The following is a 120,801-nucleotide window of genomic DNA, read 5'->3' on the forward strand; positions in this document are numbered from 1 at the left end:
CCTTATATGATCTATAGGTTTAATGTAATTCCCATCAATAGCCCCACAATTTGTGATAGATTTAAACAAGATTATTTTAAAATGCATATGGGAAGGCAAAGGAAGTAGAATAGCTAAAATCTCAAAAAAGTGAAGTAAAGTAGGAGGGATTACTTTTCCAGATTTCGAAGTTTGTTATATGGCTCCAGTAATCAAGACACTGGTGTTGGCAGAGGTATAGATACACACATCAGTGGGACAGAATAAAGAACCCAGAAAGAGACTCTCACATGTGTCAAAAACAGGTTTTTGACAAAGGTGCAAAAGCAGTTCTATGGAGAAAACACAGCCTTTTAGACAAATGATGCTGGAGCAATTGGACATCCACAGGTAAAATTAACCTGCACCTTAAAAACTCAAATCATATCTATAAATTATAAATCGTATCTAGAATATATAAAGAATTCCCAAAGAAAATTTTTAAGTCATTTTTAAACTTTAATTTTATTATTGACACTATTATAGACATCCCATTTTACTCCCCTCTGCCTATCTTCACCCACCCCATCCCCTCCTTCCCTCTGGCCATGGCCACACTGTGGTCTGTGTCTGTGAATTACGCATATATGTTCTGCTGCTAATCTGTTCACCTTCTTTCATCCAGACTCTCTTCCCCTCTCCCCTCTGACAGATGTCAGTCTCTTCCATGTATCTGTGCCTCTGGTTCTATTCGGTTCATCAGTTTACTTTGTTTATTAGATTCCAGATATAAGTGAGATCATAAGGTATTTGTCTTTTTCTGACTGGCTTCACTTAGTGTAATCATATCCAGGTTTGTCCATGCTATTGCCAAAGGTAAGACTTCATCTTTTTAATGGCTGTGTAGTATTCTATTGTGTAAAGGAATTCTCAAAATTTAATAGTTAAAAAAAACAATGAGAAAATGAGCAAAAGATATAAATATTTCACAAAAAATATATATACCGATGAGAAGCACATGAAAAGATGTTCGACATTAGTGACTGGAAAGGCAAATTAAAACCACAGATATCCTTACACACCTGAGTGGCTAATAAAAAAGTGAAGACAAATGTAGGCAAAGATATGGAGAAAACAGCTGCCTGATGTGTTGCTAGTAGGAGTGTTAAACAGTAGAGCCAATCCAGAATACTTGGTAGTTGCTTCAAAAAAACTCAACATCCAGCTGACATATGACCCAGCAGTTGCATTCCAGGGTGTTTATCCCAGAAAAATAAAGACTGTTCACATAAAGACCTGTATATAAATGTTAATAACAGCTTGATTCATGATAACCTCAAACTGGAAGTGATCCAGATATTCCTCAATGGGTAAACTGCTAAAACTCATACATCCATACCGTGGAATACTCAGCAATTAAAAAGGAATGAACTGTTGATTTATACAGCGTAATACTGAGTGAGAAAAGATAATCGCAATATGTTATATACTGTATGATTCATTTCTATAACATTTTAGAAATTGTAGACATGGAGTAGAGATCAGGAATTAAGTGGTGGGTGTAGGACAGAAATGTGTGGCTGTGAAAGGGCCACATAAGGGACCCTCATGATGGAACTGTTTTGTATAGTGACTAAGTGTCAATAGCCTGGTTGTGATACTGTCTTTTCCAAGATACTGCCTTTGGAGGAAACTGGGTAACAGGTATATAATCTCTCTCTATATTTCCCACAAATACATATAAATCTATACTTACATTAGAATAGTTTAATTGAAAAACTAAATTAACATTACATTAAGTATGTTGGAAGTAAAGCCCCAAAGTAAAAAACAAGGAAGAATAAAATAACAGCAGAAATTGCCTGCGAACCAGAGGACCGCGGTTCGATTCCCAGTCAGGGCACATGCCTGGGTTGTAGTCCAGTTCCCTGCAGGCCAACTCCCAGCAGGGGACTCACAAAAGGCAACCATACATTGATGTTTCCCTCCCTCTCTCCTTCCCCTCTAAAGATAAATAAATAAATAAAATTAAAAAAAGTGGGGAGGCAAAGAAAAACCCCTGAAAAACAAAAAACGCCCCCTCCCAAAAAATAACAGCAGAAATTAATGAAATAACAAAAAAGCAATAGAAAAGATTTAAAAGTGTTGATCCTTTGAAAAGATTAGGTCATACACATTTGGCAAGATCAAAGCAAAACAAAATACAAATAAAATGGACTAAAGGAAAAATGGCTATATGCAGAAAAACAATTTTTATATTACTGAGTTATAGTAAATGTATACTGGAAAAACTAGAAATGGATAAATAACTAAAACAAAAATATACAGTGCCATAACTGGCACAAGAAAAAACAAAACATATATAGTAAAACAAAATACATGAAAGGAATTGCAAAGATAATCACTCACTTCTCAAAGCCCAGGTGTTTTTCAGATAAGTTCTAACAAACTTGGAAGAAACAGTTTACTCATATAGAAACTTTTCCAGAGAGTAGAAAAAGAAATCTCTCCAGCCCATTGTACAAGTAAAATGTAATTTTGATCCCAAAACATGAAGAGAATGATGCAGTTAAAAACAACTCCTCATTTTATTAATGAACACTATACAAAAATCCTAAAGTATATATCTAAAGCCAGCTCCTATATTTAGAAAATGCATCAAGAATAAACAGAATTTGCGCTGGCTGGTGTGGCTCAATGGATGGAGTGCTGGCCTGCAAACCAAAGGTTCACAAGTTTGATTGCCAGTTAGGGTACATGCCTGGGTTGCAGGCCAGGTCCCCAGTAGGGGGCGCATGAGAGGCAACCACACGTTGGTATTTCCCTTCCCCTCTGTCTAAAAATAAATAAATAAAATATTTTTAAAAAAAGGACAAATAGAATTTATTCTCAGAATATAGGGATAGTTAGACGCCAGAAAAATTTATCAGTGTAACCTACCACATTAAGAGGAGAAAATCATATCTTGATATAAGAAAATATTTGATAAAGGTCAATACCTATATTCAATAAAAATTGCAACGAGACAGTAATGAGTGATTTATTTTGATACATTGTTTACTAAAGCATTACAGCAAATGTTATTTTTAGTGGAAAACTTTAGATGCATTCTCTTTAAGATTGGGAGCTAAATAAAGAATCCCACTATCATTGCTATAATTTGACATAGTTCTGAAGGCTTTGGCCAAATGCTTCAAGGAAAGAAAGAAATACTAGATGTAATGATTAAAACGGAAAAAGATAAAACTGCCTTATTGAGTTGATATAATAAATTTCATTAAATTTAATTTTTTACAAAACTAGAGGCATAAACAAAACTAAAATGAGCTGTGAGCAGGGTTGCTGGACCCAAACTGGTGTGACACCAGTTAATAGGATCTCCTGTACCGTCAAAAGATAATGCTTGAAATTTCAGGCTTAAACCACAAGGTGGCCTCCTCCGCAGGGAGTTTTTGTACAGCTGCAGAAGGAATGAAAAGTTCTCAATATTGTTACATTTATTTACTTTTCTACTTCTCCTAACTAACCATTAGCTCTTGGAGGACAGGACCTATGCTGATGTGAGGGAAGGTTGATGAGGGATAAAGAAACAAACAAGAAGTCCCCAGGAAGCAGGGGGCTGGTGGTGAGAGCTGACTGGAGATGCAGTCAGAGGGATGGGAGGGGTGCTCAGAGATAAGCAACTTCAGAGAAAGTGTGCCTGGACCTTCTACATTTAGTGGTGAAAACCTGGATCTAAGCAGGTCCAACCTTTTTGACTTCCCACTTCGTAAAAAGGACGGTGCTGTTGAAAATGCTCTGAACCTGGAATCAGTTGGGACAGTAATGATGTGGAGCAGTGTAGACAAAGAAACTACTCCAAGTTTGTTTTAAGTTAAAAAGGAGTTTAGCATGCTCTCCCCTCAGAGGGCACACCTGCACCTTTCTCCTCCCCATCTCCTTCCTTCTAAGCATCTTATCTAGACCTTTCTCTCTCCTAAACTCCATGGGCCCTTCTTTTGCCTCTGTAACTTTCTAAATAAACGTTGTCTTATTTTTTTAAAAAAGGTTTAATGAATAAACATATACTTACAAATTATGCATTATATTTTTTAATTTTTAATTTTTATTTTATTTTTCTTTTTTAAATATATTTTATTGATTATGCCATTACAGTTGCCCCATTCCCCCCTTTCATTCCCCTACACCCTGCACACCCCTCCCCCACCAATCCCCCCCTTTTGTTCATGTCCACGTGTCACAAGTTCTTTAGATTCTGTATTTCCCATAGTACTCCTGCCCTCCCCCTGTCTATTTTCTACCTACCGTCTATGCTACTTATTCTCTGTACCTTCTCCCCCCTTCTCCTCCCACTCCCCTGTTGCTAACCCTCCATGTGATCTCCATTTCTGTGGCTCTGCTCCTGATCTAGTTGTCCTCTTAGTTTGCTTTTGTTTTAGGTGTGGTTGTTAATAACTGTGAGTTTGCTGTCCTTTCACTGTTCATATTTTTATCTTCTTTTTCTTAGATAAGTCCCTTTAACATTTCATATAAGGGCTTGGTGATGATGAACGCCTTGAATTTGACCTTATCTAAGAAGCACTTTATCTGCCCATCCATTCTAAATGAAAGCTTTGAAGGAGAGAATTCTAGAAGCAGCAAGAGATAAGGGGACAGTCACCTACAAAGGAGTTCCCATCAGACTTAGCGGGTTTCTCAAAAGAGACCTTACAGTCAAGAAGGGGCTGGAAAGAAGTATTCCAAATCATGAAATCCAAAGACCTACAACCAAGATTGCTGTATATTTTTTAAAATTGACCAGATGTTTCAGCTTAGTATCATCATGATTGAGGATATTATGTTATGGTAGAGGTGCATTCCAATAGAATGTGTCACATTTTGGATTTGGTTTCAAGCGACATATTCTAGATATTTTAAGCAGAAAAAAGGACTTCACATACAGAATTTTAGATTTTACAAAATCACTGGAAAGTTTGGAGGAGCAGGCTTTAGACCAAAGATCCAAAAATGACTCCTAGAAAAGCCCAGAACAGGCAGTAATTGTGTTCAAGAACTTACCGTTAGAACTGTGATTCAAAGCTCAGGACAGGGTCTAGTTTTCCACAGAAGTGCTTGGTGCTTCTAAGGTCCTGGAAGATGGAACCGCTTTGACCACTGCAATTCCATCACATCATCCACGGGGCTGGAGATGGACCATTGGCATCTCTGCAACCCTACCTGCGGGTGGAGCACTGCCAAAAGATTCGGGAAAATGGGTCTCTGTTTCTCCTTCCTGTTCAAATTTGTTGTAAGTGCATCTAATTGTGGGGCCTACTTTGCATGCAGAGCTCTAGTATTTAGAGTTCATAGCTTTCCAGCCTCTGCAATAAACAAAGGAATGATCAGGGCCAGTTGTATAATTTGCAAAATGAAAATGCAGCGAGTCCTTTGTTCAAAAAGCAAGAAAAAAAGTGCCATTAAAAGAACTAAAATGTAGATATTTTTCCTTTCTTCCAGGGTCATCTTGACTTGTCATGGTGTTTTTATTTTCCATTTAATATTGTTCTAAGAAAAAAGAATTTAAAATGTAAATTATTAGCTTGAATTTTACATTTATCTTTATACCATGCAGTGCCAATTGTAAATGCAAATATAAGAGCACTTAATTGCCTGTGGGATCACTGAAATCATACATTTCTACTTTGAACCTCAAACATGAATATGGATTTCATTCTTACATGAATAGTGGAAATGCTGCGAAAAGTGACTCAGCTCTTAGGATTTCACTTCTTTTTTTTAAAATTTCACTTCTTGACATGCACACATTCTACCAACATTCTGTACCTTGGACTTATAGATGAGTGAGAAAGGACTGAAAGGAAAAGGAACTATGCATTGCCTTTCCCTCTATGTCATCATTTTTAGCAAGTGGTTAGTTACTATAAGGAAGTCACATCAGTAAAAATGAGGTGGGATTCCTTGGTCATTTGCATTTCTTAGAATGCCATTGCTTCCTTTCTGCGTGGGAAGCAAGTTCTGGTTCGAATGGAAAGCATACCCAGCCAGGATAGTCAGCACCCCCGATTATGCAGTTGTGGACATAACATGCTTGCCTTGTTCTGGCTCTGAGGCTCGCTAAACTCCCAGGTATCACAGATTCACTGGGATTTTCTTGCTCATGGACTATTGCAAATGCTGTGTGGGAATGAAGCCACAAGGAACAGTGGATGTGCGGATTGCTCATGACAGCATCTGCTCATTTGAATGCTCCTTTGCTCCATCAGATTTCACTTACAAAACACAAGTTCAAAGATAACATTATTAAGAATTTTAAGACGGTAACAGCAGAGCACTAAACCAAGTGTGTGGGCCTTCGAATACAGAGCCCTGTACCTAGATGGAATACCCGTAAAACTGGCCCTGAGCATAATAGAAGGAGGTAGAAATGGGGTTGACTGCCAACTACTTTATCCAGTAGAGAATACTTGTAAACAGATGAGGGAGAAGAAGGAAGAAGAGGGGCAGGAAGAAGCCGTGTGTGTGTGTGTGTGTGTGTGTGTGTGTGAGAGAGAGAGAGAGAGAGAGAGAGAGAGAGAACAGCTGGTGTTAACTTCCGAGTTCTGCGAGACCCAGTTATACTTCCTGTGTCCTGGTGTTTACCAGCACGCTGTTGGGCAATGCAGAGAAAGCACAGCTCCACGGTTAGCTCATATTGCGATTTTGGGTGACCTAGGACAAGGTGGCCTTTCTTAAAATACTTTACTGCCATCTATTGGAAAACTGTCATACTAACTATGTAAATTAACAGTGATCACAATAAATGATGTGTCTTGGACAACGCTCAATCTGTATAAATCTGAGTGGCAGCCCTGGCTGTTACCCTCAAGGCCCTGGGGGCCAGAGGCACAAACGTTAAATCATAACCTGAGCTTAGCAAACTTACTGAGCAGCAAGCAGGAGCTGAGGTGGCAGGCCAGGGGGTGACCCAGCCACACTTCTGAATCCCAGCCTCAGAGGCCCTCAGTTGAGCAGTTCCTGGCTTTATGCTGTCTTGCCCCTGGCGGCCCAGGAAGGTGACTGCGGTGGGACCAGTTCTAAATCATGACAAAGCCTAGGGGGTGGGCTTGGTATTTTTATCCACAAGAAGCCTATACAGGCTATAAAAAAAATTTTGTTTTTTTCTTTTAGCTGGAGTTACATTAGTTCTTTGCAGTCCACATATCTTGTGCTAATTAAAAGGTCTGAATATTCACCCTGGCTGGTGTGGCTCAGTGGATTGAGTGCTGGCCTCTGAACCAAAAGTTTGTCAGTTTGATTCCCAGTTGGGGCATATGCCTGGGTTGTGGGCCAGGTCCCTAGTTAGGGGTGTGTGAGATGCAACTGAGTGATAGCTCTTTCCTTCTGTTTCTCCCTCCTTTCCTCTCTCTCTAAAAAATAAGTAAAACTCTTAAAAAAAATCTAACCTGCAGGTTACTAATAATTAAATGATAGAGAAGCTGACTATAAATGCAGTTTGTTTCAAAGGTTTCTTTCTAATGATAGCGTCCCTGGGGATTGATTTGAGAGAGAGAGAGAGAGAGAGATCAGTTTGTTGTTCCAGTTGTTTATGCACTCATTGGTGTATTCTTGTATGTGCCCTGCAGGGATGGGAGCTGCAGCCTTGGTGTGTCAGGATAACGCTCTAACCAGCTCAGCTGCAGAGCACGTTCTTATGTGTGAGTAAAGACAAAGTGTTCTCCAGATGCATTGTACGACATGATGCTCTGACCTTTAGAAATTCAGTTTATTTTGATTACAGTTGATTCATAACATGTTAAAAGCCCTGCTCTTTAACTATTTTAACTCTTTCAAGTTCATTATTGATTTATTCACTCCAATAATTAAATACTAATTTTTCTCCATGTAATATTACTTGTATGTTTTTTCTGTCATACTAAACATATACATGATCCCCCATCACAAATGCTCACTCACTTATAAAGAGTCTCCGACACATATGTAGATATGCATATGCCTGTGCTCATGCACTGTTTTGGGGAAAGTTGCACCACTTCTGCACATTATCTGCAGGTTGTTCCTCCTGTTGCTCAACTTCATACTTCCCCATGCCACAGAATGCTGCTGCTTGGTGCTGACTCTTCTTTGGGGCTTCCTTGTTGCTATGGGTAATGGTGGCTGAAGGGTACTGTCTGATTTTTAACTGATTTAGGGAGCTTGTGACATTGAAGAGACATGAAGAGCCCAGTGCTGGTTATGACTAAAGTGTTGGCTACCAGTGGGACAGGAGGACAAGGGAAAGCAAAGCATGTGTGGCTCCTTTTGTGGAGACGGACTGCCGTGCAGAGAGAGCTGGCTGTTAGAAATGGCTGTGGGTGTGTCACTGTATCTAGCTGTATTGTGTTTCTAGTTTTTTATTTGTTTGTTTTATTTTTAGAGAGAGGGAAGAGAGGGAGAAAGTGAGTGATATACACTCTGATGTCACACTGATATGAGGAACATTGATCAGTTGCCTCTCACACGCCCCCAACTGTAGACCTGGCCCACAATCCAGGCCTATGCCCTGACCAGAATTGAACTGGCCTTGTGGACAATGCCTAACCAATTGAGCCACATTGGCCAGGTCTGTGTTTCTCTTTTTAAGAAAGCCTGTATTATGAACCTTATGTTTTTCTGTGTGATCAGTGGGATTCATTTCAGTGTACACATGGTGAACTCTTCATTGAGCATCGGAGAGGAAGGGTTTTGAGTTCCTGTGGGTTCGTCCCATGATCTTTCTTGAATGCTGTCCTGTGAGCTGGGGAGTGGGCAGGTTCTGCCTGGGTAGAGTCAGGTGGATCCCAATGTCACTGGCAGAAGCACCTCTACTGGTGTAAGTATAGACTCTCTCTAGCAGGATAAACAAGGCATTACTAACATAAATTGCTTTGAGGGAAGGACAACAGCTGGTAAGAAAGCCCTGTGTGATGAGATGGAGAGGGCTCTAGAAGTCTCCAGCGGAGGACCCTTAGGAAGGAGAGATAGGACTTGAGCTTGGCCTTGAGAGAGATAAACAGGTGAAGGAGAACAATAAATCTGGTATTATCCTGGAATCCAGCTTTGGACCTATCCTCTCTTCAGAGGCTCTACCTGGGGCCAAGGTAAGAATGTACAGGTGGGAAGGTTAGGGGTCTGTCCCAGCCTCGTTGCCTAGATGGTGTATGAGGCCAGGTGAGAGTTCCTAACACAGTGCCCCACCACTGCTTTTCCCTTTGGGCCCAAGGCAGGCCTGGTTTGGAAGGAGCAGATGGGGAAGCTCTTGCTTCCTGAGATTTTTTTTTAGCGGGAGAAGGATGGGCTCAGGGATTTTTGGACCCATGTCGTTCTTCCTTTCGAGGTATAGGTCTCAGTTGGGGCAGCAGGGCCCCGATCTAAGGCCTGAACTGCTGGGGCTGTTTATCAGGCTGGGATATGGTCAGGGAGGGTGTTTTGTATGTTAGGTCACAGAAATTAGAGAAAATGGGGTGAGAAGGGCGGTGCAGGGGAAGAGTCATAAATAAGTGATTCATGTTGGGCTTTCCAAATTCTGAGGTGGGGATGGGTTATGGACACTTTTTAAAAATATCTGTCGACTGTATATTAAGCAAATAAACAGATTTATTAATAAAAATTATACTTTTCTCTTTATATTAATATAAGAGATTTATTATATGCATTGTATATATCATTGCATTTTATACAATACTAACTTATTTTTATTTCCCAGTTTTTCCATTATTGATATCATTATACAGCAACACTCAATAAAGGTAGAGATAACTTATAAAATGAAGTTGCAAGAATTTTTCCAAACATGATTAGTGATTTTCTGGATTTCATGTTACCACAATGCTTCACACTTTCAGTAGCTTGTTTTTTGTGTGTTTGTTTGTTTTTAAATTGTGGTTAAGGTGTGAGTTGAGGGTGAGAGTTCCTGCTTATACACATGGGCTTGTGAGGTTTGAATCTCTCCTTGTTGCCAAGGTAGGGAGGACTCAGACTTCCTCCCTCCCTCCCTCCCTCTCTCCCTCCCTCCCTCCTTCTCTGCCTCTGTTTCTCTCTCTTCCTTTCTTCCCAGGTACAATTGCCCCTGGATGGTGTGGCTGGGTGGTGTGGGTTGAGCATTGGCCTGCAGACTGAAAGGTTATTGATTTCATTCCCAGTCAGGATCCGGACACAGACCTGGATTGCAAGCCAGGTCCCCATTTGGGGGCCTGTGATGTTTCTTTCCCCCTCTCTCCCTCCCTTCCCTCCTCTCAAAAACCATAAATCAAATCTTTTAAAAAAGATGTAATTGACATATTATATTAGTTGCAAGTGTACATCACAATTATTTGATATTTATATACATTACAAAATGATCGCCATAATAAATCCAGTAACACCCATCATTACAAATTACATAATTACAAATGTTTTTCTTGTGATGAGTACTTTTCTTTAAAATTTATTTATTTTTATTTTATTTTTTAAAAAGATTTTATTTATTCATTTCTAGAGAGAGGTGGAGAGAAGGAGAATGAGAGGGAGAGGATCATCAATGTGTGGTTGCCTCTCACGCGCCCCGTACCAGGGACCTGTACCAGGGACCTGGCCTGCAACCTAGGCATGTGCCCTGACTGGGAATCAAACCGGTGACCCCTTGGTTTGCAGTCCACGCTCAATGCACTGAGCTACACCAGCCAGGGTAAAATTTATTTTTTATTAAAATACAGTTAATATACAGTATTATATTAGTTTCAGGTGTGTGACATAGTTATTCAACATTTATATACCTAATGAAGTGACCACGCTGATAGATCTAGTAACCATCTGACACAGTACAAGCTTACTGTGATATTATTGACTGTATTCCCTACGCTGTACATGACACCCACCCCAGCTTTCTTATTGCTCCTTGAACACTCCAAGCACATTTTCTGCCTCACACACTTTCCTGGAATTGTCTTCCCTCAGATGCCCACTTGCTCTCTTTCCTGTCCTTCATGTTGGAATGGGTGCTCCAAGATGACACTTATTAAGAGTATATTATGTTCCAGATATTTTGAATTCTTTTCTAAATTAAGTTTTAAACCTTTAAAGCAATCTCATGAAGGGTAAGAATGATTAGCGTTCCAGAGAGGTTAACTGATGTGCCTCAGCTCACACAGCTGGTGAGAGAGGGAGTGGGAATTTAAACACTAAATCTTAAAAGCATCCAGCTCTGTTTTTTGGTTTTTTGGTTTTTTTCCTGACTCTCGAAGAAACAATCACTCTGCCAAACATATTTCCTACTGGGAAGGAGATCACTTTACAGCTGGGTATTCTGGGCCTCTGAGCAGTTCTATGTCCCAGGGCAAATTAATACAGTCAGACTTTAGTTTGTAATTTGTATTTTATGAGTTAAGTTAGCATGAGAGGTCTCCCAGCCCCTCATCTCCCTAGACACATTGAATAAAAAGTCTCTGGACTTTCTTTTTCTTTTTTTAAATATATTTTTATTGATTATGCTATTACAGTTGTCCCATTTCCCCCCCTTATTCCCCTCCACCCTGCACATCTCTGACCTACATTCCCCCGCTTTAGTTCATGTCCATGGGTTGTACATGTAAGTTCTTTGGCTTCTACGTTTCCCATACTATTCTTAACCTCCCCCTGCCTATTTTCTACCTACCATTTATGCTACTTATTCTCTGTACCTTTTCCCCCTCTCCCCCCCTTCCAGTTCCCTGCTGGTAACTCTCCATGTGATCTCCATTTCTGTGATTCTGTTCCTGTTCTAGTTATTTGCTTAGTTTGTTTTTGTTTTTGTTTTTTAGGTTCAGTTGTTGATAATTGTGATTTTCTTGTCATTTTACTGTTCATAGTTTTGATCTTCTTCTTTTTCTTAGATAAGTCCCTTTAACATTCAGGTTTGGGGATGATGAACTCCTTTAATTTTACCCTATCTGGGAAGCACTTAAGCTATCCTTCTATTCTAAATTATAGCTTTGCTGGATAAAGCAATGTTGGATGTAGGTCCTTGCCTTTCATGACTTGGAATACTTCTTTCCAGCCCCTTCTTGCCTGCAAGGTTTCTTTTGAGAAATCAGCTGATAATCTTATGGGCACTCCTTTGTAAGTGACTGTCTCCTTTTCTCTTGCTGCTTCTAAGATTCTCTCCTTATCTTTAATCTTGTCTAATGTAATTATGATGTGCCTCAGTGTGTGCTTCCTTGGGTCCAACTTCTTTGGGACTCTCTGAGCTTCCTGGACTTCCTGGAAGTCTATTTCCTTTGCCAGATTGGGGAAGTTCTCCTTCATTATGTTTTCAAACAAGTTTTCAGTTTTTTGCTCTTCTTATTCTCCTTCTGGCACCCTTATGATTCGGATGTTGGAATATTTAAAGATGTCCTGGAGGTTCCTAAGCCTCTCCTCATTTTTTTGATTTCTTGTTTCTTTATTCTGTTCTGGTTGACTGTTTATTTCTTCCTTCTGGCCCAAACCATTGATCTGAGTCCTGGTTTCCTTCCCATCACTGTTGGGTCCTTGCATATTTTCCTTTATTTCACTTAACATAGCCTTCACTTTTTCCTCTAATTTGCGACCATGTTCAACCAATTCTGTGAGCATCCTGATTATCAGTGTTTTGAACTGTGTGTCTGATAGGCTAGCTATCTCTTTGTTGCTTAGTTGTATTTTTCCTTGAGCTTTGATCTGTTCTTTCATTTGGGCCATTTTTTTTGCTCTGGACATGCCTGTCACGTAGTAAGGGACAGAGCCTTAGGTGTTCACCAGAGCAGTGTAACCCAGGTCTCTGTATTATGGTACCGTATGTGGGGGAGGGGTCAGAGAGGGAACAGTGATGCTTGTTCAGCTCTCTGCCAGATTTCAGTCACATCCCCTGCTACCCACAAGCAAATTGGGCCCTTCTGGTGCTGATTACCCATGGGTGGGTTTGTGTGCATTCTAGGACCCTGTGGGTCTCTCCAACAAACTCTCCTGTGAGGCTGGGAGTTTCTCCTGCTGCCTTAACCCCCCCAGATGTTTTCAGTCAGAGGTCTTGAGGCTTTATTCCCTGCACTGAAACCCTGGGTTGCATGGTCCGTCTCACTCCCCAGTTGTAACTCTTGGTTTATCTGCATGAAAATGTGGGACCAGCTGCTCCACCAGCCACCACCTTGCCGAGAGTCCTCTCTGCCAGCTGCCCAGATCCACCCCTCTTACCGGTCTGAATGAATGTTTCTTCTTTAACTCCTTGGTTGTCGGACTTCCATACAGTTCAATTTTCTGGCAGTTCTGGTTGTTTTTTGTTTTTAAATTTGTTTTTGTCCTTCTTTTGGTTGTGCAAGGAGGCACAGCGTGTCTACCTACACCTCCATCTTGGCCAGAAGCCTGGACTTTTAAACTAAAGACATTTAAGTCTTTTCTAAGTTTCTTCTGAGATCATTTGAAGATATGGGTCAGATTTTGTCACTCCTTGGCTTAAATTCTTTTAATTTATCACCCCTTGGCCTGCACACTTTACAGGACAAATTCTTTAGCTTCTCACTTGAAGCCTTTCCTGTCTGTCCCTCTCCTCTTTCACTGCTTCCATCCCCTTTTAATTCTCCATCTCCCATTGAAACAAATTACTTGCTGTTGCATGAATGAATCACTTGCCATAATATCTCAATCTGTCATTCCCTGTTGTATATGCTTACTGAAACATCTTATTTTTCTCCCCCTTTTACCTGAAAAATTCCTTTTGATTCTTTGGAACTCAAGTCCCATTATACCTCCTCTGTAAGCCTTCCACGACCATTTCCCAATCTGGAGAGATGCCCCTCTTTTGTGCTTTGTAACTATTTAGCTCTCTGAGCTCCCTCTACTGTCTCAGTATCCTGGAGATACAGGCTAGGGCGGGGCATCACCCTGTATGGGTGTACAGAGCAGGAGCAGAGCAACTTTTTTATTTTTGATTTTAGAGGGAAGGGAAGGGAAGGAGAAAGAGGAAACATCAATGTGAAAGAGAAACACTGATTGTTTGTCTTCCACAAGTCCACTGACTGGGGGACCAAACCTGCAACCCTGTCAGAGAATTGAACTGGCAACCTAACTGAGCCACGCTGGCTGGGGCAGAGCCAACCTTTTGGACACCTTTGACAATCCAAGATGGAGTTACTGTCAGCCATGACAGTTATGCTAAGTGCTATATCAAGATTGGGCAATGGGACACCCTTAGGAGAGACCCAGAACACCCCAAACCACAAGTCTGGACACTTGGACAATGACTCCATCTGAACATTGATATAAGTGGGAACCCCCCACCTCTGTGCCAGTAGACTTTTAAGGATTCAGAGCTTCGACCACCTAGTGATTGAGCTTGACTGTACCACAGACTTGGAGCCCTGCTGGACTTCCATTCCACTGGACACATGCCACCACTCTAGCTGCCTAGCTTGAGACTCAGGCCTGCCTCTCCAACTGCAGACACCTCCAGTGATGGGGACTTTGCATTGGACGCTGGTTCTGCTTGCTTATATCCCACAAGGTCCCCCTCTCTGTGTGCATGTGACACTACTGGCTTATCGCAGAGGTCTCCCTTAATGAAACTGGCATGGTGGAAAGACAAAAAAAGGAGTGTGACTCCTTTTGATGCTCCCTTGCTCATAACAATGGGCTTTGTGAAGCTACCTTCTCTCCATTTTTCTTCCACAAGTTCAGGCAGGTTACCTACAGGGAGGGGTAGGTGCTATGGTTCCAAGTGATGTAAGCTGTGACCTCCAGGCCATCCTCCCTAAGGGAGCAAAAGCTTGAGATAAGTACCCAGAAGAGAAGCCCGGAGGGAGCCCAGGGTCAGCTCTTGGGGAATCTAGCTGCCTCATAGGGCCCTTAGCAGCAGCCTGCCCTAGCAATTCTTGAGCATACACATTGGTGGAATAACAATTTATAATACACATGGAGTGCCTTCTGTGTTCCAGGCACTATTTTGGCCACTTTACCTTATCTTATGTTACCTTCACAAAAATCATGACTGCTGAAATTTAGAGATTGCCCAAGGTTGTACGTTAAATGACAAAGTCATGATTCAAATCTGAGCGTTCTGTTTCTAGAGCCCATGCTAGCCACTACTCTACTTTATAACCTTCCTGGCTTCTGATCTCCAGTTTCCTGCCTACCTTCTGTGGGTAACCAAATCAGAGGGTCCCAAGGCAAGGACTAGGACTTCTCTCCTCCTCACCTACCCCCACTCCCACTCCTCTCTGGAGGACCAGTTCAGGCCTGGGTCTGAGAATTCTCAGCAGCAGAAGGGCAGCGCCCAAGTGCAGGGGCCTCTGGAGGCTCAAGGAGAGAAAAAGCATGGTACATGGGGAAAGGCCTGGCTGGGGTGGGAGTGGGGGGCTGGAAGCTGACCAGGATACAGGGATTCTAGTCCAGGCTGTCTCTTAGACTCTTGCTTGGAGGAAGTTCTTGCTTTCTTTTTGGGCCTCAGTTTCCCCATTTGTAAAACAAGGTTAAATATGGGACGAGTTGATCCACCTCCGCCAAAAGAGAGGGTATCTTCAGTTGTACTGGGGAAAGGGCCGGACATGGACGCCAGGGACAAGGCGCAGGGAGAAGGCTCTATCTAGGTTCTCGGCCGACAGCCTGGAGATGGGATGAGGTGGGCTTTCGAGCTCAGTACTTCTGCCCTATCTCTGTGACAGGGCCAGGGTTAAGCAGATCTCCAAACTATAGTAAGAGGAGGAGGTGGGAGTGGAGCATGGGTCTGGGTCCCACGCTCACTCAACCCGCACCTTTTCAATCCTTTCAAAGGAGTTACAGCCCCAACGGAGTGCAGGTTGCGGGCGACAAGTTAGCGGCCAGCTGCGCTGCGGCGGCCACAGTGGACGCTGCGGCCCGCGGGGTTCGAGGAGCATCACGTCATCTTTTCGCCAGGCGCCCGCCCCCTACCAGACAGGGCCTGCGCAGGCGCGGCGGGAGGGGTCCGCGGTGAGGGCTCCCAGAGCTCTCCACCGAGCTCTCTCCGCTCTGCTCCTGGCTTGCTCGGGCCGCGGCGCTCTCAGTTGGCGGTAGCGGCGGAAGCGCGGAGGGGAAGGCGTTCAGGATGCGGTGCGGGGCGGCCCGGTGCCCCCCTGCCCTGTCAAGGCAGCCGCAGCGGCCTCGGGGACCGGGCCAGTGCCGGGGGCGGCGGCCCGAGCCACGGTAGCGGCGGCGGCGGCAGGAGGGGCGGTTTGAGGCCGGGCGGGCGCCTGGGTGCGGGGGCTCCGTGCTCCGCACGGCCCTGCTCGGCCCCGGCGCCATGAGCGGCGGCGGCGGCGGCGGCGGCGGTGGTGGTGGAGGGGGCTCTGCGCCCAGTCGCTTCGCTGACTACTTTGTCATCTGCGGGCTGGACACAGAGACCGGGTTGGAGCCGGACGAGCTGTCGGGTAAGTGCGCGCGGAGCGGATGGCCGCTTCCCCGCGCCCGCTTGGGCCGGGGCCCTCTCCCCCCACTCCGCCCCCTCCTCTCCCCCAGGAAACCTCCCTTCACCCTGCTTTGTCCCAGGAGCCGGGCAAGGGTAGCTTAGAAGGACCCAGGGCGGGCGCCCGGGAAAGGAGCGTGGTGCTGGAAGAGGGGAGATTAGGATGAGGGGCTCTGAACCTTTAGGGGTCCAAACGATCTCTACGCCCCGCTGCTCTGGACACGTCGGCGCTGACCAGGAAGAGGGCAGGGTGTGTGTTCTCAGTCTGGTGAAGGGAGAGTGACCTAGTATAAATTAAAGGGAAGCCTGTTGTCGAACACCCGTTAGGGAGGCAGCTCACGTCCTAGAGAGAAAGTTCCACCCAGACTTAAAAAAAAAAGGCAAAACAAAACTTGGTGAGTTTATCTGGCTTCTTTCCAAGAAGCCTGTGATAACAGTTCCTCAGAATCATTCTAACTCGCCTTGGGCCGGGTCCTCTGGGTTAATAGGATGTGATAAAGTATTCTTGGGTCACACCAAGAACAGTGAGAACTCCCTTAGTTCTAGAAAGGGCTTGTACCCCCGGGGCCCTTTTTATGAAAAGTAATTTATATCCTTTATGAGGCCAGCGTCATTTGTGAATAAAAGGGCAGCAACTTAGTGGGAGAGCCTGGGTTGCATAGTGATGCTTCTGAAGTCATTTTTCAAAGGGGAAGTGGTGGGGAAGAAAAGATGGGGCTCTTATCAGATTTGACATTAATTGAGGAAGGGTGTCAGAATTGTATTGTAAAATCCCCATGAATTCCACCGCACCCGTCACTGGAGCCTTTGAATTACAACAGTCTTGAAAAAGTTTTGGCTGGAGTTTCCAGTTTGCAGGTTTCATGTGGATGGAAGTTTGTTGTGTCATCTTGAATTGATGGGAGATACTCTTTCAGTCTTGTGTCATGATGTATTCACTGTAAAGTTTCCCGAAAGTGATTCTTTTGTTGACTAATTTTATTTTGCTTCAGAGAAGATACACAGGTCTGTTTTTGTCACCAGAAAAATTCCAGTGGTACGAAAAAAGAATTAGGTGCACACTTCAAATGACAGAAATGGATTGGCTTTTAAAAAACATGGTAAATTGATGACCTTTGAAAGGTCAGAATAAACTGCTTTCTGAAATTAATACAGGTGAAAAAAATCATGAAGCAATAATGCAGTTACTACTAGGCCATTTGTTGGGGTAGCTTTATCATTTCAAGTTCACATTTTGACTTCAAATCCTTAGAATACAGAAGTTAATTTGTCATCTGTTTCATATTTATTAAGTGTGTGACTCTGGTGTAATTGTTGGAATTCAGTTCGCAGTATGGGAGCTGGAAGGGACTTCAAAGAGGAAAACGAAGCTTAGGAAGGTCAGTAGGGACATTGTCCTGTTAGTTAATTACCTACTTTTGGTCCAGTGCTCCTCTCCTAATGCTAAAATGCATCTCATTGCCTGGCTGGGTCTTTAGAAAACACTAACATGTTGAGAAAGACTAAAAATAACAGTTCTTCCCAGTGAAAGAAGCTTGAAGGTTGTGGAATAAACCAGTGTTATTTTTATTGTTTAATTTTTGGAGTGTCTATTATATAGACATTTGAAAAAAGAGAAAGAAAAAACCTTATATAGACATTTGATTTTAGAAAATAATCAAACAGCTTGCAAATAATAAATATTCCCCTCTGTTATTGACTATTTCTGTGACTGGAAGCAACTTAGGTAAATCATCAATAAAAAAGAAAATGTAAAAAGCATCCCATCAAGTACATCCTCATCAATGTTAATTCTCTGTAAGTAAATATCTGTTAATTATCTGGCTTTTCCGCGAGCTAACATTATATTCCTGTGAAAGCTTCCTGGGAGGATAAAGAAAGGGGGATGAGTTGTATAAAATATGTAAAGGGTACTTTTCCTGTCTTTTAAAATGTGGTTGTAATAGTGGAATGCCAGCACCAGTTATTCGATATGTAGCCTTTGTTAGAATAGGCACTGATTAAAGGATTTCTTTTTTAATTCATTTCATTTCTGGTGGATTAGTAGGGAAATCTGGACTACCCAGAAGAAATCTTTGAATAAAACAAAACAGAATACAAGTAGCTCTATTCGGGTCAGTTTTGAGATGCTAAATGGTACATTTTTTCTGCTCAGCCTGCCTTATAGCTTCCAAATCGATGATGTCATAGTGAAATGACAGGAAATTGTGAATTGCACCCAGGTGCTTTAGGGAAGTACTGAGAAGTGAGTCTATTCTCTCGAAGCAGATTAAGTTATATGTATCATGTAGCTTCTATGTTCTTAAAAAGTGAATCCAGAATAAATAAATCAAAGATGCTCAGTATTCCTCCTGGTTTTGTGGAGAAGGATTAAGATTCATTGTCTGGTAGTACCCTGGCTGCTGTGGTTCAGTTGGGTGGGTGTCATACTGCACACCGGAAGATCGCAGATCTGATTGGGCCCAGATCATGGCACATTCTTGGGTTGCAGGCTTGGTCCTCAGTCAGGACCAAGAATTTATGTGCAGAATTTATGTTTCTCTCTCACATGGGTGTTTCTCTCCCTCTCTTTCTCTCTTCCTTCCTTTCTCTCTAGAATCAATAAAAGAAAAAGAATTAAATAAAAGATTAATTGTCTGGTTGCAAGCATATAATTTGCTGTGTTAAATATAGACTAAGATCATTGGGTTTTATAGGAATCTCTCCGTGTCACCGCTTCCCTTTTCTCGAAGACTTAAGCATTTATCAAGCTATGTAGTTATTTGTTGTGCAAGGAACTGAGAGAGGTGTGAAAATTACTTTGTTTTCAGGTTGGTTGAAGAAGTACTTTGGGTTGGAAGGAGAGGAAGGTAATCTGGGAGTGAAGCACAAGTCTAGCCAACTTTAGGAAATTGTATTTGCTTGTTAGCTTTTTGAGCTTGTCAGGTAGGTAAGCAAATCTGGAAGAAATGCTTTTGGTTTACCTTTCTATTATTGTCGGCCAACCCTTCGTTGTGGGGGGAGGCAGATTGTAGTAGAGTTCAGTCCCTTTTTCTACCCCTTTGATGGGTGGGTTTCCTGGACATCTCTATTTTCCTTTTTTCTTCTTATGGTCATCACCGGTGACTGCAAGAGAAGGCTTACCATGAGGTGGGATTCCTGTTTACTTTCTCTGTCTGTGCCTGAACCTTAAGATTCCAGAATGCATGTGACCTATTTTTTACTTGGAATCTTTAAGTTCCTCTGAACTGATGTACCCCCAGCATTGAGATGTTAATATCTTAGGTTCGTGCATCCACAAGATACTCCAGTTTTCCAGGCTCTGTTACAGGAATTGAAGAGAAGGCGTTGGAGACATAGATAAGTGGGAGACTAGCTAGCTCTTTGTGTAGTCTACTTAGAACACTGAGAATACATTGAAATCATCTCTTAATGCCACATTTAGAAGAGAGAAAAAGTGCCCACTGTCCAGAAAAGCCAGAGGACCCTTCGAATCATACTTCCTCTCGACCATATTGCTCACTGGAGTTAGAATGTCAGATCTGTGGAATATCAAATGCCCAGCACTCTTAGAGATTATGTAGCCTTCTGCTTTTATAGATGAGGAAACTGAGGCCCCGAGAAAGTTAAAAATATTTGTCTCCCTTGCTATTCTTGCTTTCTTTGCATGCTTTGCAGTGATCTGAAGAGTAAGAGAGGCAAGGAAAATATTTGGCAGGGGCAGGAGCAGACATGATGGCAGTTTTTTCTAATGCAAGTTTCTGTTTCATGTTAAAGAATACTGTGTGTGATTGTCATGAACTATATCTTTTTTTTTTTAGCTTTTTGTAATGTAATTTCACACCGCGCATTGACTTGAATAATACAAAGAACTTCACTACGTCCTTTTCCCAGATTCACTGATTGTTAACATTTTGCACCATTTTCTTCATCACTTGTATGTCCTCTTTCTCTGTATATACAAACAACCTTATTGAGTTATAATCCACACACCAAGTACCATATTTTGCCGTGTATAACGTGCTCCCATGTATAATGAGCCCCCATGTTTTTGGCTCAAACTTTCAGGAAAACAATCTTTCATTTAAATTTTTTAATTCCTTTTTTGTTTATATTTATATATTTGTTTTTGTATTATAAAGGAATTTTAGCATTTATTTTTTTAACATATTATGGTACAAGAAATTTTATGTAGTGGATAATTACAAAACACAAACATATACATGGTATTTCAGGCACTGCTCGTGTATAATGTGCATCCCTATTTCCCCTCAAAAATTGGGGCAAAAAGTGCACATTATACATGGAAAAACATGGCAGTTCACTTATTTGAAGTATACAACTCTGTGGTTTTTAGTATATTTACAGAGCTGTGCAATCATTACAATCGTTTTTAAAATATACCACATTCATCACTGTCTCCAAAACCCATGCTCATTATCAGTCACTTCCCATTTCCTTCTAATTCCCTGTTCTCCACTCCTAGGCTACCATGAATCTCTTTTTGATCTTTATAGATTTGCCTATTTTGGTTATTTCATGTAAATAGAAGCGTATAATACATGGTCTTTTGTAATTGGCTTCTTTTCATTTAGCATGTTTTCAGGGTTTCTCCATGTTGTAGCATGTATCAGTATGTTCTTTTTTTTCCTTTTTTTAAAGATTTTAAAAAAAAATTTTGTTGAGAGAGCAAGGGAGGGAGAGAGAGAGGGAAAGACACATCAGTGTGTGCTTCTCGGGTGCCCCCTACTGGGCACGTGCCCTGCAACCCAGGCATGTGCCCTGACTGGGAATGGAACTAGTGACCCTTTGGTTCGCAGGCCTGCTGTGAGTCCACTGAGCTACATAGGCCAGGGCTGTTACTTCATTTAATAGCATGAATAACGCTGCTGTAAATATTTGTGTATGTTTTTTATGTGGACATATATTTCTATTTCTCCTGGAGTGGTATTGCTAGGTCATAAGGCAACTCCATGCTTGACCTTTTGAGAAATTGCCAGACTGTTTTTCAAAACAGCTGCATCAGTTTATATTCCCAATAACAGCATATAAAGGTTACACTTTTTACATATTCTCACCAACACTTTTGAATATAGGCATCCTGGCAAGTATGAAGTGGTGTCCCACTGTGTGTGTGTGTTTTTTCAAATTATAAGAGGAAGTTTAATTTAGAAAGTTACAGAGGTAGTAGAATCGAGCAGGCTGGGCTGTGTGGGCACAGGAAACAAGTTACAGGGGCAGAAGAAAGGGCCCTTGGAGTTTAGGAGAGAGAAATGCAAAGGTAAAGTACCTAGGGGGAAGGGGAAGAGCAAGGGGAGAGCATGCTGCTGAGAGGGAGAACACCTCATTGTGGTTTTGATTTGCATAATCTTGATGGCTAAGGATTACTTATTTAAAAGAAAAAAAAAGGCTGTTTCTTCCCAGAGATGAGTGATGATAAAGTTTGATGAGCCCTGGCGGGTGTGGCTCAGTTGGTTCTGCAAACCAAAGGTTGCTGGTTGGATTCCTGGTCTGGGTTGTGGGTTTTGTTCCCAGTCACAAGTGCAAGAGGCAACTGATTCTTGTTTCTCTCTCACATCCTTTCTCTCCCTCTCTCTCTCTTTCCCTTCCCCGCTTTCTGGAATCATTGAAGAAAAGAAAAGAAAAGAAATTATGAGCATGTTTCAAATAGGGAGTCATCATGAGCTAAACTTTTAAAGAGATTTTAAATACTTAAAATTAAAAAAAGTAAATGTATTGATTTAGAGAGAATGGAAGGGGGTGCGGGGTCAGAGAGAATGAGAGAGAGAGAGAGAAAGAGAGAAAGAGAAACATTGATGTGAGAGAGAAACACTAATTGGCTGCCTCTCATAGGTGCCCCAACTTGGGGTTGAACCAGCAACCTAAGCATGTGCCCTGATCAGGAATCCTACTCTTGGTGCACCGGCTTATGCTACAATGAACTGAGCCATACCTGCAAGGGCTGAGCTAAACTTAATTTGTACTTTCCTCTACCACTCTGATCAGTGACGTACAAATTCTCTCATGGTCATTTTGTGAAGGTATCTCGTCTCTGATGCCCAGACTTTTTCCTAAGTGAAGTAAAAGTCAGAGTCATTCTATTTACATGAAATATCCAGAATAGGGACTAGTAGCTTACCTCAGCCTTGTGTGGTGTTTTTAGAGACGAAGGTTGCTTGGTGGGGGGAGGGAGAATTCCTAAGTTAGGTGGTGTGCTTCCCTTTTATAAGGTAGTAAGGAAGAAGTCAAGAGACCAACCAACAGAAGCAATGACAGAGCAGCCCAAGGCAGTTTAAAATTGCATTGCTAAATTTAGTTGCAGAGACTCTGTATTCTTAAACATAAAGGAACCCCACTTCACACTCCCTCAGGTAGGCAGCATCACATTATACTTTGACCCTGAGGCTCTGCTCCTCTCTTAGGAGGAAATCCTGAGTCAGTGTTTTGGTGGTTAAACCAAATTCTTTTAAACTCTGCTCAGCCCTTCCTTCCTTCCTAGATTAAAAATAAAGTTTTATTTGCCCAAGGCCTCCTTTGGCAACAGCTATTATAAACTTGTTTTTGGCTAATTCCGGTGGAAGGCATACTTGAACTTGGCTCAGCTCCTCAATTCCTGTTGCCACGTCTGGGTTTGAATTACTATCAGGTGGTTTTAGAGGTCTCTCAGGAACCTAGATGCACATGAAGGTACCTATACTTGATCTGTTTTAGGTTGGATATAGCATAGGATCCAGTGAAAGAGAAGGCCTTGCCTTTTAAAGATTTTATTTATTTATTTTTTGAGAGAGGGGAACAGATGAGAAAGAGGGGGAGAAACATCTATCAGATTGGTCGGCTCTTACAAACCCCTAACCAGGGACCCGGCCCGCTTCCTGGGCATGTGCCCTGACCAGGAACTGAACTGGTGACCTTTTGCTTTGTGGGATGACGCCCAGCCTACTGAGCCACACTAGTCAGGACGAAAGCCTTGCCTTTTAGAAGCTGATCACTTCTTATGGAATTCAGCGATTACACATATCTTATCACTGCCAGATTTTTAGATGTATTTCTTAAAAGTTATTAAGTGAAGCAGATCTTGGCCAAATGTCTGTGTTCCAGATGTTCTGTGATGGCTAATTTTGGTTCACAGTGTATAGAACCTTTGACTGGTTTGAGTGGCTGAGTCCTGTCACGGTGGAAAATGAGATTAGGTACCTGCTCTCAAGCTGTTCAGAGTATGCTTCCAAGGGACCAGGTATAATTCCAGGAAGTAAGATGGGATGAGGTATGGTTCCAGGAGTGTCCAACTTTTTGTCGTCTCTGGGCCACACTGGAAGAGGAAGAGTTGTCTTGGGCCATACCTTTAATACACAAACACGGCCTGTGAACCAAGTGGTCACCAGTTTGATTCCCAGTCAGGGCACGTGCCTGGGTTTCAGGCCAGGTCCCCAGGTAGGGGGCGTGTGAGAGGCAACCACACATAGATGGTTCTCTCCCTCCCCCTCTGTCTAAAAATAAATAAATAAATAAAAGGTTTTGAGTAAACTTACGATTTTGTGTTGGGTATTCATAGCCATTCTGGGCTGGATGCGGGCCGTGGGCAGTGAGTTGGACATCTCCAGTAGACCTTTGAGTTTCTCAGATATTACACTTAGGATATTTGCTTGTTATCCATGGGATCTGTCATAGTGAGAGCCAGGTTAGTTAGTAACTTTTGTTTGTTCATTAGTGTGATGGGTAAGTTAGGTCAAAATTTTGCCAGGCCATCTGTGGTTTATTGTATGGGCTGAACTAGCTGGGTTAGTCTAAAATGTTTTCATGGAGTGCTGAGACTCCTAAGCAGGGAGAAGGTATGTGGAAGTTCCTCTTATTAAGCTTCATTCCTCTGTGAGTGTGGGGATTGCCTGATTTCTAAACCGTTCCCGGTCGGCAAAACATAAGAGTGTGTACTTATTTATATTGGTCACAGAACCAAAAAAGTCAAAACTAGTAATCACAGATAGTCCAGCCACCACTTTTGACAGATGGTAATGATTAATATTTATAAATGACTTTATAACTTTATAATGTGTTTTTAAAGTTAAAATATTTTCAGCCCTACTTGAAATATTCATACAATTCTTTGTCTAGTATCACCCAGCAAGTTAGAAAGAACTGTTAGAATCCAGGCCTTCTATCTGCCATCTCATCTTTGATGAGATTATTTTTAAATTATAGATTTGGGAAAACTAAAGCCATGGCTTAATCATTGAATAGCAGAGCGGTGGCTTCTCTGATTATCTCCAATCCAGTTGCAGTAGAGAAGCTTTTGCAGGAGAGGAGTCAGGTTGCTTGTTTTCTGAACTGTAGTTGGGCCTGGTTGTTATTTTGTATATATTTTTTCCTGTCTCCCCACCCTTATCAGGTATGGAAATATTTTTCTAGGAACAGATAGATACTAAGGCTTTGTTTCTGTGAAACTCCCTTGTTTGTGCGACTGTTTCAGGATATTTTATGCTTTCTGTCTGAGGTCTGTTTTCTTTGAAAAAAACCCCAAAGTTTTGCATCTGCTAGCCTCAGAAATCCCCGCAGTTTGTATCTTTATAATGAAAGAATATGGGAGGCAGCAGAGAAACTTCCAGCATTTTTAAAGGCAGGAAGAGAGAGGAGGAAATGATTTAGAAATAATAATCATAAACCACGATTTACAGGCCTACTTCAGAGGTACGTGGGTTCCATTCCAGTCTACCTACCACAAGTAAAGTCAGTCATTTTCTGCTGGTGGAGGGTCTTGCCCTCAATTTATAGAAAATGCAGTATCTAAAATAGCGCAATATAGTAAAGTGCTGTAAAATGAGGTATGCTTGTATAAGTGAATAAACCCACTTTATAACAAACACACCTTTTTTTTTCTAAACTTCTTTCTTTCTTTTTTTTAAGATTTTATTTATCTTTAGAGGGGAGGGGAAGGAAAGAGGGAGAGAAACATTAATGTATGGTTGCCTCTCATGCGTCCCCCGCTGGGAACTGGCCTGCAACCCAGGCATGTGCCCTCACTGGGAATCGAGCCATGATCGTGTGGTTTGTAGGCCTGTGCTCAGTCCACTGAGCTATACCAACTAGGGCTTGGAGATGGTGTAGCTGAAAGGTTCTATGTGTCCCCTGGATTTGAAACCCTACCCTCCATTTACAATTTGTGTGACTTGTGCAGTTTACTTCTGTGTTTTAGTTTCTTCATCTCTGAAGTGGAAATAGAATGAATGTTAAATAAGTTAATACATTAAGTGGCTTGGAACAGTGCCTGGTATATGGTAAGTATCCATAATTGTTTGCTGAATCTAGCATTTTTATTGTTTGCCTCACTCAATTTTCTATAATTTTGACAGTGATGAGAAATAGAGATAAGATAATGGTACTTCATACATGATCACATTTAGGTCTCTTAGCAACACATGAGAGAAGTTCTCTTATTCCCATTTTATAGATGAAGAAACTGAGGCACAACACAGTTAAATGACTTGTCTGAAATTTTACAGCAAGTATTTAGAAGATTGGGATTCAAATTCAGATCTGTCAGAATCTAGACTTTTTTAAAAAATTAAACTTTATTAACCAAATATATATACTGTAAAGATGCGTATCAAACTGGTATGCTGTGATATATTTTCATGAACTGAACACACCCATGTTGCCAGCACCCCAAAGTCCTTCCTCAACTCCCTTCCAGCTACCGTGTGCCCCCTCACCCACCAAAAGTAACCACTGTTCTGCCTTCCAACAGCATAGTTTGCCTGTCTTTGTACTTTATATAAATGTAATGATAGGCTGTGTGCTCTTTTATTTCTGGATTCTTTCACACAACATAGGTTCATTCACATTGTTATATGTGGTTTTAGATTATTTGTTCTCATTGCTGTATAGTTTTCCATACCACAATTTATCTTCCAATTCTGTTGATGATGTGAGTAGTTCCTAGATTTTTAGTATTGTAATTGTTGTATATTGTAGATGTTCCTGTATGTGCCCTTTTTGTGTGTGTGAACATGCCCTTTGGTGTGTTGAGTATGGTCTGTTGAGTGGAACTGGTGGGTCAGCGGTACACGAGTGCCATGCTGTTTTCCCCAGCGGTGTTAATTACGGTCTCATGTGCAGTGCCCGAGGGTAGAGGTTGCTGTGTGTCCTCAGCAATGCTCAACATATTCCTTCCTTTCTTTTGACCATTCTGGTTGTTAAGGAGTGGTATTGAATTACTTAAATTTGTATTTTTTGGATGACTAATGAAATTGAGTACCACAAAAGTTTATCAGACACTTGCATATCCTCTTTTTAGAACTATCAAAGTCTTTTGCTATTTTTCTTTCAGGTGGCCTTTTTTGTTGTTGTTTATTGATTTAATGGCCTTCTTTATGATTTCCAGATGTGAGTGTTGTCAGTTATGTGTATTGAAAATATCTTCTCATAATCTCTGTGCTTCCTTTTCATTCTCAATGGTGATTTACTCTTCAGAAACCCATGTTCTTAGATATAGTCCAATTTTTCAGTTTTCTCTCTTTATGTGTAGTACATTTTGTGTTCTGTTTAAAACATCTTTGTTATTGCAGGGTCACAGAGATATTCTGTGTTTCCTCCTAAAGGCTTTATTGTGTTACCTTTCTCATTTGGATCTGCAATCCCAGAGCTAACTCTTAAACACTGTGCTGTTGACACTACTTTGTGCTGCCTGAAAGAAGCCCACCCCCCACTTTTGTGTGTGTGAGCCATTTTTCAGCATTCTGCAAAGTGAAAGAGAAACGTTTTCATTGCTCTCACAGCTGGGCCTGAAGTACAACAAAGCTTTTGATATGACCAGCGCAGTGCTTTTAATGCACATTTAGTAAAACAAATGATAGTCTTTGTGCTTTGATTTAGTACCAATTGGTAAAATTTTAGTGCTTAAGAATTCTGTAAAAAGGGGGGGGAGTTTATTACTATAAAAAATCTTAAGGGTAAAGAAAACTTTTGTTATTGATGATAACCCGACAGGAGGCTTCCAGATTCTTAAAACTCCTGTGTTCTCTGGGGAGGAAGAGGCTGTTGGGCAGTCCCGTTAGAAGCTGTAGTTTGGAATTTGGGTTTAGGGACATGTCAGTGTTCTTGGTACAGCCAGCCGTGGTTGCTGCTCTGGCTCGACTTCGGTATGCATTGTGTGAAGCACGTAGACATCGTTGCGTTCATGCGGTAGAGGCTTCCTTCTTGGGAAGCATTTGGGAATTTTCAGAACATTTCTTTCTTTTTAAATTGATTTTAGAGAGAGAGGAAGGGAGAGAGAGAAACATCAGTTCGTTGTTCTACTAATTGGTGCATTCATTGGTTGATTCTTGCATGGGGCCTGACCAGGGATCAAACCTACAACTTTGGCATATTGGGACGACACTCCAACCGACTGACTTACCTGGCTAGGCCTCCAGGGCATTTCTGTGTCTTATTTTCATAGATCTGGAGGTGACTCTTGCATCTATGGCCGTTCTTTTGGGAGGAAAAGATACACTATTTCAGTGCCTTTTTTGTTCCATACAGGTATGTCGCAAGTGCTTTACTTAGGTTAAGTTGCTCAGTTCCTCTCTGTAGGCCTATGAATTAGGTGTTACTATCCCCTTGTTACAGCTATGGAACTGAGATTTATAGAAGAGAGACCTTGAGCAGGTTACTTAAAATTCAGCAAGACATGGAACTAGTGTTTAAATCTAGACCTGCTGGTGTTTAAAGATTCTTTCTTCCATTAGAGTGTGTATACCACAGGATAGACTGTAGTGCCTTCCTAGCTTGATTAAGTAACTTGCACATTTAATGAATATTTGTGGGTTGATATGGTACGAATTGTGGGCATATTTTCACCTTTATGGAGAATTAAAAGTTTTGGCCTGGCACATTTTCTCCTATTTCTCTGCGGTGGCAAGATGTGTTCATTTTCAGAATTCTTCTTTAACCTTGTTTTGTAATCTGTTGGTTAGTTTGGTTTTTGCTGCTGTGGTAAGAACTGTTGTAATCGTTGCCTTCTCTGACAGTTTTATGGGTTTGTTTTGAAGAACCTTAAAAAAAAGACCCACAAAACAGAAGAAACTTTTATTTATTTATTTATTTATTTTTGCTAAATATTTCTTTAAGAAGGGTATTTTATGCTGGGTGATACTCTAAATGTGGAATCCTAAATAACCACATTTTTCAACTATCTCAGAGACTGAACTGGCCCCATAACCTTTCTGCCCAAATTGTCATGAAAATTGTCTATGAATTGGAAAGGATAGAACTTAGTTGGTTAAGAGGAGACTCAAATCTGAGATCGTTGAACATTTATTACAGGAACATTTAACTCCTCTGAATGAATTCATGTCTCATGACCCAGACAAATTACAGCCTAGAGTTCTGAAAGAATTTTGGGATGAGATCATTTATTCACTCATTGTCAGTAACCTTTAGGGACTCAAGGAATTACCACAAAATGGCATTTTCAAAACTGAGAAAACAGTAGGAGTTTTACATATGCCTAGTCAAAATCTAGAATGGTTTAAGGACATGGTATTAGGATTTAGAACAGGAAGCTGTAATTATTTAGGGCCCACATGGGCCCACTAAGAATAGGTCGTATTAACCACACTTTCTTTATTAAGGAAGTTGACTAATAGAAGAGGGGAATACTGTCAGCTACCATTTTGGGGTTCAGGAATGTTTTGATGGGCGTGATTAGGATATACTTGGGAATAAGAGAGAAATTTGAGTTCTTCCATGAAGTAGGTGCTACAAAAGTAGAAGTATAGAAAGGAGATACGACTTAATAGCAACACTAAAATGTAAGGCTTTTATAAGTTGGACCTATGGCAGAAGTGTAATTTAGCTGACAAAAAGTTGTGATTTTAGCTTGCATTAATAGATATTGTGAAAAAAGAGCGGGTAGTCCTGTTCCAAACGATGCTGGTTAGACCGCACCTAGGCGCAGCACTGATTTCAGTTCTGGGAGCTAGGGTGGTGAGGGAACTGAAAACCATGTCGTGTGAACTACATTCAAAGGAGCAGATTTGTTTTATGACTAGTAAATGGCTTTGACAATAGGTCCCACAGAAGAATCTCAGAATAACTTGGAGGAAGGAGAAACGACAACATTGTTGGAATACCATAGATTTTGATAGCACTCACTTGAATAATTGTAGATTGGCCAACAGGCACAGAAGTGTATGAATTTCATTCTAGGCAGAGAATAGCATCTGGAAAAGAATGAAGGCATGAAAAGCGTGCCATATTTGAGGAAATACAAGAGAATTAGTACAGATGATGTGTAAAGAGGCGGAGAGGGGTAGTGGGGGTGAGGCTGGGGAAGCTGTCGGGTGCGTTATATGAAGAAAGAGAAACGGGCCTGTGAAGATAAAAGTGATTTGTATAAGTCTTTTTTTTTTAAAGATTTTATTTATTTATTTATCTTTAGAGGGGAAGGAGAGAGGAAGAGAAACATCAATGTATGGTTGTTTTTCGTGCGTCCCCTGCTGGGAGTTGGCCTGCAACTCAGGCATGTGCCCTGACTGGGAATCGAACTGAGATCCTCTGGCTCGCAGGCCCATGCTCAATCCACTGAGCTACACCAGCCAGGGCTGATTTGTATAAGTCTTATTTGTAGTAGGCCTAGAATTCCAGGCTTTCTAACTTATGTTCAAGAGTTCTTTCTCTTTTCCTTCCTTCAGGTATGTTTTTTTTTTAATCTGCATTTAAAAAATTAAAAAATATGTTTATTGATTTGAGAGAGAGAGAAGAGAGAGAGGGAGGGAGGAACATTGATGTGAGAGAGAAACATCAATTGGTTGCCTCTCATACACACCCTGACCGGGGATCAAATTCACAATCTAGGTATGTGCCCTGACTGGGGAAGACGTCCCTCAGCCTTTCAGTGCACGGGACGAAGCTCCAGCCAACCAAGCCACAGCAGCAAGCGTTCATCTGCATATTTTTATTGATAAATTCGACATGTTAAATTTTGTAAATTTAAGGTATATGGCACGTTAACTTAGATACATTTATGTATTATAATGTTATTGCCATTGAAACAGTATTTATCACATTACATCTTTATAGTACAGTGTTATTATCTATGTTCATTATGCTAAGCATTAAATGTCTGTGACATTTACTACTTGGTAGAAGTTTGTACCCTTAAAGACCATTAATCTTATCTCCTCACCACCCCCATCCCCTGGTAACCACCTCTTTTTTTTAAACATGTTTGACTTTGTTAGGTTCCATATATAAGTGATAGCTTATAGCACTTGTCTTTCTGTGTCTGGCTTTTCTCGATTAGCATAATATGCTCCACTTATATTGTTCCAAATGGCAGGATATCATCCTTCCTCATGGCTAAATAATATTCCATCGTGTGTATATACTACATCTTTTTTATCCATTTATCTGTTGATGGCCATTTGGGCTGTTTCCATATCTTGGCTATTGTGAGTAATGCTGTGATAAACATGGGTGTGCGTAAATCTCCTTGAAATCCTGATTTCCTTTCCTTTATGTATGTATATCCAGAAGTGGAATTGCTGGATCTTATGGTAGATGTATTTTTAATTTTTTGAGGAACCCCCGTGTTGTTTTCCATGGTGGTTAGACTGATTTATATTCCTACCAACAGTGTACGGGGGTCCCCTTTTCACCACATCCTCTCTAGCACTTAGACATTAGCTTGACAGATGTGTGCCCTTTAGGGGATTCAGATGGGCTGAAAGATATCTACACTTGATCTCTTGCTACCAAAGTTCTATCCTAGCTGTGGTTTGGAGCAGTCCTATCTGGATAGGTTCTCAGACCCTCCCTTGTTAAAACAGTACATTTTAGAATAAGTAGGTTCATGAGTTGGACTAAGTTGGTGCCTGAAAAATGTCAAGCAGGAGGCAAATGATCAGTAAAAGTAATGTTCGTATATACAAATCTAAAGTAATCTCACGAAGAAAATAGGTTGAGAAAGAACAAATCTGCCTCAAGGGGAAAATAGCAGTAACAGATGGTTTTTATTGCTCTTCCATTGAAAAGCCTGGTGAGCAGCTGTCCTGGGTTAGTTAGTGCCTTAAAGAGGCCCAGTGGCCTGTCCAAGGGCCTTATCGCCTGTACTCTGGGTATTTGTCTCTGAATGTCTGACTCCTGAGCAGCACTGTCAGCTGGTGATGTGGGGCCAGGGTATAGGTTGTTTCTCCAAAGAGCACTGTCTTTCTTCAGTTGATGCTGCAGGAGCTGCAAGTTCACCTCCACTTCGTATACAGAAGAAGTGAGGGAGAGTGATGAGTAGAATGTAGTGTTTGACGGTTTTTGTGCCTACCAAAACACTGCTAGCCTTACTGTGTTTTGAAAAGATGTCTCTATTTTAAAAGTGCTGATTATAATGAAGTGCTCATCCAAAAATAATAGCAAGACTAATGCTCATTTAGTTAGAAATTGGCATTCCCTCCTCTTAATACATTGTGCCCCATCAGTCAGATGACAGGAGGTAACCTCTGATTTGTACAGGGCTCGGAAATCATTGGGAGGAGGGAGAATTGAGATCCTGGGACAGTGCATGAATTGAAAACACGAGTTGGTTCTTCAACATGCACCAGAAATAGAAGTGTGAGTTGGTGGTAATACTGTACTGGTGGGCAGTCTGTTTCAGGAGTGTTTGTAACAGGGAAGATACAGTGACATCTTTTAGTGCTAGAAGTAAACTGATCATAGCATGAGTGGCACGGAATTGGTGACTGGTCACCAATCCAGTGACTAATCAACAGGATCAATTCTAGGATATCCCAGAATGCCAGTATGCAAAGGATAGCATAATAACCTGGCTGTATCAGTTCCCAGAGGACGAGAATTTCATCACTCTTGCTATAGGTAACGTGATTTAAACTGTAGGATTGGTGTTGATGTGGTGAGGTGAGGAAGTTCCTGTGACACTTTGTTTTGGGCTTGTGGTTTCTAACCTTTTTGGGTCAGGGGACCCTTTGAGACTGGCAAAAATTTTGTTCTCTCCCCAGAAAAATACACACATCTTTATACAAAATTTAATGAATCATTTCAGGACTTTAGTGGTTCCTTTGAAGCTTCCCAGCATAAGCATCCCTTGTGTAGCATTATTCAAATGAAACCATTACCAACAGGCAAATAGCAGTACAAATATCAGTTTGTTTCTGGCTTGGTCAAAGTAGAATAAGTAAACAAAGAACCTACTAGAAGTCTTTTTAAGGCATGCAGACTTTAAGGCCCTGGCTGGTTGGTGTAGCTCAGTGGATTGAGCGCGGGCCTGCGAACCAGAGGATCGCAGTTCGATTCCCAGTCAGGGCACATGCCTGGGTTGCAGTCCAGTTCCCTGCAGGCCAACTCCCAGCAGGGGATGCACAAAAGGCAACCATGCATTGATGTTTCTCTCCCTCTCTCCTTCCTCTCTAAAGATAAATAAATAAATAAAATCTTTAAAAAAAAAGGCATGCAGACTTTAAAAAAAGGTCTGCTATGATTTATCTGAACTGTACTCTCCTTATGGCAGACTCACAAAGATAAACTGATACCTAGTTGACTAATTTTTAAGTGTCTGTTAGAAATGGGCCTTAGTTGTGCTATCCAGACCTGCCAGTATTTGTATACCCTGTATGTGTTGGGCAAATAATTAGTTGATGTTTGTAGGAAAATAGGACAATTGTGCTCATGATGTGATAGTCCTAATATTGTTTAACTTTTCAAAGTTCTAAATGTTTATTATTTAGCTTGTGACATGCATACAGGTTTCAGGAGGTAGGGCTAATGTGTGTGTTCCTGAGGCATTAAATTTCTACTGCTTATTCTCAAAACTCAGCCCTTAGTAAAGTGGTGAAAAATTCAATTGATTTTTAATAAAAAATATCTTGGGTTTGTGCATCTCTTTCCTCTGTTGCCTTTCTGACACTATTTATAAGGTAGCTGTAATAAGTGTGATCTGTTCTCAGGTCCCTCATAACACTTCTTTGTACACCTTCTTTCCCGTTGCAGTGAAAACACTATGCTCCCGCTACACTTGCCCAGACTAATACGTAAAAGGACTTCTGCCTGAGATTGGATCTCTGTGGTTCCTTTACTTACAACCTGCCTCTTTATCTTTAACAAGACTTCTTTTTTAGCTTTATTTTTTATTTTATTTTTTTAACAAGACTTCTTTACTCCGCCTGTTGGAAGAAGGGGCGGGCGGTGGAGAGGTGGTGATGGTGAGGACAGAGGACCACTTGTCCCTGTGACTCATAGCCTCCCTTCCTCTGTCTGCGCTACAGGTCAGCTCATCACGTTCGCCTCGGGCTTCATCTCACTGGTCGTTTAAAAGTCTCCTCTTAAATAATCCTCTGTTCTATCCTTTCAGTGCTTATCGTGTCTTAGGGGGCACCTCATAGCCATCTTAGGAAAGTATTTTTTAATTTTATTTTTATTTTAATAGTTTATTTTTATTGTATTTTTCCTTACCATTTATCCCCCTTATACCTTCTTCTACCTTCACCCGCCCCTTCCCCCCCAGAAGATATTTTATTCTAAATGCTTTCATACAGGACATTGGTAACTGCCCTAATTCCTATATATACCATGTCCTCAAATGACATCATTTCATTCAGTGTCATTTTGTTATAATATTGATAAGGGGGGAAAATTGATTTCATGCCAGGGCTTCTGTCTCTCTGGAGTTGGCACATTCTCCCCATTCTGGGTCCTCTCTGAGTACTCTGGCTTCTCCCCATGGTGTGAAGATGTTCGTGTCAGGTGAGTCGGAGCGTCTATGTTATCTGAGTCTGGGGGAGCGTGGGGGGGTGTGTGTGCTCCCTGCGGTGGAATGGCTTCCCGTGCATGGTCAGGTCTTGCCTTGGGCTGTCCGATGGCCACCTGTAATTCTGAACTGGAATAAGTTGGGTGGAATATAATGATCTTACTTGTTTTTATTTTATCTTTCTTTTTTTCTGCCATGTAAGTTTTTTAAATTTTGTTATTGTGAAAACACACACATATATTTCTTCTGGATTATCTTCTAAGAATAGCTGCTCCAGAGAAGGATTACTGGACCAAAATTTAACTGCAAGTTCTGGTTCTAAGTAATGTAAAGAAAGCACACTCTGCCCTCTCTCCCAGTGAACATAGCTGCAAAACCTGGACACATTGCATGGAGCAGCTGTTTGAGGGCTCTCAAAAGTCAGCAGCAACAGTGCATTGAAGAAGACTAGATTTCAAAGTTTCATAGAATTGTGAGTTTGCCATTTTTTTCTGCTCCAGGTGTCTGGACATCACGTGACTTGAATCTGTTTAACTGATATTTATAGGATTCCCAACAACGGTAGAATACACTTTCTTGGCAAGCACCCATGGAACTTTGTGTGAGATAGACCATATCCTATGTCATAAAACACATCTTAACAGATTTAAAAGGTTGAAATCATATGTTGTCTGACGATAATGAAATTAACCAAAAATCAGTAACAAGAAAAATTACAAATATGTGGAAATTAAACAACACATTTATAAATAATATGTGGGTCAAAGAGAAAGTCTGAAAGGAAATTAGAAAATGTTTTCAGCTGAAGAAAAGTGAATATACAACATATAGAAGCTGTGGGACTGAGCTAACATAGCTTATAGGGGAATTTGTAGTATTGTTTTTATTGGAAAAGAAGAAAGGTCTCAAGTTGGTACCTGAAACTTCCACCTTAAAACACTAAAAAAAAAAGCAAAATAAAACCACAAATTGGGTGCTTTAATACAGTTTGTTCTCTCGTTTCTGGAGACTATAGCTTGACATGAAGGTATCACCAGGGGTTGTTTCTTCTGGAAGGTCTGGGGGAGAATCTGTTCCAGGCCCCTCTTCTCACTTCTGGTGGCCGCCCGCGATCCTTCCCACTCCTTGGTTTGTGGTTGCCTCCCCTTCCTCTGCTTCCATCTGACATGGCCTTCTCTCCGAGCGCCTCTGGGTGTCCTTTGCTGTCTCTGTACAAGGACACTCGTATTGATTTAGGGTCCACCGTAATCCAGTATGATCTCATCTCAATTGATTAATTATACCTTATTTCCAATTAAGATCATATGTGACGTCATACCTAAATTTGGGGGTTGGGGAGATGCTACTATTTTATCTTTCTTAAGTGTATATATAACACATTTATTTCAGTTAAATTAGAGTATCATTATTCAGTTATGTTAGAATAATACTATAATATTCAATAATATTAGAAGTGTTTGAGGTCTTTATTTAGAAGTTTGGTGATGTTTTTGTGAACAGAAATATGTAATAGGAGCTTAATTCTAGTTTATATCAATTTGCCCATTGTAATATTGGCTCATTATACATCTTTTTGCTTCAAGTTGCAGTTTCCAAGAACCTATTGATGATGTTGATTGAGGACTTACTGTATGTTCATATATTTTGTAGTTTTTACCGAGGGGATTTTCTAGCCTAGTTAAGGAAGAAATGAGCACACTGACAAAGCTTAGCAGGAAGAAATCCTTATCTTCTCTCAGAACTGAATACAGTTTAAAAATACATTCTGAGAACTTCAGACTATAGACAAGATCATTATGTCATCTGCTTGCTGTTTAATTACTTTGTACTGTAAATTCAGACTTGCCATGAGTGAGTGGGCTCTTTTTAGGTGTCACCAAAATCTCTGAGACAAGCTCTGGAGAGCTGTAGGGCTTTGTTACTACCACTGGTACCAGCGGCCTGCTGATTTTGCCAGTCTTCTTTAGTGAAGATTACCAAATGGTCCTGGCTGGTGTGGTTCAGTGGATTGAGCACTGCCCTGCGAACCAAAAGGTTGCCAGTTCGATTCCCCATCAGCACATGCCTGGGTTGCCAGCCATGTCCTATGTCCTGGATTGGGGGTGTTGGGAGCCTCTGAGAGGCAACTGATCGATGTATCTCTCGATCATTGCTGTTTCTCTCCCTCTCTCTTTTCCTCCCTTCCTATCTCTCTAAAAATAAATAAATAAAATCATTTAAAAAAAGACAACCAAATGTATTTTGAGAGATGAAATTTATTGGAAAGAGTTCCAGAAAAATCAATTTGGAAGAAGGAATCAGGAAATGAGAGGGATTGAAATTGTGGTACTTGTTTTACTAACAAAAAGTTGATCCTTCTCAGGGGTTGAATAAGTGGGCTTCTAACGATGATGGACAGTACCTGAGAGTGGAAGCAAAGGTTTTAGTTTTAAAAGCAATAACTTCCTGACTCTCATCATTGTTAGTTTCTGGACAGGAATTATTACAAATTCTTCTTTTTTTAGAAATTTTTGCATTGCCTCTGGGATGATTTAAGTGAAGGACTGTCTGACTTTAGGTCACCCCAGTTCTGTGTTGATGAAGAATGCATCTTTCTTAGTAATCACCTTTGTGTTTCAAACCAACTTTTTTAAAACTATCGTTGGAACAGAACTTATTATATCAACTAGAGCACGTGAACGGGATCCTGTATGAGTGTGTCTGGGTAGATCAAATAGACTGAAGATCTGGAGCCCCTATGGAATGGTTATTTGTGTGTGTTCTTTTCCTCGTACATTCGATAGTAAGGTCCTTGAGGATAGGCACTTCATCTGGTTCATCTTTGTCCCCATGGTACTTAAGGTCCTTGTATAGCATAATTCCTCAGTAAATAGATGTAGAATTCAATTGAATTGTTCTTGATTATGTTTCCTATGTATTTTTCTGTGGCTCCTACTAAATTTATTTGTTTGAAATGTTTAGGCACATTTGGTTTGTCCCTCACTCCATCATCCCTTAAGAAAAGCAATATTTGGGGCAGCACTAGTGACTTTTGGGTGTAGCACTGGTGATATTATAGTAATTTGGTATTGGTAAGCTCCTCATCCCATTATGCTGTATTGTAATGTTTTTTAAACTGAATTGTAACTGATGGTAGGTCTGCAGTTAGCATATTTAATTTTAATGATATAGAATAGAAATTACGAGAGGGTGTGACACATAGTAAGGGTAAGTATTTTGTGAAATTTTTGTTTTAGATAAATTTAAGTATACATTGTGTCTGTGTATTACTTGATGCTGAAAAATTTATTTCATACTGGAGTCATGGTCAAAATGTTTGAATCACACTATTGTAATACTGTGTTATTTCATTTGTCATATAGCATTATGCCAGTACATACAGGCTTCTAAAGCCAGGGACCGTACCAGCCCTTTCATTTCCAGTACAACTGAAGGTAAAAACAAAAGAAAATTGAGAATACACAAAGCTTTCTGGTTCCTCTTACATGTCTCTTTCGTTGCATTTCGTACCCTTTGACCTTCTAACTTTCTTGCGCCTTGACTAGTAGACTTTCCACATTTGTATCCCTCTAGGTGGTGGGTTCTTTGGTTCTTCCTCTTTTCACTGTAATGTTCTTATTTCAATATGCTCTAATGTTTTTAGGGGGAAGAAGGGGGAAACAAAGGAGTATTTCAGAAATTTCAAATGATTTTGAATTGACAGAATTGCTTGTTAGATTTACCTTGAAATCTGTGTTCTTACTGTTCTTGAGTCTTTTAGTCCCTTTGTATTTTTTTAGAGAACATAGAAATGCATATTTCATTCTGAATTTAAAATCATTTATGCTTCAATGCTGTTATTAGTTGACTTTACGCAAACTAAAGATGACGTACAAAAAAGGATATAATCCTTTATCATTCTTTGTGCTTTCTCCCTTCTCTCCCAAGAAAATTAACCATTGGGTTTGTAGTAATTGTTTTCATTTTAATAGAAAGAAATGATAGCTTTCGGTGTCCAGTATTAACCATGCTAAACTTTTCAGCTTCTTTACTTACCTAAAAACTTCAGTACCTTTCCTCTTCTTAGATGGTTGGCATTTCTCTGTCTTGCTTTGCCTTCATTTCTGTGCATTGCTGGACTACCAAGCTCAGATGTTCGTAATCTGGTGATTTCAAGGGACTTTGTGGAAATGATTTACTTCTTTTTTTTTCTTGTAGGGGAAAATTTTGAGCAGACACCATTGAGACGAACATTCAAGTCTAAGGTCCTTGCACGATATCCTGAGAACGTAGAATGGAATCCCTTTGACCAAGATGCTGTGGGAATGGTTAGTATTTGTTAGCCACAGATATGAGAATTTACAGAGTAAATTTTGAAAAAGGGATTATATGCATATTGTTCATGATTCTGCATTTTGACGAATATATCAAATATTCAGAATACATGTATCAGAATACTGAAAGTTGTAATGTGTTTCTGTTGTGTGAGACAAATACATAGTAATGGATCAGCAAATGTTTTTTGTGGTACTGAGCTATTGGTTGCTTATAGCATTGAGATTATGTGAAGAGTGAAGTTTAAAGTAATTTTCTATCTGTGTTGTATATGTCTGAGTGATGTGGCTGAAATGACCATTTTTGTTTCCTCATAATTTTAGGTAGGACATGTAGAAAAGTACTACTTTCAACAAGCTAACCTTTATTGAGTCACCTGTGCTAGGCACTGTGATACGCATTTTACATGAATTAACTCATTTAATTTCATTAATATCCCTTATGTAGATAATATTAAGTAAACATACAGACATATACAATATTTTATAAGTGAGGAAAGTAATATCCAAAGAGGTTAAGTCATGTGTCCAAGGTCACATGGTAGAAGCAATTGAGCTGGAATTTGAACACCATAGTCTGGTTCTAGAGCTCTGTTCTTAACTGCATATTTGTATCAGTACTACTTCTGTTAATTTTTAATAGCTTTTTATAGTTTTTAGAGGATGATCTTGCTCAATACACACAGTAACCCTGTGAAATAAGCAGAGTATACTGTATTACCTTTATTTCACAGATGAGGTAACTGAGTTTTAGAAAGCCTCAAGGATTTGATGCCTAAACGAGTGCTTATTTAATTTTAACATGTTATGTTCTTTTTGAAATTATACTTTATTGATTATGCTATTGCAGTTGTCTTGATTTTTTTCCCCCTTCGACCCTCTTACCATTACAGCACGCCCCACTCTCTCAGGCAATCCCTCCATCATTGTTCACATCCATGGGTCACGTGTATGAGGTCTTTGGCTACTCCATCTCCTGTCCTGGACTTTACATCCCCATGGCTATTCTGTAACTACCTATTTGTACTTCTTAATCCCCTCACCTCTTCACCCATTCTCCCCCTCCCCCCTCAAATCTGGCAACCTTCTGGTACCTAACTTCTTTTCCTTTGCTTTTAAGATTTACCAGGCCAGTCAGCTGCAAAGAGTGGCTGTGGCCACTGACCACCAACCTCTGCCCTCTGTGTAGGATCAGCTGTGCAGGGGCAGGGTGCTGGTCTGTGGCTATCCACCGGGTGCATTGGACCTGGGGTTTCCTGGGTGGTGCAGGCCAAGGTCAGCCCTCACTGGTGTTTCTCCCTGGGGCACCTGAGCTATAAAGCAATCTGAGATGGCTGCTATACTTGTGCTGTGCTTGGAGATTCCCAGGTGAAGCCAAGCTGTGAATCTAAGCTGGCTGCTGCTAGTGTCGTACCTGGGGCTCACTGAAGCCCGCTTTTGATTGATTGATAGGATTTAGGAGTCAAGATGAGCCATTCTTAGGGAGAAGCAGCTCGGGTGGGTCCGTAAGTTGGGTGGGGTAGAGCCTCTGTGAATCTCCAAGGTGGATCACACAGTGTTAGCCAGGTCAATGGAGTCTCAGACATGGCACTAGCCTACCAGCTCTGTTGGGGGAGGGCTCGCAAAGGGACGGTGGCCTCTGCTCACCTCGATGCCAGACTTTAGTTTTTCCTGGTATACCACTGGTGCCTTTCAAGCTGCCACCCCAGTGCTGGAGCCCAGAGGGAGTGAGTCAGAGTAGGTGAGTCCATGTGTGGGTTCCCCAAGAGAAACTGCTTAGGGCTCCATCAGCCTCCTCCACTGACTCAACCCCCATTGGTTAAATTGTGGGAACTTATCTTCTTGCACTGGAACCCTGGGCTGGGGGTTCTGGTGTGTGTCTGGGACTCCTCGCTCCTGGGATATCCCTCCTGAATTTTTTTATGTGTGGGTGTGGGGCCAGCCCATTTTGCATCTGTGCCCCTCCTATCAGTCTGGATGGATGTGGTTGCTTCGATTCCATTGTTATCAGACTTCCATTCAACTTTATTTCTGACCTTCCTTAGTAATAGTTGTTCTATATTTTAGGTGCAATTTTGATGTGGTTGTGTGAAAAGGCAAGGCATGCCTGCCTACTTTGCTATCTTGACCGTAAGCCAACATGTTACAGTCTAAAAACACATAGGCTTTGGGAAGTCAAGTTCAAGAATAATGGATATAACATAATGTAGGTCATAGTATTTGTTAAATTAAGTTGCTGGTAGTTTGTATAGCTAGGTTTATATAAAATGAAAATAAGGACTTATGATTCAGGTCGATCTGATTAGTTACCCAAGTTTCTTTACTCTGTACAAATACATAGTATTAGATCAGCAAACTTTTTTTTGTGGGATTGAGCTACTGGTTGCTTATACTATTGAGATGCTTATAGCACCTGAGTTAAAGTGAAAAAAGAACATTTTTTAAAGATTTTATTTATTTATCTTTAGAGGGGGAAGGGAAGGAGAGAAATATCAATGCATGGTTGCCCTCCGTGCATCCCCTGCTGGAAACCGGCCTGCAACCCAGGCATGTGCCCTGACCCGGAATTGAACCGCGATCCTCTGGTTCACAAGCCCGAGCTCAATCCACTGAGCTACACCAGCCAGGGCAAAAAAAAAAAAAGAACATCTTTATCCTGATTGTTGTCTCCTTGTTTTGTGTGAAATGAGCACCCTTTTTTCTATGAACAGAGAAGGTGTTACTGATGATAAAGTTCTGTGAGCTGATAGTCTTAAACCTGATTTAATTTATTTTTAGGTACAAAGCTGCACCTGCCTGGTTTTTAGATATATTTCTAGCATCATCTCTCAATACATGCTGTCGTGCCGCTTTCTTTTACCTCATCTTGTGCATTTCCTTCCTGCCCCTCAAAACCCTTCTTTTCCTTGTCCACCTGATGAATTCTAACGTAACCTTGTCTGTGAAGCCTTTTCTGATGTTCCTAGGCTGAGTTGTCTGTGCTTTGTTTCCTGACACTTTATATATATTTCCGTATAGTCCTGATAACTCCATTATCACTGTATTTTCTTGTGTTTCTTGTTTATTTTTTAAAAGATTTTATTTATTTATTTTTAGAGAGAGGGGGGAGGAGAAAGAGGGGGAGAGAAACATCACTGTGTGGTTGCCTCTCATACGCCTCCTAACTGGGACCTGGCCCATAACCCAGGCATGTCCCCTACTCTGGGAATCCAGTCGGCAACCCTTGGGCTCGCAGGCTGGTGCTCAGTCCACTGAGCCACACCAGCCAGGGCAGTGTTTCTTATTTAGAATGAGAGATCTTTAGAGCAGATATTCTGCTGTGTTGATCTTGCTATCCCAAACATCCAGGACAGTGGCTGCTCTATAAGTAAATAAATAGTGATGGGTTTCTGCAAAGAGGGTCAGTAGTGATAATTCTCACCACCTGTTTTCTTGTTATCTTTTGCAGCTGTGTATGCCCAAAGGGCTGGCATTCAAGACGCAGGCTGATCCCAGGGAGCCCCAGTTCCATGCCTTTATTATCACAAGGGAGGATGGCTCTCGGACATTTGGGTTTGCCCTCACGTTTTATGAGGAGGTGACTAGCAAGCAGATCTGCAGTGCAATGCAGACGCTCTACCACATGCATAATGCTGAGTATGATGTCATATATGCTCACTCTGCTGATGGCCGAGACCACAGTGACATGGAGGATGGTGAAGGCACTCCTGGGACCAAGCTGCAGCGATTCAACTCCTATGACATTAGCCGAGACACGCTGTATGTCTCTAAATGCATCTGCCTCATCACACCCATGTCCTTCATGAAAGCATGTCGGAGTGTTCTGGAACAACTTCACCAGGCAGTCACTTCACCTCAGCCCCCTCCACTGCCCCTCGAGAGCTACATATACAATGTACTCTACGAGGTGCCACTCCCACCTCCTGGCCGGTCCTTGAAGTTTTCTGGGGTCTATGGGCCAATAATCTGCCAGAGACCAAGTACCAATGAGCTTCCCCTATTCGACTTTCCTGTCAGAGAGGTCTTTGAACTGCTTGGGGTGGAGAACGTGTTTCAGCTTTTTACTTGTGCTCTTCTGGAGTTTCAAATCCTGCTCTACTCACAGCGTAAGTCAGTGCTTACTAGAGCTCTTTTCCTGTGTAGGTCCTCCCTTCTCATGTCAGAAACAGTGGGGCTGACTATAAAGATCAAGGGCTGTTATAATTTAAGCAAAACTCAGATCTTTTTCAGGTCTGTGGTAGATGGGAAACCAGTGGACCATGAGAGGGAAAAGGAGGGAGAAAGAGAGGGAGAGAAACATCGGTGTGTGAGATATACGTTGATTGGTTGCTTCTTGCACATCCCCAACTGGGGACCCGGCCAGCAACTCAGGCGTGTACCCTGACTGGGACTCGAATCAGCGCCAGTGCTCAATCCACTGAACCACACTAGCCAGGGCAGGGTTCCATTTCTGGTTGGCTGTTATCCTGGCCTTCTGTCGGGCACTCCAGTCTGTGAGGGGAACTGTGCGTCCTGATAATAATCTCTTCTGGCTGATGTTAAATAGGGGCGGAAGGCGATGTTCATGGGATGCTGACTTTTTCTCAGTTCTGTTCTATCATTCCGAAGGGTTATTTCTGCCCTTCCTTGACTCGACAGTAAAATTAAAGATTTACAATGATCATTCATATACAGGGTTGAGCAAAAGTAGGTTTACACTAATAATGCAAATAAATAACATAATAAATAAGTGATAGTACAAGAATAAACTGTGTTTCACATACTCACGACTGTAAACCTACTTCTGCCCACCCCTGTATTTGAAAAAGAAAATGAGGATGTGTTGCTTCTTTCTGTTGTTTGTTATAGCTGTTTTTGTAAGTGAGAGGTTACATGAGTGTGAGCAGCAGATTTGTACTTAATAATGGAGGTCAGAAGAAAACAGATGTTGATTGAATGACCCAGACAAGTAACATAAAATTCATTTGCTCAGTATGTATTTATGGAGAGCCTGCTGTGTGCCAGGTATTGACCCAGGGTCTAGAGATGCAGTGGTGGACAAAACAGGTCAAAATTCTTCCTACAATGGAACTTATATTTTAGTGGGGAGAGAGAGGTAAATAAATAAATAAATAAATAAAATGTATAGTCTGTAAGCTGATATTGTGGTCCACGGAGAAAAATAAAATAGGAAGAGGACAGTGTTTGTGGAAGGGAACTGTCCATTTTTAATAGAGTGATCAGTTCAGGCCTCTCCAAGTGATCCATCTTAATAACTGTAGGGGAAGTAATTAAGCAAAGGGCGCAGGAAGTGTAAAGGTTCGGAGACAAACGTGTTTGCTTTGTCCAGGAACAGTGGGGAAGCTGGTGGGTGAAATGGAGTGAGAGGGGAGTGTAGTAGCAGATGGTGTTAGAGACCTAAAAGGACGCCAGATTGTACAGAGTCTTGCAGGCCATTGTAAAGCCTTTGTTATTCTGAGATGCATAGTCATGGGAAGTTTTAAGGTTTTGACTTTTTATTTTAAAATAAAGTCCAGCTTATGAAAGTTTCAAGAAGTATTCAAAGAACTGTTTGAAGAACAATTCACCAGTTGTTAACATTTGGCCACATTTGTTTTATCATTCCTCTCTTTTCCTCTCTCTGGTATAATTTTTATTTACTTTTTAAAAATTATTTTTATTGTATTTTGTCCATTACCATTTATCTGCCTCCTCCTCACTGCAGTTACTGCTGTTGTTGGTGTCCATGAGTTGTTTCTCTCTTTTTTCTCAATCCCTGCATACCCTCTCAGCTTCTCCCAGAACTACACCCTGCTTTCTGTCTATGAGTTGTCTTCTATTTTGCTTGATAGTTCAATTTGTGTTCATTAGATTCCAAATACGAGTGAAATAATTGCTATTTGTCTTTCTCTGACTGGCTTATTTCACTTAGCATAGTGTTCTCCAGGTCCATCCATGCATCCTTCTCTCTCTGACGTGTGTGAACTTAGCCAAACCATTGAGAGTCATTGTAGGCACCATGTCCATTGATTCCTAAGTGCTTCAGCTCTTATTTCATAAGAACAAGGACATTTTCTTATGTAACCATAGTATGATCACCAAATCTAGGAAATTTAATATAGATACCATCTATATTCAAGTTTTACCATTGTCCAAAAATGTCTGTTACAATGATTTTTATTCCTGAGCTATGAGCTAGTCTATAACATGCATTGCTTTTGTCAGTTCTTTATGTCTTTTGTGATATTGATCTTTTTGAAGAGTACAGGCAAGGTATTTTGTGAAATATCCTTCAGTTTGGGTTTGTCTGATGTTTTCTCATTAGATTCAAGTCATAAGTTTCTGGCTGGAATGTCTCAGAAGTGATCTTGTGATTCTCTCAGTGCATTCTATGAGGAGGCACGAACTGTCTATTTTATCATTATAGAAGGCACATGATGTCATTTTGTCCTATTTTTGGTAATGTTAATTTGATCACTTGGTTAAGATTAAGATGATGTCTGCCGAATTTCTGAACTGAAAAGTTATCTTTTTCCCCCTTTGTAATTAATAAGTAATTTGTGGGAGGTACTTTGAAACTCGATGCTGTTCCTCTTCAGAGTTTTGCCAAATGGCTTTAACATCCATTGACAATTCTAATTGGAATTAGTTACTACTTTCATGGTTACAAAATGGTTGTTTTCTTTCCTAACTCTATCTATACTGTATTTCTTAATTGGCATTTTACTATAAGGAAGAACATTTCATCTCTTTTGTTTCTTTATTATTGTATAGACTCATAGATTTTAATTTTACTCAGTAGGTTATACATTACTGTAAGTATTTATTTTGGTGCTCAAATTGTCCCAGATTTCATCCGTGGGCAAAGGAATGATGTTTAACCTAGAACAGTGGCTGGTATATAATGGGTACTCAATAAATGTTTGTTGAATGAATGAATAACTTAGGCTTATTAATAGGAACACTGTTGCTACTGTATTAAGAGTCTACTCCCAAAGTGGCTACGGAGGAAAGCAAAGGGTCCAGTTAGGAGGTCATTGCAGTAATCCAGGTAAGAGATGATGTTGGCTGTGCTGGTGAAAGTAGCAGAAGTAACAATGAAGTCATATGAAATGGTTGGATTCTGGATGTAATTTGAAGGTGAAGTAATAGAGACTACATTGAATTGAAGGGCACATACCCCATCTAAACTGGATAGCCAGTAATTACCTCCAGTTGATTTTTTGTGGGAATGCTGGCCTAATGTTGTTAATCTTCCAATATTTCATGAGGGCCCAGATTAAAAAAAATTATTTATTTATCTCTAGAGGGGAGGGGAAGGAGAGAGGGAGAAAAATATCAATGTATGGTTGCCTCTCATGCGTTCCCTGCAGGGAACTGGCCTGCAGCCCAGGCATGTGCCCTGACTGGGAATTGAACCGAGATCCCTTGGCTCAATCCACTGAGCTACACCAGCCAGGGCAGGGCCCAGATTTTTAATGTTAAATCTCTGATTTTTAAACATTGGCAACAACATTCTTGTTAGACGCTGCAGGCCAAACGAAAATCACCTGTTGGCTGAATAGGGTTCCTGAGGCTTCATCTTGCAACTTCTGATTTAGAATATGAAGGTTCAGGCTCCTTTCTCTGGGTGAAGTATAGATTTGCACAAGTCATGTTGCTTTCTTAGTTATGGTTTCTTGACTAGAGCTTGGCGAAAATACTTTGAAACAGTGACTTAGCTGAATAGTGAAGACTGGTTTTAAACAGAGCAGAGAGGAGGAAACCAAACTGGATAGGATGTTAGAAAGTGCAGTAGCATTTAAGTAACTGTAATACAGAGAGGATGTTTAGAGGCAGCAAAAGGAAGATTAAAACTGGAAATGTGACAGGTAACACTTTCCCATCAGAGCTTCTAGTATTTCCCAGAGTATGGGTTATTGTATCCATAATACAAAGACAGCGGAGGTTTGCGTGTAGAATCAAAGTGAACTCAGGATGCAAAGTGATGCTTATCACTGTCAACAAAAGGTTATTCCAAAAACTTCCTGGGCATTGTCGAGCGTGGCTGCAGCTAAAATGAAGTGGCCTTTTTTGGATTTTGGTTATACTCTTTATTATTAATAGAGTATTATAGACAATTCACATTGCTTTTCCTGAAGTAGTTTTATTTATGATTCAAAGGCCTTATGTGGATGGAAATTTATCTGGTCCTCCAAAAACATGCCATGACCACTTACAGTTGGTGTTGCCCACTGCATGTCTTGACTTCTGAATAGAAAAGAGGTGTTAGGGGAAAGGGAGCAGGTGAAATTGTAAGACTCTGAAAGTCTAACCCTTTGGATGACTTATGTGGCAGTTAGGAATGATTTTTTTTTAAATTTGCGTAGCTCGGTTTCTTTACTACTGGATAATATTTGTTCTTTAGGTTATATAGAGTTAGTTTTTTTAAAAATAGCTTATTTTTTAGTGGATGTTTCAAAATTACCTATAGAGCAGATATGTAATTTTCTGTGACTTGGTAATGAATTGAATAATTGAAAAAGTCATTGAAGTCTGGGAATCTTAAAAATGATACATACATCTATTAAAACATGAGTATATAGTCACCAATCTCACTATAGTCACTTTGTCCCTATATGCCACTGGTGCCTTTCAAGCTGCTACCCGGTGCTGGAGCTCAGAGGGCATGAGTCAGAGTAGGTAAGTCTGTGTGTGGTTTCTTTAAGAGGAACTTCTTAGGGCTCCAGAATTTTCTTCCACTGACTATCCCTGCTGGTTTTTGCAGCCAGAAATTGTGGGACTTATCTTCCTTGCACTGAAATCCTAGGCTGGGGGTTCTGGTGTGTCTCTGGGACTCCTTGCTCCTGAGATATCCCTCCCAAATTTTTATTTATTTTTACTTTTTATTTTTAACTTTTTTGCATTTTTAAAAAAATATATATTTTATTGATTATACCATTAAAGTTGTTGTTCTATTCCCCCCTTTCATTTTTCTCCACGCTGCACACCCCCTCCCCCACCATTCCCCCCTTTTAGTTTATGACCACGTGTCTCAAGTTCATTAGATTCTATATTTCCCCTACTATTCTTGCCCTCCCCCCTATCTATTTTCTACCTACTGTCTATGCTATTTTCTGTACCTTCTCCCCCCATCTCCTCCTCCCACTCCCCTCTTGCTGACCCTCCACGTGTTCTCCATTTTTACGGTTCCGCTCCTGTTCTAGCTGTCCTCTTGGTTTGCTTTTGTTTTAGGTGTGGTTGTTAATAAGTGTGAGTTTGCTGTCCTTTCACTGTTTGTATTTTTCATCTTCTTTTTCTTAGATAAGTCCCTTAAGCATTTCATATAATAAGGGCTTGGTGATGATGAACTCCTTGAACTTGACCTTATCTGAGAAGCACTTTATCTGTCCTTCCATTCTAAATGAAAGCTTTGCTGGATAAAGCAATCTTGGCTGTAGGTCTTTGGATTTCATGACTTGGAATACTTCTTTCCAGCCCCTTCTTGCCTGTAAGGTCTCTTTTGAGAAATCTGCTGACAGTCTGGTGGGCACTACTTTGTAGGTGACTGTCCCCCTATCTCTTGCTGCTTCTAGGATTCTCTCCTTCATTTTAATCTTGGGCAATGTAATTATGATGTGCCTTGGTGTGTTCCTTCTTGGGTCCAACTTCTTTGGCACTCTCTGAGCTTCCTGGATTTCCTGGAAGTCTATTACCTTTGCCAGATTGGGGAAGTCTCCTTTATTATTTGTTCAAATATGTTTTCCACTCGTGGCTGTTTCTTTTCCCCGTCTGGTACCCCTATAATTCGGATGTTGGAATCTTTAAAGATGTCCTGGAGGTTCCTAAGCCTCTCCTCATTTTTTTGAATTCTCGTTTCTTCATTCTTTTCTGGTTGGATGTTTCGTTCTTCCTTCTGGTCCACTCCATTGATTTGAGTCCCAATTTCCTTTCCATCACTGTTGGTTTCCTGTGCATTTCCCTTCATTTCAATTAGTTTAGCCTTCATATGTTCCTCTAATTTGTGACTATAATCAACCAGTTCTGTGAGCATCCTGATCACCAGTGTTTTGAACTGTGCATCTCAGAGGTTCGCTATTTCTTGGTTGCTTAGAGTTATCGGCTCTGGGGCTTTGAGTTCTTCTTGAGCCATATTTTGGACTGTTTGTGCCTGTTACGTATGAGGAGCGGAGCCCTAGGTGTTCACCGGGGCAGGGCAACTCAGTCGCTGGGTTGTGACGCAGTATGTGGGGGTGGGGTCAAAGGAAATCAATGGCGGTCCCCTCTGCCTCCTCACGCTGCTGGGACCGCGAGGTCCGTCTCACTGCTCACTCCTTTGCTTGGTTAATCTGCGCGCTTGCGAATGTGCAACCGCACTCAGCCTGCCCCGCACCCTCACTGGGTCCGCGATTCTACCCCAGCTGCCTGCGCGCCTGGGTCACCTGGGTTGCCTAGGTCAGGGGATCCTTCCTGCCCGACCCTTTTCTGCTGCTGGTTCCGCCCCTCCTACTGGTCCGGTTGAACGGTTCGTTGTTGTCGGATTTCCGTATAGTTCAGCTTTCTGTTCTTTGGCTGCGTCTTTGTTTACTAAACCTTTGTTGTATTCATACTTGGTTGTGGGAGAAGGCACAGTGTTTCCACCTACGCCTCCATCTTGGCGGAATCCCCAAATTTTTATCCACTGCAGGTGGGTGAGAGAGCAGCTTATTCTATATCTGTGCCTCTCCTACTAGTCTGGATGGATGTGGTTTCTTTAATTCCATAGATGTCAGACTTCATTCAACTCGATTTCTGATGGTTCTGAGTGATGTTTTAGTTGCAATTTTGATGTGGTTGTGGGAGGAGGTGAGCCATGTCTGCTTATGCCTCCATCTTGCCCGGAAGTGGGTTGTAATATTTAAATTTATATACACACATATACATATATATATACACATTATGATATCTTAAGATTACTTTAATATACCTATTCATATGTGGTTTAAATATGTATGTTAAAACTTGGAAAAAAGCATTTCGATCATATGGTAGAAACCTAAAACATTATAAAAGGGTGTGTAGTGAAGTATAAGACTTGCACCTCTGGCCCCTGGTTCTCCTTCAGGGAGATTGGCACTATTTTCCTGTTTCCTTGCATTGTTATGCATATACAACATGTGTATATATGGGAGCATATGAATCATTGTTTTGCACTTCTTGAATTTAGTAATGTATCTTGGAGATATGAGGACATAGAGATTAGGTTGTTTGCTAAGAACAAAGAGTACATGAGAAACATCCTTATTCATGTAGTTTTCATAGAAGTACAAATATTCAAGGGCAGTTTATAGTTAAGTTTCTAATGTGTAAGAACTGCCCAACAGTTTGAGTGGCTTAACTGTAGAGCGATCCCAAGTCTGTATTCTTTGCCCAGAGACATGCCATAAAATGTGCTAATTCTGTCTTCCTCACTGCTTAGTGGTGGTTGTAATCCCAGAATGTTTTGCATTATCTGTTTTTGTTAAAAGTTATTACACATTAAACATTATGGGAGCTGTGAGAGAACCTTGGCAGTTGTGTGAAACTGAAGTGTCTCCAGTTGATTTTGATTGGCTGAAATGCTTTGGGACAAATGACCTTCAGCTGTTTCCTATTTATTGGTTTCACCTTCTGGGAACCATGTGCACACAGGCAGGCAGTGGCAAAGGAGGTACTGATTCTATCATGTGTATTGGTGTGTAGAGATGGATTTTGTGCTGTTACTTACACACATCCTAGTGTGGGTACCACAGATTGCTGTATCCCTGAGGCATTGTTTATTAGGTCATTCTTCAAGATGGGTTGTAAATATAAAAAAGTAGAGAAAAAAGAAACCCACAACTCACACAAATCAAAAAGGCTATAAAATTCCAAATTTTTATTATCTATAAAGCCAAAGCACATAAATGGAAAGCAGTTTAGTGTTGAAAGAGGTTGTCTCTCACCTCCAGAGTGTTTTGTTTCTAACAATACCATAGTGTCAAGGGCATCACAAGGAATTCTTCAGAGATTTCAGTCTGATGCGAATAAAGTTATCCACTGTAGCAGAAATAAGTGGGCTGAAAATTTCAGATACTAGATGAGATTCATCCAGAAGAGTAAGGGAAAACCAGAACTGGACTTCTGTGCTATTGAAAAACCGGCTTTTGTGCAGCAGAGAAAGCCCCTTTCAGACTCTAGCATGCCCTGCTTTGTGATTGCAGAGTAGACCTTCACAGACACTGTAGCTAGAGCCCAGGAAGACTCATGACACAGGCATTTCAGGGACTCCTTCACTCAGAGTGTGTCTGTCCTCTGTTAGATGTTACTGTCCTGGAGCAGACGTGCCAGGAATTCCAGCCACATAAAGCACCTGCTTTATTGACTCTGGGTGAGAGAAAGAGGAAGTTTTAAAATTTTTTTCGTGATTGAAAAGGCCTGTGGTACGTCCTGCCTCTCTAATTTTTAAAAATCCAGAAATGGTATATGTGTGTGTGAGTGTGTGTGTGTACATGGAAAAGAAGGTGGGGTTATTCAGTGTGATACTTACTCAAAGTATGTGTTTAAGAGCCAGTGTTTGAACACAGTAGACTAGACCATCAGCTTTAAATATCACTTGAAAGTTTTCTAAGCTTTTATATTCTTTTGGTTCATCTTAATTTGAATTTTAAAATAAATTCTTATAATGTCTTAGATTTTCAAGATTATTGCTCTTGAATAGATTATTTACAGATATTCACATCTGTAAAAAAGAGCTGGTGTGGCTCAATGGATTGAGTGGCCTCCTGTGAACTGACAGGTCACTGGTTTGATTCCCAGTCAGGGTGCATGTCCTGGTTGTGGGCCAGGTCCCCAGTAGGTGGCGTGAGTGAGAGGCAACCACACACTGATGTTTCTTTCCCTCTCTTTCTCCCTCCCTTCCCCTCTGTCTAAAAATAAATGAATAAAATCTTAAAAAAAAAGAACTGGAAAATATAAGAATTGAGGTCTCATATACAGAATCATTAGAATTCTAAATAATTGTTAGAGTAATATAGAGCAGGAGAATTTCAGGAAAAAGCAGATAAGCAGAGTTATACGGTACTCTATAGAATTGAGGTAGCGCAGAAAGGTTGAAGGTAGAGCTTGCCAAAATTTGTAAGAGCTTGTCTAAATTTTATTATTCAATTGATGTATGACTAACTACTATTTCTAAAATTATATATATATATAATCTAATTCTTTGAAGAGGATTTTTTTTGTAATTTTGGAATTGTCTTTATTGTTATCTCCATTGTTGGGGGGCGTTCTCACTAAATAGTATCAGTCTAGCCCTGACCTTTAGTGACTATGTAATGTTTGTGCTCTTTTGTCCTTCTGCTAAGTCAGTTGTATTTTGTTTTTGTTTTTCACTGTTGGTGATCAAATCTCTGAGCTTGGTTTTGCCCACTGATTGGTTACATCATTTATCTGTCAAGTGTCTTAGTTTTCCCAAAACAGCATTGATGCCCTTTCCTGTAGTGTACTCAAAATGATAGAGACTGTGAAGTTTTAGTCAACGATTTGTATTTATTTGCATTACTAGTTAAGAGAAAACACAGTGGTTTCCAAGTTATGTTTTTCTTTGCTTAGCCAGGATCAGGGCGATGACTCTCAGAGCACCATTGGTGAGCAGATGTAAGATGCTCCCTAGTTGATACATCCCAGCTTCTGTTCACTTCCTACTCAGTCTTTCTGATTTTCTGGAAAGCTTTTTGTTACTTATGCTGTAACTCCTTTATGAATCAAACTGTGATTTAAGTGGTGGCATGGGTTTTTAGTACATGAACCCATTTTAACTCTTGTGAAAGCTCATTCGAAGCCAGCCATTCCAGAAGGATATTACTCAAATATTTTAAACTGTGTGTTCCTGCTTTGTCACTTTTGGCCTGAAAGGGGGATATACTGCTTGTGAACAGTAATTTATTTTAGTTTTGATTTTAACTGGTCCATTTTATTGGCTTTGCCCCAATGTGTTTATTATTCATTAAAAAAAAAAACAGCTCTAGAAATTTCATTCTGAAGAGCTAAACTGTGAGGCCTTCCCTTCCACACTGTTTCTGACCTAAAAGAAGAGTTGTGAGTCGTGAGAGTCAGTCTCCTGGGTTTTTCAAGTTCTAGGGAAGATGGGTTAAAGTGGCNGTGAACAGTAATTTATTTTAGTTTTGATTTTAACTGGTCCATTTTATTGGCTTTGCCCCAATGTGTTTATTATTCATTAAAAAAAAAAAAACAGCTCTAGAAATTTCATTCCGAAGAGCTAAACTGTGAGCACAGGCCTTCCCTTCCACACTGTTTCTGACCTAAAAGAAGAGTTGTGAGTCGTGAGAGTCAGTCTCCTGGGTTTTTCAAGTTCTAGGGATGGGTTAAAGTGGCCCATCTGTGCTGTTCTCAGTAAGGACCAGTTGCAGCTCCTTGTGGAATGCAGACATAGTCTGAGTGTTGAAGGAGCCTGTTTGTCTTCTGTGCTTAGCAGAGACCCAGACTGCTGTTCCTTTTTTTTGATTTCAGTTCTACCTGAGAGAACATTGTGGTTTAGTGTTTGGAGCAAAGTGCTATTTATTAAATTTTATTATAATTAGGGACCTGTGTGGGAGGGTATATTTCAACTTATGATCTGTCGAGGTCTCTGGTACCCACTGGGGAATCATACTCTGCACATACCCTTGCTGAAGTTTATTCTGATCCTTTCTAAATGTGAAATTGTTTTGAAGAGTTTAACTTGCTATTTGGGAAGCAAGTGCCTTGTTTTTGACTGTTTGGTTTTTGTGTGTTTCTTTTGACCTAGATTACCAGAGGCTGATGACTGTGGCGGAGACAATTACAGCTCTCATGTTTCCTTTCCAGTGGCAGCATGTCTATGTCCCTATTCTCCCGGCTTCTCTCCTACATTTCTTAGACGCTCCTGTGCCATACCTGATGGGCTTGCATTCCAATGGCCTGGATGACCGGTCAAAGCTGGAGCTGCCTCAAGAGGTGAGAGAAGTGTGGCGCTTGAGTGCTGATGCTCCTGGCCTCAATCTGGAAGTGGGGAGAGAAGGGCTTTGGGATATGCCCACTGTGGTGTCACCATGTTTGTTTTCTTTCATTTTGGGGAGCATTAATAACTTTCCAGGAGAAAAATAAAAACAGCGAACATTTATCACAGTTTACATCATTTCAGAAACACATGTCATCTTTATCATCTGGCATATGAGAGGGGCCCCGACAAAAAAAATTAACAAAATTATCTTCTGGAGGGCAGGCCCCTTGTAGTACAGGCTTCCCCCCAGGGTGAGTGTTCTAGGAACCCATCTGTATCAGTGTACCAGCTGGTGTTGTTGTGAGAGGCTGTGTTTGGTTTCAATGAACTTTTTTGGAAGACTCTTTCAGCACATTTGCCCATTGCATGATGGGTGATCTACGAGTGCGTCTGCCCACACCATGCTGGGTGTTCAGCAGTTTTTGACCAAAAACATCACTATCCCTGTGCCCTACCCTCTCTTCACCCGATCTCACCTCGAGCAACATTTTGTTTTCCTGATGAAAAAATTGCAATGTGGAAGAGGTGAAACAAAAAATAGCAAAAGTACTAAAAGGCATCTGAATCAATGAGTTCAAAAACTGTTTCAAGCCGTGGGAAACAGTGTTGATAGGTGTATTGCATCACCTGGAGAGTACTTGGAAGGTGACTGAAGTTTAAACATGTAAGAATAAATATACAACTTTTTGTAAGTAAATTCTGGTTTTTTGAGCCCGTCCTTGTATAAAGTCCCTATTGTGATATCTGTAGTTATATAATTATCAATTGCCTTTCTCAACCACAGTATTTTACATACTTAAAAAAAAATTTTATTTATTTGTTTTTAGAGACGGGTAAGAGAGTGAGAGAAACATCGGTGTGTAATCAGTTGCCTCTGGCATGCCCTCAACTGGGGACCTGGCCTGCAACCCAGACAGAATAAATACCCTGACCAGGAATTGAACTGGCGACCTTTTGGTTTGCAGGACACCGTCCATCTCACTGAGCCACACTAATCAGGGCTATCATAAACATTTTAAACATACACAGAAGAGTAGCAGAAGGAATCCATATGTTTTCAGTGCCCATCTGTAACAGTTATATGTGTTAAGTTATATATTTCTATACCTGCTCTCCCCCCTTTATTTTAAGGAAAGCCACAAAGTATAATTTTATAATAACTCTGATGGTTAGATGTATATTAATAAATCAGTGGTTTACTTTGACAGCCCACAGTTGATCTGTGAAACTTGATTCGGTCATTGTGATTCATGTGTCACTGAGTCAGCTTTGAAAATGTTTTTTGTTCAATATAAGAAGGCCTTGAGAGAATGCGCTTCTTTTCTTGCTGTGAGGGTTGCCTGCTCCTCTTTCCTATTGTTTTAAATACCAAAATATAAAAGTATATATTTATATGTTTACTTCCTGCTTTATTCTAAATAGATTTAAAGCATTATTAGAAATAAGATTGTTTTGTTTTTTTATTTTCCTAGAATTACCAGTAGAACTGGTCTGCCTTTTTAGGTCATTTTGTAGCTGGTATGAAACCAGCTGGGAAGGGCTTTCCTGTTCTGACTTCCTTAGTCATTAGTAAGGCCTGGGAAGAAGACTTTGGAATGTACGGATACTGGTGTCAGCACGATTCTCTTTTCACCCTTCATCAGAATTTTTTTGGTGGGGGAAGATTTTTTGTGTGTAACTGAAGAATATGAGTAAGGGGACCTCCAAAAAAGGGAGCATTCTCATGGAATTGGATCTGAGCAGCATTCATATCATTAGGCATGTCTGGGTAGCATGCTCAGAGAAACTGCTGATATGTCACTTTTGTGATATTATAGTCAAATGCATGATTTAATTCTATGCATTAAAATGCATAATTATAATTCATAAATTATAGTCAAGTGCATCTCTTTACCATGTTTTTCTTTCCTTTGGTTTTATTTATTTATTTTTAAGATTTTATTAATTTTTAGTCCCTGTGGGAAACTTTAGACTGGGGAGAAAAGAACTGACTTTCTCAAGGAGTGAAGCACCATGAACGACACACATGAGTGGAGAGTGATAGTATCTTTGAAAGACAGCTTTGGGATATCTCATAAATGATACATTTATAGTAAAAAAAATCTAAACATAAAGAATAAAGTAAAAATTACTTCAAATGTCACCACCTAGAGATAACTACTTTCGACGTTTTGGTGGACGTCCTGTGTGTGTCTTTATGCTGCTAGAAGGAAGTTTTGAGGCCGTACTGGGGAAATTCACCTGGGCCTGTGCAGGAGGGCATTAGCATAGTCCTGGGGTGGGGCCAGCTCGATTTGTAAAAGGGGCTTTATCTAGAAGGGTGGAGAGTGTACATTCACTGACCCTCCGCTATATCAGAATTCATCGGTTGCTACTCCATCTTGGGCATCAGAAGTCTGAAAAGCCCTTTGTTTCTTTCTACAATAACACATGAGCTCAGCTGACCCTGAGCAAGTGAAAGTGCTGCTCTGCTTTTGTGAGGTGTCCTTTGTCCTGTGCTGCTCTTTCTGGTTTTTCGTTGTCTGAGTTCAGGAAGGAGTCCGTTGTCCACAGCTATGTCAGGGGAAGTAAGCAGAGGATATAAAAGTAAAGAAAAAGGTGTTTCTTCTTTCTGTCTTGGGTCCTTCTTTCTTACTTTTTTTCCTCCTTTCTCAGGACACTCCTTCATTATCTTTTTCCCTGTAAGCTGTGTGTTGGGCTCCCCTTCAGTGAATCACATGAGGTAGACTATGGGGTGAGGGTGGCTGTGATTTGGTGTTAGGGACCTAGCACTAGGAAATGGCATTGAGGTCTCCAGCAGGAAGAGATTTGAGAGACTTTTTGGGATTTTGGGGGATCCATGTGGTCCTTGCCTCAGAGCAGTTAAGTCTTCCCATGGCCTTTCCTAACAAGGCAGGAGGGTAACTGAGGGAAAGCCGATCATTTCCTCTTCCAGGCGACTTCTCGTCCACTAAGCTGTTTTGCAGGAGTTAGCCTCATCTCAGCTGTGGAATGGGGTACACGAGGAGTTTGAGGTGGGCTTCTGTTTGGCAGAGCCCTCTGTGTGCTGGCAGGAAAGAGCGTCAGGCTCTTCTGTGACCTAATAATTAAATGGTCTCATTTTTTACTTTGCCTTATCCTTAACTTATTTAGCCCAACTGCAGAGAATGGCTAGTGGTGTCTACTCAGAGGCTCCTGTGTGACTCTAGGCCGTCTCTGAAGTGTCCCTGGGCTGTTTTCTCTCTCTAGTCACCTCTGATCAGGAATATATCTTCAATATGTGGATATAGCATTTGGAGTTCATAAAAATTTTTTACAGACATTCTATATTTGGTTCACAGTATTGGGAGAAAAGCCAACCAAGCACTGTTGGGCGGATGCAGTTATTTTTAGCTACCTTAGTGTTTCCTATTGCACAAACTGCTTTTTTCCTCTGAATCAATGGCACAAATTCATTGTGTGCTTCTGGTGGGCCACAGAGCCTTGTTCTGTTTGCTGAATGGACAGGGCCTAGGAGGCAGGCAGGTGATCTTCATGACTAGGTGATTTAGTTCTGTCTTTACTGTCTTTTTAGGTGACTTGGTCTGAAAGCATTTATAATTTTTTTAAAATTTATCTTTAGAGGGGAAGGGAAGGAGAGACGGAGAGAAATATCAATGTATGGTTGCCTCTCATGTGTCCCCTGCTGGAAACTGGCCTGCAACCCAGTCATGTGCCCTGACTGGAAATCGAGCTGAAATCGTGTGGTTTGCAGGCCTGCACTCCATCCACTGAGCTACACCAGCCAGGGCTGAAAGCATTTATAATTTTAAAATCTTAAAGGAATAAACAAAAATAGCCTTTTAAACATTTATTGGCCCTTTAAGTTAGGCAGGGCTCAAAGTTGTTATCTTGTGAGGAACTCTAGAAAGATAAATTTTAAGTGATTCATTTTCTAATCTTTAAATCAAGAATATAGGAAAGTTCTCTTTTGTAGTTATAGATTGGTAGAGTAATTTATACACTGAGCAAAAGTTTATTGAATGAATGCATTCATGAAGATGTTATGACATGCAGTTTTAATAAATTGGGAATTCGTGGAATAGTTCTGTTAAGCCAGACTTACGTTACCATCCTACCTTTTCTTTTAGAATGAAAGACTTAATTGGTACAAGGGTAAACAAAAGGGTCAGTAGACCAAAATTTTGTTACACAATAGAGACATCTAGCCAAAAGAGGGACTGCTTAGTAATGGAGCTGGAAAAATTGCTTGTTCATAGGGGAAAAGAGCTATAAAAGGATTTCTACACCATAACAAAATAAACAAGATGGATTTAGAAGTTAAATGTCAAAAGCAAAAATCTAATTTTTCTGGAAGAAAATATTAATAAATGCATTTCTGACTTCTGGTTAGGGACTTTGTAAACAAGATGCAGATTAATAAATTTGATTTTTTAAATTAAGGAAAGGACATCTTTAAATAAAATGAAGATACAAACTATGAGAAGATATGTGTAACACATGTAACATACAAAGAGTTAGGAAAATGATAAGTGACCCAATAGAAAAATGGGTTAAAAAACATGAAAGGTATTGTGTAAAATATAAGCATTAAAATTTTTACTAGCAGTCACAGAGGTGTAAATTAAATGTACCTATTTCAGTGGCAGAATTAAGAATCTGATGATACATTAGCATTTTTATTTATTATGGAATTTTCCTATGTAGTAATTATACACACACACACATACATATCTCCATTTATTGAAGTTTTTTATTCCACAGTGATAATAACTGTTTGATTAACATTTGTTATGTACTGTGGGCCTAGCACTGTTCTAAGTCTTCAATATTTATTGTTTCATAAACCTCAAAACAAACCTGTGACATAGGTAATATTAGTCTTGTTTTATGAATGAAACAAATTCTTAAACACTTAACAATGCACTGTAATGAAGGAAATGACAGATATTTTGGTCAGAACAGGTTCATGGTCATAAGATAAATTAAAAAATAAAAGGCATTTCTAATTTATAGCTGCAAGAAAATTCCAACAGGGACAGAAGCTATAAAATATTTAGATTAAATTGAACAAGACATGTGTAAGACCACTAAGGGGAGGAGTGGATGGTTAAGAGCTTGAGGGTATGACTGAAGTCATGTAAACTGAGTTCGAATCCCAGTTTTAGTGCTTACTAGCTGTGTGGCCTTGGACAGGTTACTTAACCTCTCTGTCAGTTTTGTCTTTAAGTATAGATTTTACCAAATTGTTCTTTATTAATTCAGGTTACCCACCTCATCCGTAGTGTAGTGTATGAGTGTTGTCTCTCTATCCAGAACAATCTTAAAGTCAGAAGGAAGCACAGAAATGATCAAGACCAGCAATCAAATCTTACAAATCAAGACTGAGGCTCAGAAAGGGATGATAATGTGCTCAGAGTCATATAGGAAAATAGTGACAGAGTCAAATCTGGGGCCTAGACTTCCTGACGTACTCCTTGTGTTCTTTTGACTACTGTAAGAATTCATGAATTTGATAAACATTTTATGAGCGTTTATAATATATGAGACTTTTTTGCTAGATGCTAAACATAATAATTCTTACCACTCTGATTTTATCTCTTTATTACCATTTTATAGCTGAAGAAACAGAATCAGATAGTGAAGTAACTTTCTCAAGCTCATACAAGAAAGTGGTAGGCGAGGATTGGAACTCCTGTTTTCTTCCTGAGTTCCATCTTCTTTATACCATACTTGATACTTGTCCATTTCAGATGTTTTCTCCTTCCTCTCCTGTTCATTATCCTTTCTGAAACTTACTCCTTAATGTTCTGTTCACATTCCTCATCCTGTTTTGACTGCCAGGCCAACCTCTGCTTTGTGGACATTGACAACCATTTCATTGAGCTGCCAGAGGACCTGCCTCAGTTTCCCAACAAATTGGAGTTTGTCCAGGAAGTCTCTGAGATTCTCATGGCATTTGGCATTCCTCCTGAAGGAAACCTTCATTGCAGTGAGAGTGCTTCCAAGCTGAAGAGGCTCCGGGCATCTGAGCTTGTCTCTGACAAGAGGAATGGGAACATCGCTGGCTCCCCTTTGCATTCCTATGAGCTCCTCAAGGAGAATGAAACGATCGCTCGGCTGCAAGCCTTGGTCAAGAGGACTGGGGTGAGCCTAGAAAAGGTAAGATGCTGTGTATAAATCTGTGGCAGGTTTGTCTGTGCTGGGGTCCTGTCCTGGTGAAAATTGCAGGATGAGAAAGCACTCAGTTCAGGAAAAGGCACATTTGTTTGCAGTGAAAGAATGCTTTTGTGCGGGAGACAGTGGATTCAGCTCTGGCAAACATTATCCTAGTAACTGCTACTTGAATCTAAATCTGGGATTAAATCTGGGTAGCATTTCACTTGGGCATCAAGGAGAACCTGCTTTTGTTCTATGTGAACACTACCATAGAGTGATTTGGTTGGGTAATCTTTGTGTTCAGACCTTTCAGATCCATTGGCCTGTGAGTTTCACAGCAACCTAAAGCATACAGAAGAGGTGTAGTTAAGTCTCTCTCTCTCTCTTTTTTTTTTTTTTTGGAAAGCAAAGCAAGCTGGAAATTTATTTAGGAACGTATACTTCCCAAGAAATGGGTGTGTGTCATCTCTGGCCAAGGAATGGCTCTATTCTATTGAAGGGTTATAGGAAAAAATTTTAAAGGTTTTATTTATTTATTTTTAGAGAGAGAGAGGGAGGGAGAAAGAGAGGGAGAGAAACATCGATGTGCGAGAGATACATTGATTGGTTGCCTCTTGCATGCCCCCAAATGGGGACCTGGCCTACAACTCAGGCATGTACCCTGACTGGGAATTGAACCAGTGACCTTTGGTTCATAGGCTGGCACTCAATCCACTGAGCCACACCAATCAGGGCTTTTAATATACATACATATATATATATATATATATATTGTTGATTATGCTATTACAGTTGTCCCATTTTTTCTCCGCTTTATTCCCTTCACCTGTACCCCTACTCCAACCAGCATTCCCCCCACGTTAGTTCATGTCCATGGGTCGTACATAAAAGTTCTTTGGCTTTTCCATTTCCCATACTGTTCTTAACCTCCCCTGTCTATTTTGTACCTACCATTTATGCTTCTTATTCCCTGAACCTTTTCTCCCAATTCTCCCCCCACTCCTTCCCCACTCATAGCCCTCCCTCCATGTGATTTCCATTTCTGTGATTCTATTGCTATTCTACTTGTTTGCTTAGTTTGTTTTTTTTTTTAGATTCAGTTGTTGATACTTATGAGTTTGTTGTCATTTTACTGTTCATATTTTTGATCTTCTTTTTCTTGGATAAGTCCCTTTAGCATTTCATATACTAAATGCTTGGTGATGATGAACTCCTTGAATGTGACCTTGTCTGGGAAGCACTTGAGCTGCCCTTCCATTCTAAATGATGGCTTTGCTGGATACAGTAATCTTGGATGTAGGGCCTTCCCTTTCATGACTCTGACTATTTCTTTCCAGCCCCTTCTTGCCTGCAAGGTTTCTCTTGGGAAATCAGCTGATAGTCTTATGGGAACTCCTTTGTAGGTAACTGTCTACTTTACTCTTGCTGCTTTTAAGATTCTCTTCTTACCTTTAATCTTGGGTAATGTAATTATGATGTGCCTTGGTTTGTTCCTCCTTGCGTCCAACTTCTTTGGGACTCTCTGAGCTTCCTGGACTTCCTAGAAGTCTGTTTCCTTTGCCAGCTTGGGGAAGTTCTCCTTTATTATTTGTTCATAAGTTTTCCATGTCTTGCTCCTCCTCTTCTCCTTCTAGCACCCATGTGATTCAGGTGTTGCAATGTTTAAAGCTGTCCCAGAGGTTCCTAAGCCTCTCCTCATTTATTTCAATTCTTGTTTCTTTATTCTGTTCTGGTTGAATTTTTATTTCTTCCCTCTGTTCCAAATCATTGATTTGAGTCCCGGTTTCCTTCCTGTCACTGTTGGTTCCCTGTACATTTTCCTTTATTTCACTTTGCATAGCCTTCACTTCTTCTATTTGACAACCATACTCAACCATTTCTGTGAGCATCCTGATTACCAGTATTTTGAACTTAACATCTGACAGGTTGGCTATCTCTTTGTCACTTAGTTTTGATTTTGGATCTTTGATCTGTTCTTTCATTTGGACATATTTTTTTGAGCCTTAGGTATTTGCGAGGGCGGGGCAACCCGCTTCGCTGTGTTGTGGCACTGTATGTGGGCAAAGTGTCTTAGATGGAACAATGCTGGTTGCTTAGTTCTTGGCTGGTTTTCAGTCACTTCCCCTGCTACCCACAAGCAAATTGGGCCCTTCTGGTGTTGATTCCCAGATGGGTTGGTTTGTGTACATTCTAGGACCCTGTGGGTCTCTCCAGTGAACACTCCTATGAGACTGGGAGTTTCTCCTGCTGCCAAAACCCCCATAGATTTTTATAGCCAGAGATTTTTGAGGCTTAATTTCCCTGTGCTGGTACCCTGGGCTGCATGGTCTGTCTTGCTCCCTAGCTGTTCCTCCCAGTTTATCCGAATGCAAATGTGGGACTACCAGGTCGCACAGCCGCTGCATTACCCTACATCCTCTCCTCCCTGGATGCCTATCTCCGCCCCTCCTACTGGTCTGGGTGAATGTGTCTTCTTTAACTTCTTGGTTGTTGGACTTCCATACAGTTCAGTTTTCTGGCAGTTCTGGTTGTTTTTTGTTTTTAAATTTGTTGTTTTCCTTCTTTTGGTGCAAGGAGCAAAATGTATCTGTATTCAATCTCTTTATTAGCTCTAGGAACCAAGGCTTAGAGAGCCTGCATGTTTTACCTAACATCCAATGATCTAATAAGTGGCTGAGCTGAGGCCAGAACCTGGTCCTTTAAATTCTAGTCCTATGTTCTTTCCAGGGATGTATTTAGCTTTTAATTTTTTGACTTTAATGAGACTGTCATGTTTCTGCAGTTTTTCATGCTCCCCAATTTCACTGTTAAATTACTTTTGTTAATTACATATGCGCTAATGTAAATTACAAAATGGGCTGATGTAATCATTTTGTTGTGCTATTTTTTTCTAGTGAATTGTGAAACATTTCATTTTCCTGCTTTATTTAGATAGTAGGGCAGATATTTTAAAAAATTATCACAGGGACGTTTGGTCAAGATAGAGGCATAGGTAGACATACTTTACCTCCTTGCATAATCACAGAGAGAATTACAACTAAACCTCAAAACAAGTAACACCCAGAGCTGTTAGAAAATTGAACTGCTTAGAAATCCAGTAACCGAGGATTTAAATAAACTACACTCATCCAGGTAGGTAGGAGGGGTGGAGATGAGTGGAGAGGCAAGGAGATGTGGTGTGGTGTAGAGGGGCAGCATTGATGAAACAGGAGGTCCCACTTTCACTAGTGGTGGATAAAAATCGGGAGGGACACCTGCGGGGCTAGTAATCCCAGCCCCAGGCCAGATTGCACAACCCCAGGGTTCCAGCTCTGGGAAGATAAATCCCTTTAACTTCCTGGCTGTAAAAATAAGTCGGTGTTGGGGCAGCGGAAGACACTGCCAGGTTTTCAGGAGACTCCACTTAAAGCGCCCATGTGGTCTTAGAACATGTGTAAACCTACCCACTCTGGGATTCCCCACCAGGGCAACACCTGGAAGGGCACCAATAGCATATGGGAAGTGGGTGAAGTGACTGGAAACAGTGTGAGTGCCAGGCAAACATCTAGAAGCCAGGCAGTGGCAGTGTTCCCTCTCTGAGCCCATCCCCCCCACCCCCAGCCACAAAGTGGTGAAGTGGGTTGCCCCACCCTGGTGATTACTAAAGCTTCGCCCCACACAATTTACAGATGCCTTTTCTACAATAGGCCATACTACTAAGACAGGAAGTCAAAGCAGCTCTACTTAATACACAGAAACAAACACAGGGAAGCTGCCAAATTGAGGAGACAAAGGAACATGGCCCAGATGAGGGAACAGAACAAAACTCCAGAAAAAAAAATAAACGAAATAGAGATAACTAACCTATTAGATGCAGAGTTCAAAATGATCGTGATCAGGATGTACAAAGAACTCACTGAGTATGGCAAAAACATCAGGGAAGAAATGAAAGTTACACTAAGCGAAATAAAGAAAAATCTACTTGGAACCAACAGTGGAAAGGATGAAGCTGAGATAATGATTTGGAGCACAAGGAATAAAAAAGCATTCAATCAGAGCAGCAGGAAGAAAAAAGAACTGAAAAAAAAAATGAGGATAGCCTTAGGAACCTCTTGGGATAACTTTAAACATACCAGCCTTAGAATCATAGGGGTGCCAGAAGGGGAAGAGGAAGACCAAGAGATTGAAAACTTATTTGAAAAAATAATGAAAGAAAACTTTCCTAATTTGGCAAAGGAAATAGATATACAAGTCTGGGAAGTACAGAGAGTCCCAAACAAGTTGGACCAAAACAGGACCACACCAAGACACATCATAGTTAAAATGCCAAAAGTTAAAGAGAGAATCTTAAAAGCAGCAAGAGAAAAGCCAAAAAGTTACCTACAAAGGAATTCCCATAAAACTATCAGCTGATTTTTCAAAACAAACCTTACTGACAAGAAGGGGCTGGAAAGAAGTATTTGAAGTCATGAAAGGCGAGGACCTACAACCTAGATAGATTACTCTGTCCAGCAAAGCTATCATTTCGAATTGGAGGGCAGATCAAGTGCTTCCCGGACAAGGTAAAGAAAGGCTAAAGGAGTTCATCATCACCAAGCCATGAAATGTTAAATAATTAAGAACAAGAGCAAAACTATGGACATTAAAATGGCAAAAAATTCACAACTGTCAACAACTGAATCTGAAAAAAACTAAGCAAACAACCAGAACAGGAACAGAATCATAGATATGGAGATTATTTGGAGGATTATCAGTGGGCAGGGGAGGGGAGAGAATGGGGGAAAGGTACAGGGAATAAAAAGCATAAGTGGTTAGGTACAAAATAGACAAGGGGGATATTAAGAATAGTATAGGACATGGAGAAGCCAAAGAACTTATATGTGAGACCCATGGACTTGAACTAAGTGGAGGTGATTGCTGGAGGGAATGGGGGTCCTGGGTAGAGGGGGGCAAAGAGGGAAAAACTGGGACAACTGTAATAGCATGATCAGTAAAATATATTTAGAAAACATCATGGCCAGTTAGTAATAACTATGTGTGGTACCAGTTGAATACTAGAAATAGCATGGTAGCACTTTATAAAGTACATGATTGTCTAACTACTGTGCTATACACCTGAAACTAATATAAAAAATATGAATGTAAACTGTAATTAAAATATTGCAAACATAAAAAATGCAAAAAAAATATCATGGCCAGTTATAGAGGAGCAGAAAAATAGATTTTAAAAAGGTTTAAAAAGACACAGTAAGCAAAAATTCTTAGGGAGACATAAGGAAAGTGATATGGGGGAGAAAATCAAAAAGATGTAGGTCAAGCTAGAGTGTAGCCATGCTGCTTTGCATTATCATTTTTTAAAAAATAGCCCTGGCTGGTATAGCTCAGTGGATTGAGTGCAGGCTATGAACCAAAGGGTTGCTGGTTCAATTCCCAGTTGGGGCACATGCCTGGGTTGCGGGCCAGGTCCCTGGTGGGGGCCACATGAGAGGCAACCACACATTTATGTTTCTTTCCCTCTCTCCTTCCCTTCCCCTCTCTCTAAAAATAAATAAAATATTTAAAAAAATAAAAAATATTTTATTGACTATGCCATTACAGTTGTCCCATTCTCCCCTTCATTCCCCTTCACCCTGCACACCCTCTCCCACCCACATTCTCCCCCTTTAGTTCATGTCCATGTGTCTTAAGTTCTTTAGCTTTTACATTTCCCGTACTATTCTTCCCCTCCTCCTGTCTATTTTCTACCTACCATCTATGCTACTTATTCTCTGTACCTTCCCCCCTTTTCTCTTCCTCCTGCTACCCTGTTGCTAACCCTCCATGTGATCTCCATTTCTGTGTTTCTGTTCCTGTTGTAGTTGTTTCCTTAGTTTGTTTTTGTTTTAGGTGTGGTTAATAATTGTGAATTGGCTGTCATTTTACTATACATGTTTTTTCTCTTCTTTTTTTTAGATAAGTCCCTTTAACATTGCATAAAATAAGGGCTTGGTGATGATGAATTCCTTGAACTTGACCTTATCTGAGAAGTACTTTATCTGTCCTTCCATTCTAAATGAAAGCTTTGCTGGATAGAGCAATCTTGGGTGTAGGTCCTTGTCTTTCATGACTTGGAATACTTCTTTCCAGCCCTTCTTGCCTGTAAAGTCTCTTTTGAGAAATCAGCTGACAGTCTGATGAGAAGTCCTTTGTAGGTGATTGTCTCCTTATCTCTTGCTACTTCTAGGATTCTCTCCTTCATTTTAATCTTGAGTAATGTAATTATGATGTGCCTTGGTGTGTTCCTCCTTGGGTCCAACTTCTTTGGGACTCTCTGAGCTTCCTAGACTTCCTGGAAGTCTATTTCCTTTGCCAGATTGGGGAAGTTGTCCTTTATTATTGGTTCAAATAAGTTTTCCACTTGTTGCTGTTCCTCTTTCCCTTCTGGTACCCCTATAATTCAGATATTGGAATATTTAAAGATGTCCTGGAGTTTCCTAAGCCTCTCCTCATTTTTTAAAATTCTTGTTTCTTCATTCTGTTCTGCTTGAATGTTTCTTTCTTCCTTCTGGTCCACTTTCACAGTTTCCTTCCCATCACTATTGGTTTCCTGTGCATTTCCCTTCATTTGACTTAGCGTAGCCTTCATTTTTTCATCTAATTTGCGACCAAATTCAACCAGTTCTGTGAGCATTCTGATCACCAGTGTTTTGAACTGTGCATCTGATAGGTTGGCTATCTCTTGGTCACTTACTTGTATTATTTCTGGAGCTTTGATCTGTTCTTCCTTTTCAGCCATTTTTTTGTATTGTCGTGCTTGTTACATATGAGGGGCGGAGACTTAGGTGTTCACCAGGGCAAGGCAACCCAGTTGCTGGGTTGTGATGCTGTATGTGGGGGCGGAGTCTAAGAGGGAACAGTGGCGCTTGCTCTGCTCTCTGTTGGACCTCAGTCCCTTCCTCCACTTCCCCCAAGCAAACTGGGCCTTTCCACTGCTGATTCCCATGTGGGTGGGCTTATGTGTATTCTAGGACCCTGTGGGTCTCTCTAGCGAACTCTCCTGTGAGGCTGGGAGTTTCTCTCTGCGCCTCAACCCCCACAGGTATTTTCAGTCAGTGTTTTGAGACTTTATTTCCCAGCGCTAGGATCCTGGGTTGTGCTATCTGTCTCACTCCCCAGTTATCTGCACACCAGTGTGGGACCGCTGCCCTGTCAGCCAGCCGCCTTGCACATGGTGCCCCGCTTCTCAATCGCCGCCTTGCTGGGTCTGCCTGTTGCCACCCTACACCCAGGGTCTGCCAGCTGCCACCTGGGTGCTCGGGGTCTTCCCAGTCCTGTCTTGAGCACTTGGGGTGCCTTGAACGCCCAGTGTCACTGCTTCCTGTGCCAAGACCCCTTTCTGCTCTGTGGCCAACTCTGCCCTGCCTATGGGTCTGGATGAATGTGTCTATTTCAGTTCCTTGGCTGTCCAACTTCCATATAGTTCAGTTCTCTGTCAGTTCTGGTTGCTATTTTGTTTCTAAAATTTTGTTATCCTTATTTTGGTTGTGCAAGGAGGCACAGTGTGTCTATTTACGTCTCCATCATGGCCAGGAGTCCGCGTTACCATATTTTTACTGACTTCCANCTAAGTGGAGGTGATTGCTGGAGGGAATGGGGGTCCTGGGTAGAGGGGGGCAAAGAGGGAAAAACTGGGACAACTGTAATAGCATGATCAGTAAAATATATTTAGAAAACATCATGGCCAGTTAGTAATAACTATGTGTGGTACCAGTTGAATACTAGAAATAGCATGGTAGCACTTTATAAAGTACATGATTGTCTATCATTTTTTTACTGACTTCCAGATTCCCTCCTTCCCCAGACCCTTGAGATAAGTTGCACCTTTTTCTCTGCTGCTGAATCTTTCTCTGCCCATGATGATCACTTTCATTGAGTTACTGAGGACCTGCAAGTGGGACATTTCATTTATCTCTTCTCCATGTCAGAATCCCTGTCTTTTTCTCTTTCTTTCTTTTTCTCCCTCCCTCCCTCCCTCTCCCTCCCTCCCTCCCTCTCTCTCTCTCTTTGCTGCAAAATAAATGGTCAGGGAGAAAAAAACCAAATGAGTTGCATTTCTTTGAGGTAAAAGGAAAAACTTGTGTGTTCTCAACTGTCATTTCTTTTTTACAGCTGGAAGTGCATGAAGACCCCAGCAGCAATAAAGATCTGAAAGTTCAGTGTGATGAAGAAGAACTCAGGATTTACCAGCTAAACATTCAGATCCGGGAAGTTTTTGCAAATCGTTTTACTCAGATGTTTGCGGATTATGAGGTGTTCGTCATTCAGCCCAGCCAGGATAAGGAGTCCTGGTTTACCAATAGGGAGCAGATGCAAAACTTTGATAAAGTGAGTTTAATCTGCTAGGGCAATGGTAATTAATGTATAAAGATTTAGCTGATGATAAGTTTTTCTTTCTTTCTTTTTTAAGATTTTATTTATTTATCTTTAGAGGGGAAGGGAAGGATAGAAGGAGAGAAACATCAATGTATGGTTGCCTCTTGTGAGTCCCCTGCTGGGAACTGGCCTGCAACCCAGGCATGTGCCCTGACTAGGAATCGAATCGAGGTCGTGTGGTTCGCAGGCTTGAGCTCAATCCACTGAGCTACACCAGCCAGGGCAAGTTTTTCTTTCCTAATACAGAGGAACTTTGAACAATGTGGGGGTTAGGGGTGCCAAACCCCTGCACAATCAAAACTTTGTGTATAACTTTGACTCCCCCCAAACTTCAGCTGTCCCTTGGTATCTGTGGGGACTTGTTTCCAGGATCCTCACAGATGCCGAAATCTGCAGATGCTCAAGTTCTATAAGTAAAAGGGTGTAGAACAACGCATACTACTTCATGCATGGGTTCCCAACTGCAGATCGAAAATACTGTTTTTGACCTGTGGTTGGTTGAATCCATAGATGCAAAATCATGGGGTATGGATGGAGGACCAGCTATATATTTGTTGAAAATATGTGTGTGTAAGTGGACTTGTGCAGTTCAAACCTGTGTTGTTCAAGAGTGAGTTGTTTTAGATGCTGGAAACAAGTTTATGGTCCCTCTGATGCTGATAAAATGCAAGGTCTGGTTACTTTGGACCAGAGGTCTGGTTCTGACTATCACATGATTAACCTTGTGTTAAAAAACAATGATGAAGAGAATTTGCTGTTTGCTTTTCATAAACACCTAGGGAACTTCAGAGAAGAAATATCCTATTGGATCCTTTGGATGCGTTGCCCTTGCTGGTCAAGGCTGACATTCCCTTTTCCCTTTTCCAGTGATGACTCTATTTCTTTGTCCCCACCAGGCATCTTTTCTATCAGATCAGCCTGAGCCCTACCTGCCTTTTCTCTCAAGATTCCTTGAGACCCAGATGTTTGCTTCTTTCATTGACAATAAAATTATGTGTCATGATGATGATGATAAAGACCCTGTGCTTCGGGTTTTCGATTCTCGAGTAGACAAGATCAGGCTGTTGAATGTTCGGACGCCTACCCTCCGCACATCCATGTACCAGAAGTGCACCACCGTGGATGAAGCAGGTAAGGCCTGCTTGTTGCTGTACTTTTCAGCTTCTTGGATTATGTTCCTAATGTGTCCCTGTTCCTAAACATGCCAGCTTCTTTCCCTCTTCCTGCTTTTGTGTAAGTTGTTCCCATAGCCTAAAATGCTCTTTCTTGTCTTTTTTGCCTGGTTAACTGTTTTTGTCCTTAAACACTGTATCAGTTAGGAATTGGTCCTGCTGTAGGTAATAATCTAATCAGCAGTGGGTTAGACAGATGTGGGAATTACTTTTCTCAGATTAGCAAGAGTGCAAAATTGGTGGTTGCTGGTGTTGGTTCATCTGCTCAACAGTGCAATCAGGAACTGAGGTTCTTCCTTTATACTCACCTGTCCTTAGTACATTGGCTTTTATATTCATGCTGGTGCCTCCTGTTTACAAGAGGCTTTTTATGTTCACATTCAGGGCAAGAAGAGGGGAGGTTGCTACCAGCTGTATTTTCCCTTGTATCAGAAAGCAAAAGCTTTCCCAGAAATTCCCAGCAACTTCCATTGTCTCATAGGCCAGAGCCATGTTATGTGACCATACTTAAGTGCAAGGGAGGCTGTGAAAGTGAGTCATGAACTGGATGTAACATTACCCTGAACAATACCGGGATTCTGTTAGCAAGAAAGAAGGGGCAAATGAGTTACAAGTAAGCACTTGACAGTGTTTGAGGCAAAAAGCTGGTGTGATTCCTCTGTGGAGCCTTCTCGAATGCCCTGAGGCTGAGTAGGTGCATTCCTCCCTTGCTCCTGTGTTGCTTGGTTCTTACCTTTCCTCTGTAATACCTGTTCTTTTGAGCTACCATTACCTGGGAGCAATTGAAGGGCAGAAACTACATTTATTTTCTTAGCTCCCAACTTTTAGCATTGTACTTAGCACATGCAGATGCTAAAAGTGGTTTGCTACGTGTGTGATTGAGAAGGCCTTTTTGTTCACAGAAGCCCTATGTAGATCAGTGTAGCTAGAGAATGGTCTTAGTTTGAGGTGTCAGATTAGGTAGTATGTTTGCTTCCTTGTGGGATGTTCGGTGTCCTTGTAGCTTTTTTGTATATATCGTTCATTTGTTTCCCAAACATTATAAATACCTACTAATGCTTAACATATGCTAAGTACTCAACAAATGTTTACTGAATAAATAAACATGCCAAGCAAGCATTTTTCTAGGTATTTTCTTGGTTAAGGCATTTCTTGATCCCTATACCATCTTCCCATTTCTCCCCCTTGCCCCTCCCAGCTGATAATCCTCAAACGCTCCCTATACCTGTGATGAAGTGCCTATTACCCTTTGTCAAAGTATAAGCCATATATAGGTTATGTGTAAATCTGTTTTTCGGTTCTCTGTCCTGCTTCATTAATCTACTAATCTACATTTACATCATTGCTTAATTCTAGCTTTATATTATATCCCAAAGTCAGGTAATATTAGTCCTTTAGCTTTATTCTTTCTAAAAGATTTTACTTATTTATTGTAGACAGAGGAGGAAGGGAGGGAGAAAGAGAGGGAGAGAAATATCAATGTGTGGTTGCCTCTTGCGTGCCCCCGACCAGGGGGCCTGACCTGGCCTGGCCTGCAACCCAGGCATGTACCCCGACTGGAAATCAAACCAGCAATCCTTTAGTTGGTAGGCTGGCACTCAATCCATTGAGCTAGACCCGCAACTTTATTCTTTTTCAAAGTTCTTTTGGTTGTTCTAGGCCCTTTGTATTTCATAAATATTTAGAACCAGTTTGTTAATTTCTATAAACACCCTTCTGAGATTTTGATTGGGATTACCTTGAATGTATACATCAGTTTAGGGAGGATTGACATCTTAACATTGAGTGTTCTGATCCATGACCATGGCATATTTCTTTATTTATCTAGGTCTTCTTTAATTTTTCTCAGCAGTCTTGTACAAGTATTTTTTAGTATACAAGTTTTGCATATTTTTGTCATTTATCCCTAAGTACTTAATATTTTTGGTGTTACAAATAGTATTTAAAATTAAAATTGGTTGTTTATTACTAATATATAGGAATTAATAGAGTTTTGTCATTGATCTGTGTCACACAACCACACTAATCTTACTTTTAATAGCTTTTTGTAATTATATCAGGTCTTCTATACATAGATAATCATATTGCCTGGGAATAATAATAGTTTTACATTTTTCTTTCCAGGCTGGGTGCCTTTTATTTCTTGCCTTTTAAAGCACTGGTTTTACTGCAGCGTCAAATAGAAGTGGTGAGAGTAGACATCCTGGTCTTGTTCCCGATTTTAGGGGGAGAGCATTCACCATGAACTGTGATGTTAGTTGTAGGTTTTCCACGGGTGTTTGCTTCTGTTAGTAGTTTGCTGAAAGTTTTTATCAGAAGTGGATGTTGTATTTCATCAAATGCTTTTTCTGCATCTGTTGGGGTAATTGTGTGGTTTTTAGTTTTAGTTTGTTAATATGGTGATTACTAAGTCTTCCATTCTTGAGAAAAACTCCATTTGATCATGAGGTATTGTCTTTTTTGAATATCATTGAATTCTGTTTACTAAAATTTTGTTCAGAATTTTTGCATCTATGTTCATGAGGAATATTGTTTCATAGTTTTAATATAATATCTTGCCTGATTTGGTATCACAATAATGAATGAGAACTCATTATTCATCGAAATGAATAAGTTGGGAAGTACTCTCTCCTCTTTAGTTTCCTGGAAGAGTATGTGTAAGTGATACTATTTCCTTTTAGATGTTTGGCAGAATTCATCAGTGAAAACATCTAGGCATGGAGGGTTGGTTTTTTTGCTGGGGGGGCGGATTTTAAACTATAAATTCAATTTAAAAATAGGGCTATTCATATTAGCTATTTCTCCTTGAGTGAACTTTGGCATTTTCATCTTTTGAGGAATTAGGCTATTTTACCTGTTGTCAAATTTTTTGGCGTTAAGTTATGTGTAATAATGTGTCCTGTATTAATGTTTATCAAATCTGTAGCAATGTCACTTCTGTCATTCCTGACATCAGTAATTTGTGTCTTTCCCTTTTTATCCTGATTAGTATGACTAGAAATGTATTTAGCTTTACTGATATTCTGAAAGAACCAGTTTGGGGGTTTATTAATTTTGTCCATTTATTTCATTGATTTCACTCTGGCCTTTATTATTTCTTGTACTTTGACTTTAAATTGCTCATCTTTTTCTAGTTTCCTAAGGTGGAAGCCAAGCTCATTAATTTGAGATCTTTTTTCTTTTCTAAGGTAGGCATTTAGTGCCATAAACTTCCTTTCAAGTAGTATTAATGATGTACTACAAATTCTTAAATATGTGTTTTTGTATTCAGTTCTTACTTCCCTTTTGATTTTTTTTTGATGCTTGAGTTATATAGAAGTATGTTAATTTAGTTTTAAGATATTATTGATTATTGTGGTCCAGGGATGTACTTTGAATGATTCAAATTATATGTATTGAGACTTATTATATGGCCCAGATTATAGTATATTTTTTAAAATATTTTACTTATTTTTTCTGATCCAGAAAAGGCAATTGAGCTGCGTCTGGCAAAAATTGACCATACTGCAGTTCACCCCCATTTACTTGACATGAAGATTGGACAAGGAAAGTATGAGCCAGGCTTCTTCCCAAAGCTGCAGTCTGACGTGCTTTCCATTGGGCCAGCCAGCAACAAGTGAGTTAACCCCAGGGATTCCCTGATCCAGCTCCCTCTGAATTCCATAAAGCAAATGTGCGGGAGGAAGACCCAGACTATCCAGGTCATTCACTGTTTTGGACAAGAAAATGGGGGACAGAGGTTTTTCAGCTCCTGTCTCTGCTGTGCAAATTGGGATAGCTCCACATGCCCAGGACCTGCAAAGAGGCAGGCTGCAGATGGGTTGAAATTATCTTATGACTGAATCCCATACAACATCTAGCTAGCATTTTGTCTTCAATAGGTGGTGGTTGAAATAATAGGGGTCTGAACTGAAGAAAGTAAGTGACTTAGCTGGATTGCTATTCTTCAGTTACTTTTGGAGATGAGTGTAACAAAGCCCAGACAGAGTTGGTTGAGTATAGTTCCAAATCTACATGCGAACTTTTTGAAGATGTTTGAAGAGATATGACTGCGTTCCCTGGGGGGTTATCTCTCTCACCCATCCTTCCCTAAGGTCTCTGAGCTACCTCTAGTGACTCTTTGGTGCTTTTCCATACTCCGCATTGGTCCCTAGACATTTCAAGCTTTCTCCTGTGATTGACCTCCTGGGATGTCATTGATTGCCTGCTTTGATTTTTTCAGGTGGACAAAAAGGAATGCCCCTGCCCAGTGGAGGCGGAAAGATCGGCAGAAGCAGCACACAGAACACCTTCGTTTAGACAATGACCAGAGAGAGGTAAGTCACCTCAAGGATGACAAAGAATGGGCCTATTATCATGCTATACTCTCATTCTCTTTCCTATTTCCTTGGCCTCTGGTCTGATCCAAGTGTCCTAGCAATGACCTCATTTGAATATGGAGCAGAGGGAGGTACAGTGACCACCGAACCAAGAAAGTACTTTAGACCAAAAAAACCAAGCAGGCAACCACATAGCTTGTAACAGGATTTATTGTAGGGAAGTTACTAATTATAACAGAGGTTATCTTTGCAGACTGTTAAAGTCACCTCCATTCCACATTCAGACATCTCTTCCCATAAAGAAGGGTTAAGAATAGTGTGAGTTCCTGAAGCCTGACACTGGGCCTGGGTCGTGACAGATCTAGGACGTATGATGTTTTGCACCTGGCAGCCCACCACTAGCCATGTAGCTCCTCTCCATGAGCTAGGGCTATTTGCAGGTCCACTCAGATGCAGTATCAGCACCTTCCTCTGTCCTTTCAGTACTCCCTCGTGCCCCGCACTTCCTGGGGAGTGTGGCGGGAACCTCAGAGGACAAGATCTGAAACGGGAGAAATCCTTTTAAATTTTGTGTCTTCTTTTGTGTGTGGTATGGTGGTAAAGAGGTAATTCTGTTAGAGTTAGAAGGAAGAAAAGCTGAGCTTGGGTTAATATCTGAACCTGGGGAGAAGGGTACATTTTCCCTATTTTTTGTGTATATTAATTTAAAACAGGCATTCTTGAATTTTTTTCTTAGAGAAGTAAAGGAAAGGAATCTTATCAGGTGCCTGAGGACTGAAGATTCTTGAATCAGCCCCCTGAGTCCTTATTGCTTGTAAGCTGAGTTTCTCAGCTCTACTGTAACTTGTTCCCAGTGAAGCTTCCAATTATAAACCTCAAATTGGAGACCCGGCTTTACTCAGTTGCAGAGAAGTTGTGAAAATTGGAGTTTAGCCTTAAAAAACCTATGTCAGGAACTTCTCTTTAAGAAAATATCTTGCAAATTGCATTATATACTTATAAAATCCTGTAAAGCCTATTGTTTTCATATGTGTCTGGCGCCTCAGTGAATGGGAGAGTAACATATTTTGCCTTCGCTATGTTTTAAAGGAATAAATAAAAATTGCAAGGCATGGTTATAAATTTGTGACTACTGATTTGTAGGATAAGCTATGCTTAAGAGATTTTGTGAAGATGCTGTAAGGGGTGTTGGGTGTTGGTGTTACTTTTTTTTAAGCTACATTTTTAAAAAAAGATTTTATATAATTTTTAGAAAGAGGGGAAGGGGGGAAGAAAAAGAGGGAGAGAAACATCGATGTGAGAAATAACAATTGGTTACCTCTTACACATCCCCTACTGGGGACCTTGGCTCGAAACCCAGGGATGTAACCTGACCAGAATCGGACCTTTCAGTTTGCAGGCCAGCACCCAACCCACTGAGCCACACCAGTCAGGGTGGTGTTAATTTTGAAAGTCTCCCCTGGATCTTCCACTTCACCTCCATGTTACTTCTTCCAGCAGTGTTCATTGAGCACATATGCTTGGTCAAAATCATTGTAGTAAGCACTTTGAAATATAAAGGTGGCGAGGAAGTAGCCTTGACCTCAGGAAATACCAGTTTATTAAGGGAGTAAAGTCAGGAGCACAAATAACTTTAGTAGAGTAGTCTTTTTAAAGGGCTGTGTGAGAGGCAAGCCAGTGTTTGGTCACTGATTAGAGAAAGCAGAGGTTGGTTTTACCTGGGGTAATCATTAAGCAAGACTTTTTGGTGGAGTCAAAATCTTTATTTAAGCCTTGGAGGCTGATAAGATTGTTAGAGACAAAAGAGAATTTTAAGTAGAGGAAATGCAAGATCAAAGCTTGATGGTTGTTGTGTGATGGAGACTGTGGGCAGAATATTTGGAGGGAGGAGGTACTAGAAGCAGCCAGGTAGGAGGCAAGTTAGGAGGCAGGTAGCAGTAGTCCAGGTGTTAGTAGTTGAAGCCTATCCTTGGGGGTTAGTAGTAGGGGCAGATTGAGGGGCCGGGCAGATTGAGGGGCCAGACAGAGTTGTGCTACTGGAATAATAAATATGGGGGAGGAGGGAAGTCTGGGGTAAAAATGTTGCTTGTGGATCTGGGATACTTGAGAGGATGTCTGTCAGTTTCTGTGCAGCTCACTCCATTTATAGTGCATTCTGTATTAAAACAAACAGCATATGGAGAATCACCAGAACATTGTAGAAAAGCAGAAAATACAGTTGGTGTTTGGAGCAAGGTTATGCTTTATGGTAACAAAGATATCTTTGATATAGGCAGAGGAGTTAAATTCCTCCCAGCTTAGTGGGTGAAATGATTTTTTCAGTAGTACTTTGAGGTTGTGTGGGTTTGCATGCTGAACTGCACATGCTATAGCCATGTATTGTTTTTACCTCTTGTGCCACTGAAGCGAAGATAATGATAGTCCTTGTGGACTGCTCTACATCAGAGAAAACAGAATTCATCATACTTTCTCAGTTTTTCCTTTTTATAGAGTTGCATGTTAAACTTTCTGTCCCAGCTTTATCTGAGCCTAGTAGAGAGAGGCAGTAAGAAAGTGCTGGGTGATAGTGCCCTCTTCAGGCACCATCAGTACTGGCTGCCTGTAGTTTGTGTGCGTGGATAGAGTCTTTGATTTTTTTGTTTACTGTAGAAGTACATCCAGGAAGCCAGGAATATGGGCAGCACCATCCGCCAGCCCAAACTGTCCAACCTGTCGCCGTCAGTGATTGCCCAAACCAACTGGAAGTTTGTAGAGGGCCTGCTGAAGGAGTGTCGCAACAAGGTGAGTGGTGGACGCCTCTGTATGCGTGCTGTTTCCTTTGGTAGCCGAGGTGAGAGCAAGGCTCGGCCCTGACTGTTCTTTCTTGGTTTTAAAAATATTGTTAATATGAGATAGTATTAATTTTAAGATCCTGTTAACTTGGAATTAGGTGTATTTGTTTTAAATGAAGTAAACCATTAATCAAAAGCAAGCACAGTCTGACATAAACTTAATACATCTAACATTTCTTGAAATGGTTGTAGTTGAATTGTCTTCAGCAGATTAGTCTTACACATAAAAATGTTTTTGTCTCTATATTAATTTGATAGCAGTGATTTCATATGTCTAGAAACAAGAATTTATGAATGCCTATTATGTGCTAGGTCAAAGTGTTATTCAGTTTAAGCTTATTGTGTTTTTTTTTAAATTAAGAATTGATATACAAAAAATTGCACACATTTATTATTATTATTATTATTATTATTTAATTCTTGTTCAAGTACAGTTTTCCATCCCCCCATTTATTATTATTTTTTAAAAATTGTTAATCCACTGAAATTTCTTTTGGTGTAAGGGTTGGGAATTTTTGTAAAGATTTTATTTATTCATATTTAGAGAGAGGGCAGGGGAAGGAGAAAGAAAGGGAGAGAAACATCATTGATGGTTGCCTCTTACAAACCCCCAACCAGGGACGTGGCCTGCAACCCAGGCATGTGCCCTGACTAGGAATCGAACTGGTGACCCTTTGGTTCTCAGCCTGCACTCAATCCACTGAGCTATACCAGCTAGGGCAAAAATATAGTCATTCTTAATTTTTAATGTTTTAGTTATGAATGTGTAACTTCTTTTCTAATAAAAATGTAGTATTTCAACCAAGTCAGTATGCCCTACTTTTTAGGACAATTCAACTAACTTTATATCTATTTTATCCTGTTTATTTATTAATGAAAAAAAAGATTTTCCTGCATTTTCAGATAGTGAGTGGTACTCATTTATAGGGTGAAATCAAATATACTTTCTCTTGCAGAAAAAATTGTTAGTTAGAAGATGGATTGATATATTAGTACTGATATATTTTTTAAAGATTTTATTTTTTTATTTTAGAGAGGGAGGAAGGGAGGGAGAAAGAGAGGGAAACAACAATGTGCAAGAGAAACATCTATTGTGGGCCAGGCCAGCATGTGCCCTGGTGTGGAATTGAACTAGGGACCTTTTGGTTCAAAGGCTAGCACGCAATCAACTGAGCCACACCAGCCAGGGCCAGTACTGATATTTTGAATTCAGGTGTTTCAGAAAAAAAAGTTTCTATTGATTGGTTTACTCTGAGCCATCGATATCTGTGATTTTCTATTCATTGTTGTCTTTTCTGTTACCAAGAACATTGGTGATCTCCCTTTCTTGAAAGAGGGCTTTTCTGTTGTCTCTGCGATTTGTTTTCCAAGCTGCTGACATTCATTCACAGGTTTTGAGGTACATACCCAGTCAATGACAATGTCCTTACTTGTGTTGCCTGGTCAGTCAACAGTCAGTGACTGTGAAACACATTCCAATTTCAGAGATGTTAATAAGCAAAAAAAAGTATATCTTAGAATTGAAGGAATATGGTAAGCAGCCTAACACTGCCAAGTGTTGGCTAGCATGCGGAGCAACAGGAACTCTCATGCTATTGGTTATATAGGTTGCTCTGACCACTTTGGAAAACAGCATAGCACTGTTTAGTATTCTTATGGGTGTATTCCCCAGACAAACCTTTGTAGTATGACGCAGGAGGTACGTGCAGTAAGTTTATAGCCACATTCTTTACAATAGCTTTAAACTGGAAACAACCCAATACCAATCAGTAGGAGATTCAGTAAGTAGATTTTAGTATATTCAGATGATGGAGTGCTGTACAGTGATAGAAATGGACAAGAATTCATTCACCCATGACTGTAGATGAATTGCACAAATATAAAGTTGAGTTTTTAAAGCAAATCACAAAAGAAGACATCCTGGCAAAACTGAACTACATTGTTTAAAAATGTAAATACAGGAGATAACTATTTCCTTGTCAGGATACTGCTTGCTTTTAGAGTGGGAAGGTGATTGGAAGGGGCATGTAGGGTGTTTCAAAGGTATACATGAACAGTATTTTATTTCTTAATCTGGGTAATGGTTATAATACACTGTGTGTGTGTGTGTGTGTGTGTGTACCTATACATATATACATATGTATATGAGATACATTTCACAATAAAAAGTTTAAGAATAGTAACACTGAAAAGAAGTATGTCAGAGTGTTAAGAGTTGTAGCTTCTGAAAGTAGGATTGGTGATTTTCCCCCTGCTCTTTAAATTTTTGTCACAAATTTATAATACGATTAATTCTTACTTAGGTACTTGGGCTCAATATTCAGGCAGATTTAGGTTCAAAGGTCAGAAGTGCTACTTCTTCGCTATGTGATTTTGGGAAGTTACTTTTTCTTATCAGTTAAATGACAGTTTCCTTATCAATTATATGGCAACAATAATAATTCTTCGAGTCATTTGGAAGCTTAAATGAGGTAATGTAGTGCATAATATAGTACCTGGCAAATGACATTGAAAGTTGAGATGATCATTATATAATGCATATTTTTTGGTTTTGTTTTACAATAAGCACTTAAAAATTTTTTACCTAAAAGTAAGTTATTACTCCACAATATTTTTAACCCCTTGATAGGTACTTCAGATTTATTTCTAGGGATTAAATGCTTGAAGATTTGTTTAATAAGGTTAGCTAAACAGTGAGAATCAGAGAACGTCAGAGTGAGCATAACTAAATGGTTTTATTCAAGTCTTTTTATCTCGTGAATGCAAAACCTGAACCTGGAGTGAGGAAATCACTTGTTCAGGGTCATACAGTGATTGCTATGTTTGTATCTTCTTGACTAAACTTTAAAAAAATGCATTTCATTATAACCTGACCTCTATGATGGAGAATAAATACACTCTATGTGTCTGGTCTCACTCATCTTGTCTGTCCCAGCCCAACAGACGTGCTGTGCAGGTGGCCACAACCCTGTGCAGTTGCATGTGGTCCTGTTCACTGTGGTTATCTAATCCTACGACTGCTTCCTTGTAGACCAAGAGAATGCTGGTGGAGAAGATGGGCCGAGAGGCTGTGGAGCTAGGGCATGGGGAGGTCAACATCACAGGAGTGGAAGAGAACACCTTGATTGCTAGCCTTTGTGACCTCTTGGAAAGGATCTGGAGTCACGGGCTGCAAGTAAAACAGGTACTGACTGTCTGGTGTCCTTTCTGCTGTGCAGACCATGTTCCTGTTTTCACGTACTAGCTTTCCCATTCTCTTCCAGCCGGTACTTTGAAGAATGGTGCACAATATACACAGACAACTTTTACTCTTACGCATTTTTAAACTTGAAAAGAACTTGAAACCTTATCAAAGGAGTTTTATTTGGGACAAATTCAAAAATACATATTCAGCAGATATTTATGGAGGGTATATAGTGTGCCAGGCACTTGAGATACCTCACTGAACAAAACAGACCAAGGTCTCTGCCCCTTCTGGAGTTTCTATCCTCATGGTTTGGAGACAGTCTACCATGTGTGTCCTTCAAAACGTTTTTATCTACACATATACCCAGATACAGGTGTATATTTGAAAATCCAACAGAACCACAACGAGATACCTTTTCACACCCACTAAGATAGCTAAAATAAAAAAGACAGTGACAAGTGTTAAGAGGACGTGGAGAAATTAGAGCCTTCATACACTGCTGGTGGGAATGTAAAGTGGTACAGCCACTTTGGAAAATAGTCTGGCAGTTCCTTGAAATGTTAAACTTAGCATTGTGACCCAGCAAGTCCACTTCTAGCTATGTATTCAAGGGAAGTGGAAACATATGTCTACATAAAAACATGTACACCAATGTTTATAGCAACATTCTTCTTTTTTTAAAATATTTTTAATTTTTATTTTTTTAAAGATTTTATTTATTTATTTTTAGAGAGAGGTCAAAAGAGAGAGAGACCCATCAATGTATGGTTGCCTCTTGTATGTGCCCAACTGGGGACCTAGCCCACAACCCAGGCAAGTGCCCTGACTAGGAATCAAACTGGCAGCCCTTTGGTTTGCAAGGCAGTACTCAGTCCTCTGAGCCACACCAGCCAGAGTGCAACATTATTCTTTTTTTTTTTAGATTTTATTTATTTATCTTTAGAGGGGAAGGGAAGGAGAGAAATATCAATGTATGGTTGCCTCTCATGAGTCCCGTGCTGGGAACTGGCCTGCAACCCAGGCATGTGCCCTGACTGGGAATCGAACCACGATTGTGTGGTTCGCAGGCCCGCACTCATTCCACAGAGCTACACCAGCCAGGGCGCAACATTATTCTTAATAAGCCAAAAGTGGAACATCCCAGATGCCCATCAGGTAGTGAATAGATAAACTAAATGTGGTATATTCGTACGATGGAATATTATTCAATAAAAGGAGTAAAGTATGGATACATGGTACAACATGGATGAACTTTGAAAACATACTAAATGAAAGCAGCTAGTCACTAAAGACCACATGTTATATGATCCCATTTAGGCAAAATCACAGAAAATACATAAAAAATGCCAGAGGTGGGCGGGAGGGAAGACTAGGGAGTGACTGCTGATGGGTATGGGGTTTCTTTTTGAGGTGATGAAAAGGTTCTAAAATTAGGTAGTGGTGATGGTTGCATAACTCTGTGAATATACTAAAACACAAATTTTTTTTGTACCGAAAATTATATACTTTGAAGTGTGGATTTCATGGTAATGTGAATTAAACATCTCAGTAAAACTGCTTTTTAAAAATCCAGTAATGTTTTGTAACTTGCTTTTTCTTTTCTTTTTTTTTTTTAAAGATTTTATTTATGTTTAGAGCAAGAGGAAAGGAAGGAGAGAATCATCAATGTATGGTTGCCTTTTGTGTGCCCCCAAGTGGGGACTTGGCCTGTAACCCAGGCATGTACCCTAACTGGGAATCGAACCAGCGACACTTTGGTTCGCAGCCCGCGCTCAAGCCACTGAACTACGCCAGCCAGGGCTTTTATTTTCACCTCATAGTATTTTTTCCATGCCCTTAATTAATTTTTAGGTGATAGTGTATAGTAAATATTTAAGAGCTCAGACTATAAATCAGATAAACCTCAGACTATAAAGCAGTTTTACTGAGATGTTTAATTCACATTACCATGAAATCCACACTTCAAAGTATATAATTTTCGGTACAAAAAAAATTTATAATAATGTTTGATTATAAATGATTCCCACTTAATCATTTTATGAAGCCAAGTGAGGTGCCTGGCTTTTCTGAGCTTCCATTTCCTCCTCTGTGTGTTGGAGTTTTGACAGTACCCATCTCTGTAGGGTTCTCCTGGGGATTTGGTAATTCGTGTAAAGCACTAAGCCGAGAGCCTGGTGTCTGGGAGGTTCTCTGCAAACACCCATGGTTACTGTTCTGTGTTGTTGTATAGATGTGTCATACTTGAATCAGTCCCTTATTATTGGTCTCGTTTAGCTTATGTCTGATTTTTCAGTATTATAAATAGCACTGTGATTAAAGATCTTTTTATGTTAAAGATGGTATATCACGTCCCTAAAATTTTGAAAGTCCCATTGTGTAAGTAGCAACACTATGAGCTTCGGAGTCAGAAAGACTTGGATTTGAATCTTAGCTCCACTGATGGCTTCAAGTGGTTTGTGATTTTTGACTCTCATCTTCCTTGTCCATATAGTACAGAGTTAATAAAACCTGCCTTGCAGGGGTGTTATGATAATTAAATGTAATGAAAATAAGTTCCTGGCATGTGGTGGGTGTGTAACATATGACACTAAATGCTAGGTTCCATGTGAAGAATTTGTTTCTTTCCTTTTCTTTATAACAAATAAGTAGAATATACATAATTGTTTTATCATTTTCCTTAAAGTTTAGCAAGCCTGGCACCATGGTTAAGTAAGCTTTTTCAGCTTCTTGGTAAAACATATGCCCTCAAAACTTTTTAAAAAAATATTTTATTTATTTATCTTTAGAGGGGAAGGGAAGGAGAGAGGGAGAGAAACACCAGTGTGTGGTTGCCTCTCATGTGTCCCCTCCTGGAAACTGGCCTGCAACCCAGGCATGTGCCCTGACTGGGAATCGTACTGCGATCATGTGGTTCGCAGGCCTGCACTCAATCCACTGAGCTACACCAGCCAGGGCAAAAACTTAATATTTGCCATGAAAATCGTGAGGCATTTTGAAATAAACGTTTCATCCTGTGTTCTAAACCTTTCCTCCGAGGCTTCACATCTGTATTCACGTCTCTACAAGAATCCCCACAGCATGGGGAATCTCTTTTGGGATTCATTCAGTCCCTCTCTCAGGTTGGGTAGGGGAGTTTGCTTGTTTGGTGAGAAACCAGTTCAAAATAATGGGGGCTTTTGGGTTCTGGTTCTGTTTTCTGAGTCATGCTTTTGGAGCACTGAAAGTGTCACCAGAGGGAAGTGAAGGCCTGTGCTTGCTGGCAGGCTGTGACCGCAGGGACGCATGTGCACTGGGGATTGACCCTGCCTGCCTGTCCGGTTCCTGCAGCGTGCTCCTTTAGCCCTCCATGTTGTTGGCTTGTGTGCACAGCAGCTTCTTCCTCTGAGACATCCTTTCAGTCACGTTCCAGTCCAGGGTTGTAACCTGGTTTCTTGGTCAGAGAACCACCTTATCTCTCTCTTCTGGGGGCACCTTACTGATCAACTACCCATTTTATCTACTTACGAAGCAGAAGGAACCCAAACAACCATGTTTGCTGCTAGCTTCCTAGTAGATTGTGCTGTTAGCTGTGGCAGTCTGCATGGAAGGCTGCTGCCAGCAAAGTCTCCTAAGAATCTCTGTTGTCCTCACTGCTCTTTGACTTTTGATGACAGAGTCCAAGGAAATGGACATCCTACTCTAGTATATTTATCTGACACTAAGAGGTGAGGTTTGATTTTACACAAAGTTTTGTCATTCGGGGACTGGTAAGTGAAAAGGGGTCGTTTCTCATCCTTTATGCATTGATAGTTTTGGAGAGTCTGGTACTATCTATATATCATGTGGCCACATCCCTTAATAGGTAGACAGACTATATTGAACCTTACAGACTCTATCAGTCCCTTTGCAAAAGAGGGGAAAGAGTCATCCATGTCTCCTGTCCTGGAAGGACCCCAGTGCCCTATTGCTAAGCTTCAGCCCAGCTGCTGTTCTCTCACTCTTGCTCTTGCCCTCCCTCCCTGACTGGTATAATCACTGAGCCTGAGCATCCTGCTGGCACAGTGACCTGGTGTTGCTCTTGTCTTTGGTTCTTCAGCATCACGTCATGTGAGGTCTGTCTGGTGACCAGCTGTACTTAGTTTGTATCACAGCCCCGCAGTTCTTCTAAGGGGAGACTGCCTTCCAAGTCTGCCCAGATGCTGGGAATATAGTGATGATTAAGTGAAAGACCTGCCCTTTTAGGAGCCTACTCTTAAAGATTTGATAAATGAATGGATGAATGGATTTCTAGAAGTTGAATTACTGTCTCAATGAGCATGGCTATTTTAAGTTTTTTACTGTTTTCCACATATATTGTATTGATAGGTATAACATCTTAATGTCTAGGAGCTATAACAGTGTATAGGAACTGTAAGTCTGATTTTGTCGAACATCTGTTTTTTCCAAATATTGGTATTTAAATAAATTTAAAAATGGTCTTCTCTAGTTCTAGTTTTAAAAGTTGCCGTTGAAGTTGTTGGGTTTTGTTTTAAGCTGGTTAAATACTGTAGGAAATCCAAGTATGCAGCAGGTGCGTGTCAGCAGCTTGGTGATCCATAGATGAGGGTTTTCTTGCATTTAAATGCTTGATTTTTTTACACCCAAGAAAAGATCAAGTTGGTGGATAGAAACGAAACAGTTCCTTGATATTCTCAAGGGAAGCTCTTGAGAGACCTTAAAGTCATACACTCATCCCAGACATTCAAGGTTCTTTAGAAGGTATAACTTCAGAAGTTAAATGATCTCTTTCCGAAGCAGTGTGTGTAACAACATTGTTTAGAGCAGTGATCCTGACATTAGATAGACTTAAGCTTGAGTCCTCACACTACTCACTAGCTATGTGATCGTTTATAGCCTTTTACTACTCAGTTTGCTCTTTTCTAAAGAAAGTGAGGATAGGGGTACCTATGTTATAGGATTTGGGGAATGTTAACTAAAATATTGTATTTTAAACATTCAACATAGTTCATAGCAAACCTGAAGCAAGACATGGTAGCTTCTATCATTATTTATAAAACACAGAACTAAAGTCATTTAAAAATTATTGTAGCCCCAGACCAGTGTGGCTCAGTTGGTTGGGTATCATTTTACAGAGCGAAACGTCATCAGTTTGATTCCCCACTGGGGCACATGCCTGGCTGTGGGTTTGGTTGTCAGCTGGGGTGCATTTTTCTCCCTCTTTTTCCTTGAAAAACATAAATCAAATCTTTAAGAAATTATACTAAATCCTACTGCTAAAACAAACATTATCCTACTTTTGTATTACATCAAGTATATAGGGACATTAACCATGACTCTGAAATAAAGTTTTTATCAAGTCATGGGAGTCAGTGTGTCCTGAAGGATGACTACAAGGAGACGAAGCAGTTGCTGGGTGCCCGGCTGGGCTTACTCACTGCCTAGGCAAACTGCTGCCTTATACAGATATAAGGCCTGAGCTTGCAAATGCTCTTCAGATACGTGCCTTGGCAAAATGACAAATCCACATGACTCAGATACAGGGTGGGGCAAAAGGAGGTTTACAGTTGCTCATACGGGAACTAACACAACAATTTATAAATAATAATACAAGAATAAACCGTTTCATATACCTAAAACTGTATGCCTACCTTTGCTCCACCCTGCAGTTTAAACTGCAGATGCTGGGGTTCTGTTATGTTGGCTGTATCTCAGCCTTTCAGTTCATAGCTGCCTTCCTGCAGCCTTCTTCAGCTGTACCTTTAGTAGTAAATCCTCATCGTAGTGATGACTGAGTCTTCCCAGCCTGCACTAAGAGAATAAAAAATAAATTAAAAAGCCTGCACTCATAAAAATATTATTAAAAATGTTTATTGTTTTGAGAGAGGGGGGAAGGGAGAGGGAGAGAGACATCATTTGGTTGCCTCCCATACACACCCCAACAGGGATTGAACCCACCACCTTTTGTTGTATGGGATGGTAGTCCAGCCAGCTGAGGTACACGGGCTGGGGCAGGAATGCCTTTAAATATTTTAGGAAATTCACTGGCATCATAGAATCTTGTAGTGGCTATCAGTTCCTCTGTGCAAAAGTCACCATGCTCTACCCAGGCTGACCCTCAGCCAGCAAACCATTGAGGGGTTATTTGCTCTTTTCTGGCTTAGTCATTAATCTATTCGTATCTCTTTGTATCATGTCCTTTCTGTTCCCAGTCAGGGACCATTTCTCTTTTCTTTATATTTCTCTGGGATTTTAGTAAGGGGATATATGAGGGGTGTCTCCCCTGAAAAAATGGAATTATCTTCTGGAGGGCAGCCCCCTTGTAGTACAGGCTTCCCAACCCCTCCCCTCCATCCCCACCCTCCGGAGAGTGTTCTAGGAACTCATTTGTCTCAGTGCACCAGCTGGCATTGTTGTGAGAGGCTGCGCTGCGCTTCAGTCAATTTTTTTGGAGCCTCATTCAGTGCATTTGCCCCTTTTATGATGGATGATTTTCGAGGGCACCTGCCTATGCCATGCCGAGTGTTCAGCAGTTTTTGATCAAAAATGGCATGCCCTTCCGCCCCTCTTCATCTGATCTCACCCCAAGTGCTTTCCCAGGATGAAAAAAGTCCTCAAAGGGAAACATTTTGCTATGTGGAAGAGGTGAAACAAAAAAGCGGAAGCACTAAAAGGCATCAAAATCGATGAGTTCAAAAACTGTTTTGAGCAGTGAAAAAGCCATCTCGATGGGTGTGTGGCATCACATGGAGGGTGCTTTGAAGGTGACTGAAGTTTAAACATGTAAAAATAAATACATGAAAATTTTTAAAGATTTTATTTATTAATTTTTAGAGAGAGGGGAAGGGAGAGAAAAAGAGGAGAGAGATGCATGTGAGAGAGGAGCATCAATCAGCTGCTGCTTGCACGCCCCCAGCTGGGAACCCCACCCGCAGCCCAGGCTTGTGCCCCAGTGGGGAATTGAACCGGCAGCCTTTCAATGTTCAGGCCAGCATTCAGTCCACTGACCCACATCAGCCAAGGCTAAATACACAATTTTTAAAATAAATAAATTCTCTTTTTGGGGGGGTCCCTCCTCAAATGTATATACATTGCATCCAGGTATACACTGAGGTAAGGAATATTACAGTGAGTCCTCACTTAATGTTGATAGATGTTGTGACTTCAAGTTAAATGATGTAGAACAAAACCAATTTTATCATAGGTTAAGTGATGTAAACAGGAGTTAAGCTTCTATGGCATCTCATCAACGTTACAATGAAACAGCATTGAACAAAATGTTATTTGAGGACCTGCTATACAGATACTTTTTAGCAAAAGCCTGGATCTGTATGTTTAAATGATCTCTGACTGTTCGCTGGGTGTCTTGGCCTCTGAAATCAAAACTGATAGGTATTGTTCCCTTGTGTTGGTTCTAGGGGAAATCAGCCTTGTGGTCCCACCTGTTACATTATCAGGAAAACCGGCAGAGAAAACTCACGTCAGGAAGCCTCGGTACCTCAGGTGAGATGGCCTCTGCACCATTGGAGGGAACACCCTCACCTGCACTCCCGTCCCCTGCTGGAGAGGGATCAGCCAGAGCGATCCAGGTCGATGGAGCCTCTGCTCTGTGACGCTGTCTTGTCTGCATGTTAAGCCGCTGGGCCCTCTGAACTGCAGAGCGTGCCACAGCCGTGGGGTTTGCTTTCATTGTATCCCCTTTTGATCAGTGAGAGAGAAGACTTGTATCAGCAGGAGGCCTGTATTAAAATGACTTTGTTGTGTGTTTAAATTGATTTTAGGAAGAGAGAGGAAAGGACTCGGGGGAGGCAGACAGACACGCACAGAGGGAGAAATTGATTGATTGTTGCTCCACCCATTCATGCATTCACTGGTTGATTCCTGTAGGTGCCCTGAGCAGGGATCCAACCCACAGCCTTGGTGCACTGGGACAGCACTCTGACTGATTGAGTTTAAATGAATTTGGGTGGTACTGATGTCTTGTGTTTGCAGCGAGCTTGCAGCGAGCTGTGTTCAGAGTCGTTTGTTTCATTTCTCCTAGATGGGCACTGCAGCGATCTGTCGTACCAGTGAGAGAGCCTCTTTGTCGGTGTCCTACCTTGAGGCCTGGTGTGAATGATTCCTCACACGTCCTTTCTGTTTTTAATTTAATAAAAACATCAGGGTTGCTAGGGACCCAGAGATCATCCAGTCCATCCCTTTTATTTTACAAGAGGAGGAAACTGGGCTCCAGAGGGGCGTTGGATTTACTCAGGATCACACAGTTAATTGATGAAAGAGGCCAGATTAGGAGTCAGGCCTCTTGTCTCCTGGTCTGGTGTTCTTCATACCATCCTACAGTGGCCCTTTCAGGACAGCCCCTCCTCCCTTTACTTCTTGGCAGCATCTCTTTTTCATGCCATCCTTCATTCTCTTCTCTCTGCCCAGGAGTTTGTTTACCTTCCTTAGATGTTCTTACCTGATGGTAAAGATCAGTCTAAATGGCGGGGTGAAAAGATTGGTGTAAACTCAGTGTTGTCTTTGTTCTTGAACTAGTCAACCTCAACTAGCACTGAATGAGGGGGAAGTGGTTGGCTGAAGATGGGGTGCAAGAGCCCCCTAAGTAACCTTTAAAGACTTTTTTGTTCAACTTTCTGGATATGAGAGCAAGAAGTCTTCTCAGGAAGGCTGTAGAAGCTATTGCCGAGGGATTAAACTATAGTCAGAATTGCTCAACAGCTGGGTAATCAAGGTACTAAGTTTTAAAGGGGTCAGGCATGTAGATATAAATGTATTTAGGGTCCGGTTTTCTGGAACGTGGTCTTTACACATCCTGCTGGGTTTCTGGCAGCCCGATTTGAGGCAGCGGCAGGACAAGAGTAGTAGCTCCAAGTGGAGGCACTGCTTTCGTGGACGGTGCTGAGAAACATGCCAGATTAGGAGCCAGAGGATCTGACTTTGCCACTTGAGACTGGGGCAAAGCAGTTAACCTCTCTGAGTTTCAGTCCCCTCCTCTGTGATACCTTCTTTGGCTATCTTATAAGTTGTTGGAGAGTTAAATGAGATAATGTGCATAAAAGTATTCAGTCTGAAACCTAGTGGATGCTCTATAAATAGTCATGAAATGATTGATCAGAGTGTTACCAAAGCAACTAACTTTTCTATAGACATTTGTGATTTGAGACAAGAAAGGTAGTCAGCTCTTTGGATAGTCAGATCTTTTTGGACATGACCAATTGACGAGGACACCAGCAAGCAGTGTTTGCTGCATCGTGGATGGGACACGAGACAAATTCACATGGACTACCAAGTCCTGTGGAGGAAAAGGGACGGCACGGCCATTCTCTCAGGAGGAGAGCACCCGGACCCTTGCCTTGACAGACTTTTATTGCTTTTCTGGGCACATTACATGATGGTCCTCATTTACTATACACAGGTTCACTTTAGGTGGTTACCTTTTATAGAAAACAAAGGAAAGGATGCTGCTAATCACATCACAGAAGAAGGATATTTGCAAATGCAAAGGGAAAAGTGGTTGAACTGGTTACACTCATCCTTGGAAGGTTTAGCATAGATTTTAGGAAGTTACTTTAAAGATATGCAGTAAATGTTTGTGCCTCAATTCAGGGTGAGGGAGTTTTAGCAAAAAGCAAGTCTCAAGGCAAGTCTTCAAATCAGGCCAGGTACAACATAGGCCTGATTCCCCACGGGAGAACCTATCTGTGGGTGTGGGTCCTGTGCATTGGGCCTCACTTTCCATTGGGAGCTGGGCCCACACCACGCAGAACAGTCTCTTATAACCAATTTTTTTGTTATTGTTTTAGGAATACTTGTTGACTCAGAACGGAGGAAGTCTGATGCCAGCTCAGTCATGTCTCCCTTGAGAATTTCCCTCATTCAGGATATGAGGTCAGTGCGGATTCATACATGATAAGCGACTAAAATCCTGTTTCCAGTTGCTGCTTACATGTCCATTTTAAATAGCAGGGTCTCAGTGACCTGGCTGTCTTCAACATCTCAGTTAAGTAGGAAGCTCTTCCCATTGGTCTTGTGCTTCCTGATGCGTTTGTCGAACTGTATAAACAGTTGGGTTCCCTGACATTTTTTGAGAATTATATCAGTGTATCTCAAGACCTAGGGGCTCTGGGGTTCCCATGACTTTTACTGAGAGCTGTACCATAAACCCCCCTCACCCCCAGTGCTTTGCCAGGTGAGCCTTTCTGGCAAAGCTGCATGGAAGCCCAGGATGTAGGGAACAGGAGAGATGTACTGTCCCAGGACGGGATAGGCCACCTGACCAGGTCTCCTTCAGCTTCTCAGGGGTGGTGTTGGTAGTGAGTTCATCCCCCACCCGCCCTCCACTTTTTTTTTTCATTCCCCCTTTAGGCATATTCAGAACATTGGAGAAATCAAGACTGATGTGGGAAAGGCCAGAGCATGGGTGCGACTGTCCATGGAAAAAAAATTACTTTCCAGACACCTGAAGCAGCTTCTCTCAGAACATGAGCTCACCAAGTAAGGCCTCTCCGCCTGGAGTGGAATCGGGCTCTCAGGAACGGTGGGGGGATTGGAGACCCCTGTGTGGTGAGGGCAAGTAGTCAGTATGTCGTTACTGCTGTGTTCAGCTAGACTCAAACTGCACGTGAAGGTTTTGAAGCATTTCTGCTTCTCCCTTTCTATCTGCAAAAGAATCATTCTGTCATGTTTGTTCTCCCTTCCTTCTCAATATGCATGCCCCGATGTGGTTTTCTGCAAGAGGTAGTGAGAAGGATGGGCTCCTCATTGGCTGCCTCAGATTTTGGGGGGCTTCTCCTCTCCTTGCTGCACTCAGGAACCTCTTGGGCATGGGCGTTTTCTTAGTCTACTTTCTGTCCTGGGGAGGAGAGGATTGGAGGATTACAAGAAAACTTCTAAGATATTCCCTTACCTCTTTTGTTCTTTCCTGAGCCCAGGGAAAGCCCACAGTAACCAAGTCCTTGCTCTTTCTCTCTGGACCTTGCCTGAGTCTCTTTAGAGTTTAAAAGGGCTTTTAGGTGACCCTCTTAGGCCCTCTCCCTCCTCACTTTTCACCCAGAAGGCAGGAGAGGAGGGATTTTGAGGCCCTCTTACTCCCAGGGACGACTAAACCTAGTAGTTTCCTTCCTTTGATCGTATATTTTTTGCATTCTTTCTGTACCCAGTGTACTAGAGGAGGGGCGGGGCAGGGGGGGAGAGCTGTGCCCCTTCTGTGCCCCAGATTACCACCTCTCCGAGTTTTTCTGTAAATGGTATGTTTGGCTCTTTGTTCATTGGCAAGTCTGCTGGGCATTTTTGTTTAGCGTTTTCATAGGCATTTTTCATGGTATCATTTATTACATGACTCCCCTGTGGATGATAAAGCAGAGGAGTAGACCCTGGGGACACTTTGTCTGAGGCAGTTGATTAAAACTGCAGAATCTGTTTTTATTTAAAGTAGGAATATATATTTTAAGACTGTTTATTGTTTATTGTGTTTGTAAACCACAGCAAGGAACCAGGTTTAAAACCTTAATAGGTTAAAGAGCTCGACCTGAGAGGTTAGAAATAGTAATCCTTAAAGCATTTAAGTGTCAGGGGCAAAAAGATTAAGGAATAAAATTTGAAAATTGAGAGGATAACTAAAAGAGAACAAGTGAACATGTAAGCCTGGCATTTGGAAGAGAAACATTCGCATGCCAGATTCTGGAGGACATTGTATCTGCAGCTGTGTGGGCACCAGGGCCCGAGGGCAGGAATGTTTCCTGCTGGCTAGTGTGGGTGTCATCTGTCAGAAGAGGCTGCAAGTCAGCCGGAGGACAGGGAGGCATCTGAGAGGGGCCAAACACAAGAACTTCCAAAGTCCAGGACAGTGGGCAGATGAGCTTAAAGGCCTGAGCAACAGCCAGCAGAGCACAGACCTTAGTGAGGAGGCTAGTTTTGGTTTCTTTAGACTGTAGTCTCCATTAGAGGAAGTTAGCTCAGAATTTACTTCTCACTATGTAGTAACTTAGTGAGTTACTACATAACATGTAGTAACTTCTCACTTGGTTCTGACCTCTGTGCTACTCTAAGTGAGCAGAAAATGAGGAGAGCTTTGCTGCTGTAGATTGCATTTTGAATGGGGCCTAGGGAGAGAGAAAGGGTCCCTTCATTAAAACCTACCCACTCTCACCCTGGCTGGGTGGCTCAGGTGGTTGGAACATCATCCTATAAACTGTAAGGTTGCGGGTTTGATCCTTGGTCAGGGCACATACCTAGGGTGCGGGCTTGATCCCTGGTTGGGTTGTGTGTGGAGGCAACCAATTGATGTTTCTCTCTCACATCAATGTTTCTTTCTCTCTCTCCCTCTCCCTTCCTCTCTCGCTAAAAGCAATGGAAAAATATCCTTGGATGAGGATTAAAAGCAGCAACAACAAAACACCCGTCTACTTTTCCGTCCTGTCCTTTTTTATCTTTCTTTCCCATTTATTTAAAACTCCAGTCACATCATACTCTACACCCTTCTCAGAATATCTTCAGCCTTTTCAGGACCTAATACAAAGTTTTCTTTGCTAAAGTTTGCCTTGACTCCCCAGGGACTGGGTCCTTCCCTCTGGGCACCCACAGCATTTGTTATAGTATTAGTTCATCCCTGTTTTACCACTACGGGCTGTTTTATCATTATCTGGTTGCTTACTACTTACTAAAATGTGCTTTCATTGACGGCATGAACTCTGTACCTTTCCCATGCAAAAGCATGTTGTCTAGCACCTACTAGATGTTAAATTCTTCACATAAAATGTGTTCATAGCTTCACAGACAGGAGGCATGGGCAGCTTTGGGGAGTATATTTTGATAGAATGTTTCTGAGTCTCTGAGATGTCCAGCTAGCCTCCAAGATTCTTTGCAGCCTGGAGATGGGGTAGGGTGGAAACAGGGTCAGGTGACTATGTATTCTAAGGAAATACGTAGTTGGCCTTTATATAGTGAGCTCAGACTTTTTTTTCTTAAACCTGTCTGCAGTGATTAATATGATGTAGTGCCTCCTCTACCCCTTGACTTTGAAACTCATTTTGCATGGCGTGGCCCTGTGCCATCATGTTCTCTTTTCCCCTGCTCTTTCCAGGGTGCTGGCTTCCACAACCCTCCGTTCTCTGCACGCACACTTGTTCTCTTTGCTCTCTCACTCAGTGTTCTCACACATTGTCATGACTTCTGTCACGACAGAAGGTGGCTAAGCAGGTGACTGCCACATCTGCACGCACACTTGTTCTCTTTGCTCTCTCACTCAGTGTCCTCACCCATTGTCGTGACTTCTGTCACGGCTAAGCAGGTGACTGCCACATCTGAAGCTCTGGCTCTGACGTTTCTTTTGCTCTCTGGTTCTACATTCATTTCCATTCAGCCTCATCGCTAACCAGTCACTTCCCTGAGCCCTTGTCACCACTTGGACTGTTTCCACGCCCTGTCCTCCTTCTGCATACCTGTCTAGAACGTGCTGCCCTCAGGCCCCCCTTTTCCTAGGACCATTGATGCTTATGGCTCTTTAAATCTTCAGAGAGTCTTTCCTTTGGCAACTCATTATGGGGAGTCTTACAATGTGGCCTTTACCTGATTTATTCACCTAGATTGTGCTGGAGGATAGGTGCTTCCCTCTGTAGCACCAGCACATAGTAGGCCTTGGTTGGTGAATTACCTGTTGAAAGTACCTTATAAGCCTGACTGGGTAGAAGCTCACAGGTGTGCTGAATCCCACACCCCTCTGGCCATGGTGATTGCAGTCTTGGCAGCCAGGATAGTTACCTTTTTTGTGTTTGTTCTTGTGTATTCGTCTGTGCTGAGGGCCTGTGCATTTGGCTCTCTGTGTCCCCTCTGTTGGGAGAAGGTTTTGCCGAGCAGTCGCAGAGGGCCTGCAATGTCAGGCAAAGGAGTTGGTCTTTGATGAGTGAGCGGCGAGGATCGGGCGTGGTGATGGGAGAAAGTTAGAGAGGGGGAAGGACAAGATCAGTGTAGGTCTTCCTTGCCCGTGACCTGGGTCATTCCCTTCATTACTTTACTGTTTGTTGTCAGTAAAGTAGGGTTGCAGGGTACATTGCAGGGTTTACACTTGCATTCAGAGCAGTGTCCTGACTTGTGGGTCGCAAGACCGCTGGGTCTGAGACTTGGCCTGGTTATCAGCGGTGATCAGAGACCTCCTGTCATTGTTTCTCCACTGCCCACTGCGGGGACGCCCTAGGTAGGAGCCCGGGAGGGCCTGTGTCTTCCCTGAGGGAATTTCATGTCAGCCCTCAGTTTAAGGAAGGAGATCCTATGACTTCTGACACTTCACTTTATGATAACATCAACCCTTGGACACAGGTAGAGTTTGTTTTTTGTTGTTCTTAGAGTTGGTTTTAAGCTGTAGCTTAAGCCACTTCTAGCCCTCGGTTGACAGAGTAACTGCTTTGTTCCTTTTTCAGATAGCTCTAAAGAACTTAAGGTTCAACGTCTGACTCTTCCCTTAGCTGTCTCCTTCCAGAACTGAGTCATTCTAGCCTCTTCCTCTTTCTTTTGGCTGGGAAACTGATGTGCTGCCTCCTCTCCGACAGAAAGTTGTACAAGCGCTACGCCTTCCTGCGCTGTGACGACGAGAAGGAGCAGTTCCTCTATCACCTGCTCTCTTTCAATGCCGTGGATTACTTTTGCTTCACCAATGTCTTCACAACTATCCGTGAGTAGCCCGTGCTCCCTGCCACCTTCTCAGTTCCCGTCTTTGTGAGCCTGCCTGAGGCTAACTCACTGTCCCCTTTCCGAGAAAAGAGGCGATCACTGTGCTTTCTGTTTGCCTTTTGCTTCTGTGGGAGAGAGGTGTATTGCCCCCGCCCGGAGGTTGTTTTTTCTCCGAAGCTCCTTACTCTTGTTCTGAACTAGGAGCTCAGTCCTCTGGGCCATCTGCTGTCACCATTGTCCTGGCACTTCTCTGGGAGCCTAGGGCAGTGGAGGTGGGGTGGGCCAAGTGGGGTGGTGAGGCTCACTGTTCTCTCTGCACACCAGTAAAGACATTTCCCTTTTCTTTTGGGCTGAGAGAGCCATTTGGCTTCACAGAAAGTTTTAGAGCTGCCCATAGGGAAAAACAACTCTTCTTGAAGTAGCAGGAGGAACTCCAGGTTGCCAGGGGAGACTCGGGCCCAGGCCCCAACACATTGTGTTTCTGTGAGCAGAGTCTGCCCCTGCTGTGGGCCTCAGTCTCCCCCTTTGCAGAGTGGGGAAGAGGGTTCAGTATGGTTTGAGGAAGGCCTCTGGAGCCTCATCTGTCCTTGGTGCCAAGATGCTGGGTGGGAGTGTCTCTACATTTGCCCAGTCACTAGTTGTTTGCCCTGTGACTCAGCAGCCTCAGCAGCATGGATTCTTATTTCTAAAGGACAGCCATCCTCCCTCTTAGAGATGAGGGCTGTAGGCTTCAGTAGAAGCAGCACTGAATGAGAATTTAGGAGACCTGAGGGAAGCTAATTCCCTCTCAGTGCCGCAGAAAAGGCACTGTAATACCTGCAGGGCCTCCCCTGAGATGGTTAATGGTGTTCATGCGATGATAGATTAGAAAGAGCCCTGAAAATCAGTTCAGGACAGTGTTGAGCTGCTGATATTATTTAAGGAACAGGTTGACTTAGCTCTGAGCCTATACATGGGCTTGGATCTTTGATGTTTGGATGGGGACCCTAGGAGGAGTGAGACTGAGGGGAGGGGCTGGCTTATATTCTGAGCCAGCCAGAGACTAGGTAGGTCCTAGGGACCTGCTGCTCCAGGCTCTGCTGGGCAGATACAGCCGGAGCTGCAAACACACCAGCGTACCTGGAACGGGTCAGGGCCCTCTCGGGTATGGGAGGGATTCCTGAGCCCTCTCCATGCTTTTTTGGCTTCCCCTAAACAGTGATCCCCTACCACATCCTTATTGTGCCGAGCAAGAAGCTGGGGGGCTCCATGTTCACCGCCAACCCATGGATCTGCATCTCGGGGGAACTGGGTGAGACACAGATCCTGCAGATCCCCAGGAATGTGTTAGAGATGACCTTCGAGGTACGTGGTGTCTGGGAACAACAGGCTCTGTGGGGATCTATTTTGCAACAGCTGCTTTTCTGGAGCTTTCTACAGGGTTTTGGAGGCCTTGCTCTGTAGAGTGTTATGCATCAGCAGAACTGACCTGTGTGTTGAGATGATCAGAGGCCAGAGCCAAGAGTTGACCCTAGGAAGGGGGAGCCTGCCCTGTCTGAACAGTCTCCAGCTGGAAGGCACTCACCCATCCGAACACGCATACCTCCCTGTCCATGGGGTGTTGAGAAATCCCTGAGAGTTCTTTCAGCTGCTGGGCCCAAGTGTTTACTGAGACCTCTGAATCTCAGGCAGCTATCCCATTTCCAAAGCAGCCTGCTCCCAGGCCCCATTCTCCCTCTACATAGCAGCACCTTATTTCTCACCCTTGAGAGGTGGTGCTATATTGCCAGCTTTGCTGGCAGGTGGAGCTGTGAGCTCTCTCCTTGCTATGTTGTAGACAGCCAGTCAGATCTCTGCTTCCAAGGAGCACCACTGTTTTCCCCTATTTTCTTTTCCTACTCCAACTTCTCTACTTGGCTGTTCTCTACAGTGCCAGAACTTGGGGAAGCTCACTACCGTGCAGATAGGCCATGATAACTCTGGCCTGTATGCCAAATGGCTGGTCGAGTGTGTGATGGTCAGGAATGAGATCACAGGACATACCTACAAGTAAGTGTTCCCTCAGCTCTGCTGTAAGGTAGAGGGGCAAAGTGGACCAGAGGCCGTGTCTGATGCTTGGGTATGTGGAGTGTTTGGCTCCACCTTATGCATCTGAACAAATAGGGAGGGTTTACCAAGTGAAGATGTGTGGCATTGCTGTGGCCACCCATCACTCAGGTGGCTTCCCTGAGGATAACATGGGATGGATGAGCAGGCCCTTCAGCAATAAGGGGAACGACACTGGAGGAGCTGGCAGCTCTGACAGGCCATTGCCTGACTCTTAGGTTTCCTTGTGGCCGATGGTTGGGGAAGGGCATGGATGACGGAAGCCTGGAGCGGGTTCTAGTTGGAGAGCTGCTCACCTCGCAGCCCGAGGTGGACGAGAGGCCCTGCCGGACACCGCCCCTGCAGCAGTCTCCCAGCGTCATCCGCAGGCTTGTTGCCATCTCCCCCAACAACAGGCCCAGTGAGTAGGGAGAGAGGCTGGGCCCCTGTGCTCCCCACCTTGGGAAATGTGGGCAGATCTCCAGGAGCCCTGGTACGTTAGCCCAGTCCCGGCCTGTGCAGCTGCCTCAGGAACCACCTCTGCCCGCAAAGCAGCCTCAGGGGTTTTGGCACTATCCCTAGAGGCCCGGAAGGAGCAGGGAGAGCTTGTGGAGGCTGGCCTGGGTCCTCTGTCTTATTTGTATATGATACTGGTGAGGTGAGGGGTTGCTTTCTGGCCTTCTTTTTCTTGGTTCCTGGGCTTCGCAGCCAAGTCTTGGCCTACTTTTGGTTGCCAAAAGTTCCAGGGTAAAAATGGAAAGTAAACTTTACCAGCATCTCTTAGAGACAGAACTCTAAGATACTGGCTTTGCTTTTCCCCCAAGATTTTAGGAAGAGCTGGCTCAGCAAAGATGGGCGGGTGAGGGCCAGTCTTCCCAAGGTCCAGGCTGCCCTGCCTCTCCCATGGGCCTTCCCAGTGTCCTCAGTCTCCTGCTCAGTCAGCTAAGCACTGTTGGCCTCTGAGATTGGTGATGATGTCTGCTGATTTTTGTCAGAGCTGAACACGGGGCAGATCCAGGAGTCCGTTGGGGAGGCGGTCAACGGCATCGTGAAGCACTTCCATAAGCCTGAGAAGGAGGTGAGCCTTCCCGTCCTCCAGCCCAGGGCCTTGCACTGAATCAGAGAGAAGAATGTTCTGGGCCTGGGCCGGGACAGCCCAGACTGTAGGGCGTGTGCCTCAGTTAGTGTGAGATTGGGCGGCTCCTTCCTCTGAGGGCCTCTGCCTTGGGTCACCATGTTTTCCTTACACACCAGTGACCGAACAGAGTCCCTGGGCCTCTAGTGAACACTGTGTGTTCCTGGGTTGTTCGTTTGTTTTTGTTTTTTCCTCCAGGATTTGCCGGGTCTCCCCGAGTAATGGCCACACTGGCTTTGTTCCCCTGGTGGGGACCCACATCCATCATCTAGTCATTCATCCATTCATTTAATAGCTATTCACTGAGAACCGTTTTGAGTTAGGCACTGTGCCAGGGGCTGGGGGAAGAAACAAAGGTCCTGCCTGTCTTTGCTGCCCTCCCAGCTGTGGGTTGTGGGTTTGGGGACACAGGGGTGGAGGGCCGCTTGGCTGAGGCAAGCCTGTCACTCTTCCCTGTTTCCTTACTAGCGAGGCAGTCTGACGCTGTTGCTTTGTGGAGAGTGTGGCCTTGTCTCAGCCCTGGAGCAGGCTTTCCAGCATGGATTTAAATCGCCCCGTCTCTTCAAAAACGTCTTCATTTGGGATTTCCTGGGTGAGTTGGACTAGGGTGTGAGAGAGGGAAAGCAGAGACACGGGGACTCACCACCGTAACGTGGGTGCTCACCGCTGGGGTCCAGGTCCAGAGCCAAGTGCGGGGACTCTCCGATTAGGTCTCTGGTTTGCCCTGCCTTTTCCCGAAGGCGATGGCAGAAGCTCTCCCACCCTTTGCCCTCACCTCCTGAATTGGACAGAAGAGCTTCTTCCCGGGCATCTGCTGTACAGGCTTCGCCACGAGTCCTTGCACTTTCTCCTTGTCGATCTCGCGGGCTCGTTGATGGCTTCGGAGCCCAAGCCCTGTGTTAGCCCCACTCAGAGGGTGTTTGTGCAACAAGTCTCTCCTTCACGAGTGTTTTTAAATCTTAAGACTGGGGAAAGGACTGTCTTTGTATCAGGGTCCACATACATTTTAAAAATAAGGATAAGGAATATAAGGATCATTTTGAAAGGCGATTAGTGACGTCATAACACTCATGTTATTCTTGGTAAGTTATTTAGATCGACATCGAGAGGCCCGTGGCAGGTGGCCTGCAGGGGTAGGTTGGTTTTAAGAGACATTGTCATTGGCAAGCTTTTCTCCTCTTCACAGAAAAAGCACAAACCTATTATGAGACTCTGGAGCAGAATGAAGTTGTTCCTGAGGAAAACTGGCATACAAGGGCCCGGAATTTCTGTCGATTTGTCACTGCAATCAACAATACTCCCCGGAACATTGGCAAGGATGGCAAGTTTCAGATGCTGGTGTGCTTGGGAGCCAGGTACTGCAGCCTCGTGGGCCGGAGCACCCAGCAGCCAGCCTTGGAGGGGGGGTGCGGGGGGGAGGGCTGCAGTCCTGGTGTGGTGCAGGGGGTGGGCGGTGCTGGTGGGTAGACGGTCCTGAGCAGGTGAGGCCTTAGAGGGCTTCCAGGAGGCCCTTAATTGCCTTTATGTACCATGCATATGAGGGGGTTCTCTGGGGGTGGGGATGAGAGTGTGTGTGGAATGGGAGGAAAGGCTGCATTTTGGTGGGAAGGACTAGAAAGAAGCTCCCCACTGGTGAAATTTGAAAGAGTGTGTCTAGTCATTCCTTCAACAGACATTTGAATGTGTCAGGCCCCGTGATAGTGGGAATGGAGCTGAACAAAACATGGCCCCTACCATGTAGAAGTTCAGTTCCAAGTGAATACAGTACAAGGCAGAATGTTGTGAGAGTCCCAAAAAGAAGTGCACGCACATGGGGTACGCTGGGAACCTAGAGGAGGCAGGTCAGAGGAGGCTGCAGGGATAGAGGAGCTGGGACAGAGGGTCCTTCCCCGTTAGGACCGCGTGTTTAACCACGGGACTGCGGTGGTATTAATGTGGTGTCGTGGGTGGTGTGCAGAATAGGCGAGATTTTTAGGGGCTATTCCAGTGGGTCAGGTGAGAACATGAAGGCCGAATAAGCTTGAGGCAGTAGTTTTTTCAGGCTGCAGGGGGGGGGAGTTGGTGTGCTGGTGGGAAACAGACCCTGGAACCAGATTCATTAGGTTCACAGCTTCGATCAGCCCCTCACTAGCTGTGTGATCTTGGGAAAGCTTAACCTCTATGTACCTCAGTGTCTTCCTCTGTAAAGTGGAAAGTACAGTAGCTCTGATAGCGCCTGACTCTTATCACAGGGTTAGCCATGAGAGGTAAGCAGTGTCTGGTCCACGCTAAGCTCTGTGTAGATGTTAGCTCTTAACGTTGTTCTTGGTGGTGGAAGCTGTGGGGAGGAGTGATTGGCTATTGGCTAAGAGATGGGCTATTGAGATGAAGTGCTGACTAGATTTGGTGTCTGGTTGGGTTGTCGAGGGAGGGAGGGAGGGAGGGAGGGAGGAATGGCAGGGACAGGGTTGATTTGGGTCAGATTGGGTTGTCTCCTGGGGCTGGGCGTCCCTCCATGGGAGCCTTTTAAAGCCGTGTAAGGCCTCTTCACCAAGCCCTGTTAGAGGAGGAAAAGGGGGCTGGGGGAGCCATCTACGTCTCCAGCTTCAGACTTTGTTCTGGGAGTGATGGAGCAGGTTTCCCCTTGGCCTTGCACTAATGGTCTCCCTTCCTTTGCCCTCTGACCCGCCTGGACTGACCCTGCCCTGCCAGAGATCACCTCCTCCACCACTGGATTGCCCTGCTGGCCGACTGCCCCATCACTGCACACATGTACGAGGACGTGGCGTTGATCAAGGACCACACACTGGTCAATTCCTTGATCCGCGTGCTGCAGACATTGCAGGAGTTCAATATCACGCTGGAGACGTCCCTGGTCAAGGGCATCGACATCTGACCTCGCAACACCAGCCAGCGACAGGGCTGAGAAAGACTCGCCCTGCAGCTCGGACCCGTCTTCCCAGGGGACTTAAGCGAGTGGCGCAGGAGATGCAGAGAAGATGTACACTCACTGTAAAAAGAAAACTAGAGGATTTTTGGAATAAATAATCTATTTTAGAGTTTATTTGCTGATTTGCTTTTTACACACTTTCATGTGAGAGAGTGATAGGAGAGGGAGACGGGGTTGGTGCCGCTTATTTTGAAGCTGGTGCCCCCCTCGCCGGGGCCGTGTGCCAGGGGCCTGCGGCCTCCCTGGACTGAGGCTGGCAACGCGGGCGGGGCGGTTCCGCTCTCTTGCCTCGCTGCGTTACTGAGGCCATTCCACATCGTTTTTAAACGAGTGTTTTCTATATTAACATTATTATGGATATTTGGCTTTCCTGGGCCACACACAGGTGTGCTGAGTGGAAGCCCCAAGCTGCAGTCAATGGGGTTTCAGTAGTGCCCCTGCAGGCCCTGACAAGTTGGTCCTACATCTCATCTTTTTCTTCTTCCTTTTCTTTCTTTCTTTCTCTCTCTTTTTTTTTTGTCAGTATTATTTGGGAAGAAGACATGCTGAGATGTATTATTGTGCAGAAAATCACATTTCCTCTTGGCACGCAGTTGCGCAGAAGTAAAACATGAGCATGTTTTTTAACAGGTTTTCCTTTTTTGTATTATTTATTTAACCCTCCATTGTGTGTTTTAAATCTTTTTCTTTTTTCTTTTTTTAAGGAAAAGAAAAGCTTGTCACAGTCTAACTGGCTATGTTATTGTTAAATTTACGTTGTTTCGCAACTTAGAAACCAGCTACAGTATGGCCCACTTAATAAAACACCTGAAACAAAACTGCATGGGTCCCTGGTTTTTTGGGGGGTGTCTGAGCAGTGGGTGGTGGAGGGGGCGATGCGGTCCGTCGGGGAGGTCCAGGCTGCAGCGCCACTTCTCTCCCTGGCTGGCGCAGGGGCCTCTGACTCCTGGGTCCTTCCCACTGCAGCTCCGGGAGTTTTTGCAGCTGTTAGGTCTCCTGGTTGAGACGGATGCAGACGAGGGTTCCTTTCCTAACCTACAGAGGAGGAGGCGGAGGTTGCAGGAGGGGCCATTTCTTGAAATAAGACCAGGTGTGGGAATATAGGACACTTGAGATCCTTTCTGCCCTCAGGGAAAAAGCTCTTTCTTGAGACAGGGGTTTACTTTTCTTGGGGTGATAGGTGATGCAGCTTTATGAGGATCTTGGGAACCAGCTTCTTTCCATTTTATTCTTCAGCCAAGCTGCTCTGTAGAGGCAGGAAGCTCCAATGAGCAGGTAGAACACCTCAAACCAATCAGTGCCCTTTACAAAAAATGTTCATCGGAGGCTGTTTATTGATTTGCGAGAGAGAAACATCAGATCAGCTGCTTCCCATATGTGCCCCAACCAGGGATGGAACCTGTGGCTTTGTGGGGCATGGGACAACGCTCCAACTAATTGACTCACCCAGCCGGGTCTCCTGGTCTTCTTTTGTGTTCCCTGAAGTCACACGTGCTTTCCCTCTGCCTGGAAAGCCTCCCCTCGCTCTCCCTTCATGCCCATCATTCAAGCTTTACTTTAGGAGTCACCCACTATGAAGCCTTCCTTAATTCCTCCTGCTGGGCACGGTTAATTGTTTCCTCAATGTGCTCTTCTGGTTTCTTAGGTGTTGGTACTTCTCTCCAGTTGTCTTTCACGTTGGGCTCACTTTCTAGACTGAGCTCCAAGAGGAGCAAAGGTCTCCTGTACATTTCATCCCTGGTGTCTGGCAGGTGGTGAGTTCCTAGATAAGCATTTTTGAAGAGATGACCAAAGAGACTGGAGGCTTCTAAGACAACTGCAGTACAACATCCCGCGGATAGGGGGTATCAGTGGGCTGTACTACAGCTGTCTCCCTGAAGGCCACGGGGAACCCAGTTTCTTTTGGAAGTGGAGGAGGGAAAGTGGGGAGAGGTGGGCCGTTGGCCTGGAGCAGGAAGGGGGATTTCTGGCTGGGCAAGAAGGGCAGCACGGACCTCAGTGTGTACCTGTTGTGGGCCTAGGCCAGAGACACCTTTACACAGCATCTCTTTCTCTTCCTCACAATTCTGCAGGGTGAGTGGAGATTATCCCTGGTTTACAGGTGATGAAAACAAAGTTCAGAGTTTAATCACTTGCCCAAGGCCACACGTGTTGGCTATGAAGTTTGCAGTTGCTGGAACTGCCTCCCTCCCAGCTTGTGTCTCTTCTCCTGACATCTACTCCCCTGTCTGATGCAGGTCTCTCCCAAGATGGTATCAGTGCCCCATCCCAACTGGTCTAAAATACCAACAGGTCAGTCTCAGCTACTTTTTGTCCCCTAAATTCTGTTTTATTTTCTTAACAACTTTTATACTCATTATTTGCTAATTCTAAATGTACATTTTATAAGGGGGGGGGCATGGTCCACTTTGTCCACTAAGTACTAACTGGCATGTAGTAGGTACCCAAGAAGTATCTGTGGGGTAAATGCATTCATTGGCAGAGGTTAAGATCACAGACTTTGGAGTCGAAATCCTTAGGTTGAATTCTTGCTCTGCTACTGTCACCTAGAGCAAGCTATCTAAATATATAACTTTCTTGAACCTGTTTACTTATCTATAAAATGGGAATGATAATAGTGCTTGCACCATAGGGTTGTGGGGACCAAATGGCTCTACCTGTGTGTCTGCAACAGGCAGGTGTGTACGAAGTGCTTGATAAACGCTGGTGGTTGTCATCAACCTATCGTAGTAACCCTGTCCTGTTTCCTGACGGAAACCCAGACCCCTTGTCCTTCGATACCAAGGGAGGTATTGACCGTGACGGTTCTGCTGAGGGTAGGGGGATGTCAGGAGTGGGCACTGCACCTAGAGAGCACAGCAGGAGCAAAGGCTTTGTTGGAGCCGTGAAGGTGCTGGAGAGCGAGGCTCCCCGAAGCTGAGTCTGGGTGGAGAATGGAGCGTTACCAGTCTCCCCAGAGTTCCTCCTGCTCCTCTTTCCCCAACCCACGTCCAGCTATCTCCCCCCTTCCAGCTTCTTGCAATTCACAGTAACAGTCACCTCCTTGTGTTTCTTTATCGTTTTATCACCCAAGTGTGCATCCCTACACACTATAGTTTTCAGTCTCACTTTTTAAAAACCTGATACAGCTTTTAGGTTTTTTTTAAAATGTGAAGGGTCCCTTGTACCCTTTTCTTTTTCTTACAGTTTATCTGTTGGAGAACCTGGGCCACTTGATCTGTAGTTTTCCACTGTCTGGATTTTGCTAATTTTATGCTGGTGGTGCAGTTTACTCTTTTACCTTCTGCGTCTTCCGCAAATCAATGGCTAGATCCCGAGACACAAGTTGCCGCAGTTTTGGTGAGACTCTAGGTGGCGGTGTGCTCGTTTTCCATCGGGGGCACGTCTTGTCTGGTGCCCACTGTTCTGCGTGTTAGCAGCCATGGATGCCTTCATCCTGGAAGTAATTCACTGGTGGGGGGGGGGGGTGCAACCTGGAGATACTCTAACCCATCATCTTGTTTTAGTTGATTAGATGGAGTAATTTTATGAAGAGATACTGCCCCTCATCTGTTTGATTTCTCAGTTTGTATAGGAAAGGCAGGATAAGTGTGTAATTCTTTTATTTATTCAACTTTTAAGATAATGAACTGGCACAGGCCTGTGAACCAGAGGATCACGGTTTCGATTCCCAGTCAGGGCACATGCCTTGGGTTGCAGGCCCGATCCCTGCAGGCCAACTCCCAGCAGGGGACGCACAAAAGGCAACCATACATTGATGTTTCTCTCCCTCTCTCCTTCCCCTCTAAAGATAGATAGATAAATAAAATCTTTAAAAAAAAGATAATGAACTGGGCTAGTTCCCTGTTTTCCTCAGAAGATAGTAACTTTTAAAGACTATTACAATGAACTCGGGGGCTTAAATGTATTTTAATGGGTTTTATTCCATTGCAGTTATTAATCGTTATCATTTCATTTTGACCGTGGGGAGCTTTGTCAAGTTGGCCCCTGAGTTTGACACAACCCTGGCGGCTGCTTTCTGGAGTTTCAAGATGCCACCGGCTCATCTTGTACTGGAGTCGGCACAGTGATTCCACCTGTGCTTTACCCGCTCCTCATGGACCGACATGGATGCAGCCCCGCCACCACCTGCCATTCAGGCTCGACGATCTTGGCCAAGGTGGTGACTGGTTTCTTTTTTTATTGGCTGGTCCTCAGACACAAGGAGTCCCAATTACCCTGATGGTGGCCAGAGCGTGAGGTTCAATGTACCAGGACCTGCAGAATGTGGTTTTGTGTCCCCTGGCAATAGCGTACCCTTTTTGGGGACCAGTACCTCCGACTCTTGTAGAACCCGGAGTTAAAGGAACAGGAAACACAATATCCCTCAGTGGCTCCTGGGAAGTGATTGTAAATGTGTCCATTCCTGCTTCTGCCCCTTGGATCTGGGACCTACGTATTCTTCACTAGAGACACTGTACCACATCCTAGTCTCTAATTGAATCCATTAGATCCTGAAGGACGGACCCCCATCCTTGCATAATTTTGCCTCAAGCTGTTGAAGCCAGTGCTTGTGCTGTGCCTTCAGTGGGCCGTTCCAGTGCCCATTGAGGTTGGCAGCTTCTGGAGGGTACAGTATACACGTGACTGGCAGATCCTGATAGCAGAAGCCTGCTCCCCAACTTTCTTCCCTGTGAAATGGGTGCGCCGGTTTGATGCCATGCTGGATGGAATTCCACACCTGAGGATCAGGTGTTCTGTAAGCTTCTGGATATTGGTGCTGTCCCAGGTTCCATGGGCAGAAAAGGCAAACCTATCTGTGTGGATGAACCGCTGGCTCTCCCAGGATGGAAGGGGCTTGATATAGTTGATCTGCTACCAATGGTTGGTTGGCCTTCTCAAGGAATAGCGCCATGTCTGGGGCCAGCACTGGTCTCTCTTGTTGGCAGAGTGGACGTTCAGAGGCAGCAGTAGCTTAGATACATGGGAGTCTGCTGTTGGGCCCCTGCAGAGCCTCCGTTCCTGCCACTGCGACCAATTCTGTCCATGCGCCTACTGTGCCAGTCCCAGTGTGATCAGTGACAGAGTGTCTGGGTCATTCGATCTGCTTGGTCACTCGGTTTTCTCCTGTGGTGGACGCTCTGTGGCGGGTGCTAACGTGTGACACAAAAATGTTCATCTGTCGTGCCTGCACCTGAAACATCTGTCCGTGTGCTTCTGCTGAAACCTTGTCCTCCGTCTTCCAGGCCTTTTCTTTCCAGTTCCCTGACTAGCCGGCTGGACCACTGGCCCCTGCCCAGGGATGTGAACACAGCCTCCTGCATCTAGCTCTCCTTCCGCAGCAGGTGCGCCGCTTGCTCACTGGGAAGATGCTTCTCCTGCTTCCCCTCCTTTCCTACTGTCTTTCAGGCAGCTCCTGAATGAGGCTGTCAGGCAGCCACTGTCCGCTGCTGGCTCCCAGTCACATCCCAAGCCGACCCATTAGCAAACCACCCTCGGTTGCCATTTCCTTCTCACAACGAACTACTGCTGACCGCACCTGCCTTTATGACTTGGCAGTTCTGACAGAATCCGCTTTGCAACGGGAAGTTCTGGGTGTGCTGTCACTTGATACTCGTGGTCTAGCATTTCGGGTGAACCAGGGGCCCAGCCACATGACGGGAACTGCTGCCCGAAAGGTGTGTAATTCTCCGCTGCAGGTGGCCTGGCTTTGCTCCAGAATCCCAGGGTTTGCTTTGTGGTTCTTCCGCTGCTTCTCACCTTTACCCATGACTGACACTTCAACCCTGCAGAGTCCTCTGGGTCATATGACCCAAATGACAGAATATTTGCTTAACAGCTTGGACCTCTTGTAGAGACCTCTTCTGCTCCAGGCACCACTCAAAGCGGCAACTTCCTGTGTCATCAGAGACTTCCGAGGCTGAATTTCTGGACTGTGGCCTTCAGAACCCGAAGAGCCCTTTCAGGTGTTGTGCTTCCTTCTTTGTGCTCGGGGACGCAAGAGGCATCAGTTTGAAGGGGATATTTTGGCATACGCATGACCACTGGACACCTAAAACCTTCCCTGAGGTAGCAGGTCCCTGAGTCTTCTTAGGGTTTATACCCACCATTGGGAGCACGGGTATCTCACCAAGGTCTTCGATAAACTAGCCACCTCTTGCTCTTCCCAGTCACCATGACGTAACAGACTTGTGATGTTCTGCGGGCTGTGCAGATGGTCCAGATCTCTTTGAACTCTTTGAACTATGTTATGACTGAAGGTAAAAGAGTTAACATACCTTTGGGGAAAACAGAAAATGAACAGTATTATCTGTTCCACATGACTGTGAACTTTCTGATCTCCTTATTCCAACGCAATGGCCACACACCATGTATCTGAGGCCGAGACGTCTGCTCTGGCCGTGGCGGCGCATCAGCACAACAGGGCTGCTGCTTGCCTGGGCTGTGCTAGCCTCCTCTTGTTCTCCAGGATTCACCTGGCTTTCCAGGGGCCAGACTGGTGAATTAAATGGAGATGTGATAAGGACCCCCATCCCTGCATCCTTTAGGTCTTTAATGGTGGCATTAAACTCTGCCAGCCTCCAACCCCTGCAAGATGTGGTGTTTTCTTGTTAGTATTCTGGCTAGGTGGGGGTGAGGGCAATTTCAGAGACTTCTGCTTGGATTTCCCCACTGTGGTTGCTCCGATCCCTGGGCTAGGGACTCAGTGCTGGGGTTACTCTAATTGCCAGTACATCAATTCCAGTTATACATTTGGGGATTAGGGAAATGACCAATTGGATGGACCTATGGACCCAGGGGACTACAACTGGGCTTCAGCCAGGACTCTGGTATTTAGCCCCGGAAGGCCCACTTCAGTGCTAGGGCAGACCTTTGCCCAGTAGTCCTTGAGATGCCTGGGCATCCCCCTTTCCACAGTGTTAACTCGTGGCAGCCGCGGGTCATGCCTGGGTTCTTAGAGGGATCCTCATAGTAAATAGTTGTCCCTGGGTCTTGGGGACTGGCCACATGTTTAGTCACTGGGTTCTGGATCTAAATACTAGTTCCTATCCGGGGAGTGGTCATGCCTTTATATTGGCATGGTCCCCCTCTGCTCCTCAGTGCTTGTTCTCTTCTGGTTGTAGATGTTAAGCGTCCCATGTTGCCTGTCTCTTTTGCCCCCAGGGACATGATGTTCTATTGACCATGTTCACAGCTCCCTGCTGGTAGCCCCCTTGGCCATCTTTCCAGCCTTGCAAGGCTTTAAGGTACTTGTGGCTCCTGGCATCTGGTGGTTAAGTTCTACCAGCTGGCCACTCTTATTGCAGGGCCTCATCATTTCCACGCCGTTTCTGAACTAGCTTGCCTCTGTCAGCCCTGGCCTGACACTTATAAACAACAGTGTTTTTATTTATTCTTCTGTTCATTTATCTAACAAGTGTTTATTGAGTTCCAGTTATGTGCCAGACACTATCTGAGACATTGAAGAAGCTCTAGGGGTGGAGGTGGAATCGGAGGGAAGGGAAAGGATTCTAAGCACTGCTCCAGAGGCAAGACTGCACAGCCTGGTGATGGACTCGATGCGGGCTGGGGAAGAAGAGTTGTCAAGGTGTCTCCTAGGCCGGAGGGGCCCATAGCATACACTTCAGTTCACTGCACAGACTTGTGTTCCCAGCTGAGCTAGAATGTGTGGGGCAGTGTGTCTGTCCACGCTCACATGTTTACAGTCACCTGTGGGACACCCTTCAGCTGTTTTGAACTCCCTGCACTCACACCAGGGCAGTAGAGCAGGCTGGGCCCGTGAGAATCCTGGAACTGGAGGTTCCTTCCTGCCGTTTCCTGGCCCCGCTTTTCCTCTGGGGCGGGGCAGGCCCTGTATAGTTCTGGACTGGCTGGGGCCGCAATGATCTCAGCTTCCGAAAGGTTTATTCTAGGGTCTGACCTTGAATTCGAGCTGCCCAGGCTGGACAGTTACAGCAGCGTTGGAACTGCAGGATTAATTGCTGAGAGCCAGTTTTCATGCCTCGATTGCTCACCCCAGAACAGGACCAGATGGTGTGTTCCTCTCCATCTTGGTTCAGACTCTTGGATCCTGGTCTCCTGCTTTGTTTTTGGTAACTTCTGGCCTCTGGGGCAGCCGTGCCATCCCTACCTCCGCGGGCCGTCGTGGGCCAGGCAGCTGTTTGAATCCTTTTTAAAAAATTTAACCTTTATTTTATTTTTTCCATTACCCTGTAGTCCCCTTATACCTCCCTTCCCCACTCAATCACCTCACTGTTGTATATGTCCATGTGTCCTTTTTCCTTTCTGCTCTGTCCCTCCACCCCCAACCCCTTCCCCCCACAGCTGTCATCTGCTCTCCATCTATGAGTCCTTGTACTTCACTTTCCCAAAATGTTGCTGTTCTCAGTGATGTTGCAACTGAGAGCCAAAATACAGAACACATTAGGGACAGGCCTTCCAATAAAGAAACCTTTAGCCAACATCTTGTAAGACTCCGTAAAAGCTTCCTGGCTTTGTGTTTCTGCCTCTTTATTTTAACTTTGGCATTTTAGAGGCCCCTTCGGTGAGAGCTGGAATGCGTGACCTCAGCCCACCACTGTGGCTCACCTGGTTTGTACAGGTTTTTGAAGCTCACCCTCTAGCATCATGAGGCCCCAGGATTTTTACCCCTTTGTAGCAGAAAGCAATCATAAGCTTGAGTTAAAACTGGTGCTTGGTGCTCTGGCCACAGTCGGTTGACACACTGTGCCTTAGACTGAAAGGTTGCAGCTTCAGTACCTGGTCAGGGCACATGTCTAGGTTGTGGATTCAATCCCCTGCCTGGGCAAGTATGAGAGGGCAACCAGTCAATCGCTCCTCTCTCTCTCTCTCTTCCTTTTACTCTCCTTGTCTTCCTTCCTCTCTAAAAGCTATGAAAAAATGTCTTTGGGTTAGGATAAAAAAATGGCGCTTGGTTTTTTTTGCAACACATTTTGCTTTACTGAATCAAAATTTCAGGTGGTTCTTTTGGGTAGGTTGGCAAAGGTTGGCACTGCCCTACCTGGGAAGATGGGACACCCAGGTTTTAGTCTGGGAATGCCTCGGGACCCCTGCCCCAGGTAATGTGCTTCCTGTTCTCCATGTCCTCTCATCAGCCTCAGGCTGTGGCCGTGTGGAAGGTAGAAGGACCCAGCAAATAAATGCAGTTCAAAAATAAGTTAGTAGCAGTCAGGCAAAAAACTAAATAGAAGACATTCGGACTGGAAAGGTAGAAGTAAAACTACCTGTATTTGCAGATGCCAGGATCTTGTATATAGAAAATCTTAAGGAGTCTCCTGAAAATTATTGGAACTAATACATGAGTTTCACAAGGGCTTTAGGATACAATATCTGTGTACGAAAATAAGTTACTTTTCCATAGAGGAGCAATAAGCAAACTGAAAATTAAATTAAGAATACAATTCCATTTACAATGGCATCAAAAAGAAAAAAAAAACCTTAGGAATCTTTAACAAAAGAAAACTATAAAACACATATTCCAAAAACTGTCAGACATTGGTAAAGGAAATCAAAGAAGACCTAAGTAAATAGAAAGACACCCCTGTCCATGGATCAGAAGACACATTATCAATAAGAAGATGGCAGTACTCACTAAACTGATCTGTAGTTCAGTGCAACCCCTGTCAAAATCCCACCTGACTTGGCAGAAATTCATAAACTGATCCTAAAGTTCATATGGAGATTTAAGGAACTGAAGGGAGGCAAAACAAGAATGAAAAAGCAGACCAAAGCTGGAGGACTGCCCCTCTCAGTTCAGGACGAAGCCCCAGTAGAGAGCATAAGGAAGGGCACGCAGGTCAGTGGCACAGAGACGAGTTCAGGAGTAAATTCTCACGTGTACAGTCGATTGCTTTCCGACGAAGGTGCCAAGACAATTCAGTGGGGAAAGAATAGTCTTTTCCAATAAATGGTGCTGGGACCACTAGATACCCACATGCAAAAGAACAAAGTTGGATCCCTACCTCACACCGCGTGTAAAAGTGAACTCAAAACGGGGTGCAGGACTGGTAATGCGTATGTGTGTGGTTTCTTGGCTGGCCAGTTTCTTCTCTCTCGTTTGACTCAAACAGACATTGACCATAAGTTCCATGTTAGCACCCTGCTGGCTGTGATGAGATCAGAGACAGATTATACGAGGCAGCTTCCTACACATGACCACGTGATATCTTGGTCAAGGGCAGAGTCCGTAGACCTAGTGACAATAATGATGATGATGGTGGTGGTGATCGCTAACATTCTGGAGTGCTAACTGTGAGCCATGCACCGTTCCAACTACTTTACAAGTATTACTCATTTGATTCTAACAATATTATCATCTATCAATATTATCATCATTCTATCAATATTATCATTACCATATTTCACAGATGCGAAAACTGAGGCAGGGAGGAAGTGAACGAACTTGCCATGCAGCTGATAAATAGATCTATGAGAAAGGGAAGGCTTCCAGAGGGAGCCCAGACCGACGTTATCAGCAGAGAGGAAAGGGTTGGCATCATGTCCAGCTGAGGCAAGGGCCTCACCCGGTTGGGGCTGGACTCCCCATGTCCTGGTGGAGGCCTGTGGCTGACCTGCCCCACTGGGATCAGCAGCCTTGTGGAACTCCACACTCCTGCCTTGGCCTCCACACCCTGCTGCCTGGCACGGAGGAGGAGCCCTTGGGCAGTGGCTGGGCTCGTGGAACTTGGTGTATACGCTTGCATGTGGACTGAACTCCCAACTTCCACGGTGCTTCTCTTACTGAAAGTAATTTAATTATAAAAGCAGTGCATACTCATTCTAAAAACTGCACAGTCGTTACCCACATAACAGGGAGTCAAACAGAAGAACTAGCTCCAACTGCTTGTTCAAGTTGGAGGTGATGCCTTTTAAAAGGGTTTTTGATGGTTTTTGGCTGTGAGAAGTTAAGATTTTTCCTGCAGGAAAAAGCAAGTTCCATGAGGGAGACCTCGTATTCTGCCTACGAAAACTAAGGGCTTGAAGGATTTGGCATTTTGATGGCAGGTGAGGACCCGAAAGACACGGATTGAGGCAGGGAGCAGAAGGGAGGGCACCCAGAGAGGGTCCCAGCCACCCGTGAGAGAGGAGGGTCCGAGGAGAACGGCCAGGGAGAATCTCCCCAAAGCAGGGTCAGCCAGCGCAAGTAGGAGCACAGCCACCCCTGCGGTTGTAAGCTGTCTGCAGTGCCACGCAGGGCTGTGGCCCCCTCAGTCGTGCCTCAAGTAAGATATTCTTGGGGGAAATTGAGGAAAGGGGACAGTGTTCCACAGTTGTGTTAACGAGGGACAGAGAAGGAAACAGCTGCCGAGAGGGGGCTGCCAGGGAAAGTGAGGGCAGCAGGAAGAGGAAATGGGAGCAAACGTGACAACTAAGCACCTGGAAATTCGCACCAGGCTGGGAGAGAGCATTGAGTTTTGCGCAGCGCGTTGGGTGATTTCAGGCAATTCCATTAAATGTTACAGAAAGGATGGAAGACCTGGGGATACAGAGATGGCAGGTACTGAGGCTACAAGCATAAACAAATGGAAGTTACAGTCCCTCCACACCTCACCCTACAAACGTTTCAGTGTAGATAGCTTCAGACTTTTTTCTATGCACGTATATACTTCTCTGTCTAATTTTAAAAGTGGGATTTAGTGCACACATCATTTTACAGTCTGCTTTTCCCACTTAACGTGGTATTATGAACATTCTTTCATTTCAATAAATACGCATCTTTGCATCAGTTCTAGGGGCCGTCTAGTACACAGCCAAGGCTTAATGTTTTGGTTGTAGCTGTTTTTGTAAACATTGGACATACTCATGGTTTGAGGAGTCAAATAATTGTATAAAGTTTGGTCCAATAAATAGTGATCCCTTCCTTACCCACTCTCCCTCTTTGTCCAGAGCAAAGGTACGACTCTTATCTCCATTTTATTTTTTTAAGGTTATTTATTTGTTTGTTTATTTATTTATTTTTAGACAGAGGGGAAGAGAGAGACAGAGGGAGAGAAACATCCATGTGTCGTTGCCTCTCGCACACACCCTTCTGGGGACCTGACCTGCAACCCAGGCATGTGCCCTGACTTGGAGTTGAACCTGTGACCCTTTGGTTCGCAGGCCAGTGGTTCAATTCACTGAGTCACACCAGCCAGGGTGTCATCTCCATTTTAGCTAGTTATGTTGGCATTTACCCCGGTGTCTCTAAATAACTGGTTTAGAATTGCTACTTACTGATTTCCCATTGTAGGTATTATTTCTTGATTTCTTGCTATGGAAGTTGAGGATTTATCTCAGTTTCCTCCTATGCTGCCAGGACGTATCTCCCCATTCTCCTGTCCTCCTGATAAAATGTCACAGTAGTTTTGGTTAGACCAGTGTGTAGAGTTTACAGTTATAGTTACAGTTATGTAAATACTGTTGATAGCTGTGTGGTTTAGCAAAATATGATGGTCCTTCACACCACAATGTTTCTTTTCTCTGAAGTTTTCTTCTGTTGTAGGTTGGGTTTTTCCGAAACGAACTCTGAGATGAAGTTCCATGTGTAGGATGTGTATTAGGGAGCCCTTAGGATCAACACCTGTGAGAAGATCAACACCTGAGGGGAAGACTGGGGATGGGGGGCTGGTTGGCTGGGGGGGAGGGTTGGGGTGTGGGAAGGGGAAAGTCAGGGTGCCAGGCAGGCCAGAGCACAGCCCTGCCGTCGCCAGTCAGCATCCGAGCTCTGGGGTAGAGTAGCCTTGAGAGTGGTCCCTCCAGAAGTTTTTTAGTTTGCATCAGACACCCTGTGCATTTTCCTCTTTTTAAAGAGCACTCTCCTGGACTCTCAGGCCTGCCCCAGGCGGGACTAGTGGTGGCCTCGGCCCACTGTCATCGTGGGCCCTCTTCTCACCACTCCTCCGGGCTTCAGGGCGTTGTACGGAGGTTCTGGCCCTGTGCTCCGCTGAACTGAATGTTCTGTTCTCCTGGATCCCATGCCTGCCTCTTTCTCAGTTGTATTCCTTGTTCTACTGGTGCACACCTTCCAGTAACATCCCTGGAAAGTAATGGGGGGGGGGGGGACATAATTTTTTGCGGTATTATGTACCCACAATGCCGTCATTCTGTACTTACTTACATGTCACTACTTCAGAGAAATACAGTTTTCGTGCTTGGAAATGCTTTTCCTCGATTTTGAATGCGGTGTTGCCTCGTGCCTTCTGGCTGTCAGGCCGTCACTGAGAAGTCCAGACTCGGCGTGAGCCCTGCTTCGCCCCCTTCTGGAAACTTGTAGGGTCTTGTTGTTTCCGGTGATGAAGGTTGCGAAGGTGTGTGTGTATTTTCATCCACTGTAGGCACCGGGTGGACCCTTTCCATTCATTTGGAAATCCATGGGCTCCCAGTCTGGGACATTTTCTTAAATTATCCTTGGGTGTTTTCCTTCCCTTTTTATCCTGTTTTCTCCTTCTGGAATGTCTGGTATTGACATACGGTGTGTTCTACATCTCCTCTTACTGCTTACTCATCCAGCCGTTGTCGTATTTTTTGTTTTTGATTTTGGGAGATTTCTTCAGTTTTATTGTTCAGTACTTTTTAAGTATGTTTTTAAAATGAAACATAACACAAAACAATAGCGTGCACAAATCACACGTATGTACGCAGCTTATTGAATTTTCACAAACTGAAAACATTGGCATCACTCCCTCGCTTCCACCCAGGCCAAGGAATAGAACGTTTTTAGTACTAAGCACCCTGCAACCTTCTCATGTCATCATACATATATATATATATATATATATATATATATATATATATTTACATATATACACATAAATATACATTTACATATATATGTGTGTGGAATGACACAATAGAAGATACAGAGCAAGACAAAGAAGAAGAAATGGATGTAGGAACAGATAAAGAAACAGCAAATAAAATTAAAGCTGAAAAAAAGATGAGTTATGAATTATATTCTCACCATTTGAATCTTGTCTGGAGAGGGAATGTGAAACTTTTGGGAGAGACTGACTCTTGGACCAATGGCTATGGCCAAGAAAGTGGAATGGACTACTTTAAACCAATTTTAGCCTGCTCCTGGAGATGGAGTTAGGCTCAGTTTTCCCAAGCACGTGGGTTGCTTGAAGGAGAGGCGAATATCTGAATAAAAATTGATGCATTGTTAGGAGGAAAGAAGGGGTGACAGATGATTAGGTGGCAAATGAAAAACGTCTACATTTTTTTAGTAAGTAAAATGGGCTTAATTAAGCCTTGACTACTCTTGAAGCCCCTGCAGCACAAATGGGTGTTGGCAGAGGTTGCCCCAATTTCCCAGGAACTAAATGGCCCTTTCTGTGATGGAGTTGTTTGTTGGTAAACATTGACTTCCAAGCCCTTGTAGTATGTCTTTCTGCACTGCATAGCTTGACAAGCTAATAAAAACAGCATAAACTGTATCTCCAGACTCCCTTCCAGGTAGGGTCCTGGATACAGTTTACATTGTGCCAGTGAAATGTTTGCATGTGTGATTTGAAAAGTAAAAGTGAAGCAGAGGCTATTTTCCAACTTTTTGGGGCTTTGTTTTGCTTATAAGAAACATTGTGGAGATGTCTATTAACCAGTTTACAGGAATTGAGAAGCAGTTGCTATAATGGTAACTTCTTCATATCTCGATTCTTAAGAAATTAAGTACCTTGTACAAGGTTACATAGATAATAAGTGATGGTTCGAGCTCAGATGTCTGAATTCACAGCGACTCAGAGTTCTTGAGGTTTGCCCATGTTGTGTAGAAATAGTGGCTTCCCTGGTGGATACGGCCTAGTGTCTTCTGCGAGTTATTCCTGAAGGCCCAGCTCAGAACTCACCCCTTTAGCTCTTTCAATCATTTTGGAAGCTCTCAGTTCCTTCTATTACCTACTTTTAGAGTCACTTGGATTTCCTGCACTGGAACCTTCTCACAAGCATAATAAGAGAAACACCTTTCTGGGATCTGGACAGAGCTAGCTCATCTCCCCAAATTCCAGGTTTCCTGATTACAGTCACAGCAGGGGTATGGATTAATAGTCATGTCTCTTCCAACAAGCAGGGGCAAGGGTGCGTGCTTTGGCACAGCCGTAGAGTAGCCTGAACAGAGGAACTCAGGAAATAGGGCACCAGCCTGGTTCGGCTTCCATGGGTCCTGCCCCCATGGGGTTGACGGGGAACGAGAATCTCTTTTACTGCATGTCCACTCTGCACCAGAGCCTGCACTCAGCACTTCTCAAAGACCACCTCGTCCACAACTACTACAACCCTGCAAAGCAGGTGTGAGTACCCCCAGTTCACATGTGGGGAAGCTCAGGCACCATGAGGCTAACGTGTCCTTTCCAGAATCCCACAGATAGTAAGTGACAGGATGAAAGCCAACATCCATGTCTGTCTGCATACTCAGACTATACTCATTTACATTTTTTATTTAAAAAGGTTTTTTTATAGAGAGAGGGGAAGGGAGGGAGAAAGAGAGGGAGAGAAACATTAATGTGAGAGAGAAACATCTACCTGCTGCCTCTCAAGCACGCCTTGACCTGGGATCGAACCCGTAACCCAGGCATGTGCCCTGACTGGGAATTGAACCAGTGACCTTTGGCTTTGCAGGATGACACCCAATCAACTGGGCCACACTGGTCAGAGCTCATTTACATTTTTTTAAATCTCTTCATTGTAAGTGTAACATCTGTTCACAGTAGAAACTTTGGCATCATCCCTCTGGTATCATGGTAGCAAGATGGTAGCAAGGATTACTTTTTCTACAAATGTATTTTCATAATTGCAAGTCCCCTGCTCCTATCACACAAGCTGCCCAGTTTTGATATAAATGTATAAGCTCTATTTGCTTTTTTCTTTTATATTTTTTCTTGAACACTGACATGAAAAATATTTTAGAAATAACAAGTAATTGATAAAGTATGGTGAAATGAAAGGGCATTGGTAGTTACCCACAGAAATTGCAAAATGGGTCAACAGATAACTGCAAGGAACCACAGGTTACACTTGTTATCTTATTTATAGGTTCTATGAGCTAATTTAAAAGTGTTACAACATCTCTAATATCAGTAGTCTTGTATGATGATTTTAATGACTGACTGAGAGAGAGAGAGAGTGTGTGTGTGTGTGTGTGTGTGTATTTTGATTGCCAATTATATTCCCACAGTCTTTAGGCAACAGTTACCAACGATGCCACAAGAATTTGAAAGACTTTAATCTGTTGCTTATTTAGACTAAATTGGTTCAGGATGATAACTCCCCATAATCAGGTGTCAACAATTCTAAGACAGCAGGAGAAATTCTGTTAAACTTTGTGGTTGAAAATAAACTACAAACAAACCGCACATTGAAAATTACTGTGATTTTAAAATTGCTTGGGATCTAGACTTCACTCGCTTTTAAAGTTGCTCAGGTGGTCACAATAAAACCCAGCTTCTCTCTAGTGTCCTCTTCCTCCTCCCAGGGGACTACAGTTACATGGCTCAACAGCTAGACACTATAAAAGATAATAACTTTATTTAGAAAGTTATTAAGTAAAATTCTTTATTTATAAAGAATAGTAACTTTAAACCTCCCTTCCATTTGTGACCTCCACCTACCCTGACTTCCTCTGACGTTCTTATATATTTTTGTAGTCTTTATATATATACAGACAACTATAAATATAGATTCTTGTTTTTACACAAAAGGTAGCAAAATATACACATTATTTTGCACTGTTTTCTTTTTCATTTAAAAGTACATATTGGAGATCTCTCCATCTTAGGAGATATAGGACGTTTTTATTCCTTTTTACAGCTGTATATTATTCTGTTTTATGGATGTCATATAGTTTATATTTCCAGTCCCCTACTGATGGCCATTTAGGTTGTTTCTAATCTTTTGCTACTGTAAACAATGTTGTGATGAATAGCTTTGTACATGTCATTTTGCATTTTGTCAAAGTCAATCTATACATTTATTCAATTAATTTAAATAGATATTTTAAGATTGTTCTACAGACTTTAGGTCAATATCCACTCCCACTAATATTTTGAATGTCTGCTTCGCTAGTCTTACCATGAGAACGTGTTATCAAACTTTGGATTGTTTGTTTCATGTGTTTAAGATTCATTACGTATCTTATAATTCACGTCCTTTGCCCATTTTCGAGTGGATCACTGGTCTTTACTACTTATAAAATCTAGTAGTTTTTTACATGTGAGGGAGATTATGTCTTTGTCTTCTGATATGAAAACATTTTTTTGCAGTTTATCATTTGTTCTTTGCCTTTACTTATGTTTTTTTTCTTTAACATCAGGGTTCTTTTAGGGGGACTACGGTTGAGCTTATTAATCTTATATGACTTCTGGATTTGGGGTGATAGAAAGACTTTACATTCTACAAGATAAAACTTTTCTATATTTCTTTTAGTATTTTTGAGATTTCCAAAAAGTTAAATCTTTCATCCCTTTGAAGTTAATCCAGTGAGGCATGAGGAATAGATTCAATTTGATTTTTGTCTAGGTGGCTATCCATTTGTCTCAATGCCATCTTTTTAGTGATCTGTATTTTCTCCAATGACTTGAGATGTCAGTTTTATCATATTGTATCCATGTATAGTTCTGTGACTCTTTCCGAGTATTACATTCTGCTCCATTAACCTCTCTCTGTATGTCACACTGCACTGTTCTGATTCTGAGGCTTCCTGCCATCCCTTAAGGTCTAGTAGTGCTGATACACCTTCCCCATCACGGTTCTTTTTGCCACACTGTTATCACCGTGCTTGCTCCTTTCTTCTTCTACATAAACTTTCTTTAGAATCAATTTATCTAGAAAAAAAAAAGAAAGCCTGTTGGATCACATTAAAATTTTAAATTAAGCTATGGGAAACCAGCTTTATGACCCACCATCTTTGTGACGTTGAGTATTTCTATCCAAAAGCATGTTGTAAGTTTTTTCAAGTTTTCCTTTGGGTTGTGTTTAATAGTGTGAAAAAATGTTTCTTAAATAGGCCTTGAATATCTCTTGTTGTGCTTATGCCCAAGTATTTAATTTGTTGTTGTTACTATAAATATGATCTTTTCTTCAATCACACCATTTACATTGAGAAAACTTGATTTCTCTATAATTTGTTCTCTACTACCTTACTGCATCTTCTTACTACTGGCAATAGTTTCATTTGATTATCTGGGGTTTTCTAGGTAGACAATTATATCACCTGTAATAGTTCCTGTCTTCCAATTTTTATACCTCAAATTTATTGTTGTCTAGTTAATTTGACTAAAATATTCTGTAAAGTATTCAGTGATGTTAAAGCGACCATATTTGTCTTGATTTAGAGCTTAGTGAAAATGCTTCTAGTGTTTCCCTGTTAAGTTTGATGTTGGCTTTTGGATTGAGGTAGATTTTTTTTCATGTGAAAGAAGTATTCATTCTGCCCTGACTGGTGTGGCTCAGTTGGTTGGGCCACATCCCGTGACGTGAAGGGTCGCTGGTTCCATTTCTCTGCGGGCCACACGGCTGGGTTGCAGGTTTGGTCGGAGCACATTCAAGAGGCAGCAGATGGATGTTTCTCACATCAGTGTTTCTTCCTCCTCTCTTTCTCCCTCCCTTCCCCGCTATAAAATAATAAAATCTTTTTTATATAAAAGAAGTAGGTATCCCTACCATATTGAGTGTTTTGTCAAATATACTGGTTTACAATTTCCTTTAGCATCTGTGGAGGTTATCATATCATTTTCCTTCTTAAATCTATTTATTATAATTAATTATATAAATAGATGTTATGAAATCATCCTTGCATTCTGAAATGTATCCCATTTAACTATGATCCTAAGGTATGATTAATCTTTTTTGTTTAGGGTTTTTAATAAGCAATATTGATCTATAGTTTGCTTTTTTGTGTACAATATTATAAAGTTTGGGTGGTTTTTTTAAAAGATTTTATTTATTTATTTATCTTTAGAGGGGAAGGAGAGGGAGAGAAACATCAATGTATGGTTGCCTTTTGTGCGTCCCCTGCTGGGAGTTGGCCTGTAGGGAACGGGCCTGCAACCCAGGCATGTGCCCTGACTGGGAATCGAACCTCGATCCTCTGGTTCTCAGGCCCACGCTCAAGCCACTGAGCTACATCAGCCAGGGCAAGTTTGGGTGTTAATAATGTATTTGCTTCATAGAAACAAGGAAGAGTACCAAAGTTTTTAAAATAAGAATTCCTATGTTTATACTTTGGAAGAGGTGTTGAGGATGAATCCTCATTACATTTCTTTTCTGTTGGACTGTAAGCGCTTTGAAGGCAGGCTTTGCCTCGAACTCATCTGTGTAGCTCCCACAGCGCCTGGCACAGCGTCTGGCTCACATACGGCTGCAGGGAGCAGGGGTTAGGAAGGAGGACCCGCTGCCAGGTGTCCTGGCATTGAGTAGCAGGTAATCGAATCTCTCTTCACATCAGTTCCTCCATCTGAAAAGGAAGGATAATGATGACATCCACTTCTCAGGGTTTATAAGAGGATTAAATGAGCTAATGTATGTGAAGTACTGAGAATGGTGTCTGACATAGTATTAATTCATACATTAACTATTGCCATATTTAAGTAAATAGTTACTGGAAGGATTTTTAACCCTATGTAAGCAAAAGAGAATGTTGGTGCAATATTTAGAACCACTGAAGAAATAAATGGAGTCCTGGCATTTATACTGGGATAGCAACAATTTTGTGAATAACATAATCATGTATTATTTAGGCCCCTGAGAGGATTCAACCCTGTCCACCTATCCTTCTCCCATCACACTCAGAGGACTTCCTGCTACTCGGTCAATGTTTAATGGAGGATTATGTAGAGCTGGATAGGAACGTTTTTGGCTGTAAATAGCAGAAAACCCAATTCAACATACCAGAAGGAGATACCACTTCACATCCATTAGGATGGCTATTATAAGAAGAAAAAAAAAAGTCCAAGCCAGAAAGTAAGTGTTGTTGAGGTTCTGACGAAATTGGGATCCTAGTGCATTGTGGGTAGGAATGTAAAATGGTGCCACAACTATGGGGAACATTACTGCCTTTCCTTGAAAAATTAAAAATGAAATTACCATATGACCCAGCAATTCCACTCCTCAGTTTATACTCAAAAGAATTGAAAGCAGAGCCCTGGCTGGTGTGGCTCAGTGGCTGAGCACCGACCTGAGAGCCACAGGGTCACAGGTTTGATTCTCAGTCAGGGCACATGCCTGGGTTGTGGGCCAGGACCCCAGTATGGGGTACGTGAGAGGCAACCACACATTGCTGTTTCTCTCTCTCTCTTTCTCCCTCCCTTGCCCTCTGTCTAAAAATAAGTTCTTTAAAATAAAGAATTGAAAGTAGAACCACAAACATGTTTAAATTCCCGTGACTATAGCAGTATTACAATAGCCAAAGGGTGGGAGCAATCCATCGACAGATGTATTGATAATGAAACTGTGGTGCACACACACAATGAAATGCTATTTGGCCTTAAAAATGGAAGGAAATTCCGACACATCCTACAGTATGGATGAATCTTGAAGACGTCACACTACGTGAACTAAGCCTGTCCCAAATACTATGTGACCCCATTCAGATGGGGAGGCATTTAGAGTCGTCAGATTCACAGAAACAGAAAGGAGAATGAATGGCGGTACCAGG

General features: G+C 42.4%; 1 protein-coding gene across 3 annotated transcripts; it reads left to right on the forward strand.

The window, feature by feature from the left end:
• The first annotated feature begins 15,881 nt into the window (after positions 1-15,881).
• Positions 15,882-100,996, forward strand: DENND5A (DENN domain containing 5A). Of its 3 annotated transcripts, XM_037050106.1 has the most exons (23): positions 15,882-16,322; positions 37,427-37,498; positions 38,262-38,371; positions 41,826-42,483; positions 53,139-53,326; positions 59,196-59,513; positions 67,638-67,853; positions 68,798-69,032; positions 72,539-72,689; positions 73,296-73,389; positions 76,042-76,173; positions 79,255-79,407; positions 86,805-86,889; positions 89,190-89,274; positions 89,752-89,880; positions 93,930-94,051; positions 95,249-95,394; positions 95,960-96,078; positions 96,354-96,535; positions 97,110-97,192; positions 97,718-97,841; positions 98,436-98,604; positions 99,941-100,996. In XM_037050106.1, the coding sequence occupies exons 1-23, from the start codon at positions 16,196-16,198 to the stop codon at positions 100,122-100,124; spliced, it is 3,882 nt and encodes a 1,293-aa protein (XP_036906001.1). In that variant the 5' UTR covers positions 15,882-16,195; the 3' UTR covers positions 100,125-100,996. The 3 variants fall into 3 exon arrangements, with proteins under 3 accessions (XP_036906001.1, XP_036906002.1, XP_036906003.1); XM_037050107.1 differs by lacking the exon at positions 37,427-37,498; XM_037050108.1 differs by lacking the exons at positions 37,427-37,498; positions 38,262-38,371; positions 41,826-42,483.
• The last annotated feature ends 19,805 nt before the right edge of the window (positions 100,997-120,801 follow it).

The sequence above is a fragment of the Sturnira hondurensis genome, unplaced genomic scaffold (genome assembly GCF_014824575.4).
Source record: "Sturnira hondurensis isolate 20B ecotype Veracruz unplaced genomic scaffold, ASM1482457v3 Scaffold0006505, whole genome shotgun sequence".
Taxonomy (NCBI): Eukaryota; Metazoa; Chordata; class Mammalia; order Chiroptera; family Phyllostomidae; genus Sturnira; species Sturnira hondurensis.

What these genes read in the sequence shown, in the direction of transcription:
- DENND5A (XM_037050106.1), top strand. Translation starts at nt 16,196, where the DNA reads ATGAGCGGCGGCGGCGGCGGCGGCGGCGGTGGTGGTGGAGGGGGCTCT. An exon ending in CATTTCCAGTACAACTGAAG is followed by an intron (nt 37,499 to 38,261) that starts GTAAAAACAAAA and finishes TTTTTCTTGTAG; the next exon opens with GGGAAAATTTTGAGCAGACA. An exon ending in ATCACAGGACATACCTACAA is followed by an intron (nt 96,079 to 96,353) that starts GTAAGTGTTCCC and finishes CCTGACTCTTAG; the next exon opens with GTTTCCTTGTGGCCGATGGT.